Raw genomic sequence first — 140,777 nt, 5'->3', positions numbered from 1 at the left:
TGCTGAGAGCTGCTGGAGACAGTCACATGACGGTGTGTTTTGGGTCCGAATAAATGTATGACTTCTAACAGCACCTGGATCTTCAGGGCTCCCTCTTCCTCTGAGAGCTGTCCCAAACTTTTACCTCCCATTCTGAACTTTCTCTCTCCCCCATTTCTCTCCTTCGTCTTAGCAGATGATCTCGCTTTTTATTTCACTGAAGAAATAGAGGCCATCAAGTGAAACTTCCTTCAGTTTCCCAGCTATTGGCACACACATCCATCCCTTCCTCCTGTCCCAGTATCTGAGTTGAACGTTTCTACCTGGATGTGAATTCAGTTCACTCTCGCTTCTACCATTTCTCCATAAGTGGCAGCACTGTGCCCTTCCAACCACACCTAAGCTGAAACACTGAGAGTCTTCCTAATTCTTATCTCATAGACTTTGACCAAGTTCCGTACATCCTCCTCCTCCTCCTCCTCCTCCTCCTTCTCCTTCTTCTTCTTTTTAATGTTTTTTTATTTTTGGGAGAGAGCACGAGCGGGGGAGGGGCAGAGAAAGGGAAACAGAGGATCTGGAGTGGACTCTGAGCTGACATCAGCAAGCCCTATGTGGTGCTCAAAGTCACAAACCGTGAGACCATGACCTAAACCAAAGTCTGATGCTTAACCGACTGAGCCACCCAGGCACCCCAACAGCCATGCTGGTTTATACATACTACAACATGAACTCACTTAAAACTCAGCCTGTATTATTTGCTCTAGAAAGCTTTCCCACATCCTCCCCTTCACACATTGTGAACATTTAATTTAGATGACCCTCCTCTGTACTCACTAGCATGCTGTGTGTACCTCTGTCTTAACCCATATCTCTGATGGTCTTTTTGTTAACTTGAATGCCTCCTCCATCATATAGTTAGCTTCTTGAGGGTAAGTGTTTTGATTTATCTATTGCTGTGTAAAAAAGCAGTCGTAAAACTTAGTATCTTACAACAATAGTAATTTCTATTCCTCTCACAACTCTTTGGGTTGACTGAGTCTCAGATGGACGGTTCTGCTAGTCTCCTTTAGAGCCATTCCTGTAGCTGTGGCCGGATGGTGACTGGGTCTTGAACATCCATGATGGTGTCATTAATATTTCTGACACCTTGGCAGGGACACCTGGAAGGCTGGGCTCACCTGGGACTCCAAGAGGTCTAGGCCTTTTCTGACTCTCTCTCTCTATATTATCTCAGGGCTTTTTCCTCTCTAGGTGGTCTTTCCAACACAGGGGCAGATTTTCTACTTGGTGGCTCAGAGCTCCCAAGAGTGCAAAAGTGGAAATTTCTCGGCTTTCCTAAGCCATAGCCTTGGAACTGGTGTAGTGCTACTTCTGTGGCATTCTTTTGGTTAAAACGAGTCACAGGGCCAGCTCAGATTTAGCATTGGAGGGGACTGTGAAGAGCATGGACACCAGGAGGCCTGGTGCATTGGGAAGGGTCCATATCTGGAAATCTGCTACCACAGCAAGTAACACGTCTTATTTAATTTTTTCTGCTTAGCATAGATTAGTATCTTTTAAATATGGGGAATCATAGAAGTTATGCAGATAGATACATAATTAGAGATGTTTTAGAAACATGCAGGAAGAATTTTGGAGAGAGACAGAGGCTGGGACATCAACCAGGAGAAGCCCTTACAATAAACTGAGTTTCCAAGGATCCTTATAAGAGTAGTAGTGATGGTGGAATGAAAGAGAAGAAATGGATTCAGGAGGAATTGATGCTGGATTATTTTAGAGATTAAGACTGGGGAAGGTGTCAAAACGAACTTCCCTGTATTGACCCTGGTTAGTAGTTACGTGCTATGTGGTAGTAATTGGGAAATGGAATTCAAGTTCTACGTTTCGAGGGTAAAGAAGTAATTTGATGATATGAGACATACAAGTTAAAATACTAAGTTGGCCTTTGGAAGTGGGACACTAGACTCGAAGAGTTGACTGTGTAGAGGTGATAGTTACGATACTAGAATTGAGTTTTTTATGGGAAAAAGTATAGAGTAGGGCTTAATTCTGAACCCTGAGGTACACCTGCAGTTTGGAAGTATAAAGAGGAAGCGAAGGCAGAAAGGAAGGGAAACAGCTTATAATAGTTTAGGGTTTCAAAGGGAGAAGTGCCTAACAATGTCAGAAATTTCAGACAAGTAAGTAAGAACCAGGTCTGAGTAAAGGCCATTGGTAATTACTGAGTGTAACCAGCAGGGAAAGTTTTTAGGCAGAGGAATTAAATGATTGGATTTATTTTTACCCCAATATTTTATTATGAAAAATTTTTAAACACTAGGAGAAGCTGGGAGTATTGTACATTAACACTCACCACCTAGATTCAACAATGAACATTCTGCTAAATAGGTTTTAGCAATATCTTTCCATCCCTCTATCCATTCATCAGTCCTCTTTTTTTTTTCGATGCATATCAGGGCAATTTGTAGTCATCAGTAACTTCACCTTTAAATCCGTGAACATATATATCATTAATTAGAGTTAAATATTATTATTTGTGTGTTTTTTATTTTTTTGGTAGTAACATGTATATGCAGTTAAATACGTAAGTCTTAAGTGTACCGTTCCATGAGTTGTGACAAATGTATGTGCCTGTGTATTCAGACCCCATCAAGTATAGAGAATACTACCATTAGGCCAAATGGTTCCCTCATACACTTTCCCAGGCATATCTTTTCTTTATCGTTTTTAATGTAAATCCAAGTTAGTTAACATATAGTGCAATAATGATTTCAGGAATGGAATTTAGACGTACAACACCCAGTGTGCATCCCAACAAGTGCCCTCCTTAGTGCCCATCTCCCATTTGGCCGAACCCCCAACCAACATCTCTCTCTCCAACAACCCCTCAGTTTGTTCTCTGTATTTAAGAGTCTCTTATGGTTTGTCTCTCTCTCTGGTTTTTCTTATTTTTCCTTCCCTTCCCCTATGTTTATCTGTTGTTTTTCTCAAATCCCATGTACGAGTGAACTCTTAGGATATTTGTCTTTCTCTGACTGACTTATTTCACTTAGCATAATATAATGCACTGTAGTTCCATCCACATTGTGGCAAATGGCAAGATTTCATTATTTTTGATTGCTGAGTAATATTTCATTGTATATATGCACCACATCTTTATCCGTTTGTCAGTTGATGGACATTTGGGATTTTTCCAAAATTTGGCTTTTGTCGATAGTGCTGCTATAAACATTGGGGTACATGTACCCTTTCGAATCAGCATTTTTGTGTCCTTTAGATAAATACCTAGTAGTGAAGTTGCTGGGTCACAAGGTAGTTCTATTTTTAATTTTTTGAGGAATCTCCATACTGTTTTCCAGATTGGCTGCACCAGTTTGCCTTCCCACCAGTAGTGCCAAAGAGATCCTCTTTCTCCGTGTCCTTGTCAACATCTGTTGTTTCCTGAGTTGTTAATTTTAGCCATTCTGACAGGCGTGAGGTGGTATCTGATTGTGGTTTTGATTTGTATTTCCCTGATGATGAGTGATGTTGTGCATATTTTCATGTGTCTGTTAGCCGTCTAGATGTCTTCTTTGGAAAAGTGTCTCTTCATGTCTTTTTCCCATTTCTTCATTGGATTATTTGTTTTTTGGGTGTTGAGTGTGGTAAGTTCTTTATAGTTTTTGGGGTACAAACCCTTTATCTGATATGTCATTTGGAAATATCTTCTCCCATTCTGTCAGTTGCCTTTTAGTTTTGCTCATTGTTTCCTTCGCTGTGTAGAAGCTCTTTATCTTCGTGAGGTCCCAATCGTTCATTTTTGCTTTTGTTTCCCTTGCCTCCCGAGACATGTCTAATAAAAACTTGCTGCAGTTGAGGTCAAAGAGATTGGTTGCCTGTGTTCTCCTCTAGGATTTTGATGCCTTCTGTCTTACATTTTGTTCTTTCATCCATTTTTTTTTAATTTTCAATTTTACAGATTTTGTATTTCTTTTTTTTTAATTTTATTTTTTTAAATCTATATCCAAATTAGTTAACATATAGTGCAACAATGATTTCAGGAGTAGATACCTTAATGTCCCTTACCCATTTAGCCCATCCCCTGCCCCCCCCCCACAACCCTGTTCTCCATATTTAAGCATCTTTTATGTTTTGTCCCCTCCCTGTTTTTATATTATTTTTGTTTCCCTTCCCTTATGTTCATTTGTTTTGTCTCTTAAAGTCCTCATATGAGTGAAGTCATATGATATTTGTCTTTCTCTGACTAATTTCGCTTAGCATAATACCCTCCAGTTCCATCCATGTAGTTGCAAATGGCAAGATTTCATTCTTTTTGATTGCTGAGTATACTCCATTGTGTGCGTGTGTGTGTGTGTGTGTGTGTGTGTGTGTATACACACCACATCTTTATCCATTCATTCATCGATGGACATTTGGGCTCTTTCCATACTTCGGCTATTGTGGATAGTGCTGCTACAAACATTGGGGTGCATATGTCCCTTCAAAACAGCACACCTGTATCCCGTGGATAAATGCCTAGTAGTGCAATTGTTGAGTCATAAGGTAGTTCTGTTTTTAATTTTTTCAGGAACCTCCATACTGTTTTCGAGAGTGGCTGCACCACTCTCGCTTGCGTTCCCACCAGCAGTACAAAAGAGATCCTCTTTCTTTGCATCCTCGCCAACATCTGTTGTTGCCTGAGTTGTTCATGTTAGCCATTCTGACAGGTGTGAGGTGGTATCTCATTGCGGTTTTGATTTGTATTTCCCTGATGATGAGTGATGTGGAGCATTTTTTCCTGTCGGTTGGCCATCTGGATGTCTTCTTTGGTGAAGTGTCTATTTGTGTCTTTTGTCCATTTCTTCACTGGATTATTTGTTTTTTTGGGTGTTGAGTGTGATAAGTTCTTTTCAGATTTTGTATACTATCCCTTTATCTGATATGTCATTTACAAATATCTTCTCCCATTCTGTTGGTTGCCTTTTAGTTTTGCTGATTGTTTCCTTCGCTATGCAGAAGTTTTTTATTTTGATGAGGTCCCAATACGTTTTTGCTTTTGTTTCCCTTGCCTCTGGAGACCTGTTTAGTACGAAGTTGCTGCGGCCAGGATCCAAGAGGTTTTTGCCTGCTTTCTCCTCGAGGATTTTGATGGCTTTCTGTCTTACATTGAGGTCTTTCATCCATTTTCAGTTTATTTTTGTGTCTGGTGTAAGAAAGTGGTCCAGGTTCATTTCTCTGCATGTCGCTGTTCAGTTTTCCCAGCACCACTTGCTGAAGAGACTGTCTTTATTCCATTGGATATTCTTTCTTGCTTTGTCAAAGATTTGTGGGTCCCTTTCTGGGTTCTCTATTCTGTTCCATTGATCTATGTGTCTGTTATTGTCCTAGTTCCATTCTGTTTTGATGATTATTACAGGTTTGTTTGTAATACAGCTCAAAGTCTGGAATTGTGAGGCCTCCAGCTTTGGTTTTCTTTTTCAAGATTGCCTTGGCTATTCGGGGTCTTTTCTGGTTCCATACGAATTTTAGGATTGTTTGTTCTAGCTCTGTGAAGAATGGTAGTGTTATTTTGGTAGGGAATGCTTTCCCAGTCATTTCTTGTCCCTTCTTCCAAAAGCAACTGCTGATTTCTGATTTTTTTAATCAGAAATTAATTTAGCAGGTTCTAGAGTGTCACATAAATGAAATCATAGAATGTGTACTCTTTCGTGTAGGATTTCTTTCATTCAGCATAATGTTTTTTGACATTCATTCATGTCTCTTTATTGTCCAGTAATACTCCTTTTGTTAATATACCACTGTTTGTCCGTTCTCCTTTGAGGGGCATGTAATGATTTCCAGATTTTGATTATTATGAATAAAGCTGCTGTGAACAGTCAAATACAAGTCTTTGTGTGAACATATGCTTTTATTTCTCTTGGGTAAATTTCTAGGGGTGGAATCATCAGGTAGTAGGCTAGGTATATGTTTAGTTTTATAAGAAACTGACAGATAAATTTCCCAAGTGGATATACGATTTTACACTCTGCCTACAAGGTATGAGAATTCTGGTTGCTCCATATCCTTGCCACTCAGGTGGTTGTATTTCATTGTGGTTTTATTCTGCATTTCCCTCATTATTAATGATATTGATCACTTTTCCCTCCTGCTTATTGATCATGCATATATTTGTTTTTGTGAAGTGTCCACTCAGATTTTTGCCCCCCTCCCTTTTTTTTTTGGTTGAGTTTTTAGAAGTTCTTTGCATATTCCAAATATAAAGCCCTTTGTCAGTTATATATTCTCTGAAATTTTCTTCCACTCTCTGACTTAGCTATTCATTTTTTAATTGTATCTTTTGATGAACAGAAGTTTTAATTTTAAGGATGTCTAATTTATCAAGTTCTCTTTTATAGTTTTTGCATTCTTTGTCCTAAGAAACCTTTACCTACCCTGAGGTAGCAAAGATGTTCTCTGTTTTCTTATGGAAGCTTTATCATTTTAGCTTTTATCTTTATGATCCATCTAGGCTGGTTAGTTCAGTTGGTTAGAGCGTGGTGCTAATAGCTTTGATCTTTATGATCCACCTCAAGGTAATTTTTCTGCATGGTGAGAAGTAGGGGTTGAGGTTCATTTTTTCCTATGTACCTATTCAGTTCTTCTAGCACTATGTGTTGGAAAGACTTTCCTTTCTCTCCATTGGGTTACTTTACACCTTTGCCAAAAACCAAATGACAATATGAGTCATTTGTATAAATAGTAGGCCTATTTCTGAGTACTATTTTTTTTAAATGTTTATTTATTTTGAGAGGGAGAAAGAGCGAACATGACTCGGGGAGGGGCAGAGGGAGAGAGAGAATCCCAAGCAGGCTCCGCACTGTCATCGCAGAGCCCGTTGTGGGGCTCGAACCCACGAACCTGATATCGTGACCTGAGCCAAAATCAAGAGTTAGACGCTTAACTGACCGAGCCACCCAGGCACCCCTGTGAGTCCTATTCTATTGCATTGGTTTATTTGTCTATCTTTATGCCATATCATACTGTTGTGATTATTATGGCTTTATAGTAAGTTGCAGTCAGAGAACATAAGGTGTTCTGTTTTTTTTTTAAGGTTGCCTTGAACCTTTCCACTACTTTTGGGTCCTTTACACTACCATTATATGTTTGAGAAGCAGCTTGCCAGTGTCTACAAAAGCAAAAACAAAACTGGTGAGACACAGTTGCCTTGAATCTGTAGATCAATTTGGGGAAAATTGACATCCTAATAATATTGAGCCTTCCAATCCATAAATATGTGTCTGTTGGTTATTTAGGTCTTTGTGTTACCAACATTTTGTAATTTCCAGTGTACAGGTCTTACACATCTTTTTTTAGATTTCAAAAGAAATTTTTTCTATTTCATATTCTTTGACACTATTCAAGTAGAATTAAATTTTTAAATTTTTATTTATTTATTTATTTATTTATTTATTTATTTATTTTTAAGTAGTCCCAATGTGGAGTTTGAATTCACAACCCTGAGATCAAGACCTGAACTGAGAACAAGAGTTGGACATTTAACCTACTAAGCTTCCCAGGCACCCCAGAAGTAAATTTTCAAAAAAGTTTCCAACCATTTCTTGCTAGTTTGTAAAAATACAATTTATTTTATATATTAATCTTGTACCTCCTGTTTTGCTAAATTTACACATGAATGTCTTAGTAGTTTTGTAGATTCTTTAAGATTTTCTATATAAACAATGATAGCTTCTGTGAACATACAGTTTTATTTCTTCCTTTGAAATCTTAAGCCTTTTATTTCTTGTAAACATTATAGCACTGGCTAGGACCTCCAGTATAGTGTTGAATAGAAGTGGTAGAGTAGAGTAGTTCCTGCTCTTAGGAGGAAATGTTTACTATTTTACCATTAAGCTTGATGATAGCTATAGCTTTTTTGTGGATGCTCTTTATCATAGTGGGGAAGTTCTCTTCTGTTTCTGATTTTCTGAGAGTTCTTAACATGGTTGGATGCTTAGTTTTGTCAAATAGTTTTTCTGCATCTATTAAAATTATCAAATAGTTTTTCCCCTTTATTCTGTTAATAAGGTGAATTACATTGATTTTTTTTTTTTTTTTCAAGTGTTAAACCAGTCATCATCCTTGGCATAAATTCACTTGGACAAGATACATTTTTGTTTTTATATATTGCTGGATTTGACTTGCTATTATTTTTTAGGGATATTTGTGTCTATACTTACTGAAGAACATTGATCTATATTATTTTGATTTTTAAAAATTCAGTTACATTGATTGCTGAGGGAGTAAAGTTAAAATGTTTATGGTTATAGACTTCCCTCTTTTTCCTTTTAATTCTGTGAAGTTTTCTTTGTTATCCTTTGAGGCTATGTTGTTAGATACATATATATTTATGATTATTATATATTCTTGACAAATTGGCCATGTTATCATTATGAAATGTTTCTCTTTATCTTTGTCATATTCTTTATGCCAAAGTTTACTTTATGTGATATAAATACTACAGTCTCATGTTTATGTTTTATATGGTGTATATTTTCCCATCATTCATCTTTAGCTTATCTACATTTTTATGTGTCCTGTAGACAGCATATAATTGGATCTTTCTTTTTGATCTCTTCTGACAAGCTGCCTTTTAAATAAAGGCTTTAGTCAGTTTATATTTAATGTAATTATTGATATGGTTGAATTTAGGTCTACTCTTTTACTATGTAAATCGAATATTAATTCTTGAATATTCTTTAGAGTTTGATTTTAATTTGGCCTTTCCTTTCCCAAATACACATCTGTTACATTATTCGCTGGCAGTATTCATTATAAAGAAAAACTACATACCTGCTACTTATGTTGTATTAGAAAGACTTGTATCTTTCTCGGATAAGGTCTTTGAAAAATTTTCAGAGTCTTAATTGTAGAAACTTAGAATTATTGTCCCTTAGATTTTTAAATAATTAAAAAATTTTAGATATATACGTTAATAAAAGACACTTTAAATTGCACATAGATGAGTTTTTACAAGTTAATCACACATGTAAACACTAACATGATCAAAGTATAGCACATACCCATTACCCTAAAATGTTCTGTGTTCCTTCTCAATGACTGTCCTTACTTCCCCTCAGTTCCCAGGTAAACACTGATCTGCCTTCTGTCACTGTAGATTACACTTATTTTTTCTAGAGATTTGTATCTAACTTCTTTCACTCAGCATATTTTAAAGATTTATCCATGATATTGTCATGGATGTGAAGTATGTCAATAGTTTATTCCTTTTTTTTTTTAAGATTTTCTTTTTGAAAGCAGTTTTAGGTTTATAACAAAATTGAGAGGGAAGGATGGAGATTTTCCATGTGCCCCTGCCCCCACACATGCATAGCCTCCCATTATCAACATCCTTCACCAGAATGGGACTTTTTTTTTTTTTTTTTTTTTTTACCAAGGGTGAACCTATCCAAATTCCATAGTTCACTTGAGGGTTCACTCTTGGTGTTGTACATTCTTGGTGTTGCACATTCTGTGGGTTTAGACAGATGTATAATGACATATATCCATCATTATAATATCACACAGAGTATTTTTCACTGCCCTAAAAATCCTCTTGCTCTATTTAGTCATCTCTTTTCTCACACCTCCCCCACCAACAACCACTGATCTTTTTACTGTCTCCATAATTTTGCCTTTTCCAGAATGTTATATAGTTGGAATCATACAGTATGTAGTTAAGATTGGCTTATTTCACTTAGTATTATGTATTTGAGGTTCCTCCATATCTTTCATGACTTGATTGATAGCTCTTTTCTTTTTGGTGCTGAGTACTATTCCATTGTCAGGATGTTCCACAGCTTTTTGATCCATTCATCTCCTGATGGCCATGTTGATTGCTTCCAGTTTTTGGCAGTTATGAGTAAACATAATCATGCTGCTATAAACATCCATATGTGGTTTTTATGTAGACCTAAGTTTTCAACTTCTTTCTGTAAATATCAGGGAGTGCAGTTGTTGGATCATATAGGAAGAGAATGATTAGTTTTATAAGATACCGCCAAACTGTCTTCCCAAGTGACTGCACCATTTTGCATTCCCATCAGCAGTGTGTGAGGGTTAGCTCATGTCCTTGTCAGCATTTGGTGCTGTCAGTTTTGGCCATTCTAATAAGTCTGTGTTGATAGCTCATTGCTGTTTTAATTTGCGTTTTTCTGGTGACAACTGATGTGAAGCACCTTTTCATATGCTTATTTCCCCTGTGTGTCTTCTTCGGTGAGGTGTCAGTTGAGGACTTGGGCTGATTTTTTAAAATCGGTGAGGTGTCAGTTGAGGACTTGGGCTGATTTTTTAAAATCGGGTTGTTTGTTGTTGTTGAGTTTTAAGAGTCCTTTGTGTGTTTAACAGTCCTTAATCAGATGTGCATATTCTCCCAGTCTGTGGTTTGTCTTCTAATCCTTTTGATACTATCCTTTACAGAATAGAAGTTTTCAATTTTAATGAAGTCGCTTTATCAGTTATTTCTTTCATGAATTATGTCTGTTTTGTATCTAAAAAGGCATCACCATACCTAAGTTCAGCTAGAGTTTCTTTCATGTTATCATCTAGAAGTTTTATAGTTTTGTATTTTACATTTAGGTCTCTGATCTATTTTGAGTTAATTTCTGTTAAAAGTGTAAGGTCTGTGTTTAGATTCTTTTTTTTTTTTTTTTTTTTTTTGCATGTGCATATCCAGTTGCTCTAGCACTATTTGTTGAAGAATCTCTTTGCTTTATTTTATTGCCTTCACTCCTTTGTCAAAGACTAGTTGGCTATATTTATGAGGGTCTGAAATAGGCTCTTTATTGTTTTATTGATCTGTTTGTTCTTTTGCCGCAACCACACTGTTTTGTTTACTGTAGCTTTATAAGTCCAGTATCATCAGTCCTCCAACTTTGTTCTTTTCTTTCAGTACTGTGATGGCTAATCTGAGTCTTTTGCCTTCCATATAAACTTTAGAATCAGTTTGTTGACATCCATAAAATAAGTTGCTGGGATTTGGATTGAGATTGCATTGGATTTATAGATCAAGTTGAGAAGAACGGACATCTTGACAATGTTGAGTCTTCCTATCTATGAATGTGGAATAGCTCTCCATTTGTTTAGTTCATTTTCCATTTCACTCATCAGAGTTTTATAGTTTTCCTCATACAGATCTTATATATATTTTGTTGGATTTACACCTAAGTATGTCATTTTGAGGGGTGCTAATGAAGTGGTATTCTGTTTTTAATTTAAAATTCTACTTACTCATTGTTGGTATATAGGAAAGTAATTGACCTTGTATCCTTCAACCATACTTAAACTCTTATTCATTCAAGGAGGGTTTTTTTTATTGCTTCTTTCCAATTTTCTCCATAGGTATTCATGTCATCTGCAAAGAAAGATATTTTTGTTTTCCTTTCCAATCTGTATACCTTTGATTTCCTTTTCTTTCCTTACTGCATTCTTCCAGTATGATATTGACGAGTGGTAAGAGGGACATCCTGGTCTTAGTGGGAAAGCTTCAAATTTCTTACCATTAAGTATGATGTTAGCTATAGGTTTTTTGCAGGTAGTCTATCAGGTTGAGAAAGTTCCCCTCTATTTCTAGTTTACTGAGATTTTTTTTTAATATGCATTTTTTTAATATTTATTTTTGAGAGAGAGAAACAGAGTGCAAGTTGGGGAAGATCAGAGAGAGAGAGAGGGAGATGCAGAATCCGAAGCAGGCTCCAGGTTCTGAACTGTGAGCACAAAGCCTGACGTGGGGCTTGAACTCATGAGATGTGGGATCATGACCCAAGCTGTAGTCAGACGCTTAACCAACTGAGCCACCCAGGCGCCCCTACTGGGAGGTTTTTTCATGAATGTTGGATTTTGTCAAATGCTTTTTTTTGATAGGATCTGTAATTTTTCTTTTTTAGTCTTTTGATGTGATGGATTACATTAACCGGCTTTTGAATGTTGAACTAGTTTTGTATACACAGGATAAATTCCACTAGGTCGTGGTGTAAATTCTTTTTATATTTGTTTAGGTTTGATCTGCTAAAATTTTGTTGAGGATTTTTGCATCTTATGTTCATGAGAGATACTGGTTTGTAGTTTTCTTTCCTTTTTCTTTTTTTAATGTTTCTTTATTTTTGAGAGAGAGCGCAAGTGGGGGAGGGGCAGAGAGAGAGAGGGAGACAGAGGATCTGAAGCGGGCTCTGCCGCTGACAGCAGCAACCCTGACGCGGGCTCAGACTCACGAACTATCAGATCATGACCTGAACCGAAGTCAGATGCTCCACCGACTGAGCCACCCAGGTGCCCCATGTAGTTTTCTTTCCTTCTCGTGTCTTTGTGTGATTTTGGTATTAGGATAATATTGGCCTCATAGAACGAGCTGGGAAGTATTCTCTCTTTTCTGTCTTTTCAAGGAGATTATAGGGAATTAATACAGGTTTTTTCCTTTCCTTTCCTTTCCTTTCCTTTCCTTTCCTTTCCTTTTCTTTCCTTTCCTTTCCTTCCCTTCCTTTCCCTTCCCTTTGTTTTCTTTTCTTTTCTTTTCTTTTCTTTTCTTTTCTTTTCTTTTCTGTAAACTCTACACTCACCATAGGGCTGAACTCACAACCCTGAGATCAAGAGTTGCATGCTCCACCGACCAAGCCAGCCAGGCGCCCCTGTACGGTTTTTCTTAAATGTTTGCTAGTATTTACCAGTGATCCCTTTGGGCCTGGTGCTTTTTGTTTTGGAAGGTTATTAATTATTGACTCTTTAATAGATATTCCTTTTTAATGTTGAGTTGTGGTCCATTGTGTGAATATTAAAAACAATTTTTTAAAATACTTATTCATTTTTGACAGTGAGAGAGATAGAGTGTGAACAGGGGAGGGGCAGAGAGAAAGGGAGACACAGAATCCGAAGCAGGCTCCAGGCTCTGAGCCGTCAGCACAAAGCCTGATGCGGGGCTCGGACTCATGGACCGTGAGATCATGACCTGAGCTGAAGTCGGACGCTTAACCGACTGAGCCACCCAGGTGCCCCTACTGTGTGAATGTTATACAATTTTGTCTGTGCAGTTGTTCTAATATAAACTGGCTGCCCTTCTTTCTGGTGAGAAGTCAGTGACTGTTCAAGTGTTGTTTCCTTCTGTGTATTGTCTCATTTTTTTCTATAGCTTCTTTCAAGTTTTTCTCTTTGGTTTTCAGCAGTGTGACTTTGATCTGCCCAGGTGTGATTTTCTTCATATTTTTAGGGTTTTTTTTGAGCTTCTTAATCTGTAAAGTTATGTCTTTTACCAAATTCTGTGAAATTTTCTGATATAATTTGTATATATTTTTTCTGTCCCATTCCCTCCTTTCTGGGACTCTGCTTTCACATATGTTAAACCTTTTGATATTGTCCTGCAGCTCATGGAGGCTCTGTTCCTTTCCAATCTTTTTCACTCTGTTCCTCATATTGATATATCTTTAAGTTCATTTATTCTTTCTTGTATCATTTCCATTCTGTTGTTAAGCCCAGGCAGTGAATTTCATATTTCCAGTATTGTATTTTTCAGAGTTCTGTCATTTCAGTTTATCTCTTTTTTATAGTTTCTGTTTCTCTGCTGAAAATTCTTATTTGTTCACTCGAGAGCATATTTTTTATGTCCTTTTTCATGGTTAAAGTAGATGCTTTGAAACTCTTGCCTGCTGGGGCACCTGGGTGGCTCAGTTGGTTAAGCGTCCGACTCTTGATTTCAGCTCAGGTTCTGATCTCATGGTTCATGGGTTCAAGCTCCATGTCCACTGCACTGTCAGTGCAGAGCCCAATTGGTATTCTGTCTTTCTCTCTGCCCCTCCCTGACTTGCTCTCTGTATCTCTCACAATATAAATAAAATAAAAAACTTTAAAAAATGAAGTAAAATAAAATTCTTGCCTGCTAATTCCAGCATCTTGGTGACCTTGAAGTTTCTGTTCATTGAGTTTTCTTTTTTGTCAACCAGGAGTTGGAATCAGAAAAATTGTCCTAAATAAAAAACCAGCATAAAAGGTACACACTTTATGATTCTATTTACATGAACTTCTAGGAATGACAAACCCAATAGTGAGAGAAAGTAGATCAGTTATTGTCAGTGGGTCAGGGTAGAGGGAAGAGATTGATTGCCATATAGTGTTCAGGGTGTGCAGACCATATAGTCTCTGTTGCATCTACTCAACTCTGTTGTTGTAGCATGAAAGCAGCCATGGACAATATGTAAATAAAATGAGCATGACTATGTTCCCCCCCAAAACTTGATTTATAAAAATAGCTGGCAGCCTGAATTTGACCCACAGGCCATAGTTTACCAACTCCTGCTCTTGACTGTGGATCATATTTCCTGTTTCTTTGTATGTTGGTAATTTATGGTTAAATCCTGAGTATTGTGAATAGTATATTGTAGAGACTCTGGATTTTGATATATTTCTCCAAAAAGTCTTGATTTTTTTTTTTTTTTGCATTTTTAAGTCATTATTATTTTTTTTAACTTGTTTCATTTTTTATTTTTTTTAAATTTACATCCAAATTAGTTAGCATATAGTGCAACAGTGATTTCAGAAGTAGATTCCTTAATGCCCTTTACCCATTTAGCCCATCCCTCTCCCACAACCCCTCCCGTAACCCTCAGTTTGTTCTCTATATTTATGAGTCTCTTCTGTTTTGTCCCCCTCCCTGTTTTTATATTATTTTTGTTTCCCTTCCCTTATGTTCATCTGTTTTGTCTCTTAAAGTCCTCATATAAGTGAAGTCATATGATTTTTGTCTTTCTCTAATTAGTGTAATACCCTCCAGTTCCATCCACATCGTTGCAAATGGAAAGATTTCATTCTTTTTGATTGCCAAGTAATACTCCATTGTGTGTGTGTGTGTGTGTGTGTGTGTGTGTGTGTGTGTGTACACACCACATCTTCTTTATCCACTCATCCATCGATGGACATTTGGGCTCTTTCCATATTTTGGCTATTGTTGATGGTGCTGCTATAAACATGGGGGTGCATGTGTCCCTTCGAAACAGCACACCTGTGTCCCTTGGATAAATACCTAGTAGTGCAATTGCTGGGTCGTAGAGTAGTTTTGTTGTTAGTTTTTTGAGGAACCTCCATACTGTTTTCCAGAGTGGCTGAACCAGCTTGCATTCCCAAAAAAGTCTTGATTTAAAAAAAAAAACATTTGTCTTATTGAGCTATTTCCTTAGCTAGACTTAAACATCATACCCTTGTTTGATGTCCAGCAGCTGTGGTCTCTGTTAAGTTTATTTAGCTGTAACTGGTGAATCTCTTCTGTGAGACCATGACCTGGACTGAAGTCAGATGTTTAACCAACAGAGCCACCCAGGTGCCCCATTAGATGCTAGTTCATTATCAGATGTGTGTTTTGCAGATATTTTCTCCTATTCTGTGATTTGCCTTTGCATTTTGTAACAGTGTCTCTTGAAATGCAGAAATTTAAGTTTTGGTGAAATCCAGTTTTCCAGTTTACTAGGTTTTTCTTTCGTGGCTCATGCATTTTGTGTCCGAAGAAATCTTAACCCAAAGCAAAAGTACATTTAATTAGAAGAATTACAATTGTTTACATTCTTGTAAGTCTCTTTAGTGGAAGAAGCTTAATTCTCCTAGCTACTTCTACATTTAATCTTTTGCAGTACGTTGTGGTTTTTTTTTTTTTTTTAAGTTTAGTTGTTATTTATTTTGAGGGGGGGAAGGGCAGAGAGAGAGAGAGAATTGCAAGCAGGCTCCACATTGTCAGCATGGAGCCTGTCTCAGGGCTCGATCTCACAAACTGTGAGATCGTGACCTGAGCCCAGATCCAGAGTCCGACCTTAACTGACAGAGTTCTCCAGGTGCCCCTGCAGTACGTTGTTTTGATTGAAATATGTGAAGAAAATCTGGTGATACACAGATAGTTGGAAAAGGGAAGGGTGTTTTAATAGCCTTTTTTAAAGATAATTGTGGATATTTTTGATAGTACCCCAAAACTTGACTGGTATCTTAAAGGTTAGTTGAATCTGTTGGCTTAAGTTGCACTTTGAATGGAATTTTTAACTGTGTTGTATAGGGGAGGACAAACCCTTCCTTCTACCCTGTTGGGTTTCATGTCTGAGGCCCATTGAATTGACAGAGATTAACAGGAGTAAGAAAACAACCCATAAGTACAACATGCATACACATGTGGAAGAGCTCAGTGATGAGTAGCTGAAAAGGGTGGTTAGAGTTCGGGGCTTATCTACCATCTTAATAGGTGAGGGGGACAGGGAGAGAGGTACTTACGGGAAAACAAGGCACTTCTTAGGAGGGTGGGGAGAAAAGACACTTATGGGACTTTTTGGAAAGATAAGTGGCTTTTCGGGAAAACAAACTTAAGCTTATGATAACAAAAGTTCGTGATAATATTTGTCTGTAGGTATGAGTGGTTTCTTTCTTCTTCAGGGCCATAAAACTCTCTTGGAGAAGGGATTTAGGGTAGTTTTTATTCATGTTCTCTCTCCTGGGAGTAAGTCTGCTCTGAAGAAGAATTTATGACATCCTTATTTCCCAGAAGTTGCTGCTTTTAGGAAGATAAGGGAAGCTCCCAGAAGGCTTTTTTTCTGCATCTGTTGAACCTCAGATGTCTTCAGCTTAGAATAATTTTTATGCCAGCTCTGAGGTTCTGAGTGGGTTCCATAGTTGATTTAGTAGCACAGTGCATTGATAATTTGGAAGCTATTGGTTTAGAATTATTCAGACCTTCTAAGTGTTGGCACAGTTTACCGTACAGCATATGAAGAACCTCATTTGTTGATGTCACCATCGATTTCATCAGAATAGTCTTTACCTAGTGGGAATCTTGCAAGCTCCCAGTGGCTGGTACACATTTTCCAAAGTACTAACTTTTGCCCGAAAGCTCAAAATTGGTTGTAGGTGATAAATATTGTCAGTTGTTTCCTTTGAAGTAGCAAGAGTACGCCACTCATTTTCAAGGACATGTCTGCCAGACACTCAAGTTCAAATAACCATAGTTTGTCTCTCAGTGGTTCTTGTAAGTAAAAATGGTATTTCATGAAAAAAGAGGCTAGTTCAACTCACAAGTCAAATGGTCTCACAAGTGCTTTTCCATGAGACAGCCATATACTTTGGTCTGTAGCATTTTATCAAACAGTATTTTAGAAATGTTTATTTTTAGAAGTTGAGATTTAATAAAATTATTACACTCTACGGCTTCATCACAACATCGTTAAGTAAAGCTTAAACCGTGAAAATAAAAAGTCATTCAGCTTAGATTATGGGAGCATAACTTATGTTTGTTGCCAAGAATTCACATACAACATTATCTTTGATGCTTAGTTGGTGCCCGTACTAGACGAATAAACAAATAGCAAGTCTAATTGCGTCTGTAGATTTGTCGGTTTGTAAAGCAAAATTACAATTCTTCAGATGAGATCTTAACTAAGTCTTCAAATTTGCAGCAGAATCTTTAATTTGATGAGTTACTGTATCATCAAAAAGTGACACTGCCATCGTTTATTTTGCTGACTTTTCATCCAGCAGGCATGTAGCAATGTCAGCTGGACAAGGCTGTGCTTCTCTGGTTAATGCAGTACAGAGTTCCCTGGCTAAGATGCTTCGGTGGCTTTTTCATTTCTGGTTTGAAAGCCTTTAATGAGATTTTTATGAATTTTAAAGACTTTATCACATCTGCTTTTTTTTTTTTTTTTTTTATTTTTTTTTTTTCAACGTTTTTTATTTATTTTTGGGACAGAGAGAGACAGAGCATGAACGGGGGAGGGGCAGAGAGAGAGGGAGACACAGAATCGGAAACAGGCTCCAGGCTCCGAGCCATCAGCCCAGAGCCTGACGCGGGGCTCGAACTCACAGACCGCGAGATCGTGACCTGGCTGAAGTCGGACGCCCAACCGACTGCGCCACCCAGGCGCCCCATCACATCTGCTTTTAAAATAGTTCCTTTTTCTTTAAAGTCTGAATGATCTCAAAATGTCACTATAACTTAACTGGCACAATATAATTAGAAAATGTTCTGTGGCTTAAGATACAGTAAATTGTGAGCATCTATAAAGTCAAGGGAAAGATGGCTTTTGTCGTACTTTGGTTTCTTATTTATAATTTTGCCCAACTTCTTTGGAGTAGATTCTTTCCATGAGTCAGAAAACTGTAGGTCACTGCATCCTTTTTAGGATCTGTGAGATGTATACATTGCAGCTATGGGTTGAGAAAATGAGTCTTCTCGTCTCCCTTTTTTGAGCCAGTGATTCATTTTTCAATGTAAGAGGAAAGTACAGATAAATTTCCTTTTATTTTAGAAAAAGTTAAATTGTAAAGTAATACATTTTAGATAGAACTTAAAAATGAGAACATTTTCAGGACATCTGGGTGGCTGAGTCAGTTAAGCGTCTGACTTTAGCTCAGGTCACGATCTCGTGGTTTGTGGGTTCGAGACCTGCACTGGCTCTGTGCTGACAGCTCAGAGCCTGGAGTCTGCTTCAGATTCTGTGTTTCCCTCGCTCTCTCTGCCCCTCCCCCAGTCGCATACATGCTCGCTCTCTCTCAAAAATAAACATTAAGAAAAATTTTTTTCATTTAATGAGAAATTTTTTAAAAATTAAAAGAAATTATTGTAAACAAAATGATAAGTTCTTGTTTCTACCTAGATGCCTGGAGAACTTGGAAATTTTACAGTGATTTTTTATTGGACAATAATGAGATTATAGAGATTATAGCAAGTATAAAGATAGCTATAAAAGCACAACAGAAGTACTGAGAAGGGAAAAAAAATTGAGAGCTTAAATTACGCCTTCAACCTGCTATTTTAAGACATGTTAGAAAACATAAGAATACAGAAGCATATATTCCATTAGCCATCAGTGATGATACTATCATGTGTTGTGTAGCCTAGGTCAGGAAAATCCATTGTAGACTCATGAGGGGATGAGGTTGACAAAGGCAAGTCGTTTTAGTGTTACTATGAAATTAGTTTTTGCTTCATAGACCAGGCCCTCAAAGGTTTCGGGGACTGTGGACTATGTTTTGCAAACTGCTGTTCTAGATTATTTCTTCTATATCTAGGGCTTCCACTACTGTCTTTATGGTTGTGACCTTGATCTGTACCCCTTGCCCAGACTACACCCCTGAACGTTAGACTCCTGCATCCACTGCCTGCAACTTTCTGGACCACTTCTCAGCTGAATGCTCTCTTACTCTTTGGCCTTTGCACATACTGTTTGTTCTGGCCAGAATTTCCTTGCTCCTTTTGTTCACCTGGCAGACTGTTGGATTGCGAGTTTCTTGGGGCAGGAACTGGGCATCTTTATATTCCCAGGGTTTAGCATGGTGCATCTTTATATTCCCAGGGTTTAGCATGGTGCCTAGCACACTGTGCTGCTCAGTAGATTTCTTGAATTATGTTGAATCAAGGAAGAATTCTAGTCTCATAAAAAGTACATTCGCAATTGAAGCCTGATCTGATCTCATCCATTCTATATTGGTTAGTGTCAGTGTCCGTTTCAGAGTAAAAGATTTTAGATTTTATAACCTCTACCCCCACTTCAGGAGGGCCAACCCCTTCATTCAACAGTTTTTGTTTTGTTTCCTTTTGCCTTGCCTCGAGTATAGTATATTCTGAAAGGAAGACATTTGGGCTGAGGACCCATCTTAATTTTTAGCTCTGTGTCTGACTGTTGAGAGGATTTCACAAGACACTTATCATCTGCTTCTCTCCATTAAAATCACTGAATTCCACCACGCCTTGTGGTGGAAAATTCATATGCATATATTTTCGTTTCTCTGAAGGAGGACGTTCTACCATCCAAATGAGATAACTAACATTAAGTTCTTCCTATATGCCAGAGACTGTTCTATGTGTTTTACATATGTTAACTCATAATATACATAACAGCTCTGTGAGAGGTAGACTCTCGATATCCCCATTTTATGTTAGGGTAAGTAACTTGCCAGAGGGTCGCATAGATAGTAATAGGGCCTGGATTTGAACTCAGAGCTTAGTTTTTGGCTCCAGAGGCCATGCTTTTAACTACTCTGAGTAGCTTCCTCTTCAATCTAGGTACATTATTTTTATCATTAACCTGTGTTAGTATACATGCACAGATGCTTATACTAGTATTTATAATTGTCAAATTGAAAATAACTTAATACCTAAATAGATAATGGTATGTATGTACAGTGGATAGTTATTTAAAAATTCACATTTTGGGGGCGCCTGGGTGGCTCAGTCAGTTAAGTGTCCTACTTCAGCTCAGGTCATGATCTCACAGTCTGTGGGTTCGAGCCCCACGTCAGGCTCTGTGCTGACAGCTCAGAGCCTGGAGCCTGCTTTGGATTCTATGTCTCCCTCTTTCTCTGACCCTGCCCCTGCTCACACTCTGTCTCTCTCTCTCAAAAATAAATAAACACTGAAAAAAATTTTTTAATAAAAATAAAAATTCACATTTTTGAAGAATACTTAATGATATGTAAAAATACGATAGGTTAAAAAAGTAAGACAAAGGTCACAGTTTCTGTTTGAAAGTACACATAATGGATTTATATGTTACATATGTATACATAAATATACAAATATTTATTTTAAAAGACTGGAGAGAAGTATAATGATTTTTTTGTGAGTATTGCAATTGTGAGAAATGGAATTAAAAAAATACTTTAGGGGTGCCTGGCTGGCTCAGTCAGAAGAGCATGCAGCTCTTGATCTTGGGGTCATGAGTTCGAGCCCCACGGTAGAGATTAAATAAATAAACTTAAAAAAAGAAAACTTTATTAAAAAAACTTTTTTTAATGTTTATTTATTCTTGGAGAGAGAGAGAGACAGAGCACAAGCAGGAGGGAGACACAGAATCCAAAGCAGGCTCCAGGCTCTGAGCTGTCAGCACAGAGCCCGACGTGGGGCTCGAACCCACAAAGCACGAGATCATGACCTGAGCCAAAGTCGGATGCTCAACCGACTGAGCCACCCAGGTACCCCCCCACACCCGCCAAAAACTTTAAAAATAACATTTGTTTGGGGGGTGCCTGGGTGGCTCAGTTGGTTAAGTGTCCGATTCTTGGATTTGGCTCGGGCCATGATCTCACAATTTCATGGGTTCGAGCCCTGCATCAGGCTCTGCTGGCAGCAAAGCCTGCTTGGGGTTTTCTGTCTCCCTCTCTGTGCCCCTTCCCTACTCGTCCTGTCTTTGTTTCTCTCAAAATAAATGAGTGAATTTAGAAAAAAAATAACATTTTTTTGGATACTTCACGTGTGCTGGGTAGCATATTGAACTCTTCATGTGTGTTTTCTCAGTAAATTCTCCCATCAGTCCCATGATGTAGGTATTACTCATTTTTCAGATGACGAAACTGAATCCTAGGACAATTAAGTAACTTGTCTAGGGTCATACAACCAATAACTAAAGGAGTTGGAGCCTCTATATGAGACTCTTTTATATTTTCTAAAGTTTTTATAATTTGTATTATTTGCATGATCAAAAATAAAGTTAATTTTAAAAAGTATGCAAAAATTGGGAACTACAAGTCAGACTTACACAGTCTGCTATTTACATATTTGAATCATTGATTCCCTGAACTAGCTATGCAAAATAACAGAAGTATGGGACTAGAAAGAAATTAGACCAGGAATTAGAAAAGTTAAAATAGACTCACTGGTTTCTCTTGTACCAAGGATTTTTATGACCATCTACTATGGGGAACTGATTCTTTTTCTAGGGTGGATTACAGATCTGCTGCATATGTTAGAGGCTAGTTACCATTTGATGAAGTTGAGCACTTTTGACTGTTTAACAATTCTTTGACCATTTTTGTGGCGATGGTTAGTAGTTCCTTTTGTCTTGTTGGATCCTGGTGAGGTAGATGTGGCCATTGCCCCACAGGAGAAGATTTTTGTGTGCGAATCTGTGGAATGTCCGCATGGACTTGGTAGAAGGATTTTTCTTATATAAATGTGTACCTATGTTTGATAAATGTGTTTAATGAAAGAGACACTCGGTGACCATCTGTAATCTTCAAGAATACCATCAATCACAGAAGGCAGCTGTCATGTTTTTCTACATGTTATCCCATTGTCAGGGAGTGACCAGAAAAGCTAAATGGATCATTGATTGACCCCGTGGCATAGTTCACGTGTTCTTACGGTTACAGAATTCTGACTCCTCGTGTGTATTTTACTTGAGGAGTATGTGTTGTAGCAGGAAAACACAACTGCCCATGAACTTCTGTTCTAAAGAATTAGTAGAGAATTCCTCTTTTGGCAGGATGTTAGTTTGGGAAGGACGACACATAGAGATTAAGAAGAAAATCCCTACCTGGTCATTTCTATCTATCTGACCTTGTCAGTAGAGGGACAGACTACTGTTTGTGAATCAGTGAATGGTTGTATGTGTCACACACATACACACCCACACTTTGTCTGTGAAATGGGGAGCAGGGCTCTGTGAAGGGTCAGATGTAAGGAGAAGGCACCTCAAAAACTTGGTAAGTGGATCACTCCCTTTCCTATGTGTGAAGCTACCAAAAAAACAGAAGAGGACTAAAATTATTTATTTTACTGAAGAAAAGTGTGAACATTTTTCTTAAGATGTAACTCTTCCTGACCTTTTCTTCTTCTTCTCAACTTTTAAAAATACAGTGAAAAAATTTCAACATTCCCATATTCTTTCCCACTGATCTGGATACTCCTTTGCCTTTCAGCCACCAAACTTAACTTTAGTCCAGTGTCATGTAAGGAGCTCCTCCTGCTGGCTCTGTACCTGTGGTCCTGAGTAGGGTGCTTGACCCTCCACATTCTGCAAAACCCCTCAGAACAGGCACACGGGGCAGTTGGTCACCTGACCCTGAGTGGGTATATTACATTCTAGGGATGGGGCTGGGAGGGCGATGTAAGAAGGGAGGAAACTGCTGGAAATATGAAACCCTGAGATGTGAAGAGAGCATTTTTTCCTTCTGAAGAATGTTTACTATGGCTAAGAAAATAGGAAAATCGGTAAGCTGGTATCTGTATGCCTAGAAGTGATTCAGTGCTTGCTGCATTAGAAGTGAGTATTAAGCGGGACCCGTGTTTGGTCCTGCATTCTTCATACGCGTACTCAAAGACAAGTTGAGAAAGAAGAGGAAGGCGATATGGTTCCGAGCCCTCCTCGAACATAGAGCATTCTGCGTTCATTGGGTTTTGTCTTCAGGGCACTCTTTCCTGCTCTTGGTAACATTTTTTTTTAGCAAATGGAGACATGAACATTTGTGTTTTCAAATATGGGGCCTTTATGCAGTTACAGACCACTTTAAACATTCTGCTCCTAGATCTATATTAATACTTACAGTAAGACTTCCTGTAACATACCTGCTAGATCAATTTCAGGTTTACTTTTGCCTTGATGTCCCTTAGCAATCTTGTCTTTCTCTCCTTATTCCTGTTCCTGGTTTCTTACCTTACAGAGAAGTGTGGGAAATGGAACTAGATAGACTCAAGAATCAGGATGGCGAAATAAACCGGAACATTATGGAAGAGACAGAACGGGCCTGGAAAGCAGAGGTGAGAAGAGCTCTGTGTGGAAAGCCTTGATATGAGGCTTCCAGATAATAGAACCTGTTGTCTTAGAGTACGCTATAGTACCTTATATAACATAGTATACTACGTATATAATATAGTATATTTTAGCATCATATGGTATTGTACTATTATATATAGCATAGTGTAGTATTCTACCACTAAGCCATACAAGTGTTCTACCATATAGCCACTAAGTAAGCATTTGGTTTCTTAAAAAAAAAAATTTTTTTTACATTTATTTATTTTTGAGAAACAGAGTGAGACAAAGCGTGAGTGGGGGAGGGGCAGAGAGAAAAGGAGACACAGAATCTGAAGCAGCCTCCAGGCTCTGAGCAAGCGGTCAGCACAGAGCCTGATGCAGGGCTCGAACCCACAAACTGAGATCATGACCTGAGCCGAGTCGGATGCGCAACCGACTGAGCCACCCAGGCGCCCCTAAGCATTTGTTTTAACTTCGTGTTTAGCTTCAGGTATATAAAATTAACAAAGTATCTGTGTGTGTATGCGTGTGGTTTCCTTAGATCTTATCACTAGAGAGTCGGAAAGAGTTGCTGGTATTGAAACTAGAAGAAGCAGAAAAAGAAGCAGAACTGCACCTCACTTACCTCAAGTAAGTACCTTCCCATTCTAGAGTCAAGGTCCTGCAGTTTTGTGTTTTGTGTATGTGTGTGTGTGTTGAGCGGGGCGCCGGGGCGGGGTGAGTGGGTGGAGGAGGAGTTGTTAGGTTTTTCAAACCCTAGGCCAGCTCATCTGGCATTTAGTTTGTCTTCGCAGGAATTTCAAGGCCATCCTTGTCTGCACACTAGTCATTGTTCAGTGATTTCTCTTCCCGTATTTTATAGCTTTGTATTTTTTATTGTATTGGTTCCGGTTGGATAAACAGTATTTCTTTATGGTGTCAAAGCATAACGGATATCTTTGGAGACTTGTTTCTCGCACAGTCATTTCTCTTTCTGCCGTGGAATCTGGAGGGCCCTTGTGGCATTTCCAGGCAGACCAAAAACCCTCTGTGGTGGGTCCTCTTTCTTTAATAATTGGCTTAAAAAATGCTGGAGTTAGAATGAAGCAGATGACTTAGGGCCCTGGCCGCCTCCTGCACCTGGTCTGACCTCGCCAGGCCTGTTAGCCCGACACTGTCCTGCTATCTCAGAGAGTCAGGAGCAGGGCTTTCTTCAATTCTGTAAATTCCTGTTGGTTTCTTGAAAGGTCAACCCCCCCAACACTAGAGACCGTTCGTTCCAAACAGGAGTGGGAGACAAGGCTGAATGGAGTTCGGATGATGAAAAAGAATGTTCGGGTAAGTGTTGTAATGGGTGATGGTTGAGCGAGGGAGTTCAGTCTGTGCTGAAACCCTGGTGATAGGGACGGACCTTGTACGTTGTCACTTAGGGTCGGCTCTGCCCTTGCCTTTGCTCTTCTGATACTGGTTGGTGTTCTCTCTCTAGAGCCTACTCGAGTCAGCAGAAAGGATAATCCTTTCCTTTCTCTCTTTTCCAGGACCAGTTTAATAGTCATATCCAGTTGGTGAGGAACGGAGCCAAGCTGAGCAGCCTTCCTCAAATCCCGACTCCCACTTTGCCCCCACCCCCATCAGAGGTGAGAGGGCCAGCGTGGGGGAGGCTACCTTTCTGTGCTGCCGGCACAGCCAGCCTTTACTTGTTCCTTTTATGAGGAAATTGGTTTCATTACTGGTATTATAACATTGTTGTTGTTATTATCGGTATTATTTGGCATAAGAATTGCTCACTGACATCTCCAGTTTCCTAAACTTTTATTTTCTTCCTTTCTCTCTCGTCCTCTACCTCTGCCGCTCTACAGACAGACTTTATGCTTCAGGTGTTTCAACCCAATCCTTCTCTGGCTCCTCGGATGCCCTTCTCCATTGGGCAGGTCACAGTGCCCATGGTTATGCCCAGCGCAGATCCCCGCTCCTTGTCTTTCCCAATCCTAAACCCTGCCCTTTCCCAGCCCAGCCAGCCTTCCCCGCCCCTTCCTGGCTCCCATGGGAGAAATAGCCCTGGCTTGGGTTCCCTCGTTGGCCCCCACGGTCCACACATGCCCCCTGCTGCCTCCATCCCACCTCCCCCAGGCTTGGGCGGTGTTAAGGCTTCTACTGAAACTCCCCGGCCCCAACCAGTAGACAAACTGGAGAAGATCCTGGAGAAGCTACTGACTCGCTTCCCACAATGCAATAAGTAAGTGTCTTTCAGGACTGATTAAAAATTTGTAAGAGGAATGTCTGAGAGGTTTCATGGATATTTCCCACGAGTATAGCATAGAATTTCTCTCCCTCAACATTTGGTTTCTTAGGGCCCAGATGACCAACATCCTTCAGCAAATCAAGACAGCACGGACCACCATGGCAGGCCTGACCATGGAGGAACTGATCCAGTTGGTAGCTGCACGACTGGCAGAACATGAGCGGGTGGCAGCCAGTACTCAGGTAAGAAGGGCTACTTGGGGGAGAACTCAGACCTGCTGAGATGTTAGGGAAAGGACAAATTTCAGGGAAATTGGGGGTGGCCAACAGCACTGCAGCCAGGATTATCTACTCTGGTTTCTTGCTTTGTTGGACTGGGAAATAAATGATTTCTTTTTGTTACCTGCTGGGTTGCTCAGACTCTCTCTCCTTACTCTGACGATGTTTCTGCCCACAGCCACTCGGTCGGATCCGGGCCTTGTTCCCTGCTCCATTGACCCAAATCAGTACCCCAATGTTCTTGCCTTCTGCCCAAGTTTCATATCCTGGAAGGTCTTCACATGTAAGGCTCTTTTTCTTTGAAAACCGGGATGTGGAGGAGCTCGGGGGTGAGGAGGGAACAGGTTCACAGGTGGAGTGCGGGAAAAAACCATAATCTCAGTAGCTGGGTCATTGGCAGCCCCTGCTGAGAAAATGCAAGTACTCTGGCAAGAATCTGTATTTGAACTTTTCCTTCTTTTGGTGTGAAATCTTTTTGCGACATCGAAATAGTAGAACGGAATCATGGGCATAAAAGGCAAGGAGACCCAGAGGTTCCTCACTCTTTGGCCGTCCCTCCTCTGTTCTGCAGGCTCCAGCCGCCTGTAAGCTGTGTCTCATGTGCCAGAAACTTGTCCAGCCCAATGAGCTGCATCCAATGGCGTGTTCCCATGTGCTGCACAAGGAGGTGGGTGCTATAGACCTTCTTCGATTCTACTGTTCCTTTTCTGAATTTTTCATGAACGTGTTGCTGTGTTGATGGTCATCATTAATATCTCAGCATGAGGTTTTCAGTAAATTGTGGCTTAAATGATCAACAGGATTCAGAATACTGGCAGCTAGGATCTCCCAGCTTCCTGTTACCCTATTCACTTTAGGGGACTGGATAAGCAGTTCATCCTAGAACACAGATTACTTACTGTCTTGGAACGCTGACAATAAGACATACATTTCTAAGCACTGTTTCAGATATAGCATTGTCAGGAGACTTTGCTTAGATGAGAAGAAGGGAATAGGGAACCTGAATATGAGATTAGGAAATCCATTAACAAAATAGCTTGGAGACCTGCCTGTTAGAGATTATCTTCGCAAACTGACAGGTTATTCCTATCTTGTAGTATGTCACCAGGCAGAGTTAAGTCTCTTCGCAGCAGGGATGATTGCTTCTTTACTATTTTGTTTTGTTCATTTTGATTTCCAAGAGGTAGGAACTGGATTTATATCTAAATTCTTAGTAAGGGAAAATCCTGAATAAGATTTGAGGGTAGTGGGTATTTGGAGATTGGAGCACATCTCCGCCTGAATGGATCATGAGAGGAGAAGGCCACACCAAGTATTCAACAAAAAGCAGCTTTACACTATTCTTAGCTGATTGTTAATGTTCCCTGAAAAAAGTACAGTTTCCCCTACTCTGAAGATTCTTTGGGGGAGTAAGAGCCAATGAAATAGCCCATCTGGTCCCCCACAGTAAGAGCTCTTCTGACTTAGTATGCGTTCCTTAGACCTAGTGGACCTCAGTGGTGCTCTCTCCCCTCCTTCCCTCCGTCTTTCCAGATAAACCTGAGATATGTCTTTCTTCCTTTCCAGTGTATCAAATTCTGGGCCCAGACCAACACAAATGACACTTGTCCCTTTTGTCCAACTCTTAAATGACGGACCTGACTGGGGAGGAAGAAGAGGAGAAACTGATGTGAACAGGAAGCGCGGGTTCAAGATTTCTAAAACTCTATATTTATACAGTGACCTATACTCATGCCATGTACATTTTTATTATATAGGTAATGTGTGTATAGAAAGTCTGTATTCAAATGTTCGTAAATGAAAGTATGTATATTATGCAGAAATGGTTGCCCCCCCTCCCCCCCCCCCACCTTGCAGTTCCTTTGGGGGATGCAGATTGTAGGTAAGGTGATGTTTAGTTTGCCCTTGAAATTATGATATTCTTGCCTAGGGCTGTTTTCAAGTACATTATAAAAACCATCTAGGAAGCTGCTGTTGCTCTAAGGCCATCCTGCTTTGATTTGGCTCAGCCTCTAGTTAATTTTCTTAAGGCTCATGTATGCAGATTTGAACCCTGGTGCTCACCCGCTGTCCGACCAGATGCCTTGCTTACTGAAAGCCTCCGGAAGCCTCGGTGTTGTTCTAGCCACTCTACTCCAAATGGATAAAATGAGACTGATTGAGGAAAAAAAAATGTAACCCTAATAGTTTGAATTTTCATTGACTATTTTACTGTGTTAACGCTCATTATTTGCACATAGACATTAGGTTTACAGAATATTCTGTTTTACATCAGCAAAATTCACAGTCCAAGAATAACAACATAAGTGGGTCCCATTTCACCCCTGCGCCCCGTGAACTTCTGTCCATCTGACTTCCTGGATAGTCATCTCTTTAGAAACTAGCACAGCCCACAGGTCTTTCCTGGGCCAGGCCATCCCTTGCTGCCACTGCCTTGGCTTCTGATCAAGCTGACAGAGCAACCTTGTGAAGCCCTCATCTCTTCCCCTTCACTTCTGGTCTCTAGTCAGCCAGCCCCCCTCCCCCCGAAGGTTAAGGCAGTTGGTTCACAACCAAGTTGTTTGGTGACCTTGGGTGAGCTCCAGGCAGGCACTGGGGTGAGGAGATGTCTGTGCAAAATTGCTTGCAGAATGATCTTGGGATGCTGGATTTTAATTTCTGAAGCAAGAGAATTACGGGGGACACGTTTCCTGTCCTGGGAAAAATGGAGGCCAGAGTGATAGGAAAGGAGGTTGGATTTCAAGTTTAGAAGTCATTTTTCTATAGATAGCTATCTAGAACTAGATCATTTTTCCACCTTTGCTTATTGAGCACGTCTGGTTTTTAGGTTTATATGCCTGTGAAAGCTGTGAATCTATTAGAGCTTTGAATCTTTTCCTATCCTTTTATCTTTACTCCTATAGGAAATGGCTTCAGCTTCCTTCTCTTTTGGAACTGAACGAGAAAAAACTAAGTGTTAATTGAAAGAAATTAACTCCAGGGGAAGGATATCATTATATTATCAACAGCTAAATTTTTCCCATTCTGGGACCTGGACATGCTTACTGGCACTAGTAACACCATCAAGGTAGCAAAGACTTTTCCTTTCAGCTCCAGTGAAATTCTCTCCCCTCTGTTTTGTTCTTTTCCTTCTTTGTCCTTCGTGCCTGCCTAACAGTCTCTTGGCCGTAGACCTTCTCTTCTCTTGCCTTACTTGCTCAGGCTTGTTGACTGTCATCATTTTAAGGAGCTGGACTTCCCAGGACCTCCTGGCATCTTGTAGGGTGATTGAAATGGCCCAAGTACTCCCCTCTGTAGAGGTCAGGTGACCCACTTTCTTTGGTTAATGAAACGTTCATGTCTGCAGGTTGGTAGCTTTCACCAACAGAAGTGTGGCAAAATGGAAGACCACTTCCTTTGTTATTTTCATTTGGGCGATTCATTTTTTATCTTGTAGTCAAAAATTTTCTCTCTCATCAACGTTGCAGTGCCCTTTAGTCCACCAGCAATATTTTTCAGTATCCCCTAAAAATCTGGAAATTAGAAATGGGTATAGAAGCTATTCTCTTTTCCACAAATCTTTGAAGCCAAAGGAATATAGCGAGAAGAAAGGAGGAAGTGGTGGGGGCAGGGGTGGGGGGCTTACCTGCTTCCTAGTAAGAGCCCCTTGAGAGCCAACTATAGCAGGATGACAAATCTTTTGGGGAGCTGTGTGTGGGAGTTGGGGCCTCATTGTTGCTCTTTTCTCTGTCTTGTTCAGAATCAATCAGAAAGCAACATTTAAGTTTTGGTCATCCTCGTTCTCCCTTTTCCCTCTGCCCACTGGCCTGCAGGGATAGAGGCCATGCAGACCAACGGGAAAGGCCTCGAATACAGTGAGTAGAGATGGGACAGTCGCTTTTCAGGAGTTGACTTTAAAAATAGAGCTATATAATACATATTTTTTACAAGCAAGAAGCTGTTGTCAAGATTTTTTTTTTCCCACATTTAGAGTTAATAGTTTCAGGGTAGAAAGGAAGTAGCTATAAAAAGAAAAGTAAGTACAAGTTAAAAAAAACAGGACATTGGGACCTCGTAATGAAGGGGTTGAGTTTTATGCCCTGGAAAGAGCTGGGAAAAGGCCAGTTTTCCCCAACATGGGAAGAAATTACAAAACAGAACGTGGCATTTTCATTACACGGTAGCAGTTCTGGAAGTTTATGTACACAGTAAGTTCCGAGCTGGAAACGGACAGTCTCCAGTCTTCCTGACCGTCTTTGTGGTGAGGGGGTGTTCCCAGTCAGCCAAAGCAGCACCAAGTGCAAGGGGAATGAAGAGAGCCCAGATAAAGAACTGTGATTCAGTATTCTTGCTTTATTGGTTTATGGCTTGTGGGCAGCTGGCCGAGGCCAGGATCTCCAGAGGCCCTCCTTGTGTTTCCCTTTCCCTCATCAGGTAATTCCACACTCGGCAGGTGGGTCCCACACCTGGAAGCAGTGTGTCGACAAGACAGCAATAGGACCCAGTGGGTGAACCAGGGGATTTCAGGTCTTCCCATTAACACTGGTATCACAGTCGACTGTGTTAGAACGGATAGGGAGGAAATGAACTCGGTCCCCACTACCTAGCCCAAGAACCAGCCTGGGTCCCCAAGTACTATTATTAGGAGTGGGGGCGTAGAGAGGAGGATGGGGCGGAGGATGGCCTCCGGGAGCGGCTCGGGGGGTGAAGGAAGTGAGGAAGCCTTGAGGCTGCCAGCCTTTCCCCAGCAGCCTTGTTACTGAAGGCAGTAACGCTAGAGCCAGACAGCCCTGTGTTTGTGACACGAGGTATAGGATGCTAGTGCCACTGTCGGCCGCCTCAGCCAGGTTCACGGAGGGGACACCAGAGAGGGAGACAAGGCAACGAAACCGCTCTGTATCACGTGGAGCTCTTACTACTACTTTACAGCTGAACGGAAGAAGTCCAGGCAGAGGCGTAGGGCGTCCACCCTGTACCTGTTGAATGAATCTCGAGGGTTCTGCTTTCAAGGGTGAAGAGAGGTCTCCTGCCCATCCCTCTCGGCACCTCAGTCGCAGAGCTCCGGAGGGGTAGGGGTCTGGGGAGGGAGCGAACATGGAAGGGGAAGACGAAGCCCGGCCCTGCTACGTTTGCTGTATTCCAGTTGCTGTCTTGTAGGGCACCTGGGGCTGAGGGGGGCTGGGAAAGGTGAGTGGTACCCGTCGCATGTGGAGTAGAGGGTTCAGGTAGAGACGAGTGGAATGAATAAGGTAGAAATTCATCTGTTAGATGGGACTTCTTAGTGGGCACTTTTCATTTAAGAGCGTTAAAAAGAGCTTTTCGGCTAGGTGAGCCCTTCTTCCCAACTCGCTTCTGGTCAGGCTACAACCACAGAAAAGAAAACGTTGGGTAGCAACACCCATCTTGCAAGATGGCCTTCTGTCTTGGAGATGCAGTCTGAGGCTGGGACTGGCGAGCGGCCGTGGTTCTGCCTTTTCTAGCTCTGATCCCAGCTGTTCCCTGTCTTTTGCGCTCCCCTCGTCTCCTCTTCCACCCGCCCCCGTTTGTACACATACTCAGTCTAATTACATTTTTGTTTAATTCAAGAGGCAATTTTTGTACCAATGTGAGGCTCGTTTATACGGTCCCTATCACTAACAAATAGCAGACTGTGCATCCGTTCCTGCTGACTTTGGCCAGCAAGGAAGCAAGAGTGGCCCTTTCTCTGCCAGGGCACCGCAGACACACACACACTGGGGCGACTCGGCTGTGATGCCACTACTTCTGGAACTAAGAAAAGAAGAATACTTTGGGTTGGAGAATCCAGAGGAATGGTGGGCAGAGGTTCAAGGCTGAAGTGTCAAGCAGCAGAACTTCCCAACTCAGGCTCGAGGTGACCGAGAATGATCCCGCCACCAGAGTACTGCTTTCTTCCCTCTCCTGTTTCCTGTAGGTGCAATCCCCGTCACCCACCTTGCCAGCTTTCCCTCCTTCTCTGTCAAGGCAGAGGCATTTGGTGGGCAGGGGAGGGTCTTGAGGGGTTCCGGCCACCGGTGCCATCTGCGTCTCCTGCTTGTGACCAAAGTGAACCACCACGTGTGGTCCGGGGGAATCTCTTGTCTTCCGCCCGTGGGCCTCCTCCTCACTTCAACAGGGAGATGTCGTCCGCAAAGTCATCGTGTTGATGGCGCAGGCAGCGGAGGCAGCGCCACTGGCACACCATGAGGCACAGTGGCAGCATGAAGAGGGCGCAGATGGCAGCCATGACGTAGGCTATGGTCATGAGGGTTGATTCATCTGTCTGTGGGATGTTGTAGCCACAGTCTTCCATGTCTGGGGTGACGAAAGGGCCTTCCACTGCTGCTGTCCTGAACTCATCATGCACTGGAGAGAGGGCACACGTCAGTGGGCGGCTCTCATCGTCACAGAGCAGTTTCGCTTATACAACAAAAAGAACTTCCCGATAGGCCTTGAAATTAGCCCCTGAGAAGGCTCTAGCATCTCCTTGCCTGGAGGTGTTTAGGGGCCAGACCGAAAGCCCTTGCTAGGGAGAGGCACGCCTCTCCTCCCCGCAGGCCAGTGGGAGCAACAGCCCTTGCCTGTATAAGCCTGCGGTAGGAATGGCGCCTGAAAGTCAGTCTTGTGAGTTGCCCAAAAGGCCAGCCCCACGTATACCTGGTAGACTCACCTTTTCGGCCGATACCCACTGGAAAGACCTGGCCACCGATCCTCAAGTAGCCGGCATTCAAGCTCATCACGTAGCAGCTGACCAGGTCACTGTAGGCTCAGCCTGCTGCCCTTGGAGCGAGAGCTTCCCAAGGGCCCGAGGCAGCCCTTGCTGTTGCGGTCTGCAGCAGAGGTCACCGACCCACGCAGGGCTCACCGTGCCAGGCAGCACAGAAAAAGCACAAGCACGCTAGCTTTTGCCCAACGTGTTGGCTCTGCCTTGAGGCAACTGTTACTACCTCCCAGGCTGACAGGGGCCCAGGTATCCTAACTGCTGGACAGCGAGAACACGGACAGACCGACCCCACCCTCCTGCCTGGCTCTTACCGTGACAAGCACTGACAGCAAAGCCAATTCGTTTCCGGGCCCGATCAAAGACCACGTAGAAGCCCTCCATGATCACAGCTCCCATGACCGTGCCCGTGGAGGACTGTGAGATGGCGAACTTGTAGCAGTCGTCTTGGGACGTGGCCACGTCTTCCACTGGCCGCAGGTATTGCTGGGGACAAACAAGCAAAGAGGGAGAGGCTGTCTTCCTCACTCCAGCCCTCTCCCAGCCTCTGCGTTCCAGGTATCTGTGCCCTCGGGCTGCTCCTCCCTCTGCCATCCCTGAGCTCTGCGTGCTCCGTTTCTGCAAGAGCCCTCTTCCATGGGACGCTCCTCTACTTATTCTTCCACTTGCGAGAGGCCATGCCTGGTCCCTATCTCCCCGGCTGTACCGTGACCGCTTCCTGGGCTGGGGGACATACCTGTGGAAGGATGGTGATGCGGAAGGACTGATTGGTGACCTCACCCATTAGGTAGAGGGAGATGACTGGGAAAATGTTCCAAGGGGTGGTGCCTGCTTGCCAGCACACCAGCTGCTCCCCCAGCCAAAACCCGTCCGGAAACTTCTCCGTCTATGTGGGCGAGAAAGGGATAGTGATGGGGAAACTGCCTTCTTCCAGCACCTCGCTTCTCCCGCTTTCACGTGACACTTCCCGGGCCCTGTATTTGCTTTTCTGTGGAATACCCGAGCTGGGGGAAGGCACGCTGAAACCCAAGAATCAGGGGAAGACAGAGGGAGGGCGAAGCCAACGCTTTGCACCAGGGGGACTGTGTGATGAGCTAACCGAGACCCAGGAAAGAGACTCGCTTTGAAGGCATTTAAGTACAAGGATCTAAAGGTAGACGACTTGGCTCTTGTTGAGACCTGTGACCTCCACGGACTTCCTCGGACACCACGTCATCTCTCGTACCCCTGCCCTTAGTCCCACTGACCGAGGAGGCTGCCTTGATGGATTTAACGGCGGCTTCAAACACCTTCTTGGGCAAACGAAGGTTGGTGGTGCCACTGTCCACGATGCTCTTGTCGTAGTTGTACTAGGATGGGGAGAGAGGGTTGGAAGAGTCAAAAGCCTTTCTTGATGCCAGGCCCTGGACAGAATCGGAAGGGTGAATCTGACTGCTGGGGGGACATCCTGGCTTCGTACTTCTTAGGAGTAGATCCGTAGGCGAGTTGTTTAGCCTCTGTGCCTCAGTTTCCTCATCTTTAAAATGAGGATAATAATAGTACCTACCTCAAAGAGTTCTTTTAAGGATTAAATTAATACATTTGAAGCGCTTAGAATTGTGCCCGGCACATAGGAAGTATCCAGTAAATACTAACTCTTGTTATCTTGGGTGGGGCAGACGTTCTCCAGATCTTGAAAATAAAAATACCTTGTATAGTGCTTTTAACTTTTCGTAGTACTTTTATATCTGTTCGAATTTAACATCATTAAGGATCTAGATAAGGAAGACCCAAATGGTTTAGCTGCTATTTACTGAGTACTGCTATGTGCCAGGCCCTGGGAGAAACAATTTACCCATTTTTCTCTGTCTTCACCACAGTCTTTGCAAAGCTGTTTTTCCCTCTGTTTTGCAGATGAGGGGACTGAAACGCAAAATAGTAACTTGCCTGAGGGCACGTGGCTCGTAAAAGGCAAAGCTAGAAACCCAGGTTTTTCCAACTCCAAGCTGGACTCTTCCACTTACATCATATGAAGCTGCCTCACCAACAACTTGCCCAAGGCCATCAAGCAAGGCGGTGACTAGAGTCCAGACATGTTCTTTCCCTTCTTAGACCATAATCCACATGGTCCCCGTGAAAGTGCCCTGCCAGTCCCTAGCCCCAAACTTCAGGTCCTGTCGTGTTACCGTTAAGCTCACGACGGTTCTAGGCTCAGCCCCCAACCCTTTCTGCAGGTCCCCTGTACCACTGCTGCGTCCTCCCAACCTCATAACTCAGGGTCTGACCTCATGCTACGTTGCCTCCCCCTTACCTCTCCCTGGTCCCCCTGGTGTCATTACCTCCTTGCAGTCCATCTTCAGATCCTGCCCGTTGATCTCCACCCGCACAATGATCACCTCGTAGTACCACTCCCGCCGGATGGGTGTGTACCAGAGGCTGCCCGTGTACAGTGAGTGGTCGATACCCCCAATGATCTAGGGAGAAAAGGAGGCAGGTACTCGTGTCCCGGCGCAGAGGGACAGGATGTTACCCAGAGACAAAGCCACGGGAGCAGAGATTCCCTGGGGGGGGGGTGGGGGTGGGGGTGGCCAGGCCCTTTACAGGCCACCTTTCTCACCTTCCTGCTTCTCATCAATTCATGTCCCAAAGTGATTTGTAGTTTCTTAAATGTGTTAAGAATGTGTCAGGGGAAGACGTTACAGGACTTTAAATTATTTGTTTCAGAATCTCGCAGCCCTCAATATAAAGTTATTTAAACCTCAACTGGCACAATAAATGTTAAATGAATGATTATTTGCTTCTCTTACAAGTTTTATTTTCTCTGCTTGTTGGAGATGGAGAACCATTCACCAGTTGTCCTAATTAATTAATAAATAGACTTTTAGACTCCTCACATCTCTGCCTTCTGATCATCAGACTAAATAAACTTAATTTGAGAGGTCTCATTTTCATTTCCTTTCAAGTTCCCTAACCATCTCATCCTTTCCAAGTTTACCATAGGCACCTGGAATCATTTCTGGACTAACGCAAGGAAGAAAAGGATGGAAAAAGAAAAACGGAGATGGGGAATACAAAGAGGTTTCTCTTGGTTCTGAGTAGTGGAGCCCAAGAGTGTGGTGGAGCCTTAGAGGGAGGGGAGGCAGGTGGTGCCCACCCCTCTGCCCAGTGCCAGACTGCCCCTCTCTGAGGATCTACTCACCATGCTCCCTCCAACTGAGGCCAGCACTTCTGACTGGTTGAGGGGAAAGCCGGCACCGCAGAGCTGCAGGGAGAAGAGGTTGGGAACGTGGGTCTGCTTTACCAGGGAGTCAAAGAACGGCTCCAGGGAGTCATCGGGCTGTGGAGACAAGGAGTGAATCCTCACACAGAGGCCCTAATGGAAAGAGCCCAGCTTCCTAAACTGGAAGGCCAAAGCAAAAACTTGGGGGATGTTCCTTGGGAAAGACTGTCTTGAAGTACTGAGATTTGGCAGAGAGAGGGTTAGCAAGAGACACTGGCAGTACAAACAGGAAAGATCTACAGAATCTTTGATCCCCACGTGCTTAACCCGTTTCAGATTTATGGGGCGGGGGGCGGGGGGGGGGGAGGGCTGTCTTATTCCTAAGATCTTGGGAGTCGGTAGAAACCAGAGCCTACTCTTGGACCTGTCACAGTATCCCTCGCTATAGTTCTGCCTTCTACAGGGACAAGATTCAGATGGCCACCCCATCCTTGTGTTAACTAATCCTTCCAGCTGATTTGTTCCCCCCCCTCCGTCCTTTCCTCTTCTCTCCAAACCCGTCCCTCTGTGGCATGGAGGGAGTGACACACAGACACAGTGCCCAGGGGTAGGCTTTGTTCCTCTCACCCTGGCAATTTCAGCATAGGCCAGCCCCAGGATGCCCTCCCAGTTGGAGCCATTGATGAAGAACTTGTCTGATTCGGTGATGGCGGCGATGTTGGCACGCACAGTGACGTTGGGGCCGTGGGGGATGCTCACCAGGTCGGTGCCCAGCTCTCCCTCCCACTTGCCCTGGGTGTAGGGCACATACACACCCTTCCGGAGGTCCCGGTACGTGCTGGACCTGTGGAAAGGAGGCAGAGATCTGTGGAGGCAGGACCACAACAAGTGGCATAGGGATCCAGCGTCTCCCCTACTCCCAGATGCCTCCCCTTATGTCCGAGGCATCGTACATAAGGTACTTTCAGACTGCTCAGCAGACCATCCCAGATCAGACACCCAGATCAGAATGGAAAGCAACCCTGCAAACAGATGACGGGAGCTATTACTGGGGCTCACTCTCCTGTCTCCATAGCTCATACCCCTAGACCTTGAGCTCAGGCCCTGTGAGGAACAAGCCTAGGCTTTGTGTATTGTGCCCGCTGCTGCTGAGGGACAGCTAGTGGGCATCTCTTCCCCCACCCCCCAGCTCCATCAAGCTCCCAGAGAAAAGGAGCCTTTGACTCTTGCTGCCTTGGGACCCGGTGGTACCATCTGAGTGGCAGAGAACGTGCCAGGCGGGGTGAATGTGGAAACTCTCCGGCAAGTTCCTCCAAAGAAAGAATCGGCACAGCCCTCAGCAGAGCAGGTAAGTGAGTATTACACACCACTTGTGTGGAACGTGTTCATGAGCACGTGACCCCTCCCCCTGTGTTTCATCACGCCACTACCCCAGCCTTGTGTACGTGCTGGAGGGCAGTGATGGGACTGGGACAAGGAGCGGGAATGAATTCCCTTTCGTGGATCCTGACCACGCCCCGTCCCTGACTGCTGTCTTCAGACAGGGAGGTTAAAGGTGAAGGAGCCTAAGAAGGCAGAAGATGCCGAAGGTGGCTTTGGCATCTGCCTAGAAGTCCGAGAATAGGATTAAAGGCTCTGCTTACAGATTTACACACACAGAGATGCCTCAGACATTAGATGTCCTCTCGCCGCTTCTTGCTTTTGTGCTAAGGAGGCTCCCACGTCATCCTTCTCTGCCTCTCACCTTAAAAACCCACATCGACCCTCCCTGCCACCAGCTAGCTACGTCCAGCCGCTGGAACTCTGGACGGTGCAGGGAGACATTATGGCTTTCAATCCCTGATACGGGTCTGGGCAGTGGGGCTTATGGAAGGTTCTTCCTTCCCTCCCTTGAACCGTGCAGTACCACCAGGAGTAGCCCCCGGGCGGGAGCACAGTGAAGGGAGCCGTCACTGCAGCCTGCCCAGCCTGGACTGAGTGAGTCGGTGTTGCCAGAAACCTGAGAGCCACTGAAGGGACCGGGGTTGGGCAGGCTGGGATGACGTCTCCACGTCTCCCAATTCAGGCAGAGAGAAGAAGACTCTTGGGTTGGGAACTGGGGGGCTCCTCTGCTTCCTGCTTCCCTCCCCAAGGAGGCTGCCTTTGTCTCTGTACTGAAGCACTTCTTGGTGGTCCCTCGGCCTCCCTTTTCCCAGAGTAAACCCCCTCACATCCCCCCTCTCCACTCCTCTCTCTTGGAAAGCTTCCGAGGAGCTCATCTTTCTCCCCAAAGCCCTCCCCTGACCCTTCTGGACCCTGGATCGTTGGGAAGCGTTCTCTCTAGCTCTCCCCAGGACTCACAGCTGCCTCTGGTAGTAGCGGTGCAGGAAAGGGTGGGGGGAAGCCCCCACTGCAAAGTTACTGCTGCCCGTGTCCACCAGGATGTTGAGCTGTCAGAGAAAGGGGAGAGAAAGATGTCATCCACACGAGGCTCTGGGCTCGCCACCTCCTTTGTCCTTCACCCCACCGGCAATAGACTCTCCCTTTGGCAGGTCCCGGTGAAACTTCTACCATGGGGGACAGAACAGCCTGGCCCCTGCTACCACCATGACCACAGACGGAATATGGCCTCCTGTGCCATTCTCAGCCTGGCCTCGTGTCTGCTCCTGCCTCCTCCGCGGCATCCCAACATTTTCTGTGTTGCCAGAGCCACGTTATCTCTGTGGTTTTCATTCCTCTTAGTCTCTACTGTCAGACTGCCCTTACCCACTTCGTGTGCCTATCTGGTCGTGTCTGCAGAGCTTGCCCCTTCCCTCCTTTTCCAGTCCTCCTAGGGAGCAGATCACCCAGCAGGCGGCTGGGCTCACATCCCCGTGCAGCCCAGAAATGCTATTCTAGGAGCTGGCACGGGCAAGGGAAGCTGCGGGGACGAGGACGGCGTGTTGGTGCCCACATGTTTCTGACCCTGCCTGCCAGAATGTGGCTCCCCAAGAAGGGCTCCCCTCCTGTCTCCGAGGTGACACAGGCCTAGGAGTCTTGCTCTCAGAAATAGTAGGGAGCCAGGAGCCCACGCCGACGTCCCGGTAAAAACCCATCTTGTCAGGGCCCTGGGTTTTGGCTAAATGAATACAGACAGGTGTCTTCTTGGTGTGCAGCTCCTTCTAGTGTTTCTACTTTTCTCAACCCTCCTTTCTCCTTTGGCGGCCTGATCCGTCCCTCAGTCAGTCCAGAGCCACATCTTGAATATCTTAACTGTATCCTCACAGGCAGAGAGGCAACGCCTCTGTCCTCAGAAGCACGGTTCCCCAAGAACTGACCCTCTTTTGCTGACTTTTCATGCCCATCTCCTCTTCTCCCCTGACCTCAGGGCTCTGTCATTCCCGTGTCCTCTCTCCTCGGTGCGGTGAAGTCAGCTGACCTCAGTTGTGGTGCAGGCTCTGACCTTGTCACCTTGGGCAAGTCCCCGTGCTCCTCTAGGCTTCAGTTTCCTCCTCTGCCAGATCCTCTGGCTCCTTCCTGCTCTCAGTGGTCCTTGTGGCTCCGCTGACTGCACCTCCCCAGCACCTGCTTAGGCCTCCTGGCCTCCCCGTGTCCCCAAAGACCCTTCTCTAGGGCTGTCTGTCCCCCCCCAACGCCCTCTGACCCTGCCTCCGCCCTCCTTCCCAGCCCCTTCTCCCCCCTGGTTCCCATTTCCCACCCCTGCCCTTCCTCCCCCACCTCTCCCCGGGCCCTCTCCAGGGTCTCTGGGCAGCCGCCCGCAGGCTCCAGATGCTGTGCTTTCAGAATCAATAGAGCTGGAGGCGCAGCAGTTCAGATTTCAGTCAACCAGGTTAATGATTAAAAAGGCTTCTCCCCACCTACTCCCTGGAGCCCCTCCCCCACCCGCTAGGACTCTGCTCCCAGGCACTAGGGTTGGCCTCATTCTTAGGGATCCCTATTATCACTGGGCCCCAAAGAAGGGTCCCCATAGCTGTGCAAGAGAGGGCTCCCTGGAATGTGTGCCTGGCTGGCTCTAGGAAAACGACCACCTGGGCTCTTCTTCCTGAGGTCCCAGCTGGTCCAGGCCTCCCCCTCTACTCTCCCCTCCTGAGAACCTCTCCCTCCCTAACCAGGAGGCCCAGTCACTCTTGTCCTTCTGGGCCCAGCCTTTCTCCCCGTCTGAGGAAGGCCCCTCCCTTCCACCTCAAAGGGGGTCAAGCCCAGAGCCCGATGACCCCCACCCACTCCCACACTAGGAATTCGGGCCACCACAGCCCCGTCCGCCACCTGCTCTCCATCCGCCACAAAAAATGGGAAACCAACGTAAATGGCCGAGATTCCCTCCTGAGCAAACGTCCAACTATCTGCTCTTTGCCAAGAGCTCCTGGCTTCTGAGAGAAGCGGTTCTTGGTCCCGCCCTCCCAACACTTCTCACTCGAGCCCCAGAGCAGACTCTCTCTCTTTCCTGCTCCCTGTGGAGGGCTCTCATGGGGCAGGCGCTTCAGGCAGCAGAGCCACCACCCGGGATGCAACAGGGCAGGTAAGGGCAGCCTGGAAGAGGCGGGTTGGAGCGAAGGGGTTTCCAGCGGTCACACCTCCAGAGTGAGGCCTCGCCTCTTACTGCCCCGGAACAGAGGCCGAGGCCGGCAGATGAGACCTCCCTGACCCCCACAGCCAGTCACCGCCACCTGCCCGCTGCTGCGCCCACCTGTCCTTCCCCTCGGCTGCCCCTGCCCGGCTCCCCGCCTCTCCCTCGGGTACGTTCGCCCTCGTACAACCACCCCAACCCCAGTCTGGGTTCCTCCCATTGGCATTTACAACTGCTGGAGTTTCTCCATTAAAAAAAAAAAACCTTCCTCAATCTCACATCCACCTCCAGCCACCATCCCCTCCCTCACAACCCAAGTCTGCAGCCAAGCTGTCTTCTTTCTTCACCTCCCACTCGTTCCTCAACCCATCCTAAAACGGGTCCTCCTCTGCCCCTCCCTCCACTACAGAACAGCCCTTACTACAGCCGGCAAAGGTTTCAAATACAAAAGACGTGTTTCACATCCATGCCCATCTGACTGTGAGGACTTGCTTCTCCCTCCTAGACACACTCTTCCCTGCCACCCCGTCCCGTGAGTGTCCTCCCCATCTCTGACCAGATCTCCTCTGGTCCGCTCTGCAGGCTCACTTCTCAAGGCTCGGGCTCCGGCCCTCTTCCTCTCAGGCCCTACCCTCCCTCTGCCACCTCCCCTGTGGCCACAGCTCCAAGTATCACCTCTGCCCCCGAGCTGATAGCCCGAAGCCCTTTCCTCCCCTTTGAGCTCCAGAAGCACATAAGCAACGTCCTCAAAGTCACCTCAAGTTCAGGATGGCTAAAACTGACCTTCCACGGTCCCACCCGTTCGTCTCTCCTCAGCCTTCCCCGTGTCAGTGGATGGCGTCACCATCCATCTGTTCTCTCTCTAAGTCAGCAACTGGGGGGGGGGACATCCTAACACCTTCCTCTTCTTCACATCTCCATCCGATGCATCAAGTCCTGTCCAATTAACCTTCTCAAAAGTCTCTGGAATTTACTCATTTCTCGCCACCTCCCTTGCCACCCTTGGGCCAAGCTTTCATCACCTCATTCTGGAATATCACAATAGCTTCTCAACTGGTTTTGGCACATTCGCCCTGGACCTCTCCAACCTGTCTCTGCACTATGGCTAGGGTGGTCTTTTCCAAGTGCAGATTTGACTATGTTGCCCTCCCACGTCAATCAATTCCCCCTGCTATGAAAATAAAAAATGTAAGCTTTCACATTTCCTGCAGGGCCCTTCCTTGTCCGGCCCTGCCTGCACAGCCAGCCTCGTTTGTCCTGTACTTCCCAGCCCCTGGCCCGCTAGCTCATTGGAGGGCCTCAAACCAGCCATGGTCCTCCCCTCGAAGACAGACGCGAAGGTCCTTCACTGTGCCCAGACATCTTCCTTCTCGCTGGCAAGTCTGTCTACTCATCTGTCATCCCGCAGTCCGAGCTCAGAAGGGACTACCTCCTCGCGGGGAAAGACCAGGTCATTGTCTCTTATTAAAATGCCTCCCTAGAACGTGTCACTCTGTCACGTCACATTGAATCTCACCTCCCTTGTATCTAATTTTTCAAAAAATCCGCATCGTGTCCCTAATGGGTATCACGGTACCTGGCAATAAGTAGTTCTTGAATTAACGTTAAAGGAAAGAAAAGGGGAAAGAGCTACTCTATCCTGTTTTTTGGATGACGGAGAGAGCCCTCAGTGGCTCCCCAGCTGTGGGTGTTTGTAGGTGTAGCTTGAGCTCAGACCCGTCTTCCTCTCACCGGCCCCCAGGTTTGACTTGGGATACAAGTGGTAGTAGCCTGGGGTCCTGGAGCCATCTTCTTCCCCAACCCTTGGGGCAGGCTGACCCAGGAGTCTCTGTAGCTATTATATTTTAGATTCCCAGGAGATCACAGCCTGGGGTCAGGGCTAGGTCACTGCCAATCACTTAACAAACAAATGCTCCCCCACCCCATCACCGGGGCCTCTGAGGGAAGGCAGCTTCATGGAAGTGCTAACAAGCCCCACAGGGAGAGGCACACCTGCCCATTTCACTCTGCAGGCCAGGCTCCCCAAGAGGAGTTTTCAGCAAAAGACCTTGGGTGATGAGATAGATATGGAGCGGGTGGGTTGGTGAGTTCTGGGTAAAGCCGGTGAGTTCTTTGTTCTCCAAATCTCACCTGTCTTGGCCCCAGCCCTCAGCAGACAGGGATAGCTTAGATTCTTCTGGATGAAAAGAGCCTTCAGGGGTCATCTGTCCATCAGCCTAGACAGATTCTGAAAGGCCAACTCTGAAAGGTCTCTGGTTACTAAGATCTACAACCTGGTCTGGTAGTCTATCCCAGGGCCCTAGGAGGGGGCTTTAACTCGAATTCTTCCTATCAAAGAGGAAGTCTCTTTCCTTGTGTGTGGGCCTCTACTCTTGTCTAATAAGCCTTTTAGCAAAAGCTGGGATTGGAAGGCTTTCTCCCATTTTACAGAGAAGGAAACCGGCACCCGGAGCGAGTGGGCAATTTGACCCATCTAACGCAATAAGCCACAAAGCTAGACAAGAACCCCTTGGTTCTGACCAACTCCATGTCTGGTGTTTCATTTCTTGACCTTCCCGTCTTTCATTTGGAGAGGAAGTAGATGGTAGGTTGCTACACTGATCAATCACGCTTTCCTGTATCCATGTCTTTGTGTGATCCCCTGTGACATCGACTCGAGGCTTGGCCATGTGATTGCTGTAACCAGTGGAGCGTCAGTAAGGGGGGAAAGCAGAGGCCTGATAAGGGCCTGTGCACTGGGGAATGTGCACCGGCCTCTTGGAATGCCTCCCTGATATTGTATGTGGAGAAGCTCCGTCTTGTCTCCTTGAAGATGAAAGACTTCATGGAGAGGGAGGTCCAGCAGGCCCAGCTTTGTCCGGACCCCCGCTGACCCACCTGCTGAACGCAGCCACGTGAGTGAGTCCAGGTAAAACCTGGAGAAGAGCCACTAGCGAACCCACGGAATCCTGACAAACAAAATGGCTCTTGTTTTCAGCCACCATGTTTTGGAGTAGTTTGTTACACAGCATCAGATAACAGATCCACTATCTGAATTAAATCCCGAAAACCCCGTCCTCGGGGGCATCTCACCAACCATAGGTCAACCCTGATGAACATTTCTTGTCACTTGTTCCCCCCCACCCCCCACCATGCTTCTCAAACGCATCATGATCTCAAATGCACGATGGCCTCTGCACTTTTGCATATCCTGTTTCCTAGGCCTAGAACATTCTCTCCATGTTTTGTCTAATTTCTCTTTGTCTTTCAAGGCACAGTGTAAATATCCTTCCTCCCAAAGGTCTTGCCGTGATGCCCTCAGCCAAGGTAAGGCTCCTTCTCTTGCAGGTCCTCAGTAACACCGGTACTTACTTGTATATCACTCATCTTATCTCATGTCTGCCTCCCACACTATGAGCTCTGCACAAGGGTGGGGAGCACTTCTGTCTCCTTATCATCATATTCCTCCCTAGCGCTCAGCAGGTGCTCCATAATGACTTTTTTCCACAATGACAGTAATTGCCTCATTTCCTGTAGTTCTCTGTGACCCTACAGACTCTTGCTATTAATTCTCAGCCCCGGGGTCCTTGCAGGGGTGATTTCAGCCTGGTACCATGAATGGTGACAGTGACCGTGGATGCCCACTATATCCATGAAATTGACTAGATTATCTACCCAGGTTCTTAGAGCAATGGTAGTGACTTCAGGACTCGGTCCTAGACCTTTGAGTCAGCTTCGTCTGCTTTCCTGAGGGGACATTCCCAGACCCGAGCTTGCCCAAGGCTGAGAAAAGGGGGCAAGGAAGGACAAGAGGAGCCTAACGTCAGCAGCTGGCAGTGGCCGAGGGCCAACAGAGCACACAGCTCCTGCCCCCAACCGAGTCCAGCGATTGGATCCTGTCCAGGTTCCCTCCGCCTTGACCAAATCAGCTGATCCACTGGAAATTCTTTCCCTAGACATACCCTTGCTTTCCATTTCTCTCTCCAGGCTGAAGCTGATAATCGATATCTGGGAGCAAGCAGCCTGCTGGGTACCACTTACCCTACCTTGGGCTGTTTTTTTGTTTTTTGGTTTTTTTTTTAGAGGAATCCAAAGGTGGCTGGGTCACCCCAAACCTTATCTAGTGCACCTTTCTCCCTTTAGACAGGATGTTCCATTTCCCCCAGGGTCAAACCCAACTCAACTAATATTTATCAAGGCTTCCTATTCAGCGAGATGATGGATGCGAACGGTCAAAAAATGTACATGTCTGTTCTTAAAGAACAGATCTAAGACAATGGTTTTTCAAACTTTTTTTTTTTTTTTTTTTTTAAGCAGCAGAACTCTTTTCCAATTTTATGCAGGATCTCAATATACCAAAGAGAAAAAAATAAGAATTGTTCTTTGGGAGGGAGAGGTTTACTTCCTTTGTCCCTCTCACCTCCTGTGGTGGTTCTTGAGGCAGCTCTTGAACACCTCCAGCATCCACAGGACCCACCTGGAAACCTGCTGGTCTGGGAGGGATCATAGCAGCTATTGGCTACCTGCTTTTCATTGGCAGACAGTAAGTCCTTCCTACCGTCTAATCATGTCCTGCCCACAGGTGACAGTTGCTTTCATCTTCTTTTGGTCTGTCCTCAGTTGAAAATACAGCTGATCTCTGGCATAAGCCCACTTTGCTCCAGGGCACCTGGGTCATGCTCAGTACAGGCTTGTTTGTTTGAGCCATTGGGAGATGCTGTGGTTCACGCCTTGAGCTATTTGGCAAGAGCTCCACAGGCACTGGGAAAGAATTGGTGGGGTTCACCAGCCCCGAGAGGCCAATGCGGTCTGGACCCGGGGGTTACAGCGGGCAGTAGAGAGAGTAGCCACAGGTTGGTACAGTCCAGGAGACCTGGTGAAAGAGGACAGGCTGGGGTGGCAGGGGCAGGGAGCTCCGTGGTTTTGTCAGAGTCTGTGGGGAAAAAGACCAAGGAGTCCTAGCTCCCCCATGTCAGCCCTTAAGACTACTGATTCGCCATTCCCCTAGAGGAAGCACCTCCGCCCTCTCAGGATTCACTGGCTGCAGCACCTGAGGATGTGGCAGAAGGGCATCAGTGAATGTTTCCCAGCCCTCTGGGCCCATCCTGCCAGAGGTGGCTCAGGGCAGTTCCAGGACCAGGAAAATGGTCTGGCTCCCGCCTAGAATTCTCCACTGCCCAGGCCCCCAAGAGACATGTTCCCAGCAGAGAAGATAGTTGTCTGGTAGGGGAGCTTCCCTGAGACATGTTTCTCTTCCTGGATTTGCAACCCGAATTTTCTGCTTAGATCTTTTTTAGAGACACCCAAAAAGGGTTCCTGACAGTCTTTCCCCTACCCCCCACCTGCAGCTAAACTCTTTCTTTCCTGACCTGGGGAGGCAGAGGAGGAGAAGTGTGTGAAATGAGTGTGAGGGTCCCAGCAAAGCCCTCTTACGCAACCTGAAGCCAGTTGTGGTCTCAGGGACTGGGTGGAAACTTAGAAGTGGGATCTTGTCTAATCTTGCCTTGTCTAATTTGGATGGTGGTTCTTTGAGACCAATGTTTTTCAACCTTTTTAGTACTGGAAGGAAGGAAGGAAGGAAGGAAGGAAGGAAGGCAGATGGAGGAAGGAGGAAGGGAAGGATTGTTCTGGAATTCCACTGTATAAAACCAAGAAAAGCTCATTTAGGAGCAGGGAGAAGGGGGGAGGGTTTGGTGATGGGAGGGGTGAAAGGTCCAAAGTCTTTACCTCTTACCTTTCTCCTAACCTTCTCCTTCATCCTTGAGTCCCTTTATAGAATCTCACAAATCACAATTTGAAAACCATTTTAGGGAGGGGAGGTGGAAAACCATTTGACCCTTCTTGGTTTCTGAGACCCTGAACCCTCATGGTTTTCTGCTTCTCTGATCTCTATTTCTATTGCTCCCTTGAGCTCCAGTCTATGTTCAATATTCTTGTCCTAGTCATTTCTCTCCCCCGTTTTCCCTCCGTTGTCTCAAAGAACAAGTTTGCTAACTTGGCTTCCAGACCAGCTCTCTGCAGGTGACTCCTGAGTCTACCTGTCCGGTCATAACCCCTCACCTGGTTTCCAGATCCCCATGCTCAGCTGGTTGCTAGATTCATCAATAAGAATGGTCTACCGGCATCTCGGAGGCAACCACACATCTTAGACTGGAGAACACTGGAAAGAACCCAGGATTTGGACTTGGAGTCCAAAGACCTGGATTTGAAACTTGGCTCTGTCTTCCTTAGCGGAGTCTCTTTGGACAAACCACTTAGTCTGTCTGAGCCTTAGTTTCCTCACCCCCCAAATGAACATGCTAGTACTTCTCCCTTGCAATGAAAGCAGGATCATAAACGTGGAATTTTGATGAACTATACTGTGCTTTAAAGTTTTCTCCTTTTGCTGTGTTCCCTGACGCCACAGAGAGGTCACGGGGAAGGGAATCTCGTCTCTTCCCTCTCCCTCCCCAGGAGCAGAGAACACCTGCTTGAACTGACACGTGAATGCTGGATCTCTGAGGACTTCTTTCTATCCTTGCTGCCACCGGCGTCTTTCAGGCCCTCGTGTCTGACTGAGGGCCTTGCCTCAGGCTCTAGACTATCCCGCTATGCTCCACACTGGAGTTGTTTTCCTAGAACCCACACCACACTGGACCACTCCCCTTCTCATATACTCAAAAGGACTCCCGACTGCCTGCAAAGCACAACCCAACCTCCACTCAGCCTCACAGCGCCCCTGCCATACAACTTTCAGCTTCTCAGCCCAGGTCATCGCCTCTCTCCATGAAGCGTCCCCCCAGCCGCCCCCCGCCACCCCATCTCCAAATAGCAAAGCTTTCTCATCTTTCTAGGCCATACTCAAATGCTCCCTTTTCCAGCAAGCCTTTCCCAACACCCTGTCAGTAGTAGCCGCTTCTTTCTTTGCACCTTCTATGCCTCCCTGTTCTTCTCTTTGTACCAAATGCGTTCGGTCTCATATGCTGTTTAGCTCTTTATATGTCTGTGTCTCACACTGGACTGCAAGTTCTCCAAGGGCTAAGACCATGACATTATTTTTCTCTTCTGCTCACAGTAGGTGCTCAAGAAACATTTGTTAAACTGCACTGACTACCACCAGATCTCAATCCTCACAAGTATTATCCTGGGCTTGGACACTGATGCTCATCCCATTATAATGAGATGATATCCTTTCACTTAAGCGAAAAGGATGAATGGGCTTCTTTCTCCACAGGCTCCTGTTCTGTACTTATAAGCACCCATCGAGAGTTCTATTAGTCTGTCCTACACTTTATTCACTCACTCAATGTTTTTTAGGTGCATGTTCTGCATCTGGCACTATCATAGATATTAGATAAGAGAAATAAGACATTGCAAAAAAAAATTTTTTTTTTCCCAGAAGACCTTGTCCTCAAGAGCTTGATGTTCTGAGAGGGAAACAAACACAAAAACGCCATAATATGTTCTTCTAAGTGTAACGAGGGAGACAGGAGAGGGTGTCCCGGCAGAATGAAAAGAAATGGTCGTGCTAAGCCCTCTCTTCTCCCCCAAGATACCCGGCCAGGTGGCATGGCAGAGTAGAAAGATCCAGGTGAGAGAGGGTCTCAGCTTACTGGCCTGTCTTCTGGCCAATTGTTTAAATTTTCAGTCCCCATTTCTTTTGCTGGAACTTGTGAGTGATAGGACCATTTTTATATGTTGCAGGAAGGACTGTAAAGAACAAAATAACCTATACAGAATATATTTGAAAACTTTACATAAACTACAACCATAAAGACAAGTGTACATTTGTCCACCGTTACTGAATAAACCAGCCCCTCCTGCCCACCTTCCTGGTCCCTCAAATGGTCTCGTATCCTCCCAGATCAGAATCCTGAAATCACCCCTGATGTCTTCTTCCTCACCCTTCATGCCAGTGTCACCAAGCCCTGTTCAGCTGTCCTGGAATGTCCCTGCATCCTGGTCTTCTCTTCCCTTTCCACCTTATCATGGCCCCATGCTGCCCTTGCCACAGTGCCTCACACCCAGACTGTTGTGACAGAGCCTCCTGCCCTTGTACCTCTCAGTTCTATTCTTCCTAAAATTCAGATGTCTCTTCCTAAAAGATCGCTTTTTCTATGTCATTCCCCTGTACAAATAAACTCAAGCTTCCCCCTATGTCTGCAGACTGAAGTCTAAACCTTATAGCTTCATGTTGAAGGCTTTTGGCAATTCGGCTCTATCCTATTTACCCAAATCTGTAGCATTAACCAGACTGGCTTTTCACTGCCTCCTGAACAAACATGCATGAGCCCAGACACACGTCTCATTTTCTCATTCGTTGCGGCTTCTTCTGGTCTCAGGGACCCAGGCTAAGGATGGGAAGAAGTGGACATTCAAGTTAAGTGCAGTTACAGTTGTGTGGGACAGGTACCATTTCCCCACCGGGAACAGCTTCCCCTCTCCTAGCCATCCTTCAAGACCATGCTCACAGCACACCTCCTCCAGGAGGCTTTCCTTGATTTTACCTCCTGAACACCTAAAGCACTCACTCTTCGAACTACTGCGGATCAGTGCTTCTCGAGCTTGAGCCAGGGCCCCTGAAATTCCAACTCAGTAAGTCTGGGGTGGGACCAGAGAAGTTATGTTTGTAATAGGCTCTGGTGGCAAAGGTCTCAGTGCTGCTTTGAATTACCTCGTACTGGCACTTACGCTTTCACTCTCTATACTCCTCGTGGGCAGAAAACCTATCCCCTGTCTCCCTGAGGATCAGCTCTCAACCCCCCCACCTAATCACCTGGCATACGGAAAGTGCTCCCCAAGTCCCACTTCTCCTTGTTCAGAGCACCCCGCCAACCACATTCTCATCTGCTCACAACAGCCCCACCAGGCGAGGGGAAAGGGCCTCCTTCTCGAAACTGCTGGGGAGGGAATCAAAGTCACCACAGAGCACAGACCGGCTGGCATTGGCTCGTGTTCACAGCCATAGGGCAACCCAGAGTCTCTCTAACTGTGGGCTCCCCGGCAATGGTTCCTTGGGCCGGTGTTCAACTGTAGGCCCACTTTCCCTTTCTAGGAAGGAGGGGGAAGGAACTGACATTCGTCGGGCAATTACTCTCGGCCAATTTCTGGACTGGGGGATGTACACACTATCTCAGGGGGCCGGGGAAGTACAGTAACTGGTCCCTCAGTCCTGTGTGTGTAAAATATGGTGGCCCAGAGCTCCCAAGTTCTTGTGCTTCCTTGCATAGCACAGAAGAGAGAGATGTGGCCAGAGAAGTTAGCAGAAAGTGACTTCTATTTACTGGAGGTCACCTGTGTCCGCGTGCATTGTCCAAGGTGATTTCCCCTACAAGGTCCCATTTAACCCTTGCAAAGGGGATCTCCTTTCACCCGTTTTGAAGAACAAGGCAATAGCCTCAGAGAGGTTGCTTAATTTGCCCCAGGACACACAACTGAGAAAAGGAAAAGCTGCCGGCTATACGGCTGGAATTCCTGGTCTGTCTGGTGGATCCAAAGCCCCCTCCGTCGTGTGTCCATGCCCCAGGCTGTAACAGGGCTTGCACAGCGTATCAGTAGCAGATCAGGGAGTGGGTTGCAGGTCTTTACACCCCCTCTGCTACCTGAGAGTAGCTGCCCAGGCTGCTAGGGGCCTATCCTCACACGGATTTGAGACTGTTTCTGGGGAAGCTTTCATGCACCGGAAAGAGAAGGGGTCCGTAGGGGAGACCGGAGCCTTGGATGAGCTGGGGAGGTAGGACGTAGGCCTGGGTGGCAGGGACCTAGGAAGAATTGCTTCCATCAGGTAACTGGGGGGCAGAGGTTTGCGTCTCTCCCAGATCCAGTGTAAGAGCTGTCTGAGAAGTTCAAGAGAAGTGTGGCTGTTCCCTCTAAACACACTCCCACCTTCACGGACCCTCCCAAGGACGGGCCTCCCAACAACGGATCCCACAGATCCAGGGGGAGGGGGGTGCCTCACAGAAATGTGCAGGCTCGGATTCAAGGTGACACACACCAGCACATGCAGAACCATCCCGCCACCCGTGCCCAGGCCCACCCCCGGAGGAGGCAAATGTGCACAGAGGGCAGCAGCCACGACACCCCACCCACACAGGCACAGAAGGTGCATCCTCCCCCAGCCACCTTGGAGGTGCCGCGAAGGACTGGAAGGATGGGGAGAGCTGGCAGTGTTTTCTCCACCGCCGCCGGGCTGCCTTCACCCCTCCTCCCGCGCCTATCAGCTTGTGGAAGGAGTGTCATTCTTAGAAGGGGACTCTGGCTCCAGGGCTGCGGTTTGTCCTTTCTCCTGGCTCGGTTCAGTCCCCTCTGGCCTGTGCTGCGCGTGGCTTTGGGGGGAGGAGGAAGGGCCGGAGTGCAGGAAGCACAGGGGGAAGGGGAGGGAGGGCCTGGGGAAGCCAGAGTCTGTCTGGGGCTTCTGAGCTGGAGTGGCAGTCAGGAGGAGCTGGGAAACCCCGCTTTGCTGTCCCTGTGGCTGCCCAGACTTTGGGAGCAAGGGGTTTATTCAGCTCGTGTCAGGGTTCCTGGGTCCTCAAGGTGCTGGGAACCATGGTCAGAACCCCAGGTTCCCAGAACACCAGAGGAGGGGAGAGGGTCGGGTGACCAAGATCCAGAGTGCTGGGGTGGGGAGACTCAGGCTTGGCAGGGCTGACACCTGTTCACAGCGTCCCTATTGCCTGGACCCTTCCCCGGGCCAGCCCCCCCCACCCCCACCCCCGAATCTTTCTCTTGCCCCAGATCCTTACTGAGGAGTGTGCATGTGGGATTGGGGGCGAGGGGAAGACAGTCAGATGAGGGAGGCCGGGGAAGCCTGTGAGGGGAAGGGAGGTGGGAAAGGGGAACTTCGGGGTGACTGCTGCCAATAGGATCCCAGAGGGAATATCTGGGGGGAGGTCCCTCCTGCCCACACCATCCGGCCCATTTTAGCGGGGCCCAGCATGCTGCACCCCCCTCTCTCCCCTCTGCTCCTGCAGGGAGGAGGGGAGGGCTGGCCTGGAGCCCTTACCGTCTGTGGGGGGCTGCCCACGGTCATCTCCACGTAGTAGCCCTGACCGGACTTGCCCCTCAGGTTGTCCACCATCTCCACAAAGCTGCCCCTCCGGCCCGGCTCCTCTTGTTCCTCGTCGGTCTCCCGGGGCAGCCGCAGCCCCAGGGGGGCCCCCCCTAGCCCGCTTCGCAGGGGCAGCCGGATGCCAGGCTGGGTGCAGCGGGCAGGCAGCATTCCCGAGCTCATCCACAGCAGGAGCCAGGGCAGTGTTTGGGCCATGGTGGGCCTGGCCTTTGGGGCCCTCTGGGCTCACCCTGGGACCACGTCCGGCTCTGTTGCCTGCCCCCAACTCCGGGTGCTGGTGGTGGCTGCTCAGGAGAGGGAGCTGCGAGGCATCGGGGCTCCAGAGCCTGCAGGCCCCTCGGCCGGCCCCCCGGCGCCGTGTGGGGGGATCGGGCAGGAGAAATCCGCAGACGGAGAGAGGAGGAGACGGATCCGAAGCCGGCTACATCTGGCCAGCGGCGCCCAGCCTCAGCAGAGGTCTGGGAGAGGACGGCTCAGGCTCGGCGGGAGGCGGGGAGGGGCGGGCATGGCAGGTCGGCGGCCGCTGGCTTCTCGGTCCTCCCCCTGGGTGGGCGGCGGGGCAAGGCTCAGGGGGCTCCGGGGGCGCCCGCAGCTGCGTGTGCTGCTCAGGCCACCATAATCCGGCTCTCAGCTCCCAGGCAGCCCGGGGAGGCGGAAAGACTTGTGGCGGCGGCTGTCAAAGCCAAAGGGTTTTCACTCTTCCCTGGGACCGCTGGGAAGTGTAGTCTTCCCATGGCTGGCAGCCCAGCTTCCGGGGTTGGTGAGGGGTCTGGGATGCCCTCTGCCGAGATGGAGTCCACCCTGCAGGACCCTGGCAGGGCGGGCCGGAGGGACCATCTCGAGAGAGCGAGAGCGGCGGCAGACTTCGCAGTCCGTCAGTCCTTCATTCTGCATTTATTGAGCGCCCACTGCATGCCAGAGGTTCTCCCAGGCACTGGGGCTACACAGAGAAATAAAATGCACGTGCACCATACAAACTGATGTGGCATTAATGAATAGGGATTTGGGGGTACCTCTGGGGGATCTGGGTGACTCGGTGGGAGGAGGTGGTGTTTGATTCGCACTGTAAAGAACGGGTGGGATTTCCACAGGCAGATACTGCGGGAGAAAGAGGAAGGGGGGTAGACGGATATTCTAGGCAGCCAGCTGCATAAACAAGGTCCAAAGGGGAAAGCACAGGGGCACTTTGTCTCCACTGGAGCCTGCAGGCTGTGGTCTTCTCTCACCTGAATCTTGTTGTGCCTTTGATACTCTACCTGCCCTCACCTCCACCCCAGAGGCTGTGAATCCCCAAGATCCTCCTGATTTCTGTGCTGTTAGTCAGACTCAGGGTAAATGGCCACTGTCAGCTTCCAAGTGTTACCGCTCCAAGGGGTGTCTGTATATTGACTGGTCAGAGCCGAAAACAAAAATCTTCATAGCCCTGATAGCTTCATGGAGAAAAGCTATATGATTACATCAACATATTATTTAACAAGTGTGGAAAGCTGTTGTTAAAATTCAGTAGTTCTGATAAAAGCGAAGGTGGAACTTCTTAAACACGATGACAGAAAATCGTAGAAAACATGAGAGGGACGGGCTGAAACTATCCGCGTCAAAGGCAGGTGTAGCAAAGGGAAGGTCCCTATCACTATTCTTCTCCCGCAGAGTTTAGATCAGCCTAGCTAATTGAATAAGATGAGAAAATGAACCAAATTCTGTAAATATTAGAAAGCAGGCAGGGTGGAGCAGTCCCCGGAGACGCCTGATGGTCTGTTTGATCGAGTGTGCCAGGGACCGCTTACACCTGGGATGGACTGCAGAACAGCAGGTACCAGACTTGGAAGTCCAAGTCGAACGTAGAAGGACAGCCTTACTCAGCAACCAAGAGTCAGCTGTGTCCAAGGCGATCTCAGCAGCAGCCAAGTACCTGTGATGGGTTTCCAGGGGGAACCGAGACTGGCATTCTTAGCCGAGACACCAAGAGGTGGTTAAACCAGTGCTGGAAAATCCAGGGAGCTGATTTCCAAGTGAAAAGCCAGGCTCCATCTACTGTTTGAAGCTTCTGCCCCAAGCTTGCGTTGTTTGTAAGAGAACCTGCATCACACCTTAATCCGTAGCCTTCCTTTAGGTCTTAAGGATCCTGAAACGCGACCACAGACATTGGATTTGGTGGAACAGGAGCCATGACTGAGGGAAAGAGCAGCAAGATGCTGCAGCACATTGACTATGGAACAAGACGTATCCTGCAAGGTGGCCAAATCCTCACTGGCACCTGTAAGGCTTTTGACGAGCATATGAACTTGAACCTCTGTGATTGTGATGAATTCAGGAAGATGAAGCCAAGGAATGTGAGGCAGCCAGACCATGAAGAAAAGCGGGTTTGGGGTCCAGTTTTGCTCCAGGGGGAGAACTTGGTTTCCATGGCTGGGGAAAGACCCAAAGATGCTGGCATTGCTCGGGTACCACTTGCTGGACTTGCAGGAGGCCCTGGGGTTGGCAGGGCAGCGGGCAGAAGAGCGCCAGCTGGTGTTCCAATTCCCCGGGGCTCCTGCTGGATTAGCAGGTGCCGTCTGAGGGGTTGGGGGGCCATCCCAACAGGAAATGGCTCCACAGGGAAGAGGCGCTGTGGCAGCTCCTACAGTTGCTGCTGCTGCCAGCATTGCTGGAGCCTCAACTCCACGCCCACCAAGATGAGGGACCCCGCCCACTCGTGTGGGCTGAACACCACCCCCTCCAGGTATTGAGGCTCCTCCTCCTGGTGTGACGCCACCTGTGGGCCCACCGGTTGGGTCTCCCCCCCCCCTCCCCGCTTGAAGGTCGCCAATAGGGCATGCCTTGTCCAGGAATGAGACCCCCCTCTACCAGAAATTAGAGGTCCACCCCCCCCCCCCCCCCAGGAATGTATCCGTCAAGATCCTGGGATGTCGTTGACCCTTCTTAAGTCACTTTTCCCCCTGCAGTTTGTCTTGTGAAACAGTGTACAGTGTTTTGGGAGCTTTTGTTCCCTCGTTGCTGCATTAATATTGGTTAATAAAATCACAGAGCAATTTAAAAACATATAGGAAAGCAAAGGAATCTGTGTTTGCAGATTATATGATATGAACAGGGAATCCTAACCAACAGGGTCATTAGAAGCATGTTTGAAAAGAAAAGTCAATTTAGGGGCATCTGGGTGACTCAGTCGGTTAGGTTGAGTGACTTCAGCTCAAACCATGATCTCCCCGTTTGTGAATTCGAACCCACATCAGACTCACTGCTGTGAGCGCAGAGCCTGCTTCAGATCCTCTGTCCCCCTCTCCCTCCCCCTCCCCCACTTGCACTCTATCAAAAATAAACAACTATTAAAAAATAAGTAAATAAAAATCAATTAAATATCAGGAGATCAATGCATGTGTGGGAATTCTGTATATGATAAAGATGACATTCATATCAAAAGGAGATAGATCTATTATTCAATAACTGTTTGGGGGACAATTGGCTATGCATTTAGAAGGAAAGAAAACTAAATCTCTATCTCATGTAAAAATAAACTTCAGATCAAATGGCTTAACATGAACAATAAAACTACAGAAAAAAATAGAGGGGTATTTAATAATTTTATGTTAGCAAAGGTCTCTCTAACAAAACTCAGTTTTGTTTTATTTTAATGGGCAGGCTTGGCTACTTAATTTTTTTTTTCGTGTTTATTTTTGAAAGAGAGAGAGAGGGAGACAATGAGAACTAGTAGTGGAGGGGCAGAGGGAGAGGGAGAAACAGAACCTGAAGCAGGGGCCAGGCTCTGCACTGTCAGTACAGAGCCCGACGTGGGGCTTGAACTCACGAACCACGAGATCATGGCCCGAGCTGAAGTCCGATGCTTCGCTGACTGAACCACCCAGGCGACCCTTGACTGCTTAAATTTTTAAATCTTCTACAGAATCAGACTTGTGGTATTCCAAGTGTGGTTCTGCCGCTTAGAAACTGGGAGGCTCCAGGTTAGTTACTTATCCTTTCTAGTCGTCAGTTTTCTCATTTGTAAAATGGGGATAGCAGTAGTACATTCCTTGTGATGTAAGATTGATTTATTTATTTATTTATTTATTTATTTATTTATTTTAAGATATTTTATTTTTAAGGGCGCCTGGGTGGCTCAGTTGGTTAAGCGTTTGACTTCGGCTCAAGTCATGATCTCACGGCGCAGACAGCTCAGAGCCTGGAGCCTGCTTTGGATTCTGTATCTCCCTCTCTCTGCCCCTCCCCACTTGTACTCTGTCTGTCTCTCTCTAAAATGAATAAACATTAATAAGTAATAAAATATTTTATTTTTAAGTATTCTCCGTACCTAACATAGGGCTTGAACTCACAACCCTGGAATCAAGAGTCACTTGCTCTACTGACTGAGCCAGCCAAGGGCCCCTTATAGTGTGAGATTTAAATGAGATAATTCACATAAAGCACGTAGAATGGCATCTGGTATATTGTAAATGCTTAATAAAGCCTAGCTCTTAGTGTTATCACTACACCCTTTACAAAATTAAAAATAACATTTATAAAGTTAAAACATAAGTTACAGACTAGGAAACATTTGTCACATAATAAAGAAATAAAGGCTTAATGTCTATAATATACAAAGAGCTTCTACAAGTCAATAAACCCCCCAGTCAACCTAGTAGAAAAATGAACAAAGAATGTGAATAGATAACTAAGAGAAGAAATTCAAATGGCCGGTGAACACGTGGAAAAAAGTTCAACTTCATTAACAGTGAAAGAATGCAGTCACAGCAATATTTAGATACCATCACCATTTTTTTTTTTTTTTTTGCGCCTCACATTGGAAATATTTGGTGTTGGTGAAAGTGTTGGTTGGATTAAAATTATTCTATTTTAGAGAGAAATTTGGCAATTTCTATTGAAATGTAAAAAATGTAAACTCTTTGAGCAATGTCACTTCTAGGATCCTATCCAACAAATGTAACTGTATTTCAGCATGTGTCCAATACAAAAACTTTGGAAACAAAAATAAACGATTATCAGTAGGGGAAGGAGACACTCATTTAATGGACTCCTACTGAACCTTTATAAAGAATGAAGTAACTCATCATGAACTCACCTTGAAAGATGTTAAGTGAAAAAAGCACATTGTAGAATAACATATACATTATGATCTCATTTATGCAAAAATTAAAAAGTATGCACGTGTGCATATATATGTATGCATATACATTTACATCTGCGTAAACATTAAAAAGTCTGGAAGGTAGGAACCCATATGTCAACAGTGGTTTCCTCCGAAGCGTGAAATTCCCTCCTTCATTCAGCTTATTTATTCATTCAGCAAATGTGTATCGAGAACTTACTACATGTTAAGCACTGTCTTAGGCACTGTGGATACAGCAATGCTAAAATGGACAAAATTCCTGTCCTCATGCACTTTACATTCTATACAGGGAGAATGATGGTAAAGAAATAAAATATACAGTATTACAGATGGTGATATATACTATGGGGGAAGGTAAAGCAGAGAAGGGAGAAAGAAGGGACGTTTGCAATTTTAAATATGGTGGATTAAGGGGCTCCTGGGTGGCTCAGTTGGTTAAATGTCTGACTCTTGGTTTCTGCTAGGGTCATGATCTTGCAGTTTCTTGAGGTGGAGCCCCGTGTTGGGCTCTGGGCTTATAGCTTGGAACCTGCTTGAGATTCTCTCTCTCTCTCTCTCTCTCTCTCTCTCTCCCCCGCTCATGCTTTCTCTCTCTCTCAAAATAAATAAACATTTTTTAAAAATATGGTGGATTCAAAGAGTAGAGGGAACATTTCACATCTTTATATACTTAAAAAATGCTGGGGCGCCTGGGTGGCGCAGTCGGTTAAGCGTCCGACTTCAGCCAGGTCACGATCTCGCGGTCCGTGAGTTCGAGCCCCGCGTCAGGCTCTGGGCTGATGGCTCAGAGCCTGGAGCCTGTTTCCGATTCTGTGTCTCCCTCTCTCTCTGCCCCTCCCCCATTCATGCTCTCTCTCTGTCCCAAAAATAAAAAAAAAAAAAAAAAAAAAAACGTTGAAAAAAAAAAAATGGTAGGATTAACAAATGTTGTTCCTTCTTATTATGTGGGTGATTTTCTGTATATTACAAGTAAACAGTATGAAAAGAGAAGAAAAAGTTCTAACAGTGAAATTTCTGACTTGGGGGTATGGCATAAATTTGGGGCCAATTTAGCTTTATTCCTCCCACATCTTTGAGTGCAGAAGATAACATACATGTATGAACTCCTCAATCTCTCTTCCTTATTCACTGGGTATATTACTGGCATATCAATTGGTGTGTCATTTTTGTTATTTCCCCCCAAAGATTTGTTTTCTTAATTATGTTTGCCTAAGGGTATTTTATAAATTGGTTTGCACTTTGAAGAACAAACCTACAGGGAAACCTGATAAAATGCAAATTGTTTATCTGTGCGGGGTAATCCCATTAGTCCCTTGGTGACCCTGATTTTATTAGCTCTCCCCACGAGACAGAAAGGGACTCATGCTAAGGAATAAAAGTTAAGAATTCTGACGGCAAGTGAAGTCAACCAGATTGATTACAAGTTCTTGGACATAGAGACCAAGTCTGCCAATAGTTTTTTGAATATTGTTTTGTATGAGGTCTGTGGAGGATGAGCTTGTGACCCCTTGGAGTCCCATCCCAGTCTGTCCCCCTGACCCCTCGGTGAGACTTTTTTTTTTTTTTTAAATTTTTTTTTAACGTTTATTTTTGAGACAGAGAGAGAGCATGAACGGGGGAGGGTCACAGAGAGAGGGAGACACAGAATCGGAAACAGGCTCCGGGCTCCGAGCCGTCAGCCCAGAGCCCGACGCGGGGCTCGAACTCACGGACCGCGAGATCGTGACCTGGCTGAAGTCGGACGCTTAACCGACCGAGCCACCCAGGCGCCCCTCGGTGAGACTTTTAAGGAGTGTGAGGAGGAAGAGGGAGCACGGTTGGGTCGTCTGCAGGCAGAATAAAGGAAGTACAGGCGGAGCTGCTGCAGAAGGAGCTGGACTTAAACAAGAGGAATACATTCTGGCTATGTGGTTTGGGATCTACAGAGACAACAATCTGAGCTTTGCATTCCGCGATCGGGGGCACTGGTGCTCGTTTTGGGAGATGGTAGGAGCCAGATCCATCTCTACAACAGAACCAGTCAGGAGCTGCTCCAGGGGACTCAATCTCTTCAACCCGTAAGTTCACTTTTCCGTCCCCCAGTTCCTCAAGGATGTAAAATGGCCCTGAGGTTGAGGACACTTGAGAGAAAAGAAGATTTGCCTTCCACGTAAGCAAAATGAAGCTCTTTGGAATTATATTAGTAGCAACCTTTCTGCCAGACAGAGCTTGTAGAACGGCTCTACGTTGCATCACTTGTTTCTTCTTAAGCAGACTCTTTGAAACAGGCATGACAGATGTTATCCTCACCCATGTTGCAAACGGAGCCCTGTGCTCTGGTTGAAAAGACAAACAACGAAAACCAGGGTTCTTAAGTCCTGGTCAGGCGCTCACTGATTTAATCATAGCACGGGAAAGCCATTTCTTTTGCAGGGGGTGGAGGTGGGGTGGTCTCCTCTCACCTTACATTCACGTTTCTTTTGTTTGTTAAAGCCTTAATGGGTTACTGATGATCAATGTATTATTCACCTGCCATTAATCACACTACTTAAAAAATGATGACGGGTTGTGGGGGGAGCACCTGGGTGGCTCAGTCAGTTGAGCATTGACTTTAGCTCAGGTCATGATCTCACGGTTCATGAATTTGAGCCCCACTGCTCACTGCTGAGCAGTGCAGAGCCTGCTTCTGATCCTCTGTTCCCTTCTCTCTGCCCCTCCCCCTTTTGCTCTCTCTCTCTCTCAAAAAAAAAAAAAAAAAAAGTGATGACAGGGTGGCAGGGTGCCTGGCTGGCTGGGTGGGTGTACCATCCGACTCTTGATCTCAGGGTGGGGAGTTCAAGCCCCACGTGGGCGTGGAGCCTATGTTAAAAAATGATGAGGGATAGATTGCCTTAGTTAATTCACCTTACCATAAATACTGCGAATGCCCCTTTCCTGCCCAGGAAGAAATTCCCCTCATCACCAAATTCAGAGCTCTCTTATGACCCCTTGTGGCCCCTCTATCAACTATCTTGGACTACATCTCCCATCGTGCAACGGGAAACGTGCTGCACTCCTCCGTGACCCGACGGGACCTCTAACCAATCCAGTGTCACAGCCCTTGTTCAGCGACCTATTGGCTCCGTGTAGAGGCGGGACTCTTAGTTGCTAGGTTGGTACTCTTTCCGGAAGTGGTTTTTGGCCGCTGCAGAGCAACACCCCGGCGTCCCTGGAAGCGGGGAGCCGGGGTGGTACTGGGGAAGCTGCGCGGACCCGGGAGCGGTCGTCCAGTGCCTCCCGGGGCGGGGGGGGCAGGTGAGGACCTCCTCGAGGGAGGGGGCAGGGGAAAGAGGGAAGCCGGAGACTTGGGGCACACTCGTGTGCCCGCGAGCGGGATGAGCACGAGTGTGGGCGGGAACTGGAGGGAGAAGTGAAGAAGGAGCGGCCGGACTAGAGTGCATCCATCCAGAATCTCCCCGAGTGGCGGAAGGGACGCCGGGCTGGGCTGGGGTGCGGGCGAGGGGCGAGCGCGAGTGACAGCGGGCGCCGGGCTACGCCTGTCAGCTGGCCGGGGCGCCCCTTTACTTGTCCTGTCCGTGGTTGGAGTGTGAGGCCCGGCCTCCGAAGCCCGCTCGGATACCTCTCTTCTGGGGAGGCTTCCCCGGTGTCCGAATCCAGGGCTAGCCCGACCTTCTGACGTCTTTGGGTCAGCTGGGGAAGTCAGGAAGTTTTTGGGTTTTGTTTTTTCCTTTCCTTGCATTGATTGAAAAATCTACCTCCTCCACTTGGAACCGCAGCCCTCACTTGGCTTCCACGACTCCTCGCTCCTGGGTCTCCTAGCTGAGCTGTCTGTGCAGGCCTCTCCCCTTTCTACTCACCGTAGCCCGTCTCTGGGTGATTTCGCCCAGACGTTCATTTAACTAGAGTGGGCTCAAGTCCAGACCTCTTTCCTGAGCTCAGGCCTGCCTACTGACCATCTCCACCTGCATGCCTCCCCCACCGTCCTGGCGCCCCTGATCTGTGCCTCCTCCTTGTATTCCTGTGTCAGTGAAGGACTCCCCTGTTCACTCAGCCAGGTCTGCACCTGGAATTCATTCAGCTGCTATAGGCAGCAGACATTTGATGGGCATTTCCTATATTCTAGGGAGCATGCTAGGTGGGGCTATTGGGCAAGGCATGGAAGAGTACAGATAATCAGACCGGCGGAAGTGCCCTGATTTCCCTCCTCCTTGCCCTTCACTTGCTGCAGACTTCAGGTCCTCTAATTCCGCCTCCTAATACCCTGAGCGTCTGGTCCTTCCTTTCCATTCTCACAGCCGCTGGCTTCGTTCATAATTTCTTGCCTGTGCTTTCAGGAAAGCTTCCTAACTGGTCCCTCCGCTTCTCTTCTTGCCCTCCTCAAAGTAGTTCCTATGCAGCGGTCAGAGTATCTTTCTAAACTGCAGATCCGACCATCCCAGTCTCCTTTGTGAAGTCCTGTGATGGCTTCTCACCATGTGCAGGATGCAACCTCAGTCCTTCCCAGCCCTTTAGACTGTGCTGCTTGCCTTCCACGGTAGATCTCTCTCCTGCCGCTCCTCCCTTTGCCCCTTGTGTTCTGGTCACGTCAGAGTGGGTAAGAGCTCACGCTTTGGGGTCCCACAGACGCGGGCGCATGCATGTTCTGCTGTGCCTTTTACCACCTTTGGAAACTTGCCAAGTGCTTTTTTATTTAACCTTGTGGGGCTTCACTTTCCTTATTTGAAAATGGGGAAAATAATTTCCTTTTTTTATTTTTAAGCTTTTTTTAAAAAAAGTTTATTTTGAGAAAGAGAGAGAGGGAGAGAATCTCAAGCAGGCTCTGACCTGCCAGCACGGAGCCCGATGAGGGGCTTGAACTCAGACACCGCGGATCACGACCTGAGCCGAAAGGAGTCCGACGCTTAACTGACGGAGCCACCGAGGCGCCCCTGGGAAAACAATTTCTACCTGTTTGAGAGGAGGTGAGATGATGTATGTGCAGTGTTAGTACAGTTCTTGGAACGTAGGAAGTGTTCAGTGAATCTAAGTTTTTGTTGCAAAATGAATTCTCTGCACCCACCATATTCTTTCCTGCCTCTTTGTCTTTGTCCAGGCTGTTTCTTCTGCCTTATATTCCCTTATTCCCTCGTCTTGGTGAGCTCCTGCTTATTCTTTAAGAGCCATCTCATTGGTCCTGGACTCTGTGATGCTTTCCCTGATCTTCCAAAGTAACATTTGCAATCCTTACCTTAGTTTCCCGTTGTATTTCCTGTTACTTCCCTTAATGTGCTTAACACATTATATAATCATGTTCGGCTGCTCAGCTAGGGTCAGCTGGAGTTCAGGGCCTTGTGTAATCACGTCTGTAGCCCCTAATAGCACAGTGCCAGCCCATGGTAGGTGTTCAATAAGTGGTCATTGAATGTCCGAATGGCCTTCACTTATGTTCCCTGGTATTAGATCTGTCCTCTGGAACAATGTAGAATAAGCCTTTCACGTATGTGAATAGTAATAACAACAGCAACTCACATTTATTGAGATTATACTGTGTTTTAAGTATTTTACATATATTGGATAATTTAATTCTCCTGTCAATGGCAGTAGACATCATTCTCTCCATTTTACAGATGAGAAAACTGAGGTGCCTTGCCCAGCTGGTAAGTGGCAGAGCTGGGATTCAAAGCCAGTAATGTTCCCAAACCTATGCTCAGTTCCCACTACCTAATCACTTACAGTGTCTTCCACCTTCTCCCCAGTGCCATCTCCAGGAAATCTTTCCTTTGCTGAACTTTCTTTATAACTGTTGAGGCAGACTGGAAGCAGTAATTATACAGGGAACCCTAATTGTGCAAATGTGCATGTATGTGTGCTCTGCTAGTGTGCAGGTGTTTTTACTCTTCATTGCATCTCTAGTGCCCAAAGAGGCGTCTGGGTGGCTCAGTCGGTTGAGTGTCAGACTTCGGCTCAAGTCGTGATCTTGTGGTTCGTGAGTTCAAGCCCGACATCAGGCTCGCTGCTGTCAGCACAGAGCCCGCCTCAGATCCTCTGTCCACCTCTCTCTCTCTGCACCTCCCCCATTCTCTCTCTCTCTCAAAAATAAATGAACATTTGAAAAAAGGTAAACTTAGGTGCTCAATAAATATTTCTCGAATGAATAAATGATCTCCAGTAGCCACTAAATGCATATGATTTCTCTTCCCACCACCTCCTCCTTCCTGTAGTTCCTGCCCTTTTTGTCCTGTCCTTACCCACAGAAGATCTTTTTCGGTGGAAGATTTGTGCGAAGTTCAAGTGACCCATGATTCTGGGTTTTCCAGATTCTTCCTGACATTTCAATATAGCTAAGTGGGCATCCTGCCACAGAGAGATTTCACCTGCCCCATGCTTTCCGGAGATGGGGTGTATCTAGGGATGTGAAACATCTCTCGAGTGCTCCGAGGTGGTTGCTACAGTGCCTTGTGACAGGTCACAGCCTGTTGGACTGAACATCGGCTGGCCGCTAGGGGTTCTTCCTTCCCCAGGGATTCTTTCCCTTTCTCCTTCCCTCTCCTCCCTAACTTAGAGAATTCAAGATTCCTGTGGCTCATTAAGCCACATCAGCTGCCCTGGTTCCTGGTGCTTTTCTGCTCTGCTTTTTAAGAGTCGGTGGCCCTGCTTATCTCTGTGTGTGTGGAGGAACCATTATGGGCTCCTAGGGTGTTAGGGGTTCTTAGGGTAGGGCACAGATCCCCACTTGGGTTTACGTACCGTAGAGGAGAATGCTTCTTCCATTAGCCTTTCTTCTTAAGGCCTGAAATTGCTGCTTGGAGGTGTCAAGGTGGGAATGAGAGGGGGCATAGCCTCACTCCCTTGGCTCTGTTGGACTGACAGAGGGAGCCGTTTCTTGTGAGTCGTAAGGCGAGATACCTTCCTGGCCCATCTGTCAACTCTCAGGGTACAGAGAGGGCCACAGTAACGCTCCCTCATATATCCTTTGCTGTTTATCAGGAAACGGCAATCTTGGAACAGATTCAGAGCCACCAGACCTGGCCATTTCCTGAGCACTCATTACAGGACACATCCCAACTTCCTTTAACAGATTTTTTTTTTCAATGTTTATTTATTTTTTTGAGAGATAGACAGAGCCTGAGCAGGGGAGGGGCAGAGAGAGAGGGAGACAGAATCCGAAGCAGGCTCCGGGCTCTGAGCTGTCAGCACAGAGCCCAACATGGAGCTCGAACTCAGGGACCGCGAGATCATGACCTGAGTGGAAGTCGGCCGCCAACCCAACTGAGCCCCCCAGGCACCCTCCCCTGCAACCTCCTTTTTGATGACAGGGTCTTTCTGCTCACTTCCCCTGCTGTAAGAGGGCTGTATTTCGCTTGCTGTTCCAGGTGGAACAGTGACAGCTTCTGAGGAGGTCAGGCTTGTTTCTCTAGACTCCCGTCAGTCACACCAGCGAGGTGATGCCTGCTCAGGTGGGGGACGCACTCCAGCAGCCACTTTACAGGGGGACCTGCCTCTGCGTCACTGGGAGCCTCAGTGCGGGAGGTGCCAGAACGGGAGAGTTGTGACCCGGGAGGGAGGAGCGGGGAACGGCATGAGCTTGTCAGTTGAAGAATTTGAATTTGACGCTGTCCCATCCCCGGGGCTAGAAACCTTGGACTCAAGTTGGACTCTTTTCCCCCCTGCCTCCCATCCCGCTCCTATTAACCCTACCATCACAGCATCTGCCCCTCCTCCATCCTCTCTGCTTCTGCCCTAGTTTAAGCCCTCATCGTCTTTCACCTGGATGGCAGCCGCCTCCGTGGTTTTCCTGACACCAGTCTTACTTCTCCAGTCCTGACATCCATCCCTGCCAGAGCTCACATCCTGAAAAAAGGCCGTTGTGTGCCACTTTCTCTCACCAAAGCCCTCAGTGGCTCCCCTTTGCCGCAGGGGAGAGTGGAGACTCTTGCACATGGTCTACAAGGCTCTCCGTGACCTAGCTTTCCACGCCAGCCCCTGCCCCGCGTTCTGTATCCTGTACTCCAGAACACCTTGTCTGCACCCAACATCCCCTCTGCCAGCTTCGCTCTCTCCACCAACATGACTCTTGTCTGCCTTTGGTACCCAGCTCCTTACAAAGCCTTCCTTCCCCCTTCAGCGGGAATATATTCCTTCTCTCTTAGTACTTCTGGAGCAGGATGGTTATTTTTCCCCTTCTGCCTTCTGCTGTTGAAGTTGTGTGTGCTACTTCCCCTAGATTGTAAGCTCCTTGAGGGCATCATTGGGTGTAAATAGGGATGTGCGTTGAAGATAGTGTGGCTGCACTGGGATACGTTGCCATCAGGGGGGATGGGGGTGTGCCGCTCTTTTGGTGTCACTAGGGTTTTCTTGCTGGGGGTCCTATACTGTGAGTTGTTTCTCCCCTGGTGGTGGGGGGCGGGATATGAGGTCACACTCTTGAGAGAGAGACCTGGGTTTCCAGCTCTTTTGTGACGCACTGAGTATTCAGCAAGCGTTTGGGAGATGCGTCTCAGGGAACTTTACCAGGCGCAGAGTCTATGAGGCCTGAGTTCTGAGACATTGGTTCCACCCTCCGCTATCCCTGGAGTCTGGAAGATGTGCTAAGTTGGCTTGCAGGGTCTGGTCTGACCCAGGGGCTCCATGACCGGGCTCCAGTTTTTCTCCTTTTAAGGTGGGTCATTGATTTTCTCTTTGGAAGGGGGTCTCCAGGACGTAGGTGTTCGAGCCCATACCAATCATGGCCGGAAGACCCATCCGCATAGGAGACCAGCTGGTTCTGGAGGAAGATTATGATGAGACCTACATCCCCAGTGAGCAAGGTAAGAGGCCTGGGGTGTACTATAATAGTTCTTTGAGGGCAGGAATGGTCTCTGATTTAATTTTGTTCTTCTGATACAAATCTGGTACATGTACAGGGCTGCTTGGTATATTTGGTTGGATCAGGGGATGGGAAACTAACTCATGGGCTTCCCCTGGCCTGTTGCCTTCTTGTAAATAAGGTTTGATTGGAAAATAGCCATGCTTATTTGCTTATGTATTGTCTGTGGCTGCTTTCGTGGTACAAGGGCAGTGCTGAGTAGTTGTGAGAGAAACCGTGTCACCCACAAAGCCTAAAATATTTACTCTCTGGCCCTTTACAGAGAAAGTTTGCTGGCCTTGGGTTAGATCAATGATTATTTTTAAATGTTTATCTATGTTGAGAGAGAGAAAGAGAGAGCGCCTGTGTGTGCATGCGGGAGGGGCAGAGAGAAGGAGGGTGAGAATTCCAAGCAGGCTCCGCACTGTCAGTGCAGAGCCGGACATGGGGCTTAATCCCACGAACTGTGAGATCGTGACCTGAGCTGAAATCAAGAGACAGATGCTTAACTGACTGAGCCACCCAGGCACCCCGATGATTAACTTTAAATGAAAATATAGCGGCTTCAGGCTGGCTCAGTTGGTGGAGCGTGTGACTCTTGATCTCAGGGTTGTAAGTTCGAGCTCCATGTTAGGTATAGAGATGACTCAGAAATAAAATCTTAAAAAAAGGTCCATCTTTAAAAAATATACACGAAAATATATTAGAAGATACCATGAAATACATTGTGTCCTGAGGCCAGGGGTAACCCAGTTTCTTAAGAAAAAATACCTAAAGCAATGTTTTTTTTTAAACAACAACAATAACTTTGTTAACAATAATAACAGAATTTATTGAGTGCTCCTACGTGCCAGTCTCTGCCCTAAGAACTTCACCTGTATTTCCTTTTCAACCCTCACAGCAACTCCATGAGTTAGGTACTATTATGATTCCCATTCTACAGATGAGGAAACTGAGGCACAGAAAGGTTAAATCATTTCCCTCCAGTCACAGGTGTACCGAGTGGCACAGCTGGGACCCACACCTAGGTGTCCTGACAAAAGGGCCTGCACTTTGAAGCTCTGTGCTGTGTTGAGGGGTGAAGATTCCTCTGAAATTGTCATGTGTCAGGGACCTGGGCACATAATTCAGGAGGTTTGCAGGCCTGTTAGAGAGAGGGAAGGAATCTTGCACTCCCAGAGCCCCCGCACTTTGCATGTAGCATAGGATTTTTATTTGTTTGCTGTATGAAAATTCAAAATTTTCACATTAAATGTATCAGTCCGTTCTCACATGACCTCGGAATGTTGTATCATAGTCAGAAAAGCCTTCCTTCGCTACTGCACGGATAGATACTGCTCTCATGTTTTCCCCTGGGTTTGTCCCCACACCATGTGCGGTTCGCCCATCTTTCCCCCACTGAGTAGGTGCCAGCGTGTGTATTTTGCCTACTTATCTTCCATAGGACTGTCCGTTCACACGCCAGCACCATACTCTTAATTACTGAGGCTCGGTAATAAATTCTCTTTTTCAGGAGGGCTGATATGCCCTCGTGGCTTTCCCCACACCTCCTACCCAAGTTTTCGTGCTTATCTTGTCTTACCTCCCTGGGAACTTGCGAATCACCTTGTCTGGTTCTGGGGAGGGCTCTGTGTGGGAGAACGGTTGGCATTTTGGAGAAAATTGTGTTCAGTTTATGAAAGAACCTAGGGAGGATTGGCATCTTTATGAAGTCCCCCCCGTGCCCAAGAACATGGTATTCCTTCCCATTTGTGTTTTGTTTGTGTTTTTCAGGACTGACTTAAAGTTTTCTTCACGCAGGTTTTTACACATTTCTTGCTCAGTGTATTTCTTAACTATTTATTTTGTTTGCTCTTGTGAATGGGGACCTAATGATCTAAGGATGTTTATAAAAACTCTCTTCTGTTCAGTTCAGGGTTAGACGGTCTAAGCTCAAGGCACCATCTCTCTCCTGAGACTGTCAGTAGCTTCCTATTAGCCTCCCTGTGTACACCCTTGCCCTTCGCAGGGGTGCTCCATCTCGCACCGGAGTGTTCTTCTTACAGCGTAAAGCAGATCACATCAGGACTCCGCTTTTAGTAGTATTCGTTATACTCAGCATAGCACTCTTAATGGGGTGTGCAGGGCTCTGCGTGACTCTGCCCTGTCCCCTGGCCAGGTTCACGTGGTGCCACTCTCCCTTCCTCGCTGCCAGTCCCATGGCGTTTCTGACAGTCCCCAGATGGGCCAAGCTGCTGCTTGCCACAGGCCCTTTGCACCTGCTTTTCTGCCTCAGTGCTCTTTCCTCAGTGCTCTGCATGGCCAGCTCCCTTGTCTCCTACAGGTTTCAGTTGTGTTCCATTCTGAGAGGTTTCCCTTGACCCTTTCTAAACGAGTGCCCCCTTCACCTTGAGGTTCTCGCTCTCATATGTCATTTACTTCCTTTATTGCCTTTATCAGAAGCTTTCATTTTTTGTATATTTATCTGTTTAGCTCTTTTTTTTTTTTTTTTGAGAGAGAGCGAGCAAGAGAGTATGGGGGAGAGGGAGAGAGAGAATCTCAAGCAGGCTCCATGCCCAGTGCAGAGCCTGATGCAGGGCTTGATCTCACCACCTTGAGATCATGACCTGAGCCAAAATCAAGAGTCAGACGCTTAACTGTTAACAGGTGCCCTGTCTACTTCTTTACTGCTTGTTCTACTAGAAGAGACCATTTCTCTTACGGCACATAGGAAGCACTCAAGAACTATTTGTGAAATTAGTGAATAAGTCTCTGGCTAGCCAAATTTCAGCTGGTCCTTTGAAAAAGTGCCTTTTCTTTTCTAGTCCCCAGGTATGCCAGCCTCCACATTCTCTATTGAGAGAACCCATACTGGTTTTGCCTTTCTGGCCAGGGGTATTATCAGCTGGAGCATTGATGCCCCTGGGGTATTTATTTCATTATTCCTGGTGGCTCTGGTGACCTATTCTTGCAGTTAGCTCATCTGCCTTTGCACCTGTAGGTGAGATCGCTCTTAGCTCAGTATGTATATCTCCCCTGTTCCTCCAGATCTCTGGCAAAAGAGCTTTCTATGCTTGGTTCCCAGAGAGTATTAGAGTCCATAGGACATCACAGAAGTGGAAAAGAAACAAATCCCTTCATGGAGTAGAGTCTTCAGAGAGTGGAGAACAAGGCTGATCGAGTATCATCTCACTTTCTCAGCTCAGCTCTCCCCTCGCCTCGGGCGCTTTCCCTCTGCTCCCGGGGCGCACAGTGCACATCTCCATTAAAAGCACATATCCCTCGGTTTGTACTCTGTTCATGTGTTGGTAAGGTCCCCGAGGGGCTTAGTCTTCTCTGGTTGTTCAGTCCATGCTTGTTGACTGAGTGACGGGCACTTTTGCACCAGGGTTTTGGAGCTTGTGTCCCGGTAAGGCTGCCCTCATTCAGGATGCTTCTGGCTGCGGCCGTGGGGGGTCTTCCTGAGGCCCCTGCCGCACAGACGTCTTGGTCTTATTGTTTTGCCTTTGTCATACTCCGCTTCGCATTACGTTCTTGGAGTATGGCAATAGCATGCCTGGATTCGGGTGTGCCATTTGTAATTTAAGAAGACAGAATTATTTATGTTTATTATTTATATTTAGAGACATAACACCTGCTCACTTAAGGAAACTTGGAAAGTAAAGGCGAAGGAGAAAAAAAGTTGTCTAGGAAAAAAACCTGTTTTTCCTTTATTCTCACACTCAAAATGCTGGCACCAGGTGTGTGTGTGTGTGTGTGTGTGTGTGTGTGTGTGTGTGTGTGTGTGTGTGTTTCTGACACTAGCTGTGTGTCCTACAATTCAGCTTCAGTTCCTGGAGACAGCATCAGATCCCACAGGTTAGGGGCTCGGTCATAGTCTGAAGACTGTCCCCAACTTCAGACATCAGTTGCAAGTCCCAGGTTGTCCCTGGTACTTCTGACCAACGATCTATACACCATAGTCCCCTGCCCCCCTCCTTGGGTTTGATAACTTGCTAGGACAGGTCCCAGAACTCAGGGAAACACTTAAGTTGAGCAGTTTATCATACAGTAAAGGATACGATAAAGGATAGAGCTGAAGAGCCAGATGAAGGAAGACATACGTAGGGTGAGGTCACATGGATGTGTTCACCAACCCAGAAGCTCTCTGAGCCCCGTAGTCTAGGGATTTTTATAGAGCCTTTTTCACCAAGTCATGATCGATCGTTAACTCACTTTTCCAGCCCCTCTCCCCTCTCCAGAGAATCGGGGTGAAACTGCAAGTTCCAAGCTTCTAATCACGGCTCGGGTTTTCTGGTGACCAGCCCCCATCCAGGAGCCCCCCCCAGAGTCACCTGATTGGAAGAAAAGAGGCTTCTGTTGCTCAGGAAATTCCGAGGGTTTTAGGAGCTCTGTGTCAGCGCCTCGGGTCAAAGACCAAATAGTAACAGGAACTGGGGGTGGAGACTGACACTTGTATTTCTTATTATTTCACAAGGTTGACTGTGATTCTTTTTCTCTTTTCCATCCACATCGCCCACTTTGTTACTTTCTCATCATCCCGCCTCTTCCTGCAGAAATTCTTGAATTTGCCAGAGAGATTGGTATTGATCCCGTCAAGGAGCCGGAACTGATGTGGCTGGCGCGGGAGGGCATTGTGGCCCCACTGCCTGTGGAGTGGAAGCCCTGGTAAGTCAGCACGGATGTAGCCCACGCCTGGCACTGGAGGTCAGCTTTAATTTGCCACCTTTGTTATTTAAAAAAAAAAACTTTCTTTAATGTTTATTTTTGAGAGGGAGATACAGAGCCCAAGCAGGGGAGGGGCAGAGAGAGAGGGAGACACAGAATCCGAAGCAGGCTCCAGGCTCCGAGCTGTCAGCACAGAGCCTGATGTGGGGCTCGAACTCACGAGCCGTGAGATCATGACCTGAGCCAAAGTCGGATCCTTAACCAACTGAGCCACCCAGGCACCCTGATTTGCCACCTTCAGAAGCCTGTCCTGCGCAGAGTTGGGGACAGCTATGGGCCATTCCTCCGCTGTGCTGCCTGATACTTTGGGCCTGAGCCCAGGCCAACTTGATGGTCCCTGTGAGGGGTTCAGCACCAATATCCAGGGTCCTGCAGCACCAGCCTCTGCTTCGGGCCTGGTGGGGAAGTGTCACTGTTGCCCTTTGCCGACTGATACCGAGAGTGACGATATTGAAACCCCCTCAGTGGGTCCAGAATGGATGCTGGTGCTAAAGAGGTTTGTGGTGAGGCTACACAGACTGACAGAGGGTTTCGTCCCTCTTGGCAACCCATCCTGAATTTGAGTCCCGTGCTCACGAATAGGTTCCCGTCTGTGGATTCGGTCACCTGTGCAGTTTTGCTTTGAGCTCTCTGCGCGTACGGAGCGGACTGGCTCGGGTTGTCTCAGTGAAACAGAGGCTGATGGGGAGGAGGCTGACGGGGTCTCGGCATCCTCTCCCACCCTCGGGGGCGGGGGTGCGTGTTCGCTGTTGTGCACGCTGGCTCCAGCTCGGCTCCCTAAAGTGAGTGCCACAAGTTTACTTCCCGCTCTAGTGCGAAGTCCCCAGTTAGTCCCCACGGTCTCCAGAGTCTTCCCTTTTGCTGCTGTTGTACAGTTTTGCACGCAAGGTATAATATTCCGTTCTTACCCACGCCATTTAATGCGTTGGCCATGCTTCAAAATGAACGCAAGTGTGGCCTCACTCGTCCGTGCTGAAGAATCGTAAGTTATCCTTTCAGCTTCTCACATGGCGGGCTCCCCGCTCTCCTGATCTCTGTAGCAGCGTTTTCCTTGGATCTCCTCCAGTTTCGTGACCCCTCTCTTGTAATAAATCCGTGTGCGCTCTACACTCTTCCAGGTGCTGAGCACTGGTGGTTGTGTTTGTAGGATAGCGGTTTCTGTTCTGTTTCTCATATCCACCCCGATTCCCACATTTGCCTTATCTAATCATCTCTATCTTCTTTGCCTTCGTTTTTAAGTTTGTATATATGTGTGCTGTTTGCTTTTGGATACATTTTCTCATTAGAAAGCACATGAGAGGGGCGCCTGGGTGGCTCAGTCTGTTAAGCGTCCGACTTCGGCTCAGGTCATGATCTCACGAGGGTTCATGAGTTCAAGCCCCGCCTTGCGCTCTGTGCTCAGAGCCTGGAGCCTGTTTCGGATTCTGTGTCTCCTTCCCTCTCTCCCCCTCCCCCACTCACGCTCTGTCTCTGTCTCTCTCTCTCTCTCTCTCTCTTGAAAATTAAACATTAAAAAATGAAGTTCTTATTAAAAAAAAACATGAGAAATAGAATCAGTATAGTAACCTCTTAATGTACACATAATAAATAAATGGCTGCAGTGTTTGTAAAAAATAAAATGGTGAGTGGAAGGAGGGAAACTGTCATTGGTTATTGAGCCAGCCATGTGCCAGGGTCACACCTACCACCTTCATGTACCTGCTAGGGGTGGTCAGCACTTCTTTTCCAAATTGACTATTAGGTCTCTGGACGGGTTATTTCTGGATTCTCTGCTCTCTTCCATTGATCTGTTTGTCTTAATACCAATACTGCACGTATTGTCTTGATATAACTGTAGCTTTATTAGAGACGTTGAAATCATGTAGGGTAAATCCTCCCACTTTGCTGTCCATTCGCAAAGTAGTATTGTAGGTCCTCTGTACTTCCATATGAATTTTAGAATCAGCTTGTCATTTTCTCCAAAAAAAAATCCTGTGGAGATTTTGATCGGAATTGCACCAAATCTAGAAATCACTTCAGGAAGAATTGACCTCTAGACCTTTATGGAGTATTCCAACCCCTGAGCAAGGGTCTGTCCCCATTTATTTGGGTGGTTCTTTGGGTGGTTTTTTTCTCTAAGAAACATTCTGTAGTTTTTAGGGTACGTGTATTACCCATATTTTGTTAGATTTACTAAGTGGTCTATTTTAAATCATATATGTAAAAATTTCCTATTGCTTGTTGCTTTTATATAGAAATAAAATTCGTTTTTGTATATTGATCTCATAGCTGGCAACCTTGCTAAACTCATTTCCGTCAGTTCTAATAGTTTTGTAGATTCCATAGGGTTTCCTACATGCATGATCACATCTTCTGTGAAAAAGACATTTTTACTTCTTCCTTTCCAATCTGAATACCTTTTATTTTTATGTCTTTCCTTACTGCACTGACTAGACCCTCTAATAATAGAAGTGGTGACAGTGGACATTTTTGTCTTTCTCCTCATCTTAAGGAATTGAGTATGATGAGAGCTGTAGGTTTTTGTAAATGCCTTTTGTCAGGATGAGGAAGTTCCCTTCTATTCCTGGCTTGCTGAGGGTCTAAATCAGAAAGGATATTGGGTTTTACCAAATGTTTTTCTGTACCTATTAATAGGATCATGTGATTTTTTTTTCTATTTCGGTCTTACTAGGGTCAGTTGTATTGATTGATTTTCAAATGGTAATCTGACCTTACATTCCTCGGATAAAGTCCACTTGGTCATGATTATATACTATCGGATTTGATTTTGTAAAATTGTGTTAAGTATCTTTGTTCTAAAAAAATAGTTTGAAGGGGATGAGGTAGATAGAGTTTGGGTATTTCATTATTCCTGATTTCCAACTTTATTTATTCATTCTATTTTGTGTTACAAGTTGAGACGTCGTTTCTGGCTCAGTAAGTGATCTTCTTTATGTAAATGTTCTAGGGATGCTCGATAAGAATGTAGTGTCTCATTTTTGGATGTAGGGTTCTGTAAATGTCCTTTATATCAATGTGTTTTCATATATAGATGTGTTTATGTCTTCTGTGTCCTGGTCCCTTTTGTCTGGTCTAACTCACAGTTTAGTTGAGTACAGAATTGTATGTTGAGTACGAATAGCCCTTGAACAATATTATGTACCCTTATCTTCTGACTTCTGGTTTTGCTAAAAAGACATGTTTTCTTGGTCTCATCAGTTATATCTTTGTGGGTAGTAAAATTCCCCCCCTCCACCCTCCCCAAACTGGATGTTTTTATTATTTTGTTTCTATCTTTGGTGTTTTTGTAATTTCACTGCTGTGCCACGTTTGGATTTATTTTTTTTTCCCCCTTTCCGTCCCTAATTTAATGATTCTACCAATTCCTACAAGTTCTGATCTTTTCAATATGTCTGTTTTCTTTTCTTTTTTTTTTTTTTTAGAGTTCTGTTCTTTCATTATGGATTCTACTCTTTTTGTCCCTACAGTAATTTTAGATGTAGTTAATTTTAGTCTTCTTTTGATTATTGTACTTTGCCAGGTTTCCTTGCGTGCCAATGTTTCTCTTTACTGGCACTGATTTCCTTTTGCAGTGAACTGTCTCCCCATGGGGTTTGTTAATTATTTATTGTAAGTTTTGTGAATCTATCTTCTGTAGAGTCATTTTCTGTGTCTCATTCCTGGGTTGTTGAGTGACTTTATGATAGCTTGTGCCACGGATTTTTCAGTGGGTTTAGTACTAAATTTTTACATTAATTTTCTGACTTGGGATTTCCTTACCACAGTTTGGATTCTATGTCTACATGTATCTTGGAGTTTTAATTTTTTGTGAAAGTTGGTTTCGCCTGCCTAGACCTGGATTGCTTCTTTGCCCTCTAGGTTCTTCTATTCATGGAGCCAGCAGCCTTAAGGGCCCAGTGATACGCAAGGGTCTTGCCCCTAGTTTCCCAATTCATGAAGGTCTAAGGCCGTATTTTGTGCCTTTCAACTGGCATTAAAACTCGGGTTTTGGGGAGCCTGGGTGGCTCAGTCGGTTGAGTATCGGACTCTTGATTTCAGCTCAGGTCATGATCCCAGGTTCATGGGATCGGGCCCCGTGTCAGGCTCTGTGCTGAGCGTGGAGCCTGCTTAAGATTCTCTCTGTCTCTCTGTTTCTGTCTCTCTCTCTCTCTCTCTCTCTCTCAAAACAAAACAAATAAATAAATAAATAAACAGCTTTTGAGGGTCTCTGTCCAGGTCAGACACCAGCCTTGACCTATCAGTTCACACACTTGTTTTTCAGATTTCACATTTTCTTTCTGTTTCTGGCATCTGAGAATTTGGCACTAGGTGAGGAGAAGTCAGATGTCTTCTTCAGTTTGGTAAACATGTTGCCTGAGGTTTTGTATGTGTGTCTTTATTTATTTTTTAATGTTTGTTTATTTATTTTGAGAGAGAGAGAGGGAGGGGCAGAGAAAGAGGGGGAGAGAATCCCAGCAGGCTACACGCTGTCAGCAGAGCCTGATGTGGGTCTCAAACCCATGAACCGTGAGATCATGACATGAGCCAAAATCAAGAATCTGATGCTCATGTGGATGGAACTGGAGGGTATTATGCTGAGTGAAATAAGTCAGTCAGAGAAAGACAGATATCATGTTTTCAGTCATATGTGGAACTTAAGAAACTTAACAGAAGACCATGGGGGAAGGGAAGGGGAAAATAGTTACAAACAGGGAGGCAAGACGTAAGAGACTCTTAAATACAGAGAACAAACTGAGGGTTGATGGGGGGCTCTGGGGAAGAGGGGGAAATGGGTGATGGGCATTGAGGAGGGCACTTGTTGGGGTGAGCACTGGGTGTTGTATGTAAGTGATGAATCACGGGAATCTACCCCCAAAACCAAGAGCACACTGTATACACTGTATGTTAGCCAACTTGACGATAAGTTATATTAAAAAAAAAAAAAATCTGATGCTCAACTGACTAAGCTACCCAGGCACCCCTGTATGTGTGTCTTTAGAAAAAATTTCTAGGATTTGCAGTGGTGTGTTAAAAGATGTACAGAATTTAAATGTTGTTAGTTAATCATACGTTACCTTCCTTTATAGTTTAATAATTCCTCCAATAATGGTACATATGGTTGTTCATTTAATAATATTATCAATTAGGGGTGCCTGGATGGCTCATTTGGTTAGGCATCTGACTCGATCTCAACTTAGGTCTTGATCTCAAGGTTATGAGTTCAAGCCCTGCGTTGGGTTTGAAGCCTTTTTAATAAAAATTATCAATTAAAAAATTGTCGATTCCTCCAAAATGATGAGTACAAAAAAATTGTTGATACAAGGACAGGAAATTATGCCGGATCATTTAAATTTGCATTTCTCAAATCATTCATAGAGTTGAGCTGGCCATCTGTTGGCCATTTGCTTATTTATATTCTTTGCCGTTTTGTCTGCTGGGTTGCTTATTATTATTTTTGTTGAGAAGGTAAAAGTGATTTTTCTGTGGGTTTTATTTTCATTTAAGCATTAAAAAATTTTTTTTAAATGTTTATTTGTTTTTGAAAGACAGAGCACAAGCAGGGGTGGGATGGGGTGGGGTGGGGGGGACACAGAATCTGAAGCAGGCTCCAGGATCTGAGCTGTCACACAGAGCCCGATGCAGGGCTCGAACTCATGAACTGCGAGATCATGACCTGAGCCGAAGTCGGATTCTAAACCGACTGAGCCACCCAGGTGCCCCAAAGCATTTTTTAAAAATTTACATCCAAGTTAGTTAGCATATGGTGCAACAATAATTTCAGGGGTAGATTCCTTAATGCCCCTTACCCATTTAGCCCATCCCCCCTCCCACAACCCCATCAGTAACCCTCTGTTCTCCATATTTAAGAGTCTCTTATGTTTTGTATTTATATCATTTTTGCTTCCCTTCCCTTGTGTTCATCTATTCTGTGTTTTAAAGTTCTCATATGAGTGAAGCCACATGATATTTGTCTTTCTCTGACTAATTTCGCTTAGCATAATACCCTGTAATTCCATCCACATAATTGCAAATGGCAAGACTTCGTTCTTTTTGATTGCCAAGTAATACTCCATTGTATATATGTACCACATCTTCTTTATCCATTCATCCATTGATGGACATTTGGCTATTTCCATATTTTCCATACTTTGGCTATTGTTGATGGTGCTGCTATAAACATGGGGGTGCATGTGTCCCTTCGAAACAGCACACCTGTATCCCTTGGATAAATACCTAGTAGTGCAATTGCTGGTTCGTAGGATAGTTCTGTTTTTAATTTTTTGAGGAACCTCCATCCTGTTTTCCAGAGTGGCTGCACCAGCTTGCATTCCCACCAGCAGTACAAAAGAGATCCTCTTTCTCCACATCCTCATCAACATCTGTTGTTGCCTGAGTTGTTAATGTTAGCCATTCTGACAGGTGTGAGGTGGTATCTCAGTGTGGGTTTGATTTGTATTTCCCTGAGGATGAGTGATGTGGAGCATTTTTTCCTGTGTCGGTTGGCCATCTGGATGTCTTCTTTGGAGAAGTGTCTATTCATGTCTTTTGCCCATTTCTTCCCTGGATTCTTTCTTTTTTTTTTTTGGGTGATGAGTTTGATAAGTTCTTTATAGATTTTGGATACTAGCCCTTTATCTGATATGTCATTTGCAAATATCTTCTCCCATTCTGTCAGTTGTCTTTTAGTTTTGCTGATCGTTTCCTTGCTGTGCAGAAGCTTTTTATTTTGGTGAGGTCCCAATACATTTTTCCTTTTGTTTCCCTTGCCTCTGGAGACGTGTTGAGTAAGAAGTTGCTGCGGCCAGGATCCAAGAGGTTTTTGCCTGCTTTCTCCTCGAGGATTTTGATGGCTTTCTGTCTTACATTGAGGTCTTTCATCCATTTTCAGTTTATTTTTGTGTATGGTGTAAGAAAGTGGTCCAGGTTCATTTCTCTGCATGTTGCTGTTCAGTTCTCCCGGCACCACTTGCTGAAGAGACTGTCTTTATTCCATTGGATATTCTTTCTTGCTTTGTCAAAGATTTGTGGGTCCCTTTCTGGGTTCTCTATTCTGTTCCATTGATCTGAGTGTCTGTTCTTGTGCCAGATTTTTCTGTGTATTAATCTTATACTACTGTTTCTACTATTTTCTCCCCACCTCCTGTCTTTTAATTTTCTTTGCGCTTTCTTTTTTCACACTGAAATTATACATTTTTTTGTACTTTTTTTTTCCAGGTAAAACATACGTAATGTAAAATGTACTGTTTCAGCCAGTTTTAGATATACAGCTCAGTGGCATGAAGTACATTCACAGTGTTGTGCAAGCATCACCACCAGCCATTTCCAGAACTTTTTCATCTTCCCAAACAGAAAGTCTGTTTCCATTCTGCCCTTCCCCCCCCCAGCTCCTGGTAACATCCAATCTACTTTCCATCTCTGTTAATTAACCTATTCAAGGTCAAATCAGTGGGCCCACGATATTTAGCCTTTTGGGTGTGGCTTATTTTACTTGATATAATGTCTGCGAGTTTCATTCATGTTGTAGCAGGTGTCAGTAGTTCATTCGTTGCCAAGACTGAATCCAGTTCTAGTGTATGTATGTACTACATTTTGTTTATTCATTCATTTGTCAATGGACATTTGAGCTGTGTGCACCCTTTGACTTTTATGAGTAATGCTGCTGTGAACATGGGTGGACAAATAATCTGCTTGAATCCCTGCTTTCCTTTTTGGTATATATCCAGCAGTGGAATTGCTGTGCTATATGGTCTCTCTGTTTTTAATTTTTAGGAAACTAATGCTTCTCACAGCGGCCACACCCTTTTCCATCCCCACCGACAGTGCTCGAGATGTCCAATTTCCCCACATCCTCCCCAGCACTTGTTATTTCTGCTTGTTTGGCAATAGCCGTGCCAGTGGGTGGGAAGTGATATCTCCCTGTGGTTGTACATTTCACTTTCCCTGATGTTTAGTGATACTGAGCATCTTCTCATGCACTTATCTGTCATTTATTACCTTTCTGTCTTTCATCCCTAATATTTTTCCTGCTTACTTCTGCATGTTTTCTCTTTTATTAGAATTGAGATTGAGCTTGAACTCACGACCCCAAGATCAAGAGTCGCATGTTCCACTGACTGAGCCAACCAGGTGCCGCCAGACTTGAGTCTTTCTATTGAGGAACATGGGCTGTCTCTCCAACAGCTTTTTCTTTTTTTCTTTTTCCTGACTTTTCAGTGAAGCTTTATAAAGATTTTGTACATGTTGGGTTTATTCCTGGGTATCGTGTTTTTTGTATTGCTATGGTGAATTTTGTTTGTTTGTTTGTTTTCTGTAGCTGTCCCAATGAATTTTTGATAATGGTGGCTGGAAGAATGGCTTATTTTGGACTTGTCCATGTTGAAACACAGGTTCATGAAATGCACCTTTACATTATTTTCTTTTATTGTTGATCTCCACTGGCTTGGATCGTTATTTCTTAGGAGATGGGAGTCTTGTGTAAGACCAGAGCTATCACAGTGCCTCTTTCTTCCTTGGACCATTTATGAAAATATTAAGGAAGGTCAATCCTAGAACTTGTCTTTAAGATCCCATAGCATCTGTACTTATCCATCTCAAACCAAGTTTATTCCTAGGAACCCCAATGATTGTACATTTTCTTCTAGAGAAGTCCTTAGCTATCCCAGTCCTTTGTTCCTATCTAAGTTAACTCCTATGTTAGCCAGAAGGTACCCTTTCCTTCTGTGTAAATCCCCTCCTGCGTCCCCCGTGTCTTCTCTCTCCTTCTGTCCCTCTCACCCAGTTCTTCCTTCTTTTCTGTCTCCTGGCCACTTTTATTCTCTTCCTTTTTTTCCTAAGTAGCTTTGGACCTGAGCAGGGACTAACTTCTGACCTCCACTCCCTACAGCCAGGACATCACAGGTGATATTTACTATTTCAACTTTGCCAATGGGCAGTCCACGTGGGACCATCCATGTGACGAGCACTATCGGAACTTGGTGATCCAAGAGCGGAGGAAGCTGTCAACTCCAGGAGCCGTTAACAAGAAAGACAAGAAAAAGAAGAAGGAAAAGAAAGACAAGAAGGACAAAGAGACCTCCAAAAGTCTGCTGGTGAGTCCGTGGATGCCAGCCCCCAGAGAGCTGGGCCTGAAACCTCAGGGGATATTGGGAACCCCTAGGTGTTTACAGCTGGGAAGTTCAGAACAACACCAATAACACATTGATTGCTTGATAGTACATCATCTCAGTTATGCCTGTCTTCTGGCAGATTTTCCTTTAGCTTCTGGAATTTCTTATCATCTCTGAAAAATTCTTTTCTCCTCCCCCCGGGAAGCACATATTATGTAGGAGGATTATCGAGAAAGCGCGCTCCCCTGAGGATGTTGCTTTGCAGCAGTCTGAGAAGGGATACCGTCTACCCCTCTGGAGAGTGGGGGACAGGGGGGCAGTTGACAGAGAACCTAGATGAGTGGAGTGTCTTTCTTTTTTCAGAGCCAGGCCTTTCAAGTGTGGTGCAAATTCATAGATGTCAGGTGTAGCCATAATTCAGTTGTCAGAAAGCCATTGCCTTCAAAGTCCAAGAAGAAAAGCTTTGGGCTTTATCCACTTTTGTGGATTGTTCTTTTTTGCCATTGTCCTTGGGTAGGGGTGCGTAACTGAAATCTGATGGCGGCGTGAGCATCTTGGTCTCAGGTAGCTTTTTCACTCTGAGTTGAAAGTGCTCTTTCCCCTTATTTTTATTTGTCCTTCCAGTATGTCTGAACTTAAGAAGCAGAGTTATTGCCCTGGGTTTATAGGTAGAGAAGCTAAGACTTGGAGCCGTGCTGATGTGAGGGCCAGGCTCTCCCAGAGTGCTCTGCCGGTACAGGGGATCCTTCACCCAGGTGGGGTGCAGGTGGGGCATGTTGAGGAGAGGGAGGCACATAGGAGATCAGACCAGCCAGGTGGGGGGCACTGAGAATATCTTTTCAACCCTCTCACTTGTCCAGTTGATTTGCTCTCTGTCTGCAGTCTATTTCCCACCATTGCCTCTGTTTCAGTGAAGATTTCCATCTCCCTTTCTTCCTTCCTTCTCAGGGTGTCAAGTCTGGCATCGGATGGTTGGTGATGAATTAATCTTTTTCAACACTTCCAAGCTCCACAGATACTCTTCCCTCCCCTCCCCTCCCCCACCTATCACTACTCATGATTCCAAGAAATAAGATAACAAGCCCGTCCCTCCAGATAAAGAGGACAAGTCATTTCCAAATCGGTTGACTTTTCTAATGTTATGTGTTTCAAAGGCAGAAGGTGGATAATGGGCTTTTCACTAACCCAGGACTACCTAGTGTCTGGGCAGGCTCTGGCATGAGTAACGGTGAGAGAAGGGACCAAGCAAGGGTTCTGGGGTGGAGGGTCAGGTGACAGAGTTCTGGGTGTGTGACTGAGTGCGTGGAACTCCCTGTTAAAAAGGATTCCTTCTGTGGAGCTGAGGACGATTGTGAAGTCCTGGGCTGCCAGTCTGGCTCTCAGGCTCAGGACAGTGCCTCAGACCTGGGTTTGTCCAGAGGGCAGGCCTGAGCCAGGTGGGTGACCTGGGCACAGGTGGCTTGGGCTCTCCGGAGGTATGCGTGCACAGGCCGGCTGGAGCCTACTGTGAATGTTTGCAGGGTGAGGTTTATCGTTCAGAGTTTCTTCTAGAATCAAGGTTTTCTGTCTTTGTGGACCTCTCTTGAGCAGTGCCAGTTCGTGTCTTGAAGTTCGTGCCAGAAGACCTTGACGGAATCCCCGGGCTCCCCTCTTTGGCTGTTTCCCTTCTTCTTTCCCTTCTTAGACAATTTCTGGTAGTCCTTGGTAAGGCTGGTGGGTTTTATAAACTTAACCAGTCACAGAACTGAGAGCTTGATGATCCTTTAGAGATAATCTGGTTGGTAATTCTGACAGTTGTTAGTAGTGAAGCCCTGTCTTCCAGTCATTCCTCTATGAAGGTCCAGCATGTCAAGAAGTGGAGCTACCCCAGCTGAACCTGGGGGTAGGTCTTAGTGACGCCCGTTCCCCGTGACATGTACACTCTTGTGGCCTCCAGGGCACCATGTGCAATGAACCTGCAGTTTCCATGAAGCAAGGTTTGTAAGCCACTGATCTGGTCCAGCCTCCCCTTTATAGATAAGGAAACTAGGGCCCAGAAAACAAAGAAGTCAGAGGGAGTTTTTGGCTTCTTTTCCCCCTCCTGGTTTGTGTTTTACTTTAATTAGAGGGTGGGTTTCTGCTAAGGGCTTGCCAAGGGCTGAGGTAGCAAGTGTAAATCAGAAGTGCTCTGTCTCAGTTTTTCTTGCATGTTTATATACCCATCTAGGAGACACAGCCTGAGCAGGGACTTCTGCCGCCTCCTTCCTTTCTCTGCGGCCCATCCCCTCTCCCAGCACCTGGCCTTGCTGATCTGGACCTAGACCAAGAGATGCAGGCTAGAAGCGAGGGCTCCTTTAAGAAAGGGAAGAGCCCATGCATGCTGGGTGACATCCCCTCGCCTCTCATGGGCACCCTGCCCAGCAAGCTTCAGCCACTCTCCAAGGGCCAAGCTTCCCGAACCCACCACATCTTTGCCGACGTGGAGAAAATCTTAGGCAGGGCCCGAGCCCAGTGCAGAACAGAATTGGGTGATCAGCAGGGTCTGGGGAAACCCCAGAAGCCGACAGAGAAAATCTACCTGGGGTTTTCAGACCCTGAAATAGAAGATCTGGAACTGAGGACCAGACAGCAGAAGCCCGGTGCTCTGGGCCCTGAGAATACCCGGCCCCTCCAGAATGGGCAGGATGTGCTGGAGAGCAGGTGCCAGGCCTCTGTCCACTCAGAGCTTTCTGAAACCATCAGAGGTTTGGGCCACATGGCCAAACGGGGCTCCACTGGCCCCGGTGGGGACAAGAGCCAGAGCCCCGTTCGCTCACCATCCCCTGAGGAGGAGCCCTCCGGGTCCCCCTGTTCCTCTGACCACATGCTGCCTACCAGGAAGAACCCGCTGCTCTTGTTAGATCACGGCCCAGCTGAAGGCCTGAGCTGGCAGGGAGTTTCTGGAGAAGGTGGGAGTAGGGACAGGGGGAGGAGGAGAAAAGAGCCCCCAGGACTGTGGATGGGACAGGTGTCCAAGCTTGTCGACAAGGATACCCCCGGCAGCTGCAAGGAGACAGAACCCAGTGACCCTGAGGCTCCAGGGGCCTCAGCTAAAGATCCACCTCGGGAACTCTTCCTATTGCCACCTGATCCGCTGGCGTTAGAGCCAGCCCAGAGTGCCCCTTCAGGGAGTTCCCCTGGAGGGTACCCTACCAGTGAGAAGAGACAACCCCCGGGGTCAACAGACCCCCCCGAAGAAGACAGGAAGCCTAGTGGGTCTGAGCCTGACTTGGAGAGCAGCAGCCTGGCTTCCCACCTTGGCTCTCAGATCCTGGGTGAGGTGCATAACCTCGTTTGGGACCTGCAGAGCTCTCAGGGATCTGGGCGGGGCGTGGGTCAGGCGGGTCCCGGCCTGAGAGATCAGCACTCCAGCCCCTTTGTAGCGTTCCAGGTGTCCCCCATGCAGGGGTCTACTGATGAGTGTTCTGAGAGCGAAGACTACTCTGAGGATCAGAGGTTCTACCAGCACATCCTGCAGATGGTCAAGATCTCCAGGCAGCTGGAGCGCCTGGGGCTGCCCGAGAGCACGCAGGAGATGCCACGTAAAGACATTGCCAGCAGGGTCTGTTGCACGGCAGCCGAGTCTTCCACGATATCTAGTGAGGGGGAGCACGAGGCCATCAGAACCATGGAGAGGGACGCGAGTTTTCTGACTTGTGGCCCGGAGGTGCTGGCGTGTCCTCTGGAGGCGGCTCTTGCCCCTGCTTTCCAGCCAAGCAGCAGCTCCCTCAGGCAGGGGCTAGTCGAGCTGAGTTCCAACAGAGGGCTTGCTGCAGAGTCAGGCACGACACAGCTTCTCAACCAGGTAGGCTTCTTAGCAAGCATGGCCCGCGGGCCTCAGTGAACTTGGCAGGGAGGGAGCCCGTCGAGTTGACGTTGGACTTGAACTCGGTGAACTTGGCAGGGAGGCAGCAGGTTGGGTTGACTCGGCCATCAGGTCTGCTTTCCTGTTATTTGCTCTCCCCTCGTAACTACCGATCCCTGAACTACCCAGGCTGGCCATCTTGTGGGGTGACGTGTATTTCATGCTTCTTGTACCCATCACCTGCGAGACAGCCGCTCGGGGTATCTAGACTTCCCTTCCCTGGAGCTAACTGTATTTCACAGATGGGTCACAGGCTTTGCAGATGATCAGTTTTGAGGGTAAGGTGGCACCGATCTTGGCACTCACGCAGGATCTACGTACCTTCCCAGGATTTGGGAAGACTTTCTCTTCGGGTGATTATGGACAGAGGCTTCCCAAGTGGACGCCGCACCCCTAAGCTCTGAATTTAGTCCCTTGTGGGAATCCCACGGAACTGGAGTGTGAATCCAGTCATGAGGGGCTGAAACCCAGCATCTCCATACCGTTCGCGAGCCGCTGTTGCTCCTGGCTTCCCAGGGCTCCCAGAAGCCATGTGAACAACCTGTGTCAGGCTTGCACAGACCTCGTTGGTACCGTCACTTCCTCCGCTGCTGGGATTTGCCAAAGGACGGTGCTGTCCCTATCATCCCGACCCCTTTGTCCCTTTAAAGAGTCACACCATATTTTTCATTCAGAAGAAGTCAAGTTGGATCAGAGACCACAGGGGTCACTCTGAATTTCCCCAGCTATTCTTTTGCTGCTGCCCAGCTGTGGCTTTACCCAGTTGTTCCCTCTGGTTTCTAATTGCTGGCGTGCCCTGGTTCTCTGTTAGCTTTAATAACTACTGTAGCACTATAAATATCGGATAAGCTGCAGATGATCCTGAAAGTTTTAATTAGCCCAACGGCAGCAAGTTTATCCGCTCCGAAGGACAACGCCACGTACAGCCCATAGTCAGAGTTAATGGCCAGCTATAGAAGATGATCAGCTAGGAGCCAGGAATGTGTAATTTCCCTGCTAACCACTGATTTGGTAAAGGCCTGGGAGAACAAAGCCCTCAGCATGCCTGTCTCCCTCCCTCCAGCCCCCAGCACGTTAGCAAATTAGCCATGGTAGGAGTCTGTACTTTTCCATAAATACAGTGTGGGAGGAACTTTGGTTGCTGATCTGCTGGGGCTGGTTGGGAGGGCTGAAGTCAGGACGAGCGGGCCCAGTTTGCCCCCAGTTTACCTTAGAGAAGCCTTTCTGGGCTTCTTCTCTGCCACAGCCAGACGGTGGCGTAAAATAGTGGCTTAGAGACAGCCCTGGGCTCCAGTCCCATATCTGTGCCCCCCTTGCTGGCCCTGTGACTTTGGGCAGGGCTCTCGATCTCCCCAGTCTCCATTTGTAGGGACTGTGGCCTCGGGCTGTTGTGAGAGCAGAATGAGAGGTGGCGCAGAAGGGGCTTAGCCCGGTACTTGATGCTGGCTTATGTGGGCCAGCCTGAGCGTTATGTGTCCCTTCTGTGCCTAACGGAAGTACTCTGCAGCAGGCCAGGTGGTTGGGCAGTGGTTCGGGTGTTCAAAGGCTCGGGACTTCACCCCCCTTTCGGAGGAGTGTCTGATGCCCTTCCCACACAGAAAGGGGCCCCGCCGAGACCCTGCCCGGTGGTCTGGCCCTTTGAGCCGACGCTGTGGATGAGAGACAGTGGGCCACTTGTGCTTCCTCAGCCTGACCTCTTCTGGCCTCCCCTTTCTCTTCTTGGTCTCCTTGGGGTTAGAGGGGAATGGTTTCGTGTTGTTTGATGTGTTTTAAGTTTGAGTAATGAGTTTTAAAGAGGTCTTTGTAAGTTGTCCCCAGAATGCTCTCCTTGCTCCTTCTCCTAAGCCCGGGCTCCAGCTGCGTGAGTCCTATGTGAGTCCCTCTAATAACAGCCCTTCCACAACATCTGTGTAGCCCCGGCCCCCTCACATGTGCTCCTCACATTCATGAGCCCTTTTGAACTTCCCAGCAAACCTTGCTTTTTAAGCGGCAAGGCACACATCATCTTCATCTTGCAGATGAGTAAACTGAGAATTCAGGAGTCTGTGAGCACGCGGAGGCCTTGCCAGTTCTGACTCCCAGCCTGGTTTCTTTCCCTGTCCTCGTTAGCCCGAAGCCTTCGTTTGGCCAGCGTGAGAACAGGGAAACTGGGGGCCAGGCTCCTTTCAGCCACCTTCCTCGTCAGTGGAGCGGGGCAAGAAAGTTCTTCTTTTGCCATTCATGTATTTTTTTTTCATAGTTGCTGTTTATTTTAATCAAAGTAATACATGCCCATATCAAACAAAGGCAAGTAGTACCAAAAGGTGGGTAATGAAACCCAGCAGTTCTCTGGGCGCGTATACCCCTCCCCAGAGACAACTGCTTTCTTCTCGTGCGTACTTCCATATTTGTAAATAATACGCTTCGGCTGCTTTTGCTTGGTTCATCAGTTTTAAACTTCATCTATTGAGACTTCTCCCTCTGGTAGATGAGGCTTTTGTCTCTGCCCCCCCTCTGCCCCCCCACTTCCTACGTGGCTTCTGAAAGGGGAGCAGAACCCTCCGCAGCATCCGCCAGATGTGAGACGACCGTTAGCTGTGCGCTAGCAGCAAAGTTAGGGGAATCAGCAAGCCAGCCTGTGATTTCTCACACAGTTGGCACAATGGTAATTTCTGGATGTTGTGTTTCATTAGCAGCCTCCGAACGGAGGTGGTTTAAATTTGAGCGGGCAGGATTTAGATGTTTTATTTTTATATCTGCTTCTGACACTCCGAGGGCCACGTGGTTTCTTGGGTTTGTAACAAGATGTTTTGTGTTGCCCAGGCCCCGGGCTCCTCATTAGCCCCAGTCCACGTCCCTCTTGGGGGCCTGGCTCCCTTAAGAGGCCTTGTGGATGCCCCGGCCTCTGCTCTTCGTGGATCGCAAAGCGTGAGCCTGGGGAGCTCAGTGGAATCTGGTCAGCTTGGAGAACTCACGCTGGTAAATGGTTTTTGTGTGTGTGTGTTCAGTGTATTTAGTTCCTGTGGGGCCTTCGTGTGTCATGCTAGGATCTATGGCCCACGGACGATAAAGAGAGGGCATGGGCTGAGCCCTCAAGGTTCATAATCAAGTTGGGGGGGCAAATCACACTTGTGTGATGCTGAACGTTGACTCTGGGCTGCAGAGGACAGGCCCACGCCATGGGGCCTGCAGTGCTAACTTTCCCATCCTGGTAGCCGGGGTGGTAGGAGTTGGAAAAGGGAGGGATCCGTGTGAGCTGGGATTGCCGGGGTCGGCTTCCTGGCCGTGGCAGACTTGTGCTGGGAGACAACCAAACCGAAAGAGAGTCGGGCAGGCATTCTGCAGGTCTTTCTGGTGTGTCCCTTGACTTTTCTTCTCTACTTTGGAGCCTCCACAGGGTCTCAAGACTTCTGCTTACACAAAGGGTCTCTTGGGCTCCATCCATGAGGACAAGAAAGCCCTCAGCCTCTTGGCTTTAGGGGAGGAGACCAACGAGGAGGATGAGGCAGAGAGTGACAACCAGGTAATGATGAATCCTCTTCCTGGCCTGGGAACCCTTTGTCCTGTTTAGAAAAGTTTTTTTTATTGTGGTCATATATATATAACATGAAAGTTACCATTGTAATCGCTTTTAAGCGTGCATTTCAGTGTGATACAGCACCACTATCCATCTCCAGAACTCGCTCAAAATCCCGAACTGCAACTCTCTACGCATTGAACAGTGACTCCTCAGTGTCCGGTCTCCTCTCGTCTATGTTCCATCTTTAATTTGCCTATTCTGGGTGTTGCATTTAAGTGGAATCATACGATATTTGCGACTTTATGTCTGCCCGTCTTTTACATAGCATGTTTTCAGGGATCGTCATGTAGCACATATGGCTGGGTAATTCGTTGTCTGAATGTGCCACATTTTGTTAATCCATTCATCTGTTGATAGACGCTTGGGTTGTTTCCACCTTTTGGCTGACCTCTGCTGCTTTAAAAATAAGTCAAGTGATTTTCTAGCCCGCAGCTTCATTTCTTGCCCAGTCTATGTACCTCCTAGGTCTGACCCAGAAAGCAACAAACAAGGAGCTTCTTGGCCTGCATCCTGGGCTGACCAGCTTCCTTGACTTACCCCCTGTAATTGTGTTTGTTTTCAGAGTGTCCGCAGCTCAAGTGAGCTTCTTAAGAACCTGCACCTGGACATTGGGGCGCTGGGGGGTGATTTTGAGTATGAGGTAAGAGCCTGAAGCCCTGTAGACAATGCCTCAGCCTGGTATGCTCCTCCTTCCTTCTTAAGTCTTTCTCCTTGTGGGATGTGGATTTAGAAGGAGAACCATCTTGCCCCAAAGCTGTCTAGATGGGATTTCTGGGGTTTGGGGAAGCACAAAGGGGGAAAGGAATTAATCTGTTCACTCATTTGTCAGGTAACCACCACTGGTTGAGTGTTTCCGCGTGAGGCACTTTGCTGGGCGCCGTAGGTCACGCAGGCCTAAGTTAGATGTAATTACTGCCCTCTAAGGGTTTACAGCCTCACAGAAGAGAGACTTAAATTATTGGAAAACAGAATAGAGTGCAGTGAGGCTGTAAGGAAGGTGAGAGGGGACTTTAGGGTCTCCAAGCCACGTGGATCAACCAGGAAAAGGCTCTGTTGGGAAACTGACCTGTGAGGTGTGCCAGGGGGAGGACGACGCACAAGGCTGGCCAGGCAGAGGTGAGTGGGGAGGGAGAAGCCCACACGCAGCACTGCACAGGCGGAGGGTGCAGGGTGTGTTTGGGGAAGGTGAGGGTGTCTCTTTCGGCTGGCGTACAGAGCGCACGTAAGAGGTGGCCCATGGAGGTAGCTTGGGCTGGGTCACGGGGGACCTGAACGCCACCTGAGGAGTTTGAATGGGGTTACCCAGGCACTGGGAGCCAGCAGAGGTTTTGTAACAGAGGCGTTTCGTCCAGAGTCTTAACAGTGGTTGAATGTCGGCCACTGTACTGGGCCCGGTGGAGATACAGGTGTCGGTAAGATGGGTTTGGGCTGGCCTCGTGGAGTTTGCAGCTGGAGAGAGAAAGAACACTTGGTACTTGGTGTTTAGTGAGTGCTCAGAGTTGAGTAAATGACTGTCCAGGCAACCGTAAAGCAGGGCAGTATGTGCAAAGGGCTTGGGTGCAGGTGCCCGCTTGGGGGGAGCTCTGTGGGGGAAGAAGTTACTTGTCTGGAGATCAGGAAAAACTTGAATAGATGACATTTAACCTGGCTCTTGAAGAGTAGGTAGGTTTTAGACATGGGGGTGTAAGGGATATTTTAGGCAAGTGAACAGCTTGAGCAAAGGCGCGGGGCCTGGGAAATGCAGACTGTGGACGGGAATAGCTTCCAGACTCTCCCCACAGTAGTCCTGTCGCTTCTGATCTCTGTCCCCTTGTCTGTCCTCTGTTGCCACCAGAATGTTCTTTAAAACAAACAAAACCCAAAACTCAGCATGGTGTTGTAATACTTACAACCCCCCATTGTGTTTTTCTACTTGAAAAGGAACATTCCCTACTAGATACCCTTTGTCTAATAACTAATATTTATTAGTTTTTAAACAGTTAGGATTTCTCCCCATATTCCCTAGGCATTCACACAGCCAGTAAATCATCAAGTCAACAGCTCAGATTTCCCCAAACTTTTAAATACTGATAGCAGGCCGAATTACGCTTTTCACAAGTCTAACATATAAAACTCTTTGACAGGGTGCCTGGGTGGCTCATTCGGGTAAGCGTCCAACTTCAATTCAGGTCATGATCTCACAGTTCATGGGTTGGAGCCCTGCGTCAGGCTCTGTGCTGACCGCTCAGGGCCTGGAGCCTGCTTCGGATTCCGTGTCTTCCTCTGTCTCTGCCTCTCCCCTGCTCGTGCTCTGTCTCTCTCTTTCAGAAATGAACTTTAATTAAAAAAAAAAACAAAAAAAACAAAAACAGGGGTGCCTGGGTAGCTCAGTCAGTTAAGCGTCAGACTTCGGCTCAGGTCATGATCTCACGGTTCGTGGGTTCAAGCCCCGAATCAGGCTCTGTGCTGACAGCTCAGAGCCTGGAGCCTGTTTCAGATTCTGTGTCTCCCTCTCTCTCTGCCCCTCCCCCACTCGCGCTCTGTCCCCCCCCTCTCAAAAATAAATAAACGTTAAAAAAAAAAACCCAAAAAACAAAAAAAACCAAAAACTCTTTGACATACTTGAAACACTTTCAAGACACTGACCACTCACATTTTGCTAGAATGATCACAAAGCTGACCAGTAAAGCAACAGTGCCTGTATCATAGATTTAAGTTTGTTTTCTTATTATCTCTTACTATGTCCTCATCATCCTTTATCATAACTCTTATTGTTTCTGACTCTTGCTTCTTGATCTTCAGCTCACCTCAAGAGCCAGAGTTAATGTCTTGGTGGACAGAGATTGCAGATGCTGGCTGACAGGCCCTGGGATGTAGGGAGGCCTTCCCCGGGTGGTTCAGCTCTAGCCATTGGGCAGACCCTGTTTTTATTGGTCCTCTATTACCCCAGAAACTGTCCAGATTCTTGGCTGTGCACAATCAGATAGGTTTTAAAAAAAATTTTTTTTTTAATGTTTATTTTTGAGAAACAGAGACAGAGTGCAAGTGGACAGGGGCAGAGAGAGAGGGAGACACAGAATCCAAAGCAGGCTCCAGGCTCCAGGCTCCGAGCTGTCAGCACAGAGCCTGACACAGGGCTCGAACTCACAAACCATGAGATCATGATCTGAGCCGAAGTCGGACACTTAAGCAACCGAGCTACCCAGGCAACCCTAAAAAAATTTTTTGATTTATTTTTGAGAACGAGAGAGAGAGAGAGGGACACAAAGGATCCAAAGCAGGCTGTCAGCACAAAGCCTGATGTGGGGCTCAAACCCCAGCTGTTAGATCATGACCTGAGCCGAAGTCAGTCGCTCAACTGACTGAACCACCCAAGTGCCCCTCAGATAGGTTTTGATGGTGACTTTAACACTTTCTGTGAAATGTGACACTTCCCTCCCGCCCACCCCCCATCTTTATCATCAACCTGATCTGTGTTTACTTTGAAACTGTTCCCCATGAGTGGGGCCTGGTCTGTTTGTACTGCATCCAAAGCCTTCTCGGTGTGTTTGATTCCCTGAAATGACAACTTTGTTTCCTCTTGCCTGCCACTAAGACCTTACACTGCTGATGTGAGCAGTAGCTCACGTGTGAAGCCTAGAAGGATGACCATGAACTGAAGAGGGGCATCAGGGGGAACTACTGGCTTTTGGAGGAAGTAGAAGAAAGTCTCCAGGAGACTGAGCACATTGGGAGTAGAGACTCTGCCCTATTCACGTGTACATGGCCGGCTCTGGCCCACTGCTTGGAACCTAGGAAGCATGTGGGTATGTTTTGCTGAGTGGCTGAGAGAATGAATAGGTTAATGAATGAGAGTGAGCCCTGCCAGGACAAGGAGGGGATCCCTTCAGGTTGTATGGTGCTTTTTTCTTCCCTTGGCTGTCCCAGGTCCTGACCAGAGTGGATACTCCTGCTGTCAGCGGGTGGATTGAAGATCCCACTGTGGATCAGTCATGGTGCACTTAGACTTTGGGCTGATTTTTGCTTCATAAATGTCAACAAAAAGGGGATCTTTGACACGTCCTGGATTTCCAAAAGCTTCCTTCTGATGATTATATGCTTCTTTGGGGGGAGTGGGAGCCTTTAAACATATTTTTTATAACCTCTTTAATAGAAATAGGCAACTCAGCAGGGGAAGTGTCTCTAGCATCTCAGCAGATTTCATTCTTTTGTCACATGGAGTGTTGGGTTCCTGTGGTCTAACCCTGGGAGGAAGTGGGGCTTTTCCAGGCAGAGAAAGAAGGGCAGTGCTGAGGATGAACAGGGGTTTCAAGAGAGACAAAGCTGCCTCTGTTTGGACCACACCCTTTGAAAATGGCGTTTGTCCCAGTTTATAGACTCTGGATCCTCTGAGCTGCCCCTTTGTTCCCGCTCTTGGGCAGCACCCCAGACAGCCCTGGGTGGAAGTGTCCTGCCGAGCTTTGTGCTCCCCTGTCTCTGTGCCATCAACAGTCACTTTGCTCATGATTCCATGAGAGGGCAGTAGGATGGCGAGAATGTCTGCTTCTCTCTCTCTCTCCTTCCCCCTCCTCTCCTGCTTTCAGTGTAAACCCATTTCTAGTCTATTACAGAATCAAAGGGGATAGGTTCATGGAACAGACTCTGAGCATGGGTGTGAGTGAGGAGGGGAGGCAGAGGGGTGGGTGAGCAGGCAGTGTGTGGCCTCGTGGGGCTGGTAAGAACCCATCATTGGATCAAAGGAGAGGGAGGAAGCTGGGCTTAGAAATAACAAGATGATGTCAGTGTGATTGGAAAGTGCTAACAACATGGGGTGGGGGACAATGCAAAGACTTGAGACCAGCTGGGTGGGAATGAGACGTGGCAAATAACCTAACTGATGGTTGGCTTAGGAGGTTCAGTTCCCCCGGCCCCCACTCTCTCCCTCCCAAGCCATGTGGATTATAGTAGCCCCTGCCTTTTGGGGGGTATGTTAAATATTCATGAAATCTCTGGCACCGCCTTCCTCACGCAGATGACAAGGTTGTTTTTGAAAAGGCAGCAGATATTTGCCTTGAGATACTCAGGGGCCTGGGGCTGTGACAGGAGGAGGCAGAGCACAGATCAGCTCAGAGCAAAGCGATGCCGAGGGGGCAGCGCTCGCCCTGGTCTGTGTACCCCACAGAACCCCGATGTGGGAGGCAGTACGCCAGGGCCTGGAATGTGCGTCCTGGGCAGGTCTCGGCCCATGGGGTGGCGACGAGCAGGGCTGTGAAGGGTGAGGGGTCTGGAGTCAGGTGGATTTTCCCAGCACTCTGTCACGCACTGCGTGTAATCTGCAACCAGTGTCCAGTCTCCCTTGGACGTTACCTCTGACTGTTGAATTGCTGCACTTGGTTGGACACGGGCTCAGGGGATGCGAACTCCTTTATTTTAGTATTAGCCATGTTTTAATATCTTAATATTCAGGGCCTCTGCACTGGCAGTGTGGAGCCTGCTTGGAATTTTCTCTCTCTCTGCCCCTCCCCCCACTCCCCCTCCCCCGTATGTGCGTGTGTGCATGTGCTCTCTCTCTCTCAAAAATAAGTAAATAAACTTTAGGGACCCCTGGGTGGCTCAGTTGGCTAAGCATCTGACTTTGGCTCAGGTCATGATCTCTCGGTCTGTGGGTTCAAGACCTGTGTCGGACTCTGCTGGCAGCTTGGAGCCTGGAGCCTCCTTCAGATTTTGTATCTCCCTCTCTCTCTGCCCCTCCCCCCACTCGTACTCTGTCTCTCTGTCTCTCTCTCTCAAAAATAAACATTAAAAAATACATAAAAATAAACTTTAAAAAAATCTTTTAAGTTTTTTAATGTTTATTTACTTTTGAGAGAGAGACAGACAGTGTGTGAGCAGGGGAGGGGCAGAGAGAGAGGAAGACACAGAATCTGAAGCAGGCTCCGGGCTCCGAGCCGTCATCACAAAGCCCAATGCGGGGCTTGAACCCACAAACCATGAGATCATGACCTGAACACAAAGTCGGATGCTTAACCGACTGAGCCACCCGGGCAACCCTAAAACGGTATCTTAATGTTTAGGTAGACAGGATAGTCTACACCCCTTGATGGGAAAGTCTTTTGAAGAATTTGAGCTTGAGAAGGGCATAGACTGGGCGTCACAGCCTTGCGGCCTGACTACATTCTCTCATGTATACAAATGGGAGTCTCCATCTGTGTCAGGTGTCCTCGGATTTTGGATAGGCTACTTGTTTTTCCATCATCTTGAATATTCATAGTTAACATTGTTTAGCTATTTTCCATTTAATAAGCACCGTATTAAATAGAGTCTAATCCCTGCGTAACCTTGTAAAATAAATTGTACATCTGACTTTCACAGAGTAAGAACTCCTCTATCTGCATGACACCCTCATTTTGAAAAATCCGGTCAACAAGTATTCACTGCGCACTTATTACGTGCCAGATTCTAGGCACTGAGGATAGCAGGGAGCTGATCTGGTGAGGGAAACCCATAGGAAGTCAGCAGTGACGATACGGTAGATGTTGTGACAGGACGGAAAGGCTCATCTCAGGACAGCTGCCCCAGGGATCAAGGAGGGCTTCCTGGAAGATGTGATACCGTGAGGACCAGAGGGAGTTTGTTAGGGTAGATCGTGTGTGTGTGTGTGTGTGTGTGTGTGGAATGTGCATGGCATCTCAGGAGCAGGGAGGGGTCTTCCTGGAGCTGGGCCCTGGCAGGTGGCTCTTGAACACTGGGGGGCCCACCAGCCACATTGGGGTGGGTGCCGAGGATGCAAGCAGTGACCTTTTCCTGTGCTGTGCGGAGTGTGTTGGTGGAAGAGGAGGCTGATTGGGGCCGTCCTGATTGCCCTTTGAGCTTCTCCCCGCGGCAGGCCCTCGAGGGAGGCAGGGGAAGCAACTTGGTGGGGCTCAGAGGGTTGACCGTTTGCTAAATGAAGTGAAGTAACCAAATTAAAAAAAAAAAAGGTGCATGGCAAAGAGGAAAGTGGCACAATGTTTATCCATAGGAGGAGAGGACGCCTCTGCAGGGTGTGGCTGCCTGTGCCCCGTGAGAAGCGGGCAGGGGCTGGGAGAGGAGCCGTGGGCTATGTGGGGAGATGCGGACTTTATCCCGAAGGCCACGGGTGCTGCTGTGGTCTGACCCTCCTTTGTCCCCTAATCTGAGGTCTGTTGCCTTTTTCTCTTCATGAGATGACCGCGGCCAGGGTGGATTGGCTCTGCTTGCTTTTGGTAGAGTGTGGCTGGCCAGACACCCCTCTCTCATCCTCAGGAACTCCCACCTGCTGGGAGTCCGTGGAGGCCCCTCAGACTGGGCACCGAACTCCTGCTGAGTGTCGGCCACGGTTGCGGTATATGGACGGGGAGACCTGGCCCCGCTCTGCACGCGTTTCTCTTGAAGGGGAGCTGTTCCTCTCGGCCCTTTCTCTTAGCCCGGAGACCTTGGCGAGGCTACGGATATCGGGAGGATGGGCAGCACCAGAGGGTGCCCTGCCCAGGCCTGAGGGAAGCCGCCCCCTCCTCCCTTTCACCTTCTGCTTTTCTCCCTGGGACAGGCCTGGGGCTGATGACAGTATCACCACTGTGTCCCCGGTCCCTCGCTTTGGGCAGCAAAGGCTCAAAACCAGGGCTCTCTGGGACATTGCCCTTTTCTCCATTCTCAGCTGAATTCCTTGAGGGCAGGATCTACGTCTTGTTAATGTGTGGGTCCCCGGGCAGTGTCTGGCACATAGAAGGCACCTGATGAATGACTGTGTGCATGTCACAGTAAAACATTAGTTAACATTTATGGAACACCGAGAGTCTTCCAGGCACCGTTCTCAGTTCTTGAGCTCACTTAGTGTTAACTCAATTAACCTTCCCCAAGCCCAGTGAGATAGGCCCTCTTGCGTCTCCATATTTTAGAGGAAGAAACTGAGGCACAGGGAAGTTAAATCATTTGTCTAAGGTCACTGTAAGTGTGGGGCCAGGATTTGAACCCAAGTAGTGCATCTCCAAAGCTGAGCTCTGAACCGCCCTGCTTTCCTGCCTCTCAGTCATCCTTGGAAAGTTTGGGTTGACTTGTCCTTAGGCTGTTAGACCTGCAGGCGGATGGTTGTGTCTTTGTGTTCAGTAGATGCTTTGACAGACAGACAGCATCTGAATGCTGCGTTTAGGGCTTCTCCGGGGACCACTGAATTCTAGTCGTCAGGCCCCTTGTTTGAGTTTCCAGGTTGAGGAAACAGGAAGCCTCAAAAATCCCTGCTCAGAAGTTACTCACCCTGGCAGCCCCAGTGATGTTTTCTGGGAGGAGGGCTTTTCTGTATTTCAAGGAAGGATTTGCTTTTTCTATGTTGGCCGGCTTGAAAGGTTTTTCCTAGTCTTCTGAAAAAATATTTTTTTTAATGTTTGTTTATTTCTGAGAGAGAGCGAGACGCAGAGTGCGAGCAGGGGAGGAGCAGAGGGAAAGGGAGACACGGAATCCGAAGCAGGCTCCAGGCTCCGAGCTGTCAGCACAGAGCCCAATGTGGGGCTCGAACTCACGAACCGTGAGATCATGACCTGAGCTGAATCAGTTGCTTAACCGACTGAGTTACCCAGGCGTCCTGGTTTTTCCTAGTCTTTAAAGTGAGGTTTGTGTGTGAGAAGCAGGGTGTGGCAGCTGGAGAGGGTGCTCCTTTTGAGACACCCTGCTGAGGGCACCACAGCAATGACAGCCTCCAGCTGCAGCACTTTGATCTACTCTGGCTCATGCCAAGGCCGTGCTTGTTGATGGAGAGCAACAGATCCCAGAGCAGGACCTTTTCTGCCAGATGTGGGACTCTGCCGCGCAGGCCAAGACTTCCTCAGAACTGGGCCCTTCCTGAGGCCACACCTGTTCCGGCCCCTGTCCCACCCTCCCTGTCATAGGTCAGACCTGTGTTCTGAAGGTCTCCCGACCCCTGTATCCTTCATAGCCGTTTCCCTCCCAGTTCGTCTTATCTTGGCTTCTTTCTGCTTCTCAGAGCGTGCGGTTGACAGTGCCCCAGACTTGCTTGTACAGGGGAGGCTTTAGGAAGAGAGCCACCCTCATTGCTATTGAGGAAGGTCGGTTTTTTTTCCCTGCTGCTTTTTAAAAATGAACAAATCGAAATTGTACACTTTGGTACTTTTTTTCTCCCATGTGATTTTCCATCATCATCACCATAAATACATATTGACTTTTTAAAAAATAAATATTGACTTCTGAGTCTGCAGTCTTATGATTTGGCTAATGGGGCTGGGACGAGGCATTTCTTACTTGAGAACATAATAGCTGGTGATGGAGTTCAGTGCACTGGTTTCTGAGCCTGTCAGTCGTCGGGTCCGGTTGGGTGTATGCAAATCACCAGAGACTTTTAGATTCAGTAGATCTGGGGGCGCCTGGGTGGCGCAGTCGGTTAAGCGTCCGACTTCAGCCAGGTCACGATCTTGCGGTCTGTGAGTTCGAGCCCCGCGTCAGGCTCTGGGCTGATGGCTCGGAGCCTGGAGCCTGTTTCAGATTCTGTGTCTCCCTCTCTCTCTGCCCCTCCCCCGTTCATGCTCTGTCTCTCTCTGTCCCAAAAATAAATAAAAAACGTTGAAAAAAAAAATTAAAAAAAAAAAAAAAGATTCAGTAGATCTGGAGTGGAACAGGGAATCTCTGTTTTAAATAGCTGTTGGGGTGTTTGATAACGGGAGCGCTGGCCCGTACGGGTCAAGGAATGACGGTTCCGTCTTGTTGCAAGTCTCTGAAATCATTTGATTAATTCTGATGCCTCTTTGTCTGACATGGTCTGCTGCCACCCAGGAGTCTCCAAGAACAAGCCAGCCAGAGGAGAAGAAGGATGCTTCTCTGGATTCAGAGGCTGCCGGGCCCCCCACTCCCGGCAAGCTCTTCAGCCAGGATGCAGACAGCAGTCTGAGCAGTGCCGATGGCACAGGGCAGCAGGGAAGAGGGGCGAGCGCGTGGCTCCTGGAGAAAGAAAAGGATGAGAAGAGTGATTCAGGAATACCCAAGAGTGGGGTGGACCCTGGGGGCAGTCAGCCTGCCAAAGCCAACAAAAAGGAGGCACCAGAGGCCCCAGCAGATGTAGGAGAGGAGGGTTCCAGGAAGGGAGAGGTGGAAGGAGGCGCCGAAGGAGGAAGGAGGCGGAAGGAGGAGCCCAAGGAGGAAGCCTCTGTCCAGAAAGAGAGCAGATCGGACGCCAGCGAGGTAAGGCCCCTGTCCCCTGGGAAGTTGCCCCTCCTTCCCTGAGCTGCTCTCTTAAGCCCCGTGCAGATCCCCATCCCCACATCTTCATTACTGACATGGGGAGCTTCATTTGCAGTCCCTGCAGCGGGCTGTCAACGTGGCTAGAACCCTTCATTGTGACAGATTTGCCCAGACCCAGCAGGCAGCCAGATCCTGAATGAAACTCCAAACCTGCTGGCGTTAGAAATTCAGGGTAGAAATTGGCCTTTCTGTTGGCACCCTTCCAGGATGTTTGTGTTCTTCTGTTCTACCTACTTGCTCTTTCTGCCTCCTCCTTGTACTTCTCGACACCAGTCAAGGGTCGCTGCTGTCTGTGTTTCAGTAGAGAGGGGAGGATATGGGTGAGGGTGGCAACCATTGGGAGCATTTTGCCCCAGGATCGGTCAGTTAGGCTACCAGAGGCTCCTCTCATTGATGGCCCGGGGGTCTTTGGCAAGACCAGGCAGTGACACGGAAGTAGTTCCCGGTGCCTGAGGCATCTTCAGTCGTCCGACCCTTAGTCCTGCTCCTCTTCCAGCCAAATGGGGAGGGGGTTCATTTAAAGGGTGTTAAGCTACTTCTTGGAGAAGACAGTCCCGTTCTGTTTTCTAAGACAGCAAGAAGCCTCCCTGCTGCCCACTTTCCAACCGTCTCCTCTCCACTTCACTTGGCTTTCCTTCCAGGTGTAAACCCTTGTTGACCCGAGTCAGAGAGTGGCTGTCCCTATGTAGCTGGGCTGGGCTGTTCAGCCTGAGTGGGGTGGGCGCTGCTGCGTGTGTCCAGAAAGAAGGGGAGGGTCCACAGCCCCCTTTCAGGTTTTCTAGAAGAGGTGGGTTTTGGTTAGGTCTCGAGCTGCGTTGGCACCTTGGCCTGAACGGAATTCCCTGGGAAGTGATCCCAGCCCTCTCTGCTCCACTCTGGGTGACGTCTCTATGGGTCTGTTTCCCCAGGAATTGGAGATCAGCGAGCAGGTGAAGGAGCTGCAGCTGTCAGACTCCGCGGCCTCTGACCCCAAGTCCTTCCTGGAACTGGTGAGTCTGAGGGGGGTGGGGCAGCAGCATGGGGTAAAGCGCGTGGCTTTGTGAGCCCCCGCGGTTCGTTTTGCCTGGCATCACACAGCTTGTAGGTGGGAAGTCAGGACTCAAACCTGGATCTTGTCTAACTCTGGTCTCTCAGCCCATTAGCTAAGAGTAAACGCTGCCTACTTCACAGGTTTGCTATGAGAAGAAGGTGAGGCAAAGAATGTAAAATGTTAGCCTATAAACATCAAATAACTATAAGCTATTATTACTGTTTCTTGTTTCTGCAGTGGGAATTGTCTGGGAGATACGTGACCTAGAGCCTCTGGGCTGTAGCAGAGACATTGCATGAATCTAGGAGGTTAGAGACTGGTTGTGTGTGTGTGTGTGTGTGTATTTGTATTTGTGGGACCACCGAGCAATGGCACGGCCCGGTCCTCAGGCTAGGAGGGCTGCTGCAATTACTGTTCCAAAGAGAAGACGTCGTCCTGGAATGTCACCGGGCGTGGTTGCTTTGTCCCAGGCCTTCCACGCAGCCTGCTGTATCCTGGCCCCCTCTGCCAGGTCTGTACCTACAGGGAGTAGTCGAGGGTGCTTTTTGGCAGTGCATCACCTCTGGAAAGTGTGCTCCATCTGTTTGGAGGAGGCGGATCAAAGGGAAGGGATTAGCGGGAGAGGGTCAGGGATGAGCGGTAATGATAGGAGGGGGTGCAGAGGAATTAGGAGGCTGCGTGCTCTAGCCCCTCGCTGAGCCACGGGCTTAGGAGGCAGATGGCAGCTGCATTAAGTGGAGTAGAACTCTAACCGAAAGGAAAATGTCACTAAAAAAGAAAGCCCCTAAGCTAGGCAGGGAAGGCAGAAAGTCGTTGTTGGCAAAAACCATCGTGAAGAACAGGCACGTCTCAGGACTCTTGGAAGCCAGGGCTCCATCCCTTCTGAGGGAGTCACTGTGTGGACAAATGTGCCCATGAATGTTTTTCTCCTCTATGGGAGTGGGTGGGGGAAGCCATGGACAGCAGGACCAGACCTTGGCTGGGCATCCTGCCATGTATCAGGGCTGATGACAGAACTGTCCCTATTAGCATGCTGTCAGGTAGCAATCCTTCACTTGGTTCAGCAGGGCTCTTGGGCTTGGAGGGGGCAGGATCAGGGTCCTGTGGCAGCCAAAGGGCGACGGGGAGCTGGCACCTGTGTGGGTACTTGCCGCCTGTCCCAAAGAGAAGCCTGTGGACAGAGCACCGCTAATTAAGCCCCGTTGTCCAGAAGGGCAGTGGGGGAAGGGAAAGAGAAAGCTGAGAACCGCCATCATGCCTCGTTTCAGTGCTGCCCACAGGTCTTGTGGGCACTTTGACCTCTCTCCTGGTACCCTGGTTGGCTCTCTCCTGGTGCCCAACTGGTGCCCTGGTTGGGCACCAGGAGGGAGAGACGACTGGAAAGTGACATGATTGGCAAAGAGCTTGGACTTTGGAGTCAGCCCAGGGCACATCTGACCACCAACCAGCCCCATTGTTTATCAGCTACGTGGCTTTGGGCGAATTACATGTCCCCTCAAACGTGCTTCCTTATCTGTGAGATGGCGATAAGGGTGTCAGTCTCACGGTTATTTTTCCCTCCATGGTTTTATTATGAAAAAAAAAAAAAGTTTTTTTTTAAATATTTGAGAGACAGAGACTGTGTGGGTGGAGGAGGGGCAGAGAGAGAGAGAGACACAGGATCCGAAGCAGGTTCCAGGCTCTGAGCCGTCAGCCCAGAGCCCAACCCGGGGCTCAAACCCACGAACTGTGAGATCATGACCTGAGCCAAAGTTGGACGCTTAACCCACTGAGCCACCTAGGTGCCCTGGAAAATTTCAAATATACAGAAAAATTAAAAGGATTTTAGAGTGAATACACACATACTCACCACCTAGGGTCTTCAGTGAACATTTTACCATACTTGCTGTATCACATGTCTTTCCAGATTAGTCACAGTGTGATTTTGAAGATGAGAATAATCGGTAGATGTAAAAACCTTTAGCGCGGTGCCTGACCCGTAGTGGGCCCCTTTCTGGAAGGTGGGGGGTGGAGGAGAGGCCGTGACACGGACGATGCCGACCGTGACAGGGGCAGCGCTGACCTCCCCCTCCACTCCCTCTAGGACTTCGGTTTTCGCAGCCGGATCTCAGAGCACCTGATGGATGTTGACGTGCTTTCCCCAGTCCGCCGGGAGGGGAGTCTCTCTGGATGCTGGGTAACCCGAGCTGAGCCCTGCTTGTCCCGGGCTGTGTTTCTGGGAGTCCCCTTGCTTCTAACTCAGTACGGCATGGCCCGGGCTGTGTCTGTGAAGGCCTCCCAATCGTTTCTGCTCTTTGCTGCTCTGAATTGAGTCATCCTCCCTGCCGCCTGCAACAGACAGTTATCTGTTCATTCGTTTATTTAGCAACGACCAATTTGACCAACTGGTCAAAGGTTGACCCATTTGCTCATGTGCAAAGCTCTGTATAGACTCTGTGTTTCAAGGCACTTGCCAACCTGGCCCATTCAGCCTCTTGCAGCCTCATCCTCAGAGCACCTGCCACACACCGGCCGTGCCCACCGAGCGCTCGCTGTTCCCGGGGCACACGATCCACCTCCTTCACTGCCCTGCCTGCCGTTTGGTTTCCCCTTTTGTTCTGAGCCCCTTCTTGGTCTTGGAGGCCCACCTCTGACGTCACCTCCTCCAGGCAGGGTGAATTGTTCTGTCCTTTTGCTACCCTTAGTGCTGCTCCTTTTGGTTGACGGGTCTTGGGTCTGTCTCCCTCCTAGATATAAGCTCTGTGCGGGCGTGGGAAATGTCTGCCCCACAGAAGGGTAGGAATAGATAGATGACTCAGACACACGTCCTATCCTTAAGGAGCTTGAAGACAAGAAAGTCATTTTTTTTCCCCCTCCGTGGGCTTGTTTAAGAGAAGATTTTGGCACATGGTGTCTGTAGGTTGAAGGGAGCATTTGGTTTGGGTGAAATGGAAGTTTGCCGAGTGGAACAAACAAGGTGTCTGATGCGAATCAGGTCTGGGAGCCCTTGGAGGACTAAGTGCCGAGTCAGGGTAGAGCTTTTAGGCCAGTGGCACTTGAGGTCACGTGCTCCTCTCAGCTCTGGCTGGTAAGCCTTGCCGTGCTACTGCCCAGCCAGCAGATCGAGGCCGGACCTTGGTCACACCTGTTTGTAGCGCTGGACGAAGGGTGTAAAGGCACACACATAGCGGGATTAGTGAGGAGGGGTTGGGAGCAGGGAGTTGGTAGGCCCTTTTGGCAGTAGGTAAGTGGGAAAGTCAGTGGGCAGGATGGATTTGCATAGCTCTGGTTCCAAACTCTAGCCAATATCCGAATCCTTGGAGGCTTTAAAAAAGAAAGATTTCTAGGTCCTGCCTAAGACCCAATGAGGCCAGCAGCCCTTTTTTGGTACATGCCGGTTGGCACGTAGGAGTAGCAGGGCCTGGCCTGGATCCGGTTCTCACGAGGCACTCTCTGAGGCAGACAGCCCCGGCACAGGAAGTCCTAAGCTGGACCTCTTGACCAGGGTGTTGGGGCACCGAGCAGCGCCAGGCACTCAGGTGGGCTGATCACACAGAGCCCCTCGTGGGCCTTAGTTACTCCAGCTGTCTCCTGTCTTCAGGCCATGCGAGGGTTGAGCCAGAAGGTGGAGCTGAGGAGACAGGGACAGCCCTTTGTGGCTCTGACAGCACCACAGGTGTGGTCCCCTTTGTCTTCGGCTCCTCTGGCCAGGGCCAAGGCAGAGGCTTAGAACTGAACTAAAGTTCTAAAAATTTCATGAAAAGTTCATAAAAATGTTTATGCAGCTTTTTTTTTTAATGTTTATTTATGTTTGAGAGAGAGACAGAGCATGAAAAGGGGAGGGGCAGAGAGAGAGGGAGACACAGGATCCGAAGCAGGCCCCAGGCTCTGAGCTGTCAGCACAGAGCCCGACGCAGGGCTTGAACTCATGAACTGCGAGATCATGGCCTGAGTTGAAGTCGGATGCTTAACTGACTGACCCACCCAGGTGCCCCTATAATTTTTTTAATGTTTATTTATTTTTGAGACAGAAAGAGCATGAGTGGGGGAGGGACAGAGAGAGAGGGAGACACAGAATCCGAAGCAGGCTCCAGGCTCCAAGCTGTCAACCCAGAGCCCAATGCAGGGCTTGAAACTCATGAACTGCGAGATCATGACCTCAGCTGAAGTAGGATGCTTAACCGATTGAGCCCCCCAGGCGCCCCTTACGCAGCTTTATTGAGATGCAGTGGACATATGATAAACTGGACTTACTTCACATGTGCCACTGGATAAGTTTTACCATATGTGTGTCCCTTTCAAACCATCACCATAGTCAAGATAATGATTACAATGAATTAAGAACATGAGTTTTATACTAAATTACAAAAGTGACCATGAAGTTGTTTCAAATAATCCAGAAGGTCAAAGCCTTCCACTTCCTGCAGGCTTACTGCCACAGGTGGGGACTATTAACGGTTTCCGTGAACACTTTTCGTGTGCCTTCCCAGAAAGTTTTCAGTGTACGTGGAAGTCTGTGTCTGTTTTCCATTTATCTTTTCCCTCCCCACAGAAATTGGGACTGTGTCACAAAAAGTGCTTGGCGATGTGCTCTTTTTAGAGAGCAGCTACGGAATAGGCCCTTGACTGATTTCTCAGTAATTTCAGATCTCCCTCACTCTCCTTACTAGTCGTGTAGCGGTGTGCTTTCTGAATGTACCGGGATTTATTTAGCCGGGGACCAGGTCATGAACACAAAACCCTGGAGCCGAGTTAAGGGTGGGCCAGCGGTGTCTTGAGCACAGTTGGGCCAGGGGTGTCGGGTGTGCTGGCCGTGTCCCCTTTCTGAAGAGTTCTTTTCTGGGGCAAAAGGGTCTGGGGATCAGCTGCTGCTCTACTCCAAGGCCCTCTGTCCGGGCGCTTTCCCAAGGTGGCCCCTTCTGTCCGGCAGAGGAGCTCGTGTGTTTCCGGCAGCAATAGAGGTGAAACAAGTAGGAGGCAGACAGACTTGGTAGCTCGTTCTTTCCGACCCATGGCTCAAGCCCCCCGTTTTTATCACGATCACCCCACTTTGCTGTCCACGTCCCATTGGGGTTTGTTGCGTAGAGTGTCCTGTGTGATTTTTTTTTTCTCCTTGCAAGTGACAGAGGGAGCCGTCTGCCGAGCTCGGTGTGATCCGTGGGGGAAGAAGGCTGGAAGGGACGGGCGGGGCGGGGCCGTTATCTGCAGGCTCTGGCCAGGCTGACGTGATGCAAAGTGGCAGTGCTGGCAGGCAGCCTCGTGCTGCAGGCACCGGCAGGTACTCACAGGCGGCATCTCTATTTTTAATGTAATTTGGGGGAGCTGGCTCCTAGCTCAGGCCCTGCCCTTCCTCGCCCATCCAGATGGTAGAGTCGGCCACAGCTGCTGGGGCTCTGGCTGCCAGCGGAGAGGCGTGGGAGGCCGTGTGCACGGGGCTGGGGACACGGCAGTGCGCCAGCCCGGCCGGAACCCCACTGGGGAAGACAGAGTGAGTTGTCTCCTGCCCTGCCTCTCCCGTTAACCCTCACGTCCCGGAACCGACAGGGCGCCTGTCATTGTGACAGAAGGGGTACGGGCCCTCGAATGGAGACGGGTACCGGCAGAGCTGAGGTTTTATGCCTTAGGCTGGGGAGAGGGGTGGAGAGGGGACACAGGCGCTGGCATTTGTGGCACGCCTTCCCTGGGCCACGAGTCAGGCTTTATGTACGTGATCGAATGTAATCGTCATCTCGAGCCCCGTGAGCTGAGCTTTACTGTCCCATTTTATGTATTTGTTTTTTAAAAATGTTTGTTTCTGTATTTGGAGAGGGAGAGAGAGAGCATGAGCAGGGGAGCAGCAGAGAGAGGTGGGAAGAGAGAATCCCAGGCAGGCTCTGCACTGTCAGCACGGAGCCCGGTGTGGTGCTCGATCCCACACACCATGAGATCATGACCTGAGTTGAAATCAAGGGACGGATGCTCGACCGACTGGGTGACCCATTTTAGAGTGGAGGAGACAGACTCCCCAGCTGGGAACCGATGGAGCGCCACCCCCCCCACCCCCCCGCACTCCTTGGGCAGCTTTATCGAGATGCAGTGGACATTTGATAAACTGGACTTACTTCAAAGGTGCCACTGGATAAGTGAAGTGGAAACACAAGAGCTTGAGTCCAGGCCGACTACACTGTTAGCCCCCTGGGCCCCCCCCCCCCCCCGCGGAAAATGATTGAACTTACAAAGAACAGCCCTCTTTTTCACCCGCTTGCTAAACTGGCCCAGACTCCCAAGCTTTAAAATGAGATTTTGGGTTTTATTTTTTGGATGGGTGGAGTAATCAGTCCCTGACTGGGAAGGGGGCATCATCGTCTACTGATGGGCCCTGGGTGCTTGGGGGAGCCCAGAACGGGGCAGAGGAGCACCCTGTCTTCCACCCTTCGGATGCCCAAATGGTGCTCTTTCTGTCTCGTTTCAGCACGTCCCCATCTCTCCAGGGTCCTTCCTAGCTAATGTGCTTGGCCGCTGCCCCAGTTCTGCCCGCTTGACTTTGCCGTCCCTGTACATCACCGATACTGGAGGTCCAGGCCTCCGTGGATTCGGGGTGTTCATGGATGTCTCGGCCTTGTCTTGGCAACTGTCAGTGAAGGCTTCCAGTGACGGGAGGAAGGGTTTTCTTTCTCGTACGTGTTCGCCTTTAGCTTCTGGCTCTGCACGCAGTGACTGTGGCATCTGGCTCATCGTCCCTAGGCCAGCAAGGCCGGCCCTGGAAGCAGCTGTGAGCCTGGGGGCTTAGCCAGAGCTAAGTAGATGGGCCTCCTCTTCTGTGTCCCGAGTGGTCCTCATCCACTCAAGAACCACCTCTCAGTGTGTCCTCCTAGGCCCGAGAGTTGGTTGGACGGTTGAGGGACCCACATGCAGACCTCTTCAGTAGGCACTTGCCACTGCTACTTGCCCACAGGCCCAGAGGTTGGGAAGAGAAGACAAGGACGGCAGCCAGTCCAGCCGAGATGAGCCACAGAGCAAGCGGTGCAAAGGCTCGGAGAGGTACGGTACGTGGGAGGCCGCCCTCAGGGGCTGTTGGGATGGTGTGGACTGGGGCAGAACCCCTGGGTTTGGTGTTCGTGGCTCATTGTGCTCCTGCCCGCGGGCAGCTGGTGAGCGGACTGGATGGCCTCGCAAAGTCTGTGCGTGTGTGCACGCGTGTGTACGCGAGCATGCCCTCTGACTCTGCACCGAGACAGGAGTGTGGGTGCATGTGGTGGGACTTTGTATACCGCTGTGGGCCAAGGCTCTGTGCTCTTCACTGGAATGGGTTAAGCTGTGTGTGTGCCTGGTCATGGGCCAGGGCTGGAGGAACTTTCTAGAGGGTCAGTACTACAGCTTGGAGGTGATTTGGAGAGAGAGAGTGACAGACTAGGAGGGAGAGCGGAGAGACTAGGAGGGAGAGACCAAGGTTTCCCGCTTCTGAGGCTGGAGCCTGAAATGAGAGAGGGAAGGGCTGCTACCCTGGAAGAGGAGGCGGGGCAGTCCTCCTGCTTCTTGGACCTTGAAGAGCTGCCCGCATTCCTTCTTGCCTTTGTGCATTTTCTGCAGTCTGACCATTCGAGTCTGGTTCCTCTTTTTCTCCCTACTTTCCGCTCGGCTCTTGCATCCCTGCCTGGCCTCAGTGATGGTGAACGCTGGGAGCGGATGCACCCATGAGGGGGCCCAGCTCTCGCCCCTGGGCCAAGCGGATGCAGTGCAGGGACCCGGGAGGGCTGAGTCTAGTCCAGGCAAAGGGAGAGCTCAGTGGGGAGTCTCCCCCTCTTGCTTCTCTGGCTGCCTTGCCCTCCGTGGCTCCCCATGGATGCAGGGCCGGGGCTGGAGCCCTGCCTGGGAGGAGGAGTGGACCCAGGTCCACATACCACACTCGCCAGTTCTCTCCCTGCTCTCCAAATGGTGGGGCCTGACTCTGCTGCTCTGGCTGGTCTGACCAGGTCCTCTCCTCCACTTGTGCCTGGGAGGCGGCTCCAGAGTCCCCTTCAGAGCCAGGCCACCGAAGAAGGGCCTCCGGAGGCCTCTGAGGGGCAGCCTGAGCAGAAGCGGGCAGAGGAGCCCGGGGAGGACACTGCAGGCAGCTCCATCCCTGCCGGTTCCCTGAGGAGGTAAGGGGGACCTGGAAGCCTTCCAGGTGTGTAGTTGTGTGTGCGGGGGCCGACAGGGACTGGCAGGGGGTGCCTGGGGAAGTGAGAAGCCGGGGACGGTTTGCAGCCTAAGCAGCAACCTCAGGTTTCCATTTAGTGTCCCCCGTGAGCTGGAAAATGAGGAAATGTGCTTCTCCCTAGTCCTCAGTCTACAGCTAAAATTGGGGTGCCCCCTCCAATTAGGGGAGCCTGGAAACTCCTGAACCAGGAAGTATCTCTTCTGATCCAGCTGTCTTCCTGCTGGGGACCTGGGTCAGAGACTCTCCCCCACCTGCGCTGTGCTGTGCCTGCGCCCAGTCCCCACCTGCCAGTGCTCCCCACCCCTCCCGGCGGTCCTTCAGCAAACCCAAGTAGGGCCCCGTTGTATGCTGGGCCCCTGGGGGAGGGAGGTGCAGAGTCCTGGGCTTCCCTGAGGCCAGCTGAGAGGGCCTTCGTGCCCCAGCCTGGCCCAGAGCCTGGCGTACATCGGCCAGATCTTCTGTTCCCCCGGTGAGAGGAAGATGCTGGTGTCAGAGCTGGTTTTAGAGCACATCCAGCTGGGATGAGTCACTGAGAGAAGCCAAGCAGAGCGATGTTCAGTCAACAGCATCCGCTGCCTACCCCGCTGTGTGCCGAGCGGCTCCTTTGGCGCCGTAACCATGCACGGCCCACGTGGACGGGCCTCTGGTCTTCAGTGTAAACGGCCTGGGAAGAGGCAGGTGGGGGAGAGTGAGGCCTGAGATCAGGAAACTCAGCTGGGGCTACTTCCCTTGTCCTCATCACAGCTCTCTGACCCCGGATGGGTGCACTGGGGGCCTCTCGCCTTCCTACTGCTTTTAACACCGTTGCTTCCTCAATGCTCTCAAGGGAAGAGACCCCAAGCCCACCTGCCGCCCCCGAGAGGGGCAGGGAGCAGCGCTCTGGGGCCGAGGAGCCTGAGGAGGTGGCGGCCAGCCCTGCTGCACCAGCCTCTCCAGAGGTGTAAGGGCCGGTGTTCATGTCTGTCCCCGTCCTCCTTTGTGTCTGTGTGGTGTGAGTGCCCACCACTCCTGGGTGGTTGGGAGGGGATGCTGTTGCCCCTGCCCAGGGGGAGCGGCGGGGGAAGATTGCGTGTGCCCCTCATCGTGTGCAGCCGTGGTCACCGATCTGAGTGTGGGGTTGGCCAGGTCCCCGGGGCTCCTGGTCAGGGCCTGAGGTATGGAGGCGGAGGGGCGGGGGCACCTCCCGGGGTAGCAGTTTTTCCTGTTTTCCCCTCCACCTCGCACTATTTTTCGCTTTCTTAAAAACATTTTATTGAGGTGTTTACATACATGAAAGCACATATATCTGAACTGTACAAGTCAATGCACATTTACACGCAGATCAGATGTGGAACATTCCCGTCCCTTCAGGAAATTTCCTCACGCCCCTTTCCTCTCAATCCGCCACCCCAGGACACCGCTCTTCTGGCTTCTGTCCTGTAGATTCGTTTTTCCCGTTCTCCAACGGGATGTAGACGGAGTTATGCAGTATCTGGTATATGTGTTTTGGGCCTGGGTTCAAAGCTCACCAGCACTTCTAAGACTTGGAGATCAGTGAGCTTTCCTCCTCCCATTTCCCTTTCCCCTCCCACCCCTTTTACAGATGAGGAGACTGAGGCTCACGTGAAGGGATCTGCCCAATGTCACGTTGCCGGTCGGTTGCATAACTAGGACGAGGCTCTGGTCCCTGGAGCCCTAGACTTCCGACTCAGCATGCAGCCACGGCTCCTTTTCTCTACAGGGACAGAGAGGAGCCAGGGTTATGCAAATTTTCCCATCTGTGAACCGAGCGGTACAAAAGGATCATGAGCTCTTGGGACTCGGGCCGTTGACTAGAGACGGGTTCACTCACTGGTTACTCACAGGCAGTGCCGCCGAGGGCTGGCAGTGCACGTGAGCTCATGACTTTTGTCCTCACCACAGCACTGCAGAATGATGTAGGGAAGGGACAGCCCCACTTCTCAGGTGGTGACAGCTCTGACCCTGAGGAATGACCTGGCTTTCCCAAGTCTCCTTGGGGGCTGTGGACAGCAGGTCAGGGTGTTTTCTACGAGGACAGGAGGCGAGTGTGGTTCAGAGACAGGACCCTCTGGGCAGAGGTCAGAAGGCATCTTCCTGGCGCCTCTGGGAGGGAAGCTGGGCAGTGAGGCTCCTCCCACCTGTCTTGCTGATGAGTCCCCTTACTTTGTGTTTCTCCTCCCAAACCAACAAGGCCGCCCCTTCTGGGTCTCAGAGACATTCCTTGACCACACAGTTTACACAGAACCCTTAGGAAGTATCTTCTGTTCCTTTGCTGAGTCTTTTCAGGCCCCATAACGTCCTTGTCATTCATGTTCACAGCTACGTTTCTGTGTTTTGTGAGGAGTGGCCCTGTGTCTGTGTTTCATTTGTTTGTACCTGCGGGGTTCTGATTTATGGAGGTGACTGAGTGACAACAACAGGCCGGTGCCATTAAGGAAGAATTTATTACTTACGCTTCCAGAGAGAAGAGGGCGTGCCACACCATGCCAGGCCACCTGGGGGATGACCAGGGTGTGTCAGGAGGCAGAAGAGGCGAGAAGGGAGAGCACAGCCTAGAGCCTTTGTTGGGGTTTCCCTGGGAAGGAATAGGAGAGGCAGGGTAAGTACCTTGAGTGAGTGTAGGACTGGACAGTATGAATGATTTTGGTGGGCTTTGGGCTATGGAGGTGGCCCTCCAGTTGCCTGGTGTGAGTTATGTAAGGAGATGCTTGTGGTCTAGCCTCCCTGGGGGATCGGTTGGTTTGCATATGAAAGACATGTTCTTTCATATACATATTTCATATACATATATATATTTTCATATACATGAAAGACATGTTCTTTCACATAGAGTTGGCTAATCCTTGGAGGGCCAGTCTCTCTGCCAGCAAACTTTTAAAGATGTCAAAACATCATCATCATAAAATAACACCAAATAAAAAATCATGATTCATAGAATCCGTCACCTTTCACAGATGTTGTCAAGCCACTCAGGAGGAGTTAGGGGCAGAGGGCGGGCCAGCAAGCGCTGTGAGGCCAGAAGGCCTGGGTCTGGGACACAGGGATTGCCTCCCCTTGGTGATCCCGGTGTCTTTCCTGAGGTGCTTGTAGAAAGGGGGGCCCGGGGGGGGGGTGAATGAATGAAAACCCCTGGGTCGAGCACGAGAGGGGACAGGATCTCTTCGCGGTTGTAGTGGTGGCACAGCCATTTCCGAATGTCCTGGGTGCCACAGCCTCCCTCCTCCCCACCGCCTGCCCTCCTTGCTTCTTCTCTTTCTTGTCTCGCAATGACTTGGTGGCCGGCCTGAGGTGATTATGCCCGCACAGAGCCTCCCTCTTGGCCACCGACTGTCGGAAACTGGGTCTCACTGATGCTGACACCCGAGGAGCGGCCTAGAAATCAGACCTGCCTCTTCCTCTGGAGGCTTCATCTTCCCGGTTGTCTCCTCAATCGTTCAGGGCATCGTTGACTGCCTTGGACCTAAGCTGGGCGTTTGGGATCATAGAGCTTTAAAACGGGGACACAGAGAAGAGGCCCGCGTGCCAGGTGTGCAGGCGTGCTCGCCGGGGCGTGTGGCCCGGGCACGTGCTGCCACGCCGTCTGAGGCCCCATCTTTCCACAGCATCTATCCCTGGGCTCCACATAGCTCCGCAGCCCACAGGGGAGAGAGACATTAAAAGGTACCGTCTCAGGGAGAAAAGATGTTTTCAGCCAAGGCTGGAAATGAGTTGGAGGGTTGATGAGGCGGAGAGCTGGCGGGGGGAGGTCCTTTCCGAGAGCAGGACTCTCAGAGGAGGTGGCGGCCGCATCTCTCACATCTGCATCGGTTGGGCTATGTCAGGGGGTCTGGAGGAGAGCCGGGGACCGGAAGGGGGGCCGAGGCGGCGTTGAGAGCAGAAGACAATCGAAGGCACGACTCGAGGCCATTTCCAGGCTGAGTTATGATTTTAGGAAAGGGGGAAGGGAAGAGCTTTTTGGTATTTCAGAGACGTCAGTAGCCTTTTATGTCTTCCTTCTCTCTCTGGTCTCGAGGGGCTGAGATGGAATTCCAAAGCCCGTGTTTTCTTCTGCCGTTCTAATCTGATCCCGCCTGCTGCCTTCCATCTGCCGCAGCGAGGGGAAAGGGGGTCCTGCGTCCCCAGTCGGGGGCCGGTTCCCCTCTGCAGCCCCTGCCCCACTGCTCCCCAGTGGACCGTGTCCACACGCTGCTGAGGCTGACGGGGCCAGCGTGCCTGGCCTGCTGCCTGTGCACCATCGGGGCGGGTGGTGGGTGGTGGTTGTGAGGCGAGACCAGTCAGGTTGAGGGAGCTGGGGCTGCAAACTCGCACTGGCCTTTAGGAAGAAGCTGCTCTGGGGTGTGCAGTACTTTGACCCCTTGATGCTTTCATGGCCTTGAATGTTCTTGGGTTTCTCTCTGGGCATTTCCTTCAAGAACCAGAATACAAGCAATATAGCAACCTTCCTATAGACATCTTTTTAACCTTTATTCCTCATCTCACCACCCACCTTGTGCATCCACGTCGGCTCTGAATTTCTGTTACCCGTTTCCAAATATTGAGTTAACTCCAAGCAGATGCAAACGTGGCATCATCAAGGAGATTGGAGCGTGGCATTCTTGGTGCACTCTTGCTACACTCTTTGGCTTAGGGAGCAGTCTCCTGCCTGGCTGTTTAGGCAGCGTGGGAGGAGATTTCCTGTTCCTGGACCTCCACGGACTGTTGGGGGGTCTCAGGGCTAGGAGACATGCTGCGGCTTCTCTTGCTGGCTCATGAGCATTGGCCTGTGTTCAGTTTGGGAGGCAGAGAGTAGCCTCTGGGGGTGTCCCAAGGTGCTGGCGTGAGCCTCAAGTGGCAGGCAGAGCCCTAGTCGGGAGACGGAAATGGCCATGAACCGTCCTGGGGAAGAACCCACTGGGGACAGAGCTTCAGTCTTTCCCTATTGCTGTCAGCTCTTGAGCCACATCTTCAGGTTTGTACTACGGGCTACAACCTACCAGGTTCACTGAGAGCCTAGTATGGGCCGCCCTTCTTCCTGGACCACCACAGTGAGGCTTGCCCTGTGAACAAATACTGCCTGGATCCTTGAGGGGGTAGCCTTCCTGCCTGCCCTTGTGTGAGCTGATTTGCGTATGTGATTCCTGACCCTGGGCCCTCCCTCCATTAGGATTGCGAGTGTGCTGTTCTGTGTGTGTAAAAGGTGGGATAGTAAAGCTAGTGAGTGTTGTTCTACCCTTGGCAGGCGAGCTACGGAGCCTGCAACTCCCCCAAAGCAGGCTTCCCTGAGGGCCATGGAGGAGGCCGTGGCCCACGACCTGGAGCAAGACCAGAGGCGGCTTCTGGAATCGAAACGAGAGAAGATTCAGCAGCTCCGGGAGAAGCTGTGGCAGGAGGAGGAAGAGGAGGTCCTCCAGCTTCACCAGCAGAAAGAGAAGTCTCTCAGGTCCTGTCCCTCCCCTTACGCAAGCTGCCTGGGTCTCGCGGTGACATGGGGAGGAAGGGACGCCCTCCTCCCACCCCGGACACTCATGGCCCCAGCAACACTCCTCCTTGGTGGCCTCTGTGGAGGAATGGGCTTCCTGGTTCCTCTCTTTGGGAGGGAGTTGGGAGGCGTGATAACAGCGGGACCAGCTGACAGTTTTTGGGAGATTACACGGGTCCACGTGCCTCATAGCTGCTAATTGGTTTCGTCCTGAGAGTGGGTCCCATGAGGTGTTGCTAGCAACCCTATCATGTTAAAGGATCTACCAGACGGATGAAGAAACTGAGGCACAGAATGGTTATTTAACTTGTCCAAGGTATTGAAGTTAATAAGCAGAGCCGGGGGCGCCTGGGCGGCTCAGTCAGTTGAGCATCCGACCCTTGATTTCTGCTCAGGTCACGATCCCAGCGTCGTGGGATTGAGCCTCATGTCGGGCTCCATGCTGAACGTGGAGCCTGCTTAAGATTGTTTCTCTCCCTCTGGCCCTTTCCCCCGTTCATGCCGTCTCTCTCAAGTAAATAAGAAAATAAATTTAAAAAATGCAGCAGAGCCAGAAGAACCCAGGCACTTTGTCCCTGGGGCCCATTCTTGGTAGTCATTGCCCTCTCTCTTGGTAGTCAGGGCCCTGTTAGGACCCAGCGAGATTGGTAGGGACCACACAATATGGTGTGAGGTGCTATTTCCCAGGACCCAGAAGTTTCATTTGGGTTCCTACTCTTTGTGGTGTTGGCTGGGAGGCCCTCAACAAGCAAGACACTTAAGGCTGGGCTGGGCCTGTGTGGATGAGATCGTGTGTATACTTCATAAATAAGCTGGAGGTTACTTTCATAAGAAAAGGCTGTCCAGGGCTGGCACAGCGGCTTCAGAGTCACCAGGTCCCTGGTGGTCCTTTAATCTCTCTGCACTTGAGTGCTGGTTACTCTCAGGGCCTCTTCCAGTCCTGCTGAATCCCCAGCCATCGTGTCTGTGCTGCCAGCAGGGAGAATAGGGATAGAGTACGAAACTGGTAACTTCTAGCTCATTCGGTCCCTTTTAAGGCTCTTTCTTGGAAACTTCACCTAATAACTTCTGCTTATTCTTGTAAGGAGTTTTCCTGGAAATTTTACTCAATAATTTCCACTCACATCTCATTGGTTACTTCTGGCTGCAAAGAAAACTGGGAAATGTCATCCTTTAGCTGGGCCTCTTTACCTGATGGAATAAAATCAGGGCCCCTTTAGGAAGGGAGCATGGGAGAAGGGCCCCCGACAAGGTGATCAGCAATCTGCCATAGGCCCAGGAGGGGACAGGTACTACAAAAAGGTGTTAACAGACTCTGCACTTACTCAACCATGTAACTGAAGGCTAAATCTTTTCCTCTTGGACAGAACATCCCAAAGTGGTAGACTTATTTTTATAGCATACATAGCAAAGAGTGTAGAAAATGCTTATGCTCAGAGAAACTAATAGAAAACCAACACCCAGCCACCCAGAGGGTTGGGGACAACCCTCTCATTAGCCCAACACAGGACCTGCTGACCCAGGGTCCATCCTTCTATCACCCCTCCTGTGTCCCCTGCCAGGCAGCATCCTCCTCTTCCAGCCAAATGAGAATTAGGGCAGGAGCCTGCCCAAACAGGGTAAGACTTAGCTGATGTTGACAGGCAGAGCCTTGGATGAAATCCTGGCTGTGTTTCCCTGCCAGCCGTCTAAGCTTCTCCTCTCTTCCTGGCCACCCTGGGCCTGGCTGACTGTGCTTTCCGTCCCTCGCCAAACCCCCAGCTCCAGAGGGGCGTCCGAGAGCCCTCTCAGGTCGTGGTGAAGACTCCACATGCCAAAAGTATCTGACTCAGGGCCCGAAACACAGTAGTTGCTCAGTAAATGGCAGCTCTTGATTTTCAGTTGAAATCAGTGATGGCCATGGCCTCCACGAAGTGATTCTTCTGTAGGCAGCGCCTTGTCAGACTCGCTACGAAATAGTTGATTGCGAGAACGCGGTTTCTGCTCACGCATGAGCCTTTCTGAGGGGTGGGGCCGCCTCTGCTGGGAAACTTCAGTTGGTATAAATTTCTGGAAGCCATAGCTGACCTTGTAGCAAATACTTCTTGAATGAGAAGGCAGGCAGGAAGACAGGCAGTCTGACCCTTAGTTTCTTTAGTCATAAAATGAAGAGATTGAATTTAGTTGTGAGATGAAGAGAGACAGTTATAAAATGAAGGCCTTCACCTGCCAAGACCCTTCCGGCTCTAACATTCTGTGGTGCTACGTGTGAAATGGAGCCATGGGACAGAGAGAAAGGGTTTCTGGGGGGATCTAGAAGGGAGGATTTTTATTTAACTCAAATTTTCTATCAGGATGGAAGAGAGCAGTGGTGTAGAAAACTTGAAATTGAAGATGACCTTTGGAATTCACTAGGAAGCTTTTCTAAGAAATTGTCTTCTGAATCGTATTTCTCTTAGCCTTGAATTCCCTGAGTGCTCAGCACACAGCCCCTGGTCATGTGGGGGCTGCATGGGCAGGGGCATGTCTGCCTGGGCTGAAATGCTTACTGTCGTTTGTCTGTAAATAAGGCATCCCTCATGGGTCATCGGCACTTGCTTCTGAGTTTGGGGCTGGGCGATGCTGTTCAAATTTGACAGACACGTACGGAGCACCTGCTTCATGTTAGCTACTGTTGTTCAACACCTCGGATATAACCAAGTGGAAGACCTGATTCTGCCTGGAACGGCTCCCAGACTTGTCAGGAAAGCAGACCTACAAAACATGAATTGTGATGCGTGGGATAAGGAAGGTCTTTCATATACAGGGCGATGGGAACAGAAAGGCTAGTCGATGAACTTGGAAAGGCTTCTCGGAGAGGAGCGAGCCGGGCGTTGAGTGGCAAATATGGGTTTGTCAGGTAGAAGAGGGGATTCTGGGGAGAGGCGCCCACATGAACAAAGGCCCGGAGGCGAAGAGGATCGTGGTGGAGTTGAGAGGCGGTGTCTCCTCTGATGTGGCAGCAACAGTGGATCGGGGGCAGTGAGGGGATGTGGCCCCGGAGCCGGGCTGGGGTCAGACTGCGTCTGTCCTGGAGCGAATGCTGCGCCGAGGTGCATTTACAGGCAAGGGGGAACCTCTGGCAGAAATCCTGTCCTGGGATCAAGCAGCCTGTCCCTCTGCTTGCTGCAGCAAAGAGTGGATAGAGTTCACGGCCCCCTCTTTATATGGGATGTATTACAGGGAGGCAGCAGGACCCAGATTTAGGAAACTTCGCAGGCAAGCTGCAGGCTTGTGGAGGCCGGGAGTCAGGGCTGATGACTAGAAGAGCGGTTCCTCCAACAAACTTGCCTTTCTTTTCCTTCCCAGTTCCCTGAAGGCGCAGCTGCGGAAAGCCACCGAGGAAGAGGAGACTCGGATGAGAGAGGAGGAAAGCCGGCGGCTGTCCCAGCTCCTGGCCCAGGTGCAGTCCCATGTGGAAGCAGATGAGAGCCAGATCAGGTGAGGGTGCGCCGTGAGCCTCCTGCCCCACGCGGTGCCCCCCGAGTGCCCGGGCCTGGCCCATTCCGTCTATCTGCGCAGGGCCGAGCAGGAGGCTTCCCTGCAGAGGCTGAGAGAAGAGTCGGAGTCTCTCCAGAAGGCCGAGAGGGCCAGCTTGGAGCAGAGGAACAGACAGATGCTGGAGCAGCTCAAGGAAGAGATGGAGGCCTCGGAGGAGAGAGAGTGGGCTTCCCTGAAGGCCGAGAAGGAGAGGGCTCTGCAGCAGCTCAGGGAACAGCTGGAGGGCGAGAGGAAAGAAGTGAGCCGGCGGCGTGGGGCTCCCGTCTGACGTGCCCCGGCGCTGCCTGGGGAGGGGCTGGGCGCCAGGCTGGGCGTATGGGGTGGGGGACTGGGCTGGGCACAGAGGAGGTGTCCACACAGCCGGCACGGGAGGCGGTAGACGGCAGGTGGGCTGTCCGGGACCCTTGTGGACCCGGCCGTCTCGGGGCGGGTGCTGGCCCGGGTCTGCCTGGCGCGGGAGAGGAAAGAGCGGGTATCCAGGGCTCCATCTGGGGCCAGCAGTAGCCGGGCGCTGTCAGTCACAGTGAAGAAGCTTGAGGGGAAATGGCCCCTGGATTTGGGCAGATTTCATGACCGAAAGAACCCGGGCCAGACCAGAGGTTCTGAGACAAAGGGCCCTGTCCCTGAGGGGCAGCTGTGATGAACTTGCATCTCTCCTTAGCGAGGTTGGCACATGTAGAGGAGGATTTTCTCCTTTGCCCTTACTCCCTGGGCCTCCAATCCTCTGTCTCCTGAGGGTCCGTCTCTAGATGAGAGGTGGAAGTAGGGCACAGCCAGGCCACGTCGACCTTCTTTCTCTGGGTGACGGTGAGCTTCAGCTCTTAGACCAGGAGCAGCCACACAAGGTGGGGGAGAATGTCACTGTACTGTCCTCTGGGTGCTCAGGCAGCTAGTGCTGGACCTCCAGCCCTCACCGCCTTGGGCCCCTGTTCACAGGCACAAGTGTCCCCTGTGTACCTGTGGCCTAGCCCAGGGGCTGGGGGATGGAAGCAGTGACCCGAGGCTTACCGAAATGTCCCTCCACTCTGGCCTTCATGTTCCTGTTCATTTGCTAGTTGCAGACTTTAGAGACTGTGTTATTTTGGGGCAGCAAAGCTGTGCCTGTGGTTCCCCTTGGCCCTTTGGCTTGACGGGAGTCAGGCACGGTTCTCCTGGCTATTCCTTCCTCCCTCCGGGGTGAGTGCCTAGTCCGTCTTCCCCGCCCTGCGTCCCTCACGGGCCCCTTGTTGCTCCTTAGGCAGTGGCAGCACTGGAGAGGGAGCACCGAGCTGAGCTGGAGCGGCTCTCTTCCTCGCTGGAGGCCAAGCACAGAGAGGTGAGAGGCAGCTGGCCTTGGCCTGCAAGGTGCAGTGGCCATCCTGGTCCCTGAGCGTGAGCCTCAGGGCCCCTTCAGGAACTCCACCCCCTGCCTGTCGCTAGGGTGGGAGTCTCCCTCCGCCTGAACCCCCCCCCCCCGGCGCGCGGCTCCCCCCGCCCCGCCCCCCCCCCCCCCCGCCCCCGGGGCTGGCTGCTGGGCCCCTGGCAAGCGAGTCCCTGAAGTCGCTCTGCAGTGCTGAGTGTCATGTCCCCTGTGCTGGGACCTCCTCAGGTTGTCTCCAGCCTCCAGAAGAAGATGGAGGAGGCCCAGCAGAGGGAGGAGGCCCAGCTGCAGGAGAGCCTTGGTCGGGCAGAGCAGAGGGCTCATCAGAAGGCTCACCAAGTGTTCCAGTATGAGCAAGAGGTAAATGCTGGTCTGCTCCTTCGACCTCGTGTATCCCTGTCACGGGCACTCCATCCCGGCCCCAGGAGCCCTGCTTTGCCTTGGATGGCTCGGCTGGGGCTAGAACGTCTGGTTCCACTTTTGTGCCTCAGGTCCCTCGAGGCTGGGCACTTCCCCACCCCCGCACCCCCCGTACGCGAGTGGGGAAGGGGCGCGGGGGTGGGGCGTGTGCACGTCACGTGTCATGCGTGCGCGGAGGTCGTGTTTGTGTATACCACGTGCCGGCCCACCCTCGGGCCTGCGAGTTGCAACCCTGCTGCCTGCCCCGCAGCTCAGCGACCTCCTGCGAGAGAAGCGCCAGCAGGTGGAGAGGGAACACGAGAGGAAGATGGACAGGATGAAGGAGGAGCACCAGCAGGTGCTGGCTGAGGCCAGAGAGCAGTACGAAGCCGAGGTGAATTTCCCCGGCGCACATGCGCGGCGCGCGCACTCACACGCACCCGCTCCTCGGCAGCCGGCGGCTTGCGCCCTGCTGAGGTGGCGTCGCGGCCCCGTCCTGCCTGTTCGCCTCGCAGCGGGCTGGCTGCATCCCCTCCCGGAGGGGTAGCGGCTCACAGATTCGGAGCTCCTACCCCTGCCGGCGCTGGTCTCAGCCCCTTGATGTGTGCAGACTCACTTAGCACCCCCAGCACCCCCAAGGAGGTGGGGACTATTGTGACCTCCAGTTTAGAACCGAGGAGACAGAAGGGTAAGCATCTTTCCCAAGTGCTCCAGGCCAATAAGTCAAGGAGCTAAGATTCAAGCCCGGCTGTCTGACCCCAGAGCCTTCAACTTTCGCTACCCCGACGACACCAGGCCATCAGGGTTCATCACAAACCCAGGACACTAAGAAGTAGACTAGCAAGAGCCAAATAATACTTAGATCTCTGCCCATCCTCAGCTTTCGCCCGGCTTGCTCACACTGGGGATGAGCAGGGGCCACAGGGCCTCTGCCCCAGGACTTTTAGCCACTACCCCACTGACCGGAACTCATATCCCAGCCCCTGTGTACAGTCTTTCCCACAGAGGAATGACCAGCCTGTGATAAAATGTAGTTGATTCCCTCCCCAGGCCAATTCTGACCTTGCTCAAGAGCAGTGGCCTCTCTTCCCTTAAGGAAGGAAGCTGCACATGGAGGGACAGCAGGAGAGGCAGACTCCCCGGATGGGGCGGGGGTCCTCCTAATGGCATCTGCGGCAGAGAGCGGTGCGGGCTTCCTGGGGGATGAGAGCGGTGTTCTCCTTGAAGAGCCAACCCCAGGGAGCTGATGGGGTCCCTGACCTTGCTGACCCGAGGCTGTGGAGGGGACGCTGCGGTTTCCCCGCCCACAGCCTCACCTTCTGGGCAGGAGAGGAAGCAGCGGGCTGAACTCCTGGGACACCTGACCTGTGAGCTGGAGCGCCTTCGAAGGTCGCACGAGCGTGAACTAGAGGCCGTGAGGCAGACGCAGGATAGGCAGCTGGAGGACTTACGGCTGCGGCACCGGGAGCAGGTAGGGGCTCTGGGCTGCCACTGGGGACTGGGGAGGGTGAACCCACTCTGATACCTCTGTGCAGGAGGAGGAGTGCTGGAGGCAGGCATCTGTGGCAGCAGCGGATCTGAGCCTTGACAGCTTCTGGAGTGGGGGTCTCATGGCGATCCCCAAGCCAGGGCATGTTAGTGCCTTTGTCTTCCAGGCCAGGGCCCATCCCCAGGGTTAGAGGAGGTCAGCCCCCCTGGGGGCTTTGGGGTTGGCGCCTTTGCCTCTCCTTGCCCCCCATGGGAAGAAACAAGGTGTGGCGCTTTCCCGGGAGCCTGCAAGGGCAAATGGGAGGAGGCCCGAGCCCAGCTTGGAGGGCGTGCTATGGAATCTGGCTCTGGGACTCCCTCCTGCACCCCCAGCTAATGCCTTGCACTCTTTCTACACTTACATCTTTCACTCCGCCTATTTCTGTGCAGGAAAGGAAACTCCAACATTTAGAGGTGGAACTGGAAACCAGAACCAAAGATGTCAAGGCCCGATTGGCTCAGCTGGACATCCAGGTGAGAGAGCGGGAGTTGAGGACAGGATCTCCAGGTGCCCTTGACCGTGGAGTCATAGCTCCCATAGAAGAGCATGGGTCCTCCTGCCCCTTAGACCTGGGGCCTGGGGATGGCCAAGGGTCCCATGTCCTTCCCTCCCCCACAGGAGGAGACTGCCCGAGTGGAGAGGCAGCAGCTCCTTGAAGTGCAGAGGCAGGTGGCGCTGGAGAGCGAGGTGTGTCCACCTGTCTTGTCCTCCCTCCTCTCTCCCCCATTTCTTCTCCCTTCCCTTCTCTCCCTCTTGCCCCACTTCCCACCTTGTGCTCACCTGATCTGTCCAGGTCATTAGGGTCCCCAACTATGTTGGCAGCATCCCGCAGATAGCCCGGCCGTGTGGGGTCCTGAGCCGACCCCAGGGGTGGGGCTGTGGAGGGCGGACGGAGCCTGCACGGCTCCTGACAGTGGGCACAGCGACCACCCTCTCCCCACCGCGCTCCTCGGGTTTCCCTGTCCTCTTGCTCCCTGCCTTTGCCCCACGTGGCTCTAGGTGCTTCTAGCTTTTCTTCTGCCCCCAGGAAGCCACAGCCAACCATCATCACCTGGAGGAGGCAAAGAAGGAGCACACCCATCTGTTGGAGACAAACCAACAGCTCCGAAGAATTCTCGATGAGCTTCAGGCCCACAAGTTGGAGCTAGAGTCCCAGGTGGATGTGCTGCAGACCCAGAGGCGGAGGCTGCAGAAACAAGTCAGGTGGGGTGGGCACCCTGCACTTGGCCACTCCTGCTGCCTCTTGCCTGCCCTCTGATGCTCCTGGGCCCTGTCTGCTCAGTTGAGCGGCAGGGGTGGAGCCTGGCAGAGGGGCTTTTGCTGCATTTTGTAGGGAGTGGGGGCTCAGAGGCTGTGAACAGCTGTTGTGGGGGGGGGGGGGTGGCGGTCCCTGGTTCTACTGGTCATGGCCCAGCCGTGCCTCAGGGGCTTTGATGGAAGTGAAGGGATGGAGACGGTCCTGCTGTCTCCCTGAGAGGGGGGCTTGACACCCACACTGGCAGTCCTGACAGTGTGCCACCTATCCTGTTCCATCATGGGAGCCTGCCTCTCCCCCACCCCCAATCCCCTTTCCCATCACAGCGACCTGGAGGCTGAAACTCAGAGGAAGCAGGAGGTGTTGAATGAGCTGGCAGCTAAGGAGAGCAATGCCTCCTCACGTGTTGAGCCAGATCTCCACATTGAGGACCTGAGGAAATCCCTTGGGACAGTGAGTTCTCTGTGCCTTGCAAGGGACAGGGTGGCCGGGCTGGGGCTCCAGGAGGGGGTCTGGCTCCGCTCTATATGCAACCTCGGTCTCCGGGCCTTATTGTTCCTAGTCCCCCATCCCCGTCGGTCCGATGGTAACTGTAAGCGGGCAGCGCGCAGCAGCTGGCGGAGCCATTTCTGTGTTCGGGCCCTTGGGAGGGGCTCGGGGGTCCCTTGAGCTGGCAGTGTGTCTAATATTCAGTGGGTCTTTTCTACTGTGTGTCCTTAGAACCAGACCAAAGAGGTATCCTCTTCTCTCCCCCAGAGCAAGGAGGAGACCGACTTATCCTTGGACAGGTGAGTCCTGATAGCCTTAGTTTGGGTCCAGCATTTGCTGAAGGGGTGCCTTCACAGATCTGGGGCTAACTGAAATGAGGTGGCTGTGGTCACCGGTGGGGCTTGGGTCCAGGGACCAAGGGAATCCCTTTGGCCAGCCCAGAAGGTGCCCTTGGGACCATCGATACCGCCTGCTGGCATCTGCTGCTTTCTGGTTGAGGGTCAGGCTGATGGGAGTGTCTGGCCATCTGTCTGGAGGCCCCCGGCCCCCTCCCTTTCAGAGACAGGGCAGGACGACTCTGCAGCATGCTGCACACTGTAGGTATCTAATGGCGGTATCCACTCACTGCCCAGCCCGGCGTAGTCTGTGCTCCCCTCGAGCCTCTGCTGGGGAAGTGGTCTAGTGACCCACAGCAGGGGGTTCTCGGAGCGTTCGCTTCCCTCTCCAACCCCTCTGCCCTGGCCTCCCACAGCGTCCGACACTACCTCTCTGCCGAGGGGCTAGCCCTCCGCAGTGCCAAGGAGTTCCTGGTGCGGCAGACGCGCTCCATGCGGAGGCGGCAGACGGCTCTGAAAGCCGCCCAGCAGCACTGGCGCCAGGAGCTGGCCGGCGCTCAGGAAGCCGCCCAAGATCCACCGGGCACCAAGGCCCTGGAAGACGTGCGCAAGGACTTGGAGGAGGTCAGGAGCTTCGAGGGGACCCTGCCAGTCCTTGGGGGGGGGCGGGGGAGGGGCTGGTGGGGGTGCTAGGGGACGCGGGGCAACATCCACCTTTGGTGATTCTGGGGACTCCACGACAGTGGCCACGCAGGCCCTGGGGTCACCGGATGAGTCTTCTAGGGAGATGGGGCAGGTGATGCAGGTTGTCTGCATGACGATGAAAGCACCTTACGTTTGCATGTCGATATGCACGTGCAGAATGCTTTCTCCAGTGGCCGTTTGCTCTTCATGTGACCGTAGATGATGTGCAAAGTAGTGGTTACTCTCATTTTCTAGATGAGAAGTACAAGTCAGGTTTTTAAAACTTCACAGCCAGTGCTTTGCTTGTCTATTCCATCACATTAAAGACTCGGTTCCTAAGTGAATCTTTGGAGCACCCTGGGCAGAAGACTGAATTGCTTCTCTGACGCCCTACTTTCCAATGAGAAGAGAGAAACTTCATTGTTACTCTGTGTTAGGATCACAGATCTCTGGGCCATCAAGAGGGGTCTTGGCAGAAGCTCCCTTAGCGTCGTGTGGGTGCTCAGAGCTGGCGAGGGGCAGGCTTCCCGGGGCGCCTGCGTGCAGCCCCCGGCCCTGTCCTTGCTCTGCTCGGTGCTGATAGGGGAGTTGGAGCATGGCAGGGACCCCTTGAGAGTGTATCAGGTGCGGGCACAGCGCTAAGCACGTAACACGCACTGTCTCGTTTCATTCTCACGACCTTATGAAAACTAGTATTTCTCAGGTGAATTTGTAGGTGGGCCTCCCGCATCCGCGCGTAGCCCCATTTGCGTCCTCCCCCTTCTCTCTGGCTGCAGGAGACCCGGCACCTGGATGAGATGAAGTCGGCCATGCGGAAGGGCCACGACCTGCTGAAGAAGAAGGAGGAGAAGCTGAATCAGCTGGAGTCCTCTCTTCTGGAAGAGGTGCGGCCCCGTGGCCACAGCCGCCTCCTGCCGTTCCTGGGATGTGGTTGGGTTCTTTGGTCTCTTGCTGCGGGGGTGCTGGGCCTTTGGGGCTCCCGAGCTGGTGAAAAGGGCAGCGGCTTCGACTTTGCATTTGTTGAACAGATCTGTGCGGGGGGGGGGGGTCCCGAGCAGACCCAGAGCCTCTTGCTGCAGGTTCTTGAGAGAGGGACTGGCCCCTCCCCTGCCCTCCCCCTGCCATGGTTCCTGAGGAAAAGTGTGCCCCTCATGTTAGGAACGGATGTACTTAGTGGCCTGGTCGACTTTCCCCCCGGATGCCAGAGGTGTGGGTGAGGCAGGAGGGAAGCCTGGGTGAACAGACCCTGTAGGGGGAGTTTGCCAGGGAGAAGGGGCTGTGGTCCCAGCTGCCTGCGTTTCAGGCCGTTGTGACCTTTTAGCCTCCACCTCCCTCCCCCTGTGATGCAAGACAGCCTGTGCCGTGTGCTTCTCCCAGAACCTGGGGTCCCAGAGAGCCCCCAAACCTCAACACGTCGCAAGAGCGGTGGGCAGAACGCACAGGGCAGGGGTCAGCACTAACTATTGCTTGTATCTCTCAGGCCCCAGATGAGGATGTTCTGCGAGGCGCCCCCCCCAAGAAGGTGGTGACTTTTGACCTCAGCGACACTGAAGACATGAGCAGCGCAAGTTCTGAATCCTGCCCCCTGCCTCACCGTGAGTGGTGGCATCAGCCCAGAGGGGGACCACAGTATCCATGGGGAGGGGCTTGGGGGCCTGAGGGGCAGCCCCCCTCCTTCAGCTCGGTGTGCGCAGGCCTCTGGAAGCCAGGGTCTGGGGCAGGTTCTCAGGGTTGGTCAGAAGGAGGGACCCCGTCGGGGTTTGCCAGCACCCAGGGCAGAAAGAATCAGGGGCCCCCTGACTGTGCAGAGACCTTCCAGCGCCACCTTCTGGGAGGGGTTCTCTCTGCTGCTCTGGTCTGCAAAGGGGCAGAGGGCCATCTCCTGTTCCTTCCTTGCCCACACCCTGGAAGGCTTTTTCCCCTGGCCAGCTTCTGCTCCTCACCTTCTGGACCACGGAAGCCCTGCCGTCCCCCTTGTTCCCCATGAGCCGAGGGGCTGTGGTCTGGCGTACGGGGTGAGGAGGGGCTGTTCTGGGCCCTGAGGTCGAGTCCCTGCCTTTCAGTCAACCTGACCACAAGTGCCACCTTCCCCAACAAGATCTACTACTTGAGCAGCTCGCTGCAGCGCATCAGCAGCCAGCTGAATGGTGTCCTCAGCATGCTGGGCAGCCTCAACCTGCAGCCGCCACTGCCTCTCTTCACTTCCACGCCAGCGCACGTCCCGCCCCGGGCCGCTAGGAGCACCTCCATTCCTGCCTGCCCCTCCCGGCTCTCACCCTCGCCGCTGGCTACACCCTCATCCACCCAGTGGGCCTGGGACCCGGGGCTGGGCCCCAGGCTCTCCTCCTCCGCGGCTCAAACAGTGGATGACTTCCTGGTGGAGAAGTGGCGCAAATATTTTCCAGGTAAGCCTCCCTCCCTCCTCTGCCTGCCCCTTGCCACCCCCAGCTTTGGCATGGTCTGTTGATTACGGCCGTGGGTCACCTTGCGGCCACAGGCTCTGTGGGTCATGATGAATTACTGGAGCCTTTAAAAAAATTTTTTTTAATGTTTATTTTTGAGAGACACAGAGGTGAGTGGGTGGGGGAGGGGCAGAGAGAAAGAGGAAGACACAGAATCCGAAGCAGGCTCCAGTCTTTGAGCTGTCAGCACAGAGCCTGATGCAAGGCTTGAGCTCATGACCAGAGCTGAAGTCAGACGCTTAACTGACTGAGCCACCCAGGCGCCTCTGATTGGATCCTTTCTGATGGGATCCAGAGCTCAGCAGAACCTCAGAGCTCCTCCTCCTCATCACTATAATAGATGCCATCTTGTACACTGTATGATGGGCCGGCGGGAGTCTAATAACTCTCTGAGGTAGTATTAATTTATCCCCACTTTCCAGATGAGAAAACTAACTCAGGTTAAGGGAGATGCTTCAGGGTACCCGGGGAGTAAGTAACACACTGGGTCTTGACCCCATGTTTCTCTGACTTCAAGATTCTGCTCCTTACCGCTTGGCCATCCAGCTTCCCAGTGCTTCTGGGCTGGGGGGGTGGGCAGTGCTCACCTGGTCTCTCAGTCCTGCTGAAGAATGTGAAAAGCAGATTAAGTTTTAGAAATAATAGGACAGTTTCTATCATCTGTCTCTCCCCTGCAACCACTGAAACTGGCCCTGTTTTTGTGTGTTTGTGCGAGGCAGGAGGTGCCAACGAGCCGGGAGGCAGCCTGCTGGGGCTGCTTTCCAGTGCCCGTTTCTGAACGATTTGCCCCCACTTTTCCAGCTGGAGTACCGTTCCTCAGCACCGGCCCTGCCCCCCTGGAGAACAGGCTGGGTTATGTGTCGGCCAGGTAAGCGTCCCTCGGGGTTCAGGGTGAACCACACAGCCCTGCTGCTTTGCTGTGCCTCCTGCCAGGGGAGAACTCTGGTCATGGAGAGCGAGCTTGGACGGGCCTCCAAGTCACGCAGTTGCCCGCGTCTGAGGTGCCTCTCCACGCTGAGAGAAAAGGCCAAAACACTGGGGTCCCATGGCAGCTGTCCTCACCTGGCTTGGCTCTGTGAAGAAGCTGCCTGGTAGCATCTCTGCAGGGAGAAATCAGCCCCTGTTGGGACCCTGTTCCTTCCCCAGGCCCCTCCTGCCCTTGAGTGTGGCTTTTGTCTTTGCCATCAAGCTCGTTGTCTGCTTCATGGGCTCCTTTCTTCCCTCAGCCCTGCTGAGCAACATCTGGCACGAGAGGGGCACCCAGTGGGAAGGACAGATGGGCAATTATTTAAACCTGTTGTTAACTTCCCATTCATCTTCTGCCTTGCCAAGTTGTCCTCTGCGTCCCCACCCCACAGGCCCCCAAACCCTAAGCACTGTCATTTACCCTTTGGCCTGCTTGGGAGCTGAGGCTGGGTGGGTATTTGAGTCAAGAGAGGGGAGAGCTTTGGCTGCTGAGCGTGACCGGGACCAGGCTGACGTCAGGAGTGTTCACCAGAGGAGGGGCTCACCACTGCCTCTCTGGGGACCTGATGCTCGCCCTCCCCAAGGGGCATTCTCCCCAGCAGAGGAAGCTTTGAGCTGCTAAAGCAGGCAGAGGCTGTCGTGTAGAGGGGAGGAGGGAGAAGTGCTGGCCTGTGGGCTGTTCCACACAGCCCCTTCCTCCCCTCCCCACGCCGTGCTCCTCCTTCCCAGCCAGCAGCTGCGGCTCCTGCAGCGGGCCCATCCCCAGGTCTCTGAGGTGGGCAGCACCGACGTCCAGGGCCTGATCGAGGCTAACCGAAAGTGGCTACAGCGTTACAAGAATGACCCCAAGTCGTATCCTTTGGTCCCTGAGCCTTGCTCCGTTCCTGCTGTAGCTGCTAGGATGGCTGAGCTGGGCCCCGGGGGTCCAAGGACGGCCCCGTTTGGCGTCTGGTCCTTCACTGGACGCACTAAACTGACCGCGGAGTTTTCCTTCACCTCGCCGCCAGACGTCTCTTCTCTTCAGGGCCCAGGCTGGCAGCCTCTTCTGACTTCCTGCAGCTGGGCCTGGATGAGAACAATAGGCTGAAGGTGTATCACTACTGAGGCCCTGAGCCTCTCCTGCACCCAGACCAAGTGCCTGAGGAGCTGCCTGTGCTTTCTTCCTTCTGAGAAAGCATTGTCCTCCCCCGTTTGCCAACTTCCCCACTCAGAGGAGCCACGGGGGCCGGGGCTGGATGGAAACGATGGTAGGGCCCGAAACCGTGAGCTGCCCCCAGAGACCATGTCTCTCAGGCTGCAAAGTGTGGACTTCTGTGAGCTCCTGTGTGGACGAGGAACACTGGTGGGGGGTCATCGGCCCCAAGGGCCCCTCCAGGGGAGGAGGAGGGATTAAAGGAGTTGCCTTCCAAGGCCAAGGGCCTCCCTTGGGAGCGGAGTTGATCCCTTGGACCCGCAGGGCACTCAGTGCTGGGACTCCCGTGGTTCTGTGTGTGTGGTCCTTAATTTACCAGAACAAAGCTTCCCCACCCCCCGCATGTCTGTACCTTCAGACCAGGCTCTAATACCTCAGCATCATAGAGATCAGACCTCTCTCTTTTTTTTTTACATGTCTCCTTTCTTGAGCACTTGGTCTCTCCTTTTGACTATCTCAGGATCGGGCCCAGAGCCCTGCCAGAGGTTGCTGGAAGCTGTCCCTCCTCCACCCCCAGCCCCTGGAAGCTCTGCTGCTCATCCTCTCTCTCCTGGGACTCGACTGTCCTCAGGAGTGCTCCCTTCCCTCAGGCTCCTACCCAGAGCCCTCCCTGCTAGAGTCTCAGGGTCGCAAGCACACAACTTTCAAGAAGCCACCAAGCCATACGAAAAGTCTGGGATGGCTTCTGGTCCTCATCTTGGTTTTCTCTTCTTGTTTCTACCCCCACCACCCTTCCTCGGAGCTGGGAGGCTGCACCTGGCATTGGCAGTGAGGATTCTGAGCTCCCTGCAGACCCTGCTTCCCAACAGAGGGGATGTACTCTGACATCTGTCCCACTGTTAAATAAAATGCCCCCCCCCCCCCCGTTTGTCTCGAAAGCTATGGGGTAGCCCTTGCCTCTCTCCTACATAGACACCAAATTTCTGCCAGCCCTCCGTGCATTTGTCAGGGACTAAGAAACTGTTTACTCCTCCCACGTGCTTTGTAGGCATCAGTCTGCCATGGGGGGAAAAAGTCTGTTTTGTTGTTTAGCTCATTCTGTGTGCTTCGGGGCTAGCTCACGTGTTATAACCAACTCTGGTGACAAGCCTGTATTTTCTACATCAATTAAATCTCTGCAGGCCCATTTGCTACAAGGCAGTTGTGTGAATGTCTCCTCTTTGAAGGCCTTTGCCTCCTTGCTCTTAAAGAATGAAGGAAGGAAAAATTAACATTCACAGACCACTTCCGAGGTGTCTAATCTAATCATGGCAAACCTGTAATGTAGGTGTAATGGTTGAACCGAAGGCTCAGAGACCTGGAGGAGCCCAAGGTCCTCCATGAAATGGCGGAGAGCCCTCACGCCCCGAGCTCCCAGTCCTGCTGCATTGGGAAGCCTCAGGAAGTGCTGATGTTCTCCATCTCTCCCTTCCCCCTCTCCCTACTCTGCCCCCTCCCAGCTGGAGACTCATCGTGCCATTTCCCAGAGGCCACTTGGCATTGTTTTCTCCATGCAGACAAATGAAAACTAAGCCCCCTGAAGTCCTAAGCTGGCAAAGTCGGGTGGGTTTTGTTTTCTGCTCCAGTGGTGTCAGCAGCCTACATAGTTTCGGGGGTGTAGCAACAAAATTGCTAGGAGAACCAATTGAGTAGTCTGTGTTTCATGGATTTGCATAAGAAAACCAACCGAAAGACAAAACAGCCTCCTCTGTGTCCCAGTGTTCTTGCTGCTCTGATGAAGGGACCGAGAAAAGACGGTAACATTTGTTAAATGCCTTCTATGTGCAGGTGCTTTTCAAATATTATCTCATTCAACCCTCTTAACCCATGAAGTTGATATTATTTTATAGATGAGGAACTTTGGGCTCAGAGTTTAAATGACTACCGCTCAAGGTCAGGGTTTGAACCTAGATAGACACGTCTCTAAAAGCTGAGGTGTGTTCAGTCTGCTCCCTTAAATCAGCACCTTCTGTCCTCCTGACTCACACAACAGTCCTGGTCCGCTTGGTCTGAAGACCTGAGTCCCAGGGAGGGAGTGGCGTCTAGCTGGGTGGGGCAAATGCCCCCGGGCCAAGGATTACAAAAGGACTTTTTGAGAAGACTCCAAAACTGTCCCATCTCTCCCCTTAGAGAATCTAGCTGAAGAGTCTCAAACGATAGACCTTTATAACTAAATGGAACCTTGTAGATGACTATGTGTGAGTTACCCAAAGTTACAGTCAGTGTGTGGGAGAGGCGGGACCAGAACCTGAGTCCTGACTCCCAGCCTGGGGCTTCAGGAAAGAGTGTTTTTAAAGGGATCTGTATTTTGAATAGGCTCTAAGTTCACGTGGCTCAGTATTCAAAAGAGGTGAATGTCAGTCCACCCTTGGGCCAGTCTTGTCCTTGAAAGTTTCTTCTGGACATTGTATGCAAATACAAGAAAAGAAGGGACAGTGTTTTGGTTTTCTTCCTTTAACTGGTGGGGTAAAGGTCATTCCTAACCTGGGATCAGACACTCTCCTAAAGCTCTTTTGTGAGATGTTCACTGACTATTTTCTTAAGGGAGCAGCGTTGGGAATGGTAGCCCTCCTGCTGTGAGGAGACTTCACACAGAATGGCAGCCCCTGGAGTGGAGAAAGAACCCTGGCCTCAGGACCCCTGGGTTCACCCTGGGCTCTGACACCTGCAAGCCATGTGACCTGAAAAAGTCCTTTCGAGGCCTGTGTCTCCCCTGGTTAAAAGCTCAAAGCCTAAACCCACATTTTAGGGAAGAAGCAGGGTGACCTCCTCGGGTGGGGGAGCTGCTCTCATCCAGAGGGAGGCTGGAAAGCCCCCAGTGGCCCAAGGTAGGCTCTGGTGGGGAAGGGGACTGATGTGGGTTTCCAGTCCCACCACCAGCTTTTTTTGGCGGGGAGGTCCTGGGGAAGTGGTGATTAACAAATGGAGTCCTGCTATCACCAGCGTCCAAAGAATCGGAAAGTCCCTTTGTTCCTCCTTTCCCCTTGCATCTCCTACCTCCTCCACTGAATTTGCCATCTCTAGCAGAAATGTTACACAGAGGGCCCAACAAAGGGCAGTAGAACACTGTTTGCCGTAATGGAGGAGAGGGATGCCTGCTCTTGGGAGGTAGGAAGCAGAGGGACAGTGTGAGGAGTTCCACTGTCACGATCAAAAGCAGATGGGACGTGAGTCAGTTAAGGGTTCCCTTGTTGTCCTCTCTGTGCCTCAATTGTCACGTCTGTAGAATGGGATGAATAGTAGTACCTATCCCATAAAGTGGTTGAGAGGATTAAGGACGTTAATCCCTAGAAAGTCCTCAAAACAGTGCTTATCGCATAGTAAGAGCAGTAACGTCACCCAGATGGTAACATAGGTCATTCCTGAATTCATTCCCCTTCAGAAGAACCACTAACAACTATTCATGAACGAGACACCACTGAGAGAATCTGAGAATACAGGGCCGAGGCTGAAGCGCCCCCTGCGGCACAGAGAATGAGGCAGATTGCATTGGAAGGGTGAGAGAAGCGGCTCTGTGCTGACTTGGCCTTGCCTTTCCCCGGGCCAGTAGAGCCCCACAGAGAGGTCCCTTAAGCCTGCGGTTTCCCCTGAGGGACAGGAGTTCAGAGTAGACATCCAGCGCCACCGCCAGCATCGTGGGTCGCTTTGTGGGAGCCCCTACCGTGGTTTCACCCCAAGGGGATTGCAAGGGAATCTGCAACGTAAGTGGGGAGGGACTTCCAACGACCAGCACTTGGATTTTGGCCAACCACGTTTGTGCTTGGAGGGCCCAAGTATTGTCTCAACCAGTGGCTCTACTCATCTGCAAAACCAAGGCAGTGGTACGTGCTGACCAGGACTGGGTAGGGTGCAGGCCTACCTGATCCGGGTCCTCAAATGAGTTTGTAGGCTCTGCAGCCTGCTCTGTCTGCACCCAGGCAGAAGAGCTGGGTTGTAGCCCCACCAACTGTGGAGTGTGGCTCCGCCAGTCCTTCCTGACCAGAAAGCCAGTTTGGGAGAATTTGAGAGTTGCTGGAAGGGGGCCCTTCAAGTCCCACTGAGGCTGGATATCCCAATCATGGCCCCACTTGTTACGGAGCATGGTCCTTGGCCCCATCTGATGGGAAGGGCTGGTGAGAATACCTAGAATCTGCTGTCTAACCCAGCATCACTTGAGCCAAGAGGCAACCGTAGAACTGACCACCCCTAGAGTAAAGCCAGGGGCCCTGTTTGATGGGGGAAGTTGGGGCATGGGTCAGCTTGACTCAAGACCACCAAGAGCCTTCATGGCCCTGGAGCTGCTTCTCCCACTGCACCTCACCAGAGAAACTAATTCATAGTCCCACGTATAGCTGAATACAGCCATCAGCCCACCTGACCAAGGAACCTTACCAAAACACAGAGGAAGCTGCATAGTCCACCCACTATTTACAGTGGCACTTGAACAGAAAGCAGAGCCTATGGCTTTCCCTATCTGCAGAGCAAAATTGGTGGCTTCATCTGATCAGAATATTCAGGGCACACTCTCACCTGATTTGAGTCCCCAAACTGTGAGCCATGCAGACCCTGGGTTCTGTCTTGCTGCCCAGCCAGGGCAGGAAAACTAATTCATAGTCTCCCCTACTGCTAAGTATAGTACCCAGTTCTAGTAAGCCTGATTAGAGAATTCAGGCAACCATGGAGCTCATCCTACAGCCTCACTTAGGGGAACAGACCGGCAGTCCTATCTAGCTGTTTCAGCCAGTGGTGTATGTACCACCTTTGGCCTCAGAGTTTAAAGAGTTGCCTGGTCCAAAAACAGACCCTAACAGAAGACTTCACATGCCGAAGTCACTACCAGCAGATCTGTCCAGAAGCCCAAACTAAGCTGACTCGTGAAATACTGTCTCTGCCAAAGCAAACCTGCAAAGTCTGGAAGAGGAGACCACTGACTCAAATGCAGATACCAACATAAGGAATCAAGGATCATGAAAAATCAGACAAATGTGATACCACTGAAGGAAACTAATAAAGCTTAATAACTTACCCTACAGAAATAGAGATCTATGCACTGTCAAAGAATTCAGAAGAATCCTTTGAAGTAGTTTAATAGTCTGTAAGAATACCCAGACAACTAAATAAAACGAGGAAAACAATTCATGAACAAAATGAGAAGTTCAACAAAGAAACATAAACCATCAAACCCAAACAGAAATCCTAGAGCTGGAAAAATACAATCACCACACTGAAGAATTCAGTTAAAGCTTCAAAAGTGGATCCAGCCAGGCAGAAGAAAGAATCAGCGACCTGGAAGGTAGGACGTTTGAAATTATCCAGTCAGAGGAGCGAAAAGAAAACAATGAAAAAGAGTGAAGAAAACCTGTGGGGGTTATTAGGATATAATGAAAAGAAATAATATTCACATTATGGGAATTCCAGAAGAGAAAGGTCCAGAAACTGTATTTAAAGCAATAATGGCAGAAAAGTTCCTAAACCTGGGGAAAAAAATAGACCTCCAGATCCAAGAGGTCCAAAGGACCCCAAATAGGAACCCAAACAGGGCTACACCGAGACACATTATAAATTACTAAAAGTGAAACACAGAATTTTAAAAGCAGCAAGGTATATACAAGTGACCTTCCATAAGACTTTTGCAGATTTCTCAACAAAATTTTTAGGCCAGAAGAGAACTGGATGGTATATTCAAAACATTGAAAGGGAAAAATTGTGAACCCGAAATACTGTAACCAATAAAGCCGTTCTTCACAAATCAAGTAGGGATAAAGACTTTCCCTCATGAAAATTGAGATAATTCATCACCAATAGACTTGCCTAACAAGTGGAAATAAAAGGACACTAGTATCATAAAAACATAAGGCAGTGTAAAATTCAGTGATAGTGGTAAATATGTAGTCAAATTTAGATTCTGTAATATGGTAATGGTGGTGAATAATTAACTTTTAAACCCTAGTTGTGGGTGAACAACAGAGTTCTGGTCCAGGATGGCAATGTTGGAAGACCCTGAACCCACCTCCTCCAGGGACACAACAAATCTACACCTATTTATAGAGCAATTCCTTTTGAAGAAGAACCAAGGGCTGACTAAACAGCTTCTGCAAAACAAGAGAGAGACCATATAGGAATGGCAAGAGAGGAGACACAGTTACAAAGGGAGCCCCCAATCCCTATGCTGTGAACTGCAAAGGGGAGGGATAGGACTGAAGGACCTGGAGCAGATTCATCTGCCCTGAGGCACAGAAAAAAAAAAAAAAGCCACAGCTTAAAAGGGCAACCGGAATAAAGGAACCACCCCTACGACCCTGCCAAATGGCTGGGGAGCTATTGGATCTCTCCTTGGGTGGGGAGGGGCTTGTGATACCAGTGTATACATGCCCTCTCAATCTTGATATCATGGATGGGAGCAAGATCTGGGCACCCTAAATGGCCTACCGCTGCAGCAAGCACCAGGGCCCTGGCCCACACTTAGCCCCGGCCATCCTACCAAGGTGGCCCCAGTGTACCACACACCAGGACACCTCTGATCAGTGGTCACTACAGCTCTAGCCATTGCACCAAAGTTACATTGGCACAAAGCATCCAAGAACACTCCAGGCCTGTAGCATTTCAGCACCAGTTGCCCTGAGAGGTCACCCTCTGTGCTCATCACCTGGGACATCCTGCCACTTCAGCTTCAACTTCATCCCCTGTCCTCCCAGGGTCCCCTCTCTGCAGAGAGCTCCAGAACCTCCCTGACCTGTACCTACTTCAACTACAGTTGTCCTGTCAGGTCTCTTCTTGCCTATGCCCACTTCAGCTCTGGCCATCCCACCAGTGCAGTCCCAGCACAAGTGCCCCAGAATCCCCAGCCTATACTGGCCCCAGTGGCAGCCAGCCAGAGTCACCATGTACACAGTCTACACAGGAATGACCACACACAGGACCATTCTTTCAAGTTTAGAAGTGGCTGTTCTACCTAATTCAGAAAGAAAAACAGAAAAGCAAAACGAGACAGGAATATGCTCCACATGAAAGAATAAGACAAAACCTCAGAAACAACCCTAAATGAAACAGATCAGCAATGTGCCTCATAAGGAGTTTAAGGTCATGATCATAAAGATCATATCAGACTGGAGAGAAGGGTGGAATAACACAGAACCATAACAGCAAGATAGAAAATATATTAAAAAAAAAAAAAGAACCAATCAGAGTTGAAGAATACAATCACAGAAATGAAAAGTACACTAGAGGTAAATCAATGTTAGATTAGTGGAGGTACAAGAATGGATCAGTGATCTGGAAGGCAGGATAATGGAAAGCTCCCAAGTTGAACATCACAAAGAAAAAAAAGTTAAGGTAAGGTTAAGGGATGCCTTGGACAACATCAAGCAAACAAACATTTGCATTATCAGGGTCTCAGAAAAAGAAAGAGAAGGGCAGAACACTGATTTGAAGAAATAATAGCTGAAAACTTCCCTAGCCTGGGGAAGGAAACAGACATCCAAGTTCAGGAAGAACAGAGTTGCAGACAAGAGGAACCCAAGGAGATCCATACCATGACATATAATAATTAAGATTTCAAAGGTTAAAGATGAAGAATTTTAAAAGCAAGAGAGAAACAAAAAGTACATATAAGGGAAACCCCATAAGGCCATCAGCTGATTTTACAGCACAAACTTTGTAGGTCAGAAGGGAGTGGCATGGTATATTCAAAGTGCTGAAAGGAAAAGACCTACAACCAAGGATACTCTACTTAGCAAGGTTATTCAGAATTGCAGGAGAGACCTTTTTCCAGACAAAAGTTAAAGGAGTTCCTCATCACTAACCTGGCCTTACAAGAAATGTTAGAGGGATTTCTTTAACTGGAAAAGACAAGACCATAATTAGAAGAAAATTATGAATTAAAAGATATAAATATGACAATATATGTATAAAATGTAGAGGGATGATTAAAGTTTTTTTTATAATGTGTTCAAACTTAAATGACCATCAACTTAATACAGACTACTGTATACCTAGGATGTTATATATGCATGTCATAGTAACCACAAAATGAAAAACTGTAATAGTTACACAAAAAATAAACAGAAAGGATTCAAGCATAACACTAAAGAAAATCGTCAATTACAAGGGAAGAGAGCAAGAGAAGACACAGGAACAGAGAAAAACGACACAAGAAGCAATTAACAAGATGACAATAAGTAGATACATATCAATAATTACTTTTTATTTTTTAAAGACTTTTATTTTTGAGTAATTTCTACACCCAATGTGGCACTCAAACCCACAACCCCAAGATCAAGAGTTGCATGCTCCACTGACCAAGCCGCCAGGTGCCCCAATAATTAAATGTAAATGGTCTAAATGTTCCAATCAAAAGACATAGGGTGGCAGAATGGATTTAAAAAAATAAGCCCCCTATATATGCTGCCTACAACCATTTCAGACCCAAAGACACACAGACTGAGAGCAAAAGAATGGAAGAAGATATTCCATGCAAATGGAATTGAGGGAAAAAAAAAAAGCTGGGTAGCATTCTTATATCAGACAAAATAGTCTTTAAAACACAGACTGTAACAAGAGACATAGAAGGGCATGCATACAATTAGAGGGTCAATCGAACAAGATCCAAAAATTGTAAATATCTGCCCCAAATTGTAGTACCTAAAGCAAATATTCACAAAAAGGGAGAAATGGACACTAATACAATAATAGTAGGGAACTTTAACACACAACTTACATCAAGGGCTAGATCATCCATGCAGAAAACTAATAAGGAAACTGTCTTTCAATGACACAGCAGACCAGATGGACTTAAGAGATATTTATAGAACATTCCATCTACAAACAACAAAATGCACATTCTTTTCAAATGCACATGAAACACTCTCCAGGACAGATCACACGTTAGGCCACAAAACAAGTCTCAATAAATTGAAGAAGACTGAAATCAGATCATGCATATCTTTTGACCATGAGGTTATGAAACTAGATACCAATCACAAGAAAACAATTGGAAAAAAACACAAACACATGGAGACTAAACAGTATGCTACTAAAGAACCAATGTATCAACAAGAAATCAAAGAGGAAATTAAAAAATACATGAAGGCAAATGAAAGTGAAAACATAATGGTTCAAAATCTTTGTGATGCAGAGAAATTAGTAGTTTTAAGAAACAAATTTATAGCAATACAGGACTACCAAAAAAAAATCTCAATTAAACAATGTAAGCTTGTATCTAAAAGGATCTAGAAAAAGAACAATCAAGCCCCAATCTTAGAAGAAGGAAGGAAATGAAGACCAGAGTAGAAATGAATACAATAGAGTAAAAAAAAAAATAGGAAAGATAAATGAAACCAAGAGTTGGTTCTTTGAAAAGATAACCAAAATTGATAAGCCTTTAGCTAGAATTCATCAAAGAAAAAAATAAAGAGGACCCTGGTAAATAAAATCAGAAATGAAAGAGAAGTAACAGCTTACACCACAGAAATACAATAGATTATAAGAAACAACTACAAGAAATTATATGCCAACAAATTGGAACTAGAAGAAATGGATAAATTCCTAGAAACATACAACTTCCTAAAACTGAATCAGGAAGAAATAGAAAAACAGAATGGATAAATTATTAGTAATGAAACTGAATTGGTAATCAAAAAACTCCCAACAAACAAAAGCTCAGGAACAGGTGGATATACAGATGAATTCTGTCAAAAATTTAAAGAAGAGTTATTACCTATTCTTCTCAAACTATTCCAAAAAAGAAGAGGAAGGAAAGCTTCCAAATATATCCCATAAGGCTAGCATTACCCTGATACCAAAATCAGACAAGGTTACTGAAAGAAAGAAAAGATAGGAAGGAAGAAAACTATAGGCCAATATTTCTTAAAAAAACTTTTTTTAATGTTTATTTATTTTTGAGAGCGACAGAGACAGAGTGTCAGTGGGGCAGGGGCAGAGAGAAAGGGAGACAGAATCCGGAACAGACTCCAGGTTCTGAGCAAGCTGTCAGCACAGAGCCTGACTCAGGGTTTGAACCCACAAACTGCGAGATCATGACCTGAGCTGAAGTTGGACGCTTAACCAACTGAGCTATCCAAGTGCCCCTATAGGCCAATATTTCTGACAAACAGATGCAAAAATCCTCAACAAAAAAGGTTAGTGAACTGCATTCACAGTACATTGAAAGGATCATTCATCAAGTGAAATTTATTGTGGGGAATGCAAGGATTGTTCAATATTTGCAAATCTATCAATGTGATACACCACATTAACAAAACGAAGGTAAAAATCATATGATCACCTCAACAGATCCATAAAAAGCATTTGGCAAAAATCAACATTGTTTCATAACCAAAACTCTCAATAAAGTCAATTTAGAGGGAACATACCTTAATATAATAAAGACCATTTATGAAGAAACCACAGCTAACATACTCAATGGGAAAAACCAAATGAGAGCTTTCCTTTTAAGACCAGCTTTCCCACTAAGAACAAGACAAGGATATTCATGCTAGCTACTTTTATTCAGTATATTACTAGAAGTCCTAGCCACAGCAATCAGATAAGAAAAAAGAAATGAAGCATCAAAATTGGTAAGAAAGAAATTAAACTGCCACTATTTGCACATGATGTAATACTATGCATAGAAAACCCTAAAGCTCCACCAAAAACTATTAGAAGTAATACATGAATTCAGCAATGTTGCAGTATACAAAATTAATACACAGAAATGGGTTGAATTTATATACACAAACAATGAAGTAGCAGAAAGTGAAATTAAGAAAAACAATTCCACTTACAATTGAACCGAAAGGAATAAAATACCTAGGAATAAACTTGACCAAGGAGGGGAAAGACCTATATCCTGAAAAAATATAAAATATTGATGAAAGAAATTGAAGATGGCACAAATGGAAAGGTATTCCATACTCATGAATTGGGAGGATATTGTTAAAATGCCCTTATTACCCCAAATTACCTATAGATTCAATGCAATCCCCATCAAAATGCCAACAGCATTTTTCATAGTACTAAAACAAATAATACTAAAATTTGTATAAAGACCCAAAATAGCCAAAGCAATCTTGAGAAAGAACAAAGCTGGGGGTAGCACAATCCCAGATTTCAAACTACATTACAAAGCTACAGTAATTTAAACAGTACGGTACTGGCACAAAAACAGACACATAAATCAATGGAACAGAATAGAGCCCAGAAGTAAACCCAAAATTATATGGTCAATTAATCTACAACAAAGGAGGCAAGAATATACAATGGGAAAAAGTCTTTTTAATAAATGATGCTGGGGAAACTGAACAGCTATATGCAAAAGAATGAAACTGGACCACTTTCTTACACTACACACAAAAATAAAGTCAAAATATATTAAAGACCTAACTGTGAGACAGGAAATCACAAAACTCCTAGAAGAAAACATAGGCAGTAATTTCTTAGACATTGACCTTAGCCACATTTCTGTAGATATGTTTCCTCAGGTCAGGGAAACAAGCAGAGAAATAAACTATTGGGACTACACCAAAGTAAAAAAAACAAAAACAAAAACAAACAACTTTTGCACTGCAAAGGAAGCCATCAAAAAAACAAGAAGACAACCTACTGAATGGGGGAAGACATTTTGCAAATGATATATCCAATAAGGGGTTAGTATCCAAAATATATAAAGAACTTATACAACTCAGCACCAAACCCCCTTCCCAAATATTCTGATTATAAAGTGGGCATAGGACCTGAATAGACATTTTTCCAAAAAGACATACAAATGGCCAACAGAAATATGAAAAGATGCTTGAAATCACTAATCATCAGGGAAATGCAGATAAAACCTTACACCTGTCAGAATGGCTTGAATCCAAAAACACAAGAAATAACAAGCATCGGCAAGGATGTGGAAAAAATAGACCCTTGTGTACTATTGGTGGGAGGGCAAATTGGTGCAGCCATTGTGCAAAACAGTATAGAGGTTCCTCAAAAAATTAAAACTATAAATACCATAGGATCCAGTAATTCCACTACTGGGTATTTATTTACCCAAGGGAAATGGAAATACTAATTTGAAAAGACATATGCACCCCTATGTTTATTATGGCATTATTTACAATAGCCAAGATATGCAAGCAACCCAAGTGTCTATCAATAGAGGTATGGATAAAGAACATGTAGTCTTATATACAATGGAATACTACTCAGCCATAAATAAGAATGCGATCTTGCAATTTGTGACAACATGGATAGACTGAGAGGGTATTATGCTAAGTGGAATAGACAGAGAAAGACAAATGCCATACGATTTCATTTGTGAACAACAAATCTAAACAACAAAACAAAATCTAAACAACAAAAGAATGAACAAACAAAAAGCAGAAAAAGACCCACAAATACAGAGAACACATCGATGGTTGCCAGAGGGGAGGGTGGTAGGGGAGTAGGCAAAATGGGTGAGGGGAGTGGGAGATATAGACTTCCATTTATGGAATAAGTCACTAGGATAAAAGGTACATCCTAGGGAATATAGATAGTGGTATTTCAAAAAATTTTTAATGTTTATTTTTGAGAGAGAGAGAGAGAGAGTGAGAGCAGGAGAGGGGCAGAGAGAGAGGGAGACACAGAATTGGAAGGAGGCTCTAGGCTCTGAGCTCTCCGCACAGCCCAACATGGGGCTCGAACTCACGAACCATGAGATCATGAACTGAGCCAAAGTTGGACGCTTAACCAACTGAGCCACCCAGGCTCCCTGTTAGTGGTATTATAATAGTGTTGTATGGTGATAGATGGTAGCTACACTTGTCATAAGCATAGCATAACAATATACGTGTTGAATTGCTATGTTATATGCTTAAAACTAATGTAACATTGTGCATCAACTATACTTCAATAAAAAATAAATAGAAGTTAAGAAACAGATTTGGGAAAAATAACCGTAACTATAATAATCTGTTATTAGTGAACACAATGTAAAAATATGTAAGTTACAACATTAATAACCTAAAATGTGAGGAGAAGAGGTAAAAGTATAAAGCTTAGACATTCTATTGAAGTTGTCATTAGTTTAAAATAGGGTGTTACAATTTTAAGACATTTTATGCAAGCCTTATGGTATTCACCAGGGAAAACCTGTAATTACACAAAAGAACATGACAAAGAAGTCAAAGCATATTGATACAAGACATAAGAACATCAAAACAAACCAAAAAGCAGGATAAAATACAAGAAACAATGAACAAAATGGCAAGATTGAGTCCTTACTGTCAGTGATTATTTTAAATGAAAACAGAATAAATTCTGCAGTCAAAAGTCATAGAATGGCTGATTGGATACACAACCAACAAAAACAAGGTCCAATGATACACTGTATAAGAAACTCACTTTAGCTTTAAAGACACACATAGACTGAGAGTGAAGGGATGGAAAAAGATATTTCAAACAAACTGTAACCCTCCAAAAGGCAGGGGTAGCTATATGCATACCGGATGAAATAGACTTTAAAAATGGTAAAAGGTGACAAGATCATTAAATAATGACAAAGGAGTCAATATATCAAGAAGATACAACTAATATGTCCAACACCAGAGCATCTAAATACATAAAGCAAAAACTAAGAGCCACAAGGAGAAACAAAGAGCAACACAATAATTATTGGGGACTTTAATGCCCCACTCTCAACAACAGAAAAATCAGACGGAAAATCAATGAAGATACAGCAGAATGAACAACACTATACACTAAATGGATCTAACAGATATATATATTACATATATATATAGCATTCTGTCCAACAGCAGGATACATATTCTTCTCCATTGCACAGGGAACATTTTCTAGGACAGACCATAGGTCACAAAACAAGTTTTAGCAAATTCAAGAAGATTGAAATCAAGCCAAATATCTTCTCTTACCACAGTGGTATGAAACTGGAAATCAGTAACAAGGGGAAAAGTGGAAGATTCATGAATACATGGAAATTAAACACTTCCTAAATGGATCAAAGAAGAAATTAAAGGAGAATTAAAAAGTATCTTAAGACAAACATAAATGTAAACAATATACTAAAACTTATGGTATGCAGCAGAAGCCGTTTTATGAGAGAATTTCATAGCAATAAGTTCCTACCTTAAGAAGCAAGAAAGCTCCTGCATAAACAGCCTAGATCTATGCCTTAAACTGGACAAAGAACTGAGCCCAAAGTTAGCAGAAAAAAGATAATAATAAAGATTAGAGCAGAAATAGATGAAACAGAGAATGGAAAAACAATCAAAAATATTAATGAGACTAACAGTTGCTTCTTTGAGAAGATAAACAAAACTGACAAACCTTTAGTTAGACTACCCAAGGAAAAGAGAGGACCTTAGTGAACAAAACTATAAATGTAATAGCACACATTACAACTGATACCACAGAAATACAAGGATCATAAGAGGCAACTATTAACAACCATACGTCAACAATCTGGACAACGAAAAAGAAATGCAAAAATTCTAGAAATGTACAAACTGCTAAGACTTAATCAGGAAGAAATAGAAAGTCTGTACAAGTAATCACTAGTAAGGAAATTAAATCAGTAATAAAAAAAATCTCCCAATGATGAAAAGCCCAGGGCCAGTTGGCTTCACTGGTGAATTTTATCAAACATTTAAAGAATTAATGCTTTCTCAAACTTTTTAAAAAAATTGAAGAGTTGGGAACACTTTCAAACTCATGAGAAATAGGATTCATCACATTAATAGAATAAAGAAAAAAAAAGTCAAATGATCATCTCATTAGGTGCATAAAAAGCATTTGACAACATTTAACATCCATTCATGATAAGTTAGGTAGGGAAGGAATGTCCTTAAGTATACCATAGGCCATATATGATAAGCCCATAGCTAACATCATGGTCAATGGTGAGAGGCTCAAAGCTTTCCCAATAAGATCAGGAATAAGACAAGGGTACCCACTCCCACCACTCCTTTTCAATACAGTACTGGAAATCCTTGTCAGAGCCATCAGGTATGAAAAATAAAAGGCATCAACATTGTTAAGGAAGAGGTAAAACTGTCTCTGTTTGCAGATGACATGATTTTATATAGATAAAATCCTAAAGACTCCACCAAAAAACTGTTAGATCTAACCAATAAATTCATTCAGTAAACTTGCAGGATACAAAATTAACATATGAAAATC

The 140,777-nt window shown here is 48.3% G+C and overlaps 3 protein-coding genes and 2 pseudogenes across 8 annotated transcripts in view; 4 read left to right on the top strand and 1 right to left on the bottom strand.

Annotated features, from left to right (window-relative positions):
• The window catches only part of RNF214 (ring finger protein 214), a 47,198-nt gene extending 19,016 nt beyond the window's left edge, over positions 1 to 28,182 (top strand). For all 4 annotated transcript variants that reach the window (XM_049621120.1, XM_049621106.1, XM_049621129.1 and 1 more), the window contains exons 7-15: positions 23,383 to 23,479; positions 24,019 to 24,107; positions 24,704 to 24,794; positions 24,995 to 25,093; positions 25,316 to 25,692; positions 25,808 to 25,940; positions 26,155 to 26,259; positions 26,548 to 26,643; positions 27,543 to 28,182. In XM_049621120.1, coding sequence (XP_049477077.1) covers positions 23,383 to 23,479; positions 24,019 to 24,107; positions 24,704 to 24,794; positions 24,995 to 25,093; positions 25,316 to 25,692; positions 25,808 to 25,940; positions 26,155 to 26,259; positions 26,548 to 26,643; positions 27,543 to 27,608 — 1,153 coding nt within the window. In that variant the 3' untranslated portion in view covers positions 27,609 to 28,182. The remainder of the gene's footprint in view (positions 1 to 23,382; positions 23,480 to 24,018; positions 24,108 to 24,703; positions 24,795 to 24,994; positions 25,094 to 25,315; positions 25,693 to 25,807; positions 25,941 to 26,154; positions 26,260 to 26,547; positions 26,644 to 27,542) is intronic.
• Positions 28,183 to 32,076: 3,894 nt separating this feature from the next.
• On the bottom strand, positions 32,077 to 52,158 carry BACE1 (beta-secretase 1). The gene is made up of 9 exons (XM_049621164.1): positions 51,379 to 52,158; positions 38,213 to 38,301; positions 36,500 to 36,716; positions 35,852 to 35,989; positions 34,992 to 35,126; positions 33,921 to 34,022; positions 33,410 to 33,559; positions 32,988 to 33,159; positions 32,077 to 32,318 (listed from the first exon to the last, which is right to left on the bottom strand). Exons 1-9 carry the CDS (start codon positions 51,637 to 51,639, stop codon positions 32,077 to 32,079), a joined length of 1,506 nt encoding a protein of 501 aa, XP_049477121.1. The 5' UTR covers positions 51,640 to 52,158.
• A 1,033-nt stretch (positions 52,159 to 53,191) lies between these two features.
• Positions 53,192 to 53,418, top strand: LOC125929706 (SNRPN upstream reading frame protein-like; annotated as a pseudogene).
• A 191-nt stretch (positions 53,419 to 53,609) lies between these two features.
• Positions 53,610 to 54,298, top strand: LOC125929698 (small nuclear ribonucleoprotein-associated protein N-like; annotated as a pseudogene).
• Positions 54,299 to 64,873: 10,575 nt separating this feature from the next.
• Positions 64,874 to 126,793, top strand: CEP164 (centrosomal protein 164). Of its 3 annotated transcripts, none has more exons than XM_049621010.1 (32): positions 64,874 to 65,328; positions 69,902 to 70,013; positions 78,937 to 79,141; positions 85,845 to 86,000; positions 86,410 to 86,544; positions 87,164 to 87,241; positions 96,358 to 96,762; positions 97,731 to 97,811; positions 99,936 to 100,028; positions 104,766 to 104,851; positions 105,784 to 105,951; positions 106,837 to 106,950; positions 108,472 to 108,609; positions 111,229 to 111,429; positions 114,796 to 114,927; positions 115,009 to 115,225; positions 116,225 to 116,302; positions 116,576 to 116,707; positions 117,018 to 117,140; positions 118,074 to 118,217; positions 118,664 to 118,747; positions 118,893 to 118,961; positions 119,302 to 119,477; positions 119,856 to 119,982; positions 120,250 to 120,317; positions 120,770 to 120,977; positions 121,814 to 121,921; positions 122,518 to 122,632; positions 123,101 to 123,442; positions 124,301 to 124,367; positions 125,195 to 125,317; positions 125,977 to 126,793. In XM_049621010.1, exons 1-32 carry the CDS (start codon positions 65,247 to 65,249, stop codon positions 126,041 to 126,043), a joined length of 4,434 nt encoding a protein of 1,477 aa, XP_049476967.1. In that variant the 5' UTR covers positions 64,874 to 65,246; the 3' UTR covers positions 126,044 to 126,793. The 3 variants fall into 3 exon arrangements, with proteins under 3 accessions (XP_049476967.1, XP_049476958.1, XP_049476974.1); XM_049621001.1 differs by having other exon boundaries at positions 125,473 to 126,793; XM_049621017.1 differs by lacking the exon at positions 99,936 to 100,028 and having other exon boundaries at positions 64,875 to 65,328; positions 125,473 to 126,793.
• The last annotated feature ends 13,984 nt before the right edge of the window (positions 126,794 to 140,777 follow it).

This window comes from Panthera uncia, chromosome D1 (genome assembly GCF_023721935.1).
Source record: "Panthera uncia isolate 11264 chromosome D1, Puncia_PCG_1.0, whole genome shotgun sequence".
Classification (NCBI taxonomy): domain Eukaryota; kingdom Metazoa; phylum Chordata; class Mammalia; order Carnivora; family Felidae; genus Panthera; species Panthera uncia.
Note: the sequence above shows the minus strand (reverse complement) of the source record. Positions and strands in the feature narration are given on the sequence as shown.

Bases quoted from the DNA above. Each gene is read 5' to 3' on its own strand.
- BACE1 (XM_049621164.1), bottom strand. From the start codon at position 51,639: ATGGCCCAAACACTGCCCTGGCTCCTGCTGTGGATGAGCTCGGGAATG. The intron at 35,990-36,499 runs GTGAGAGGAACA...TTGTCTCCACAG, and splicing joins CCTATGCTGAAATTGCCAGG to CCCGATGACTCCCTGGAGCC. The intron at 33,560-33,920 runs GTCAGTGGGACT...TCGCCCACATAG, and splicing joins CCATCAAGGCAGCCTCCTCG to ACGGAGAAGTTTCCGGACGG.
- CEP164 (XM_049621001.1), top strand. From the start codon at position 65,247: ATGGCCGGAAGACCCATCCGCATAGGAGACCAGCTGGTTCTGGAGGAA. The intron at 87,242-96,357 runs GTAAGAGCCTGA...GCTGCCACCCAG, and splicing joins GGGGTGATTTTGAGTATGAG to GAGTCTCCAAGAACAAGCCA. The intron at 116,303-116,575 runs GTGAGAGGCAGC...GGACCTCCTCAG, and splicing joins TGGAGGCCAAGCACAGAGAG to GTTGTCTCCAGCCTCCAGAA.